Source organism: Amblyomma americanum, chromosome 4, assembly GCF_052857255.1.
Source record: "Amblyomma americanum isolate KBUSLIRL-KWMA chromosome 4, ASM5285725v1, whole genome shotgun sequence".
Taxonomy (NCBI): Eukaryota; Metazoa; Arthropoda; class Arachnida; order Ixodida; family Ixodidae; genus Amblyomma; species Amblyomma americanum.
The window spans coordinates 55653679-55759761 of NC_135500.1; the positions used below are offsets into that span (position 1 = coordinate 55653679).

Sequence of the window (106083 nt, forward strand, 5' to 3'; positions counted from 1 at the left end):
AAGAGCGGATTTTTAGAGGCATAGATATTTTACGATTCCTTAATAGCAACTGGTGATGAGTTCCAGAATATGGAAGCAGAGAAACGAACTGTTTGCTTTCCATAATTAGTGCCAGGTTTAGGACGTAAGAAGTTATTGTGATGAGCAAAACGTGTGTCGTTGCAACGCGGATTTTTGCCACTGTAAGTTAGCGAAAAAGGAAGTAGCTCTGTAACAGATTTGTACTTAAGGATACATAATTTGTAGTCGATTATTTTGGGCACAGATAAATTGTTGTGCGATAGGAGCACAGAGTAGTGGCTATAAGTGATAATGCGAATTGCTTGATTTTGGGTAGTTTGCAGAGAAGATAATTGCGAATGATACGTGAATGAAGTGCAACACTGAATGTGGGAGTCGATGAACGAATAACAAGCGGAAATGAGAATGGGAACATGAAAATACGGGCCAACTTTAATTAATACTCTAATATCATACGCCATTTTTGGGGAAATGGATGAAATGTGTTCGCTGTTCTGTGGAGCAAACCTAATCCATTAGAATATTTCTTATAACGCGCTTAAGGCGTTAAGTTAAATGGTTGCTTTTTGCACTTTCTATACAGGTTATCTTTCTTTCTCAAGCTGCTTAAAAGGCCACAAGTGATCCAGGGATTATTCAGAGATGAAAATTTCTTATTCCGATTATATACTGTAGAACACTCTTCGATAGTATTAGAGATAATAGGAAAGAACTGATTGAATGCCATATTAGCGTCATCAAGAGCCTTAATCACTGGTCAGTCAATAATAGCAACCCGTTCAAGAAACAATGCAGAGCTGAATGTTATTTTAATGACAGAAATATTTATAAGGAGCTATAAATATTCTTCCCAATCAAGACAAAACCAATTGGTCCACAATTGGGAATTACAAACAGTTCCAACTGGAATCAGTTGAACTCGGAAAGTCCGACAGTTGGGCTCATGAATGGAATTGACTAGACCGTTTGATTTCTCTAGTTCCAGTTGGACACTCCAGCTGGTTAGGCCATTTCAACTGAGTTATCCAACTACTTCTTGAGGTTCGAATTGGTATCGGCACTCCCAAATGGAGGGTCCAGTTGGAACCATTTGGAGCTTCCAGTTGGTTTCCCGAGTTCCATTTGGAAACTCAAACTAGTTCCACTTGGGCGATCCAGTTGAAAAGTCCAAATGGAAGTAAACGATGTGTTTCACTGAGCGCTGCATATATACCATTTTCGCGGCGAGGAGGAAAACAGCCTCGAAATAGACGCGCGCACCGCCGCTCCTATATGCTCCGATGGCGAGGCACGGTACAAGGCATGGTACGCAAAATACGTACGCGCTACGCATTCTTGTCCGCGGCGAAGTAGATGCAAGGTGTTTTGCCAAGATCCGAGACTTAAGGTCGTCCTGCTACCACTGTGTTGTTGGCAGCTGTAGCGGCAACTATGGGAAGCGTGAAAAATCATCTCCGGAACGATGTGAAGTGCGTCGGCTACCGCGGTACGTGTGTGGACACAGGGTGTTTCATTTGCATCAACCGAACGGCTGTCATCGCGTCTGTCGCGTCTCATGCGTTCTCCGAGCACTTTGTTGATAGAGAACGGATGGTCAAAAATTTCTAAGAAGGAATACGATACTCCCCAATGTTGAGCGCACCTCTCTAGGTGTTTTGATTTTGCGATGTACTGAGGAAAGGAATCTGAGGCATGCGTGTATATATGTACAGTTACAGAGCATTCTTTAGTTACCACGGACACTCTTTCTTCAAGCAACACACCTCTCCCAGTCTTTGACTATCACGAAGGTGGCTTTGTGGTCGGAGACATGAATGGAGATACGTTCAACCTGCTGCACCAATGCATGGTTCATAAGCACACGGTTTATACAAAGACGACGACGCTGTGAGTGGCGTGGCCGACGCGGAAAATCTATCGCGTGGAGCACATTTCACAACCCCGGCCGCCGACGGAGCGGAAAATGGCCCGAGTGCGAGGAGGAAGCGCGGGCCGCCGCAAACCTCCACTCCCCTAGCCACCTCCGCACATGCAGTGGTGATGGACGATTAGCCCCTCAGTGTAGTAACGAAAAGCGTTTAACTTTCCGGCTTCTCTCCTCTCCTAGCGCGCCGCCGGATAATCGAGCCTCTCATTGACCGAGGCGCCATGGTCACGTGCTACTTTTTGGCTCCGTAGCAGGCGACAGCGCTATTTCTTTTTGCGCGAGCCCAGCTTCTGTTGCGCTTACGGGAGCAACAACCGAGAGGGCAGTTTTCAGCAACTCGGCTCTCCGAAGGTTTGACTGCATACGATCGGCCGGGAAAACTTTGATAAACAATGTGCTGGATCCGCGTCTTTGTGAGATGGCCGGCCGTTCTGAGTCGCGTTTTTTCGGAGGATTTCGTGTGAAGCGCGAGCGACTGCACTCTTTCCTCGCAGTTAATGGTTGTAGATGGATTCGTTCGCTCCTGGGCTACGAAAGCCGCGCTTCTCGTTGTCTTATCCCCGCCGTTCACGGTGCTGTCTGCGCCAAGCTCCGCAGGTGTAGCTTTGATGTAGCGCGCATTACGTGGCGAATGTTTTGGTTTTAGTCGGACACGTTCGCGGGCTGGACTCGAAACTTGCGCTTCATGTTGTTTGAGCTCCGCCGTTTAAGCTGTTCGCGGTGCAAGTCTAGCTCTCATGCTGCGCGCATCGCTGAACGTATTTGTTTTGTTGCAATCGGACTCCTTCGCTCACGAATTCGATACTAAAGAGGCGGTTCTCGCTGCTGAAGCCACGGCTGTTCATGCTGCTCGCGGTGAACGTCTAGCATTCATGTTGCGCGCATTGCTGAGGAAGGGTTCCTACCAAATGGGTCGTTATTGTGCCTAGGCGCACTAACCGCTGCTATCGCTTGAATACTCAATATCTTCGTAACTAATAGTTGAGAATGCAAGCGAGGACCTGCGTTAAACGTAGTTGCTGACATTATTTCCTTGTGCTTTCAATTTTCGCGTCAAGCAACTTCCTAAAAGAACAACGTGTTTGATTCAAACAGGATTGAGTAAATTTCAGTTTTGGTTTCTCAGCGCTTGATTTTTTTTTTCATGCTACTTCGACCGAACGCGATTAATAAACTGCGGCAGCCCAGGCCGCTGCACTTTATGCATGGCAGTTACACGAGGGAAGACAATGTCCTTTTATAAGCCATTACTGCAGATGCTGGCCCAAGATGACAATCACCTAAAGAAACAACATTCTAGTGAGCCATGAACAGCCGCCGCTGCATGCGAAGCAGTTATAAAGCCTTTTCTGACTGCCGTTAATCAATCAAAATAATTAACCCCACATAAATGTTTTTTCTGGTCACAACCATGTTAGAGTGCGCAACTAGGGCATCGTATTCACCTATTTTACAAACAAACATTAAGGGACTACCATCAGTAACGTGTTCGAGGTGTATTAACTCCGAAATAATCGCTAAGCTTTCCTCCCCCAAAAAAATCAAAATTGAGATGAACCGACAGACTACACGAGCAAACACGCCTTTGAGCGAAGATTATATTTTGGCAGCATTACACCGCCATCCGTTCATATAAAGACTAGTCATATGTCAGTCCACACCCACTTGGCGGAGCTAAATTTTGAATAAAATTGGGCAATAGACGCCGGTCGAAAATCATGTTCCCCGCTGTGCCGCGAGCTCGCTTCCACTGTGTGCACTGCAATGAAAGTGATCGCAGTACAAAAAGTTGAGAAAAAGCAGTGCAATATGGGTAGGGAAGCTGTTTGGGTCACTATAATTTTTGAATCTCCCATGCCGTGATCTCACTGCGGCCGACCAACAAATGATACGGGCACGTGGTCCACTGCGCCCCGCCTAGGTGCCGCCGCCGTCGGCGCATGTTTGAGCAGTTCCTCCAACTGTTGCTTGGTGCTGGCTGCTTCCGAAACGAATGGTCGAGGGCAGGTCTGGTCGCCAACGGCCGCCAACATCCCGAACCGCGTGAAGAATTTCCAAACAGCACATCGCAGCGAAGTGTTGCCATGAATCAGCCTCGATGCAGCCTCGCGGCAGCTAAGCGAAACGCACGTGTGTTCTTTTAGTGAACACGACTGAGGTGTGCGCGCGCCGACTTGCACGTTAAGCGGTTGTTCCAAACAACGAGCATCATGCGCTGCATGATGTTTAGCTTGAAAGATTTCGGTGAGCTTTTTCCTGACTGTAAGATTGTGTCACAGTGTTCAGTTCCCCAAAGTGCGGGGCTAAAACTCACTGCTCCATATTGTCTCTCTTGGGTGCATTTAATAGCACTGAGTTGTATCCCTTGCTTGTAACCCGCATCTAGATTCGCATTATTCTGCGCGACAATTTATTCGCGGCCGCAAGATGTTTCATTCGTAGAGTGATGGCAAGCGCGAAACGTAGCTTGTCACATATCCACGTCGGCATTCACGAAACAAACTCATCACCTTAGCTTTACGGGCAATAAACTGAGTGTATGCCCACTCGGCCTACTCGACAAGTAAGACGCGACTAACATCACACTTAAAAGATGAGTCATCATGAAGTGACTAGCTTCCAGCAATATTCCTAGCTATCTCTCAAACTCAGTCAAATATAACAGACAGAAAGTTTGAAAATTGGCCGTGCGTCACTCCCTCGACCGCGCCGCGCTTTCATCGTTTTTCACCACGTAGGTCACACCAAAGTCCTCAGATTTTCTTGAACTATGTCAGTCGTCATCACGGCGGTGGAAGCGACCGAACAGCCTCACTGCTGCTTCGAAAGCTTTTGCTATAAGTGCGAAAATTTAGATGAACGTGGAAGTTCCGAAATGTCGCTTTGTACCACCTCCATCCTTCTTGATGCGTGCACCGCGAATGCGATCGCGCATACCATCAAGGCGGTCGTTTTCAGCAACAGAACACTAAACTAATTAACTAATTAGGTTCTTGTAAAAGAGATATTAACAGTTTAATGATCTGAATTGTTTTCATAATTCCCGCCATCACCGCCGGCGTTATTAAATACGATAACTTCACTTAAAGGGCCCCTGAGAGAGTTCCGAATAAAGTTGTGGCATGCCTGGGATATTGAAGCACGCCGCTTCACAAATATCCTCCAGCAAGAATTTTTTTAATTCGATCTGTGGAAGCTGAGTTTTCTGTAGTCAAAATTTGAATTTATGCCTCTTCACGCCTTTCTCTCTCCTCTCGTCATTTTTTCACGCTAAAATGTCGGTGCGGCGCCGGTCCCACCCACTCGCTACCTCCACCGGCTTCCGACGCGCGTGGGAGGAGCGGGGGGGCTGAGCTTCCGGCCGCGGCCATCGGGAGGTGCGTGACGTCAGAAAGAGACATCACGGCGAACCAATGTAATCTTTTCGCTCCTGACGTAACGAACGCTGCATGACGTAACGAGCGCGGATTTCGGGCGAACGCTCGGCGCCGCAGGTCGCCGCGAGGCGCGGAAGCGCGGATTTTTAAACATGTAAATGATCGGTTCCCTTTTGAAGGGCTGTACGCGGCATGAACTCTCGGTGGCCTGTACTCTGCATAATGCAAGGTTATTATAAGCAACCTCAAACACCCTTTTCAGGGACCCTTTAATGGACAACCGCCGCTGGCCCCTCAGGACGGTCTCAAAACTAGAGTAGTAGAGCATATTGGTATGTGTTCCTTGTGCTTGACGCACATGCTTGTTGGTCTCGCTTAGTTACAATAAAAGCATGTAATTCTTATAATTTCACTTCCCTTGCGGAAATGTTGGCAGAGCTCTCCTGGTAGTCCTGGAATAAAAGTCAATTAAAAGAATTCTAAATTTTTGTGGGCTTCTCAGTTCAAACTATTTGGGCCCACGAGCCATTTGGTCCGGTAGGGTTCCCAGTTATTTCTCATTTGAAGCACCAGTATGGTTCAATTGGGTGCGCCCAATGGGTGGCGAAAACATAATTTGTTTTCGACCGGTTGTCTTCAATTAGAAATTTTCCAACTGAACCGATTGATTTTTTTTTACTGGGTTGGTTATCTGCTGATGATGCTAGTGTAACTTTCCTCTTTAAAATCGAGGAGCACATATTTCGCTTCCTAGCCAGCTATAAAAAGACACTGAGAAGGCTTGCATCGGCAGAATACCAGCTCCTAAACACAAAAACACCACCATTTCTGAAAACAAAGCTCTTGTAAGGTAGAAAAGAGCAAAGAACTAAAATACAGCTATCGCCGCCACAGGCCAATCTCGCAAGTGCGTGATGATGAAACAGGAGAAAAGAGGGCACAGATCTCTGAGGCTGACAAACATGCATGAAGGTTGCGTGTCTGATCGATATTGAAGTATATAAGTTTTTGTTTTGAAATTACTAGATCAATTTTATCACATGACTAAGACGGCAAAAAGACAGACTGCATGTTGGAAGACAAAGAAAATCTAAAACTGGCTGCGCAACGGGCGCCAGCTGAGTTTCGCTATGTTTTGGGGCGTTTCGCGGCTATGTGTTCTGCATGCCCGAATGGTTTCGTTAAGCGCTTCCATTTACAAAGGCCGAGCAGCAGAGGACCTCTCTAAGTGCTCCGCGGACGAAGTTCGTGCAACGGCGACCAACTGCGATAATGAAGTAGAGCTGCCAATGTTCAGTGCGCCTCCACGTTAGAAAACGCACCGCCCGGCCCTGTTCGCTTCGTCAATGTACCAAGACTCTGGGATGCATAACCAGCCCTACGAGGACTATTATTACAGAATTTAAATATGCCCGCATGTACCACTCGCTACACATCAGTCATGAGGGTGGCTCTGCGGTGACAGCGACGCTGCCAACTCCTCGGCGCTAGGACTTCCTCGCCGCCTGAGCCCTCAAAAGCATCGCACGTTGTGTGGGGTTGAGATTGCTGAATGCAGGCCGCACATCTTTGCGAGAACTTCGTTGTCGGAATCGGGATTCATCGTAACGTTGGTGCGAACGTAAACGAAGAGACGACAGCTGACAGAGGCCTTCAACGTCCGGCCGGCAGTAGCTTTCACTCCGGCGGTTGCTAAGCGGGAGCGCAGCGCTCGCCGCCAGCAACCCCGGCGTCCTCGTTTCCTTTTCCGCCGTTTTACGTCACTCTTGTCCTATTTCGTCATCAGAGAGTCCCGAGTTTGATTCGTAGCGGCGGGAAAAAGCTTTTCAACTTCGAATCCAAATCTTCGCAATAAATGCACCTTTCGCTGCCGGACAAGCACCTACAAAGCCACGGAATGCCGAACTATCGGATTTTACTAACAAAAAAAATTGATAGTATGGTCTACAGAAAAATCATGGTTTTACGTTGCAGGCGTTATGTGCGTACTTCGAAAAAAAAAGTAGGGCTCCACACGCGCATTTGAGCTAGAAATTACGAATAAAGTTATCGGCTCTAAGTCCTTCCCCCTGGAAGCGACGCCCATATTAGCAGCATGAGTGACGTCATAAAGCGACAGCGCCGTCGACTGCAAAACTGCCGCGCGCGCCCGGTCATTGCAGAGCAGAGCACGCGCCTACTCGATTCCGGCCGTGACACATTGCTGCCGAGATCAAGTAACAGCTACAGGCAGAAAAGGGAAGGACACGTGACTTTGTCCTCCTGTCGTGACTTCCCCCTTCCCGCCTCCGCACCCGTTGCCGGAACAACGAACGCTCACTATGCGCAATACGGAGTTCAGTCGCGAGCAAGCACGTGACCCTCGCTTTATGTCGTCATGGATTGCGAGAGCGCCAGTGTACAGGAATTGCCGCATGGTTCTGGAGGACTCTTACAAATTCAATCAAAAGTTACTCGCTGCACCAAATGAGCTCATGTTTTGCCGATTTGTTCCGCGATGCATAGCGAACAAAATGCAGTAAACAGCTTGAGTCTGAAAAATGGTGTCATGACAACAATATCGTCACCTTTAACAATACCATCAAATAAATAAAACAAATAAGAACTGGAAAAAAGTAGAACACTGCAGTCTGCTGCATTGGAATTTGCGTTTCAACGTCAGCAATTTTTTTTTGCAAGCCATCGTTGGCACGTGACACTTAATCACGTGTACCTTGGATTACGTCGGCAACTTTTTTCGCAGGTCATTGCTGTCTAACATCAGTACACACACCTAACACACTTCGCAGTCGTACACATCACAACGCGTGGCGTACCGTAAAAATGCCAAGATGCAAAACTGTGTTGAGATATCTTTCAACAGACATTGAAAACAGGGCTCAATCTGACACCGCATTGTGTACGACTTGTTGACGAACCCTTAAGGTGTTTTTCTTTTTCTGATCGGACTACAGAGCCTCTGGGAAACGCGCATTATGGACCAGCATTGTGGAAACCTGTACAAGTGGCCACCTCAGTAGAATGATTGTTCATATAAAGGGATTGATAGCCCAGACTGAATCTGAACCAGAGTGGCAACCACTCCTAGTACAGTGCTCTTCGTAGCCATCGTTCTAGTGCGTCGTTGCAATGCTTCATCATCACCATCATCATCAGCCTTACTACACGCACTGCAGGGAAAAGGCCTCTCTCATGTCTCTCCAATTAACCCTATCTTTTGCCAGCTGCATCCACCCTTTGCCTGCAAACTTCTTAATCTCATCCGCCCACCTAACCTTCTGCCGCCTCCTGCTACGCTTACTTTCTTTTGGAATCCACTCCGTTACCCTTAAGGAACAGCGGTTATCTTGCCTTCGCATTACATGCCCTGCCCAAGCCCATTTCTTTCCTTGATTTCGACTAGGATGTCATTAACTCGTGTTTGTTCCCTCACCCACTCTGCCCGCTTCCGCTCTCTTAACGTTACACCTGTCATTTTTCTTTCCATGGCTCGCTGCGTTGTCCTTAACTTAAGCTGAACTCTTTTCGTTAGCCTCCATGTTTCTACCCCGTATGTGAGTACCGGTAAGATTAAGCTGTTGTACACTTTCCTCTTGAGGGAAATTGGTAAACTGCCACTCATGATCTGCGAGAATGTGCCATATGCGCTCCACCCCATTCTTATCCTTCTAGTTATCTCCCTCTCATGATCCGGATTACCTGTCACTACCTGCCCTAAGTAGACGTATTCCGTCACAACTTCTAGGCTCTCGCTGCCAATTGTGAACTGTTGTTCCCTTGCTAGGCTGTTGGACATTACCTTGGTTTTCTGCATGTTAATTTTTAGACCCATCGGTCTGCTCTGCCTGTCTAACTCATTGATCATGATTTGCAGTTCACCTCCTGAGTGACTCAGCAAGGCAATGTCATCAGCAAATCGCAATTATATAGGTATTCTCCATTTATTCTTATTCCCAACTGTTCCCAATTCAGGCCTCGAAATACCTCCTGTAAACATGCGGTGAACAGCATTGGCGAGATCGTGTCTCCTTGCCTGACGCCCTTTCTTATTGGAATTCTATTGCTGACTTTATGGAGGACTATAGTAGCTGTGCAGTTGCTATATATATCGTCCAGTATTTTGACATAAGGCTCTTCTACCTCCTTATTACGCAATGCCTGTATGACTGCTGAGGCTTCCACTGAGTCGAATGCTTTCTCGTAATCAATGAAAGCTATATATAGAAGTTGGTTATATTCTGCGCATTTTTCTATAACCTGATTGATAGCGTGAATATGATCTATTGTGGAATATCGTTTACGAAAGCCTGCCTGATGATTTGGTTGATTAAAGTCTAACGTAGCCCGGACTCTATCAGCGATTACTTTAGTAAATACTTTGTAGGCAACGGATAGTAGGCTGATCGGCCTGTAATTTTTCAAGTCCTTGGCGTCTCCCTTCTTATGAATTAAGATAATGTTTGCATTCTTCCAAGCTTCTGGTACAGTCGAGGTCATAAGGCATTGCGTATACAGGGTGGCTAGTTTTTCTAGCACGATGTCCCCTCCATCCTTCAACGGATCTGCTGTTACCTGATCCTCCCCAGCTGCTTTTCCCCTTTTCATTGCTTCTAAGGCTTTCTTTACTTCATCTTTCGTTACTGGAGGGATGACGCATTGCTGTGCACTGCTGTCTTTCTAATTTACGCTCTGATTACATTGGCTACTGTACAGGTCTGTGTACAGGTCTGTGTGCTTTTATCCCCTCAGACCCCACTGATCTTCCTCGGGTGGTCACATATGTCAGTAAATCTTTGTATTACGTGGAGCACGTAATTACCTCCCCTATCGCTAACAGCCTTATTGAAGTCTTACCGCCCACACCTGCAATATCAAGCCTGTTCTTTCTTAACTGCTACCTTCTCCCACGTCAGCCAATTAACTTACTCCCCTCACTTCTCAAATCCGCAACCCAGTTGGCCGGATCAAACCCCCTACTTATTGCCGGAGATTTTAATTGCAATCACGTGGACTGGGGCTATCGGCGCACCAACCACAGAGGCACAGTTTTGTACAATGAGACGCTGGCGCTCCACCTGACCATCTTTAATGATTTCAGCTTACCTACGCGGATTGGTTACAGTGTTACTGCCGATACTAGCCCAGACCTCACGCTTGGTAGAAACTTGGCAGTGGGAAAGAATGCTTTCCACACTAGGCAGCGATCATCACCTAATTCGAATAACGCTAAACTATCGCCGATCTCAGCGCAAATTTACCATTAAGCACACTAATTGGGACGCGTTCTGCGAATTTAAACAAGCGCAGCCAACACAGGCCCCCTTCGACCTAGACACCTGGATTATTCAGTTGCAAAAAGACATTCGCCAACACACTCACACGCTCGACTCTACGCCAGACAACCCTGTTATTGACAGCAAGCTCGCCCGCCTCCTCCAAGCACTGGACAACATAACGCAAAGGTGGAACGCAAAGGTGGAAGACTCAGAAGCACAATAGGAGACTAAAACTCAAACTTGCCCAGATTCAATCCCAAATAATACAATGTAGTGCCACTCTTTGCAAAGCTAACTGGGCTCAGGTTTGTGACGGTCTCCGCGGCAATCTCTCCACAACCCGCGCTTGGCATCTATTACGGCACATGCTAGACCCCACGCAATCCAAATCTCAGACGCGCCTTAGCATTCGCCGCCTCGCTCACAACCATCGACAGGACTCCGACGCCTTCCTCGCCCAGGTGAAATGCACCTATACAACCCTCGGTCTCCCTTGCAAGTATCCTGATTATGCAGGCCCACCCTAGCCCGAACTTGACGCCCTTATTACAGAATCAGAATTTCGCGCCGCCCTATTGAAATTACGGAATACCGCTCCCGGAGATGATCAAATTACCAATACAGCTATCAGAAATCTTGACGACGCTTCCATCTCTGACTTAGTCAACCACTTTAACGAATGTTGGGAGGCAGGTACTCTCCCTGCCTCGTGGAAGCATGGAAAAATTTTTTTTATTCCAAAACCCCACAAGCCTATCACCCTAGACAACATCCGCCCCATTTCTCTTACATCCTGTCTAGGCAAGGTCTTCGAGCACATAATTCTTGCTCGGCTAACAACGTACATGGAAGACAACCACCTTTTCCCCCACAGTATGCTCGGATTTCGTGCGCATCTATATGCGCAGGACGCCCTACTTCAAATTGCGCATGACGTGCTTGATGATACCATCCCCCACCACACTAAAGTTATCCTGGCAGTTGACCTCACCAAGGCATTTGACAGAATTCGACACGATGCCATCTTACGGGAACTGCAGGCTCTACAGGTAGGCCCTAAAACCTACAATTACGCTCGAGCGTTTCTCTCGGGCCGCACTGCCTCCCTGCACATAGATCAGATTACCACATCCCCTTATACACTCGGAGAGCTCGGAACCCCTCAAGGGGCGGTCCTTTCTCCCCTTTTCTTTAACGTTGCTCTCATCCCCCTAGCTCACAAAATGGCTCTAATCCCACGCCTAAAGCATACCCTGTACGCTGATGATATTACCACATGGACCACTCATGGCTATGACGGGAAAATTGAGGAAACTCTTCAGTTAGCAGCAGACACCATCTCCTCTCACGCGTCATCCATCGGGCTCGAATGTTCCCCATCTAAGTCCGCGCTCTTCCTAATTAGGCCAAAATCTAGCGCTAACTCGCCCATCCAAATCAATTTAAAAGGATCCCCTATCCCCATCACACCCGCCCTCCGCATCCTTGGCCTCCACTTGTAGGATTCTGGACGAAATGAACATACTCTTAAAAGGCTCAAGGCCTCCACGCAATCCGTGTTGCACTTTCTACGCCGAGTGTCCTCCCTTAACAAGGGTTTAGACGAAGCGGACAACATGAAAGTAGTGCACGCATTTACGCTTAGCCGCATTCTATACGCAACCCCATATCTCAAATTGAACCGCGCGGAAACCGAACGCGTGAACGCAATGATCCGACTTGCGACTAAGGCAGCCTTAAACCTACCTCGTAGCACTAGCACAGCCAAACTTCTTGCAGTAGGCATGCATAACACCATTCAGGAACTAGTTGACGCGCACCTTCAGACACAGTACCTTAGACTTGCCACGAGCGCCACTGGCCGCCATATACTCTCCTCTCTTCGCATCAACATACCCGCTAACCAGTCAACCCTTATACCCATCCCTCGACACATCCATACACCTCTCGTTGTGAAACCCCTTCCTCGAAACGTCCATCCCCAATATCACATCCCTCGCCGCGTAGCTCGCGCTAATGCCCTCCATAAGTACTATGGGCAAGCCCACGATGCCGTTTGGGTAGATGCCGCATGTACAGCGCATGAAGCGGTAGCAGTTGCCTACAATCCAACCTTACCTCACCCCCTAACTCACCGTCTTCCCTCGGGCTCTACGCCTGAGGAGGTAGAGGAGACCGCCATCGCCCTAGCCCTTGCACATTCGGACGCCCAATACATCTTCAGCGACTCCAAAACGGCTCTGTGCAACTTTGCCAGGGGCAGGATTCACGCCCCTGCCTGGCAATTGTTGAACACCCCTACCCAAAATTTACCGCGCAGGGTAGAGCTTCAGTGGGTGCCGGCTCACTCTGGGAACCCTGGAAACGAGGCTGCCGATAAATTGGCCCGAGGCCTGATTTGCCGGGCTCAGGACAGTCTCGATCCAGGATTCTCCCGCTCACGCAAATACCCCGTTTGGACCGTCGGACTTACCCTCCTCCCCACCCCTCTCGTACGCACTCCCAACAGATCCTCTTCAGACGCCTCCAGACCCGCTCTCTGTCATCCCCTCAGCCTTTATCCCTCTATTGCGGCACATAACCTGCATGCTCCCTATGTGGTGACCCCCACGCCACACTCTCCCATATCCTTTTCGGCTGCCCTGCTGACCATCCCCCGCGGGGACAGCACGCCATCTCGAGCTGGGAGGACTGAGAGGTCCTGCTTACGTCTGCAGACCCGACATCGCAGCTTGCTGCGGTGACTCGGGCTGCCGACGTCATGTCCCGGCATGACCTACTTGATGCAGTGCGGGACCGCGCAGTGGCCCAGGGACCCAGCTGGGTCTAAAACTCACTTGATGAATAAAGTTTTTCTTTCTGTCTGTCTGCCCTGCTTGTCTCTTAATGCATACATCTGGTTTTTGCCTATGCCTAGTTTCCTCTTCACTGCTTTTAGGCTACCTCCGTTCTTTAGAGCATGCTCGATTCTCTCCATATTAAACTTCCTTATGTCGGCTACTTTGCGCTTATTTATTAACTGTGATAGCTCCGTTAGTTCTATTCTATCGCTAGGGTTAGACGCCCCCATGCTTTGGCGCTTCTTAGATCTTTCGTTACCTGAGATAGCTTCCCGGTATACTTTCGAACTGTCCTACCGCCTACTTCTACTGCGCACTCCGTAATTATTGATGTCAGATTATCGTGCATTGAATGAACATCAAGATCGTCTTCCTCAGTTAAAGCCGAATATCTGTTTTGCAGCGCTATCCTAAACTCCTGTGCTTTCCCTGTTACGGCTAACTCGTTGATGGTCTTCTTCTTCACTACCTTCTTCCGTTCCCTCTTCAAGTCTAAGCTAATTCTAGACCTTACCATTCTGTGGTCGCTACAACGCACCTTTCCGAGGACGGCCACATCCTGAATGATGCCAGGTTTAGCGCATAATATGAAGTCGATTTCATTTTTAGTTTCACCATTGGGGCTCTTCCAGGTCCACTTCCTGTTTTCTCCATTGCGGAAGAAGGTATTCATGATCCGTAAATAGTCCAAGGTTCGACGGAACACCGTCTGGTCAGGGCGAAGCATGATTTATTCACAAATGAAAATTGGGTCACTGACCAAGTCGAAAGATGAAAAATGATGTTTCGGGTCCCATACGGGGCCCTTGTTCACAATGAGGCTGTCACAGAAGAAGGAATGGTTATATACGCTTCAGAATCTTCTGCAATCTTTTCACGTAGATAGGATGTAGCGTGCCCTGATTCTTGTTTAGCGTGTTGGCCGTTGTCTGGATGATTAGGGATTCTAGATGAAGTCTTGCAGATAGGTTTCTTTCCGTCGCCAAGATTTCCACCTCATCCCAGCCAATCTCGTGGCCAGTGGACAGCACGTGCTCTGCAACTGCATTTTTTGCTGCGCGCTTGTTTCTGACGTCGCCCTGGTGCTCCTTCATGCGCCGCTGGAAGTTCCCGGTTTCCCCAATGTAGACGGAGGGGCAGTCGCTGCAAGGGATCCTATAAACAACGCCAGGGAACTTGGCACGTGGTAGCGGGTCCTTCACGTTGACCACATCGGCTCGCAGTTTGCTAGTTGGCACGTGTGCAATGCGCACTTCGTGTTTACGGAAAATCCTAGAAAGGGCCTCGCTGATCTGACGCACGTAGGGAATCGCAGCACGTTTTATCTTTTTTGTCAGCTGTTGTGCTCCTGGTGTGTAGGTGGCTTTCTTGGTGACTTTGCTGGTAAAATTTCTAGGGTAGCCGTTTCGCTCAAGATCGTGCTGTATAAGCTTCATCTCGTTGCCAAGACTGACCGGGTCGGAACAGATGTTTTTAGCACGGTTGACAAGTGACGCAACCACTGAACGCTTGTGAGCCGTAGGATGAGCGGAATCAAAATCCAGGTATCTCCCCGTGTGCGTTGCTTTTCGGAAGACGCCGAAGGCTAACCGATGCGCATCACGTTTGACGAGCACATCCAAGAACGGGATCATGCCGTTCGCTTTCTCTTCCAAAGTGAAATTTATGGATGGCTCTACGGCATTCAGGTGTTCAAGGAAGCTGTGAATGTGCTGCTTGTTTAAAATGCAAAAGCAGTCATCAACATACCTCAGAAACACCTTTGGACGATGTGTGAACGAGTTCAGGGCTTTCTGTTCAATAGACTCCATTGTCAGGTTGGCATCCATTTGGTCAACAAGCTGTCACAGGAATAAGGCGCTTCATAAGCCTCTCTGCACGCCTAGCAGCCTTCAGCACCCACTTGCGCTTCAGCCTGGAGTGCAAATCGAACAACGTGACCCCAAGATCACTGAAGCTTCGTCGACCTGTGAACACCGCCTTTGGACGCCACGTCGTGACGAAGGCAGAGCGACAGCTTGTACAAGCCCGCATCGATGAATGTAAGTGCACCTTGAAGCGCCTACAACAGGAGGCTTTCTTTTCGAAGCGGCAACTAGAGTTCCGCATGCCAGAAATCTACGCGGAGGTACAACTAGCTGCCAACCAAGAAGCGAGGCGCACAACAGAAAAGCACGAAGTTTCGCAAAGAAGCAAACTATGCACTTTGCTGGGGGAAAAAAGGAACGAGTCTAGAGGACCAGTCTTCAAGGTTAAAAACATGTCGTCGTACACCATGAGTGCCACCGAAGAAATGGTGCTAAGCCGAGGCTTGAATTTCAATCAGGGGAAGCCGCCGTATACGCGGAAGATGATTTGCGCTGTGGAAAGAGCCATTAGTCTTCTTGATAAAGACGTACAAGAAGATGTCAGAATGAATGCGATCGGTGTTCTTAAAGGAATGCGGAAACAGCACCATGAGCACATTCTTTCCGAAGGTGAACGGAAGGCCCTCGAGTCGCTGAGAAAGAAGGAAGATATTGCAATTCTGCCCGCAGACAAAGGAAATGTGACTGTTGTGCTTGACCGGTCTGCGTACCACTCAAAAATGTCAGAGATGCTCGAGGACGCAACAACCTACTGCAAGCTCAGTAAGGACCCTACGTCCAAAATACAGTCCCGCTTGCAAGTGATCCTGTCTGACATATTCAGTGGTCTTCCGCCTTCTCAAAGAAAACTGTACTACAGGCTTCTTTGCACTAACGGATCCGCTCCGGCAATATATGGCTTGCCGAAAATTCACAAAAGTGGTACTCCGCTAAGGCCAATCGTGGATTTCACCAGGTCGCCTCTTTTCCGTCTATCCGGTTATCTGCACAAAGTGTTGGCTCCGTTGGTGGGACAAACAGCGACGCACATCAAGAATTCGCAAGACTTTATTGAAAAATTCAAGGATGTCGTCCTCGAAGAAAGCGATGTGCTCGTGTCCTTTGATGTATGTTCCCTGTTCACAAGTGTCCCGGTCGATCTTGCTGTGGAAACCTGCAAGGAGCTCATAAAAATCGACCCGTCATTTCCCGATCGCACGCCGTTGAACGTCAGCGAGATCAGCGAATTGCTTCATTTCTGCTCAGCCAATACGTATTTTTCTTACAACGGCACAGTGTACAAGCAGATCTTCGGAACCGCAATGGGAGCGTCCATTTCAGTCACGGCTGCCAACCTGACAATGGAGTCGAACAGAAAGCCCTGAACTCGTTCACACATCGTCCAAAGGTGTTTCTGAGGTATGTTGATGACTGCTTTTGCATTTTAAACAAGCAGCACATTCACAGCTTCCTTGAACACCTGAATGCCGTAGAGCCATCCATAAATTTCACTTTGGAAGAGGAAGCGAACGGCATGATCCCGTTCTTGGATGTGCTCGTCAAACGTGATGCGCATCGGTTAGCCTTCAGCGTCTTCCGAAAAGCAACGCACACGGGGAGATACCTGGATTTTGATTCCGCTCATCCTACGGCTCACAGGCGTTCAGTGGTTGCGTCACTTGTCAACCGTGCTAAAAACATCTGTTCCGACCCGGTCAGCCTTGGCAACGAGATGAAGCTTATACAGCACGATCTTGAGCGAAACGGCTACCCTAGAAATTTTACCAGCAAAGTCACCAAGAAAGCCACCTACACACCAGGAGCACAACAGCTGACAAAAAAGATAAAACGTGCTGCGATTCCCTACGTGCGTCAGATCAGCGAGGCCCTTTCTAGGATTTTCCGTAAACACGAAGTGCACATTGCACACGTGCCAACTAGCAAACTGCGAGCCGATGTGGTCAACGTGAAGGACCCGCTACCACGTGCCAAGTTCCCTGGCGTTGTTTATAGGATCCCTTGCAGCGACTGCCCCTCCGTCTACATTGGGGAAACCGGGAACTTCCAGCGGCGCATGAAGGAGCACCAGGGCGACGTCAGAAACAAGCGCGCAGCAAAAAATGCAGTTGCAGAGCACGTGCTGTCCACTGGCCACGAGATTGGCTGGGATGAGGTGGAAATCTTGGCGACGGAAAGAAACCTATCTGCAAGACATCTAGAATCCCTAATCATCCAGACAACGGCCAACACGCTAAACAAGAATCAGGGCACGCTACATCCTATCTACGTGAAAAGATTGCAGAAGATTCTGAAGCGTATATAACCATTCCTTCTTCTGTGACAGCCTCATTGTGAACAAGGGCCCCGTATGGGACCCGAAACGTCATTTTTCATCTTTCGACTTGGTCAGTGACCCAATTTTCATTTGTGAATAAATCATGATCCGTAAATTATTTCTATCCGCGAATTCGACTAACAACTCTCCCCTGCTATTTCTAGAGCCTATCCCATAGTCACCTACCGCGTAGTCGTCAGCCTGCTCCTTGCCCACCTTCGCGTTGAAGTCGCCCATCAGTACAGTGTACTGCGATTTTGCTTTATTCATTGCCGATTCTACGTCCTCATAGAAACTTTCAACGGTCTGGTCATCATGGCTGATGATGACCAGAAGTCGGGCAGCCGAAAAGCCGGACTAGCCCATGACCGTAGTGATACTCTGAATCGCTTCTGACGAAGGACCATAGTGTTTGAACATGACGCTGGTTAGAGCGTACGAGTCTTGAGTCGAACTCTTCACTGGGGAGTGAAACACGAACCACCTTTGCAGGCTGAGTTGTTCGAAACCGGGTTTGCCCCCGAAGGGGCGCAGCGGGGTTTGCGGAGCCAAGCACACACCCCTGAAGAAGCCGGGCGCCGGGCCGGGGGTGGCTTGTACCCATTTTTACCGGTGGGTGTCCGGCGGTGGGTTTCGAACCAACCACCTCCCGCAGCCGAGACGGACACCCAGACCACTACGCCACGACTGCGGGAGGCTGGATGTGGGTGCGTAGGCCTGCACCACTTTCAGCTTGTACCTCCTATTCAGCCTATTACTATAGCTGCTACCCTCTCGTTAATACTATAGAGCTCCTCTACGTTGCCTGCTATATCCTTATTAATGAGGAATCCCACACCCAGTTCTCGTCTATACTCTAATCCGCGATAGCACAGTATGTGTCCATCCTTTAGTGCTGTATACACCTCACCTAACTCCGCTAAGCCCTATCACATCCCATTTAATTCCCGCTAGTTGCTCAAACAGCACTGCTAGGCTAGCATCACTAGATAAAGTTGTAGCGTTAAACATTGCCTGGTTCAGATTCCCATGGCGGCCTGTCCGGAGGCAGAGATTCTTAGCACCCTGCTCTGCTTCACAGGTCTGACCGCCGCCGTGGTCAGTTGCTCTGCAGCCGCTGGGGACAGAGGGCCGAGGGTTAATTGGTTTGATCATAGAAGGTTGTGGCCAAGTACTACACCAGGGTGGCCAAATCCTGCTCTGATGAGAGAGTGTTGTCGGTTCTGGTCACCGAGATCAGGCCGCACTCCAGGCCTGGTTATGCAATTCCATCGACACGCGGATCTTTTTTTTTTTGAAACCCGGTGGAGAATTGCGCGGCACCAGGATTTGAACCCCGGTCCTCTTGCACGCGAGGCGGATTTTCTACCTTTACGCCATCGCTGCATAGTTCGTTGCAATGCTTAGGCGAGTTTTATTGCGATGTACGCAGTGATGAGCCCTGTGTCGCGTCTTCTCTCGTGCTTGGCGTTTAGGTGTGTCGTATTATGCATTGCGTTTTATTTGCGAATGTTTTCTTCGCGGTTTGTACATAGTTCATGTACAGTACTCACGGATTGAAATAGGACATTCGGAGCGCGTGGCCGTCGCTTCATGGAGTGCCGCCCGTAGACGCTCATGAAACCAAGGTGGTGCATTGTGGTATGGCGCGAGAGGGAGAACATCTACAAAACAGAATTGTTCCTTCCAGTAGCCAATGAGCCGGCCTGTGGTTTACCACATGCCGCGTGGCACTGCAAGGTTAGCGCTCCGAATGTCCTATTTCAATCCGTGAGTACTGTACGTACATAGAACATTGCTTCACTATAATAAATTCCATATTAAAAAAAAACCTTCGTAGGGTATGCGTTGCGCGCCCACCTGGTACACGCAAGGCCTGGATTCGAGCTGGAATGCTGGCGAATTTCTTTTTTGAAATGGTCATTTTCGTGCGGACGCGCTCTGCTGACATGCACTGCCGATGCGCTCTGCTGACAGGTCCTGTACAAGCAACTCATGAGAGAAGAAATCCTTTAACATTAAAATTGACAGGACGGTTACCAACCGCGAGATTCAGCGACAGATGTTAATTAAGGCAGTTATACTTTACAATATGTGATAGAGAATATATGAGAGCGACCTCAGTCCTAGGGCGCTCCTGTGGGTCTTCCACACATAGTCGTTTTTCGTTTCGGTCTCCTCTCCAGTCCGCCGCTCTAGAAGCGCAGCGCCGCGATAATCTCGACTGGCGCGTTTCGCAGCAGTTGCCACGGATGGACTGTGCTCCACTCGTGCGCGCCCTCCTCCCCCTGTAACCACGTTCCGGATGGTTGCCTTCCTACACTCCCCGTACCCTCCTCCTCTCCACGGCACACTTCTAGGGCCTCGATCCGGTTAATTCCCACGGCAAGCTGTGCCTTCTCACGCTCTCTCGCCAGACCCTCTCACTTCCAGGGTTTCCTTCTTCATGCTGTCTTCGATCCTTCCGCGGTGACCACCTTCCGGACGGGGTAACCGCCCTCGGCCGTTTATGCCCCTCGAGAGCATAGGAAGGCGTAAATGGAGGGTGGTTACCACAGGAACCGTCCAGCTGAAGGTGGAAGGAGGGTGGTGCGAGAGTTTAGAAAGGCGTAACCGGAGGTGGTTGCGTGTAATTCTTGCGTTCTCGCCATGAGCTAGCTCCTTAATTGCCACAGTACCCATCCTCCGGTAGGGGTATTCCCCCGCTCTGCCGTCACCCTCCTCCTTCCACGCTTACCACCCTGCGGATATGGTTCCTGTGGTAACCACCCACCGCGGTTACGCATTTCTCCGCTCACGTCATACCCTGCACCCACGATTACGCACCAACCGATAACGCCGACGACTACGACATACATACTACGACGCATGCTACGAAAGATAAGCATGGATAGATTCTAGGAGTGCACCCCCCAAACAAGGCGGTGGCGGGCACCACCAAGCTCAGAATTTTCCATTTTTAAGCCCTTTGAGGTACATAGGACACATAACGGCCCGGGATCAAAAACGCTGCAACTGAACAACTACGGCGTGCATAAGCGTATAACTTGCGCATTTGACTCTCGTATACGTTCATTATACCCGAACGCTAGGTTTCGGTCGGTAGAACAGGCGCCGACGCCCGTCGAAACGCGCAAGTTTTGCACCCGGCGTGCAGCGGTTCTCGTTCCATAAAGTGAGTGCATTTTAACGCGATAGCGTTCAGGAGCTCGTGTCGCAGAAAATCCGGCGTCGCCGTCGCTGACCGTGAGCGCAAAATCCCCAAAGCAACCTATGAGGCAGGTGCGCCACTAGGTCACGTGACCTTGCGACGTAATCACAATCTGCCCACCGAAATGGGAGAAAACTGCCCACGGAAGGTGGCAGCTAAATTAATGATTGGTCGCTCAGGAAGAGCAACCTGGGTCGCACAAGACCGACCAGTGGCAACACCTTATCGCTTAACTGCTGCACCATGCACTAGCTGTGCCAGAAGTGGTACGAGGGTTCCCAGGGATGTATGAATGTTAAGTAGAGAATGACCAATTCTGCACGTATAGGAATTAACCCGTTATGCTATCGCGACATACCCTTAAGGCAGAGCTTAAGTGTCCCCTCATTTTTTTTTATTTCTTGTGTGTTATCGAACAATGAAAGAAACAGGCTCGTTGGACTGCATATTTACACAGAAAAGAAAAGGAACGGTTCTATCAGTGTATATCGGACTTCAGTAGGAGAAAAACTGGATTAAATAGGCTCTGAAACGCCTTCCGAGGAGAGCACATTAACTCATTCAATCCCTGCATTGTGTTGCCATGAAAACCAGAGCCAAATAATACTCTTCTACACGTAGCAGATGACCCACAATCACGCGTCAAAGTTGGCGAGCCCTTCCCGGCGAATTTTTTATGCTCGCTCCCTCCTTCGTCCCCCGCATCTGCGTAAACAAGGTGAGAGGTGGCCATTGGTTAGATTCTTTCAGACGTCAGGCAGCTACCGTGGCCAATAAGCTGCTTAGATCCGGCGGGTCGGGAAGCTCCGCTTCCAAAGGGGGGTCGGCGAAGGAGCGCCTACCTTCCAGCATGCAAAAGGTGATGAGAGGAGAGAGAAAGGTGCAAAGACGCTGAAATTCAAATTATAACTACAGATAACTCAGCTTCTACAAAGCGCATTAAAAAAATTCTTGCTAGACGCTATTCATGAAGCGGAGTGCTTCAATATCCCAAGCATACCGCAACTTTATTAGAGCCCCCTTCACAGCCCCTTTAATGGAATATGCGTGTCCATATATGTATCACAATGGAAGTTTGGTTGTTTTGAATTCGCAGACGTAAGCGAAACTTCTGCCTTTTTGCCTCCACAAATTTGTCAGAAGGAAATATAATGAACTTTTAAAGCGAAATCTTTACTAGCCTAGCGGGCGCCGATTTTTCCGTGGGCTGCGCTTTGACCTTGAACGTCCTTGCTGCACCGCTGCCGTAGAAACGCATCACGTGACTTTGCGGCACCGCCGAGACGAGTCTTTGCCGGCGCTGCGCCCGGGCTCCGCAGCCGCGGCCCGACCACGTGATCTAGCCGAGCAGATGCGGCTTGGTGCTTGTACCGTTGAGTGTGTACCACACATAGATAGGCAGCACGACCACCCTGCCAGGTAGCAGCTAATGGTTGATGGCGAGAGGCTGGTCACCCAATGAATGTTGCGGCCTACTGCTGCTGTGCCGCGCGTCTGCCACGAAGTTGTCAGCGCTAATGCATGTAGCCCACATCTCTCTAACCACCACCATGTACCTCAAAGCGTGACTGAGGCGTCCACTTACCCAGGGAGCTATTTATGCGCCCTTCCTTTCCTCAAAATCACCGGAGTCTACAACATTGTTTACGCCAATGAACACAATGACACAATGAACGCCAAGAGCTTTCACTTTGTATCTCCTGGATTAGCTGAGCTAATCCACATTAATTTTTTTTCACTCAGTGTGTCTTTTGGGCGAACATCATTCCTTTTTCTAACCATTGCTTCATGCCTCGCAGGAGAACGGCAGGAAAACTGCATAAATATTAAGTATCTGAAGACGAGTTTATAATTTTGTTTGCAAACAGCAGTGATCATTAGATTACGTAAAAACTTGACAATGAAGATTTGGACTTCATAGAGGAAGATGTGGATAACACTGGGGCAGAGACTGACACTGAACACGTAGAGAAGCAGGAGTCTTCCATTCCCCCCCCCCCCCCTCCCCGAGTAAACGCATCATGTGAACTGGGTCAACAACACTGCTTTACTGACTTGCAAGGACGAAAGCTACAAAGAAAATTCAAATGCAAAAAAAGTCTCACAGAGCAAGGAAATTGAGAAATGACGCCAGACAATAGTACTGGTTAATGTAGTGCGTACCAGGCCAAAATAAAGGTAGCATAGTCACACCACTATAGCTTTTTCGGAAGTGACGAACTTCGATGCGCTCGTTTGTGACAAACTTAAAAAAAAGTACCATTACACACAACAAAATGAAATTGTTTTCGAAGCAACAAATGGAGGAATGGAAGTGTTTTTGGAAGTAAACTTTGCCATCTTCCTCTTCTCAAGAAGGGAATGAACACTCAGATCAACTGCAATAAGCTAAAAATGACACGTTTTGTGCAGACGCAGCGACGCGCTGCAATCCTGATGCAGCCCAGAGCCCCGGCATACCAAATGGATCCCAAATGGGCGCAAGCATTGTGCGAATTGCACGAAGTGTACAGATGAAAGCAGAAAAGTAAATTGCTGCAGTTTAGTATAGAGAGCACTTGAGCTTTGTGGCAGATATAAAACTGTTTTCTAGAATTTCAAAGAGCAAGAAAAGTAACAGCTACGGCTGCAGAGAGTTGGCTCCCTTGACATACATAGGGACACAAATGTCCCAAGCTATATCTTTTTCCGTTTCATACCAACTGCTTTATTCAATGTCTTGTCATTACTTTGGAAGCCATATTCGAAAAATGCAACGAGTTTCCCGTCGCTCATTTTCTTGTTCACCTGAGGGGTTTAACCAACCACTGTCATGGAATTAAAACCACTGCTCAACAAAGCAGCGAAGGACCACACAATTAAGAGAGTCATATGTTTCGCACACATGTTTTATTTGCAAGTGGAACACTTCTTAAAAACCCTCGTGGCTACGAGCGAAGAACTTTTTACTGCCCATCAACACCAGGGCACGTGAGCCTCGGTAATTTATTTATCTCCTCTGGACGCGATCAGTCTGCCGCAGAACAGGGCCCCAGGGGTCAGAGCAGCGGGAAAGGTGCTGCCACACCTTGGCTGGCGGCCATGTTGGGCGCTGGGATGCCAGCCCTGCACAGCGCACACAAAGGGGGAGACAGTAAGAAAACAAATGGTTGGACTGCTGGCAAAGCCGCACGTTTATGGCTGTGTGGTTCAAAACAAGAGCCACTGTGATAAACCCCGCCGTGTTGCCCACACGTTCACCATGTTAGGCTGCAGCAGCATCCTCAACAGGGCGTCCAAGTTACTATGCACAAAGATATGTGGTATAAATAAAGTGCTCAAGAGAGGTGGCATCGTGAATGTTGTTTGCCACTAGAAAACAGTATGTAGCAATTTTTTCCTATTGCGGCTATTAATTAATGAGGTAACATCGGCCAATTTTGGCCTTCAGAACTATGGGATCCATCAGAAAGTACAGTCAAACCTTGATATAACTAACGTGGATATATCGTAAATATTTGTAAACACTTTTGACAAGCACATGAAATTTCTACTTTATATATCGAACACGGTTGGTCATTTTATAATAAACTGCACCTCTCCAACCAAAAACACGGTTGGCCGTGAAACGGATACAGCATTTCGAACTTCCCAGCACCAAACGGTGCTTGTTCAGATAGCAGGCGGCAGACTTCACCGCACGACACAAGTGACTGGTTGCGATGCAGCAAGTGTTAGCGCCACTCGATTGGATTGTAAAACATTTCGCCGTTTAGAGCAGGCTGCAGGAGAGGCGTACTAGGTAGCCACCAGCCTATGGCTGGCGGCAACCTCATTGACCCGCTCGATGGCCCGTAATTGAATCTTCGGGTCCGAGCTAACCAGCACGGCCTCCCACCGCTCGCAAGGAGGGAGCTGTATTAATTCTGCCAGGGGCGAATCTTCAGTGCAGTTTCAGAGAATGTGGTGAAACGTGGCTCTTTTGCTGCATTTGCTGCAGTTAGGGTTGTAATGGCCAGGGTACATGAGGGCAAGCACCACCAAATTCAGAAGGAAGCGTTAAAATAACCCGTCCCTTGCGAAATTCGGGTTGAAGGGCGAGCCCACTGCTCGGTCGACAAAACCTCGGGCTTACGCGTCAGCCACTTCATTGCCCGGAATAGACAAGCGAGCCGGGACCCAGATCAATTTGACTTCTCTCATTGGAAGAGGGTCGGGTGTTTTGGAGGATACAGAGGAAGGTAGATGTGATGCAGACCCTTGCGAAATTGCGAATGGTCGTTCTGGAGTCACTGAATATAATACCAACGGGCGTGTTTGCTACAGCTACAAGGTTTGCACTTTTATCCCGCACTCGCCAACAGCGGCATGTAGGGTTGTAGTCCGGCAGTCAGCATGCGTTTACGCCCCTGGCATCCGTCGACAACAACCTGGAAGCGGCAGCACAGGTGGTTGTAACAACACTGCGCTCATGTCAGCTGTCGCGGAGGTGGTGAAAACCATGGTGAAAATGGTGACAGCTTTCGCCCTGGCGTACCGCTCCTTACGCAACACGGCTGTGATTGGGGGAAGCCACCGTAGCAAGCAGTGCTTGCAGTGCTGTGCGGGAAAGCCAGCCTAACGCGCTCGGTTCTTCGTGATCTCAGGAATTGCCACAAGTGCCTTCGAAACGCCGCTGAAACAAGTGAAAACGTCTCTGTTTCTCTAGTAAATATCGCCTGAATTGCAATCCCTTCACTGACTGAATTTTGGCGCTATTGAGTGCATTTCTGGCAAGATTTAATATTACGAATTTTGACTATATCAAACTATTTTACAATTTTTTACCTGTTCACTACAATGAGGTGTCACTGTTGGTACCATCCAAAGACACTTGAGTCGGCTGACTTTAACTTATGCCCTTAGTACGGTTCTTTTACCTCAGCACAACCCATGCAATCATATAATTGGAGCTCACACGCTCTTCTTTGTCAGCCACCAATTGGACTGTCGTGCTGCTACATTTTACAGTAGAACCCTGCCGTTATATTCCCGGGTGCTATATTTTCCCAGCTGCGGCGCCTTCATCATGAGCCAGTCTGTTCTAGCTCCCACAGAAACTGATGCAACACAAACTTATCTGTTACATAGCAACTCTAGCACTGTTGCTGCATGATGCACCGCAAATGCCGTCTTTATCATGCTATTGCTTTATCATGCGCCAGCACCTTGACAGCCTTATGTTTAGTGCACACACAAGACTGTGCCAGCCAAAGTCGGACTCTGCCCTTTATCGGCACTTGAACGGCACAAAGTTCAGCGGCTCCCAGCGCATTGTGCCACACCGATGCCCCACACACTTACGGGCAGTTTGACTTTCATTGTGGATGCTGGTGCAATTCCGTTAGAGCTGTGATGTGAGTGCAAACTAGCAAAGTGAAGAAAAAAAAACTACACCACAACAGAAGGGCAGTGTTGTACATGATGTCGTTGTGAAGGCTGGCCCCAGCATGTGCCCTTTTCTTTTAACCCTGCAGCCTAAAAACAAAGTTTCTAGATTTACACAGATCAGAATTGCATAGGATTAAAGCAACCACCAATAAAAACCGATAAAACAGTGGAAGAGTACATGTGCTGTGGTGCTTTGCCAATTCCACGCACACTCAGTCACTGCTGCTGTATCCCTTCTACAGACAGGTGCACCGGCAGACTGGGAACCACTGCAGGATGCTTAAGACAATCTGCGCATCCAGAATGACCATGAGAGTCTCAAAGGCTTGAAAAATTACAGAGGAAGATGTTATGCTCACAAGAAATAATAAAAAAAAGCAGCAGCCAGTAATGTACAATTTTAATGCGATCGCATAAGAGTTCACATCAGGACCAAATTCTGCTGCCCGATGTCACCAAATTCGCTGAATGCTCAAGAAAGGTCACATGACCTTGTGACATCACAACCTGCTCTGATGGGCCACCATGACTGGTAGAGAACAGTCATATGACCTTATCATATCACAACCTGCCCAGAAGATCTTTAGCAATGTGCCCACCATGGCAACTTAATTAATGACTAGTTGAGAGAGGTCATGTAATCTTGTGAAGTCATCCCGACCAGGTTGTGAGCCATCAAGTTGTGAGCAACCTAGTTCATAGACAGCAATCTAGATAGCTGACCAAAATAAAAAATAAAAAAAAACTGATATATGCAAATGCCAGCATCATCACAGCATAGTGTATTCCTGCTAGCAGCCCAAATATGGTGGTTGATTGACTTGACCGAAAGTCGCAAAGGAACTGACACAAGCACACGCAGAAGTTGCAACAGAAGCTGAAACAAACGCAAAATTTAATGCTACTGCATTCCACTCTGAAGGCAACTCAGGCGTCTCCATAGTTTTTTTTTTTTTCTAAAGATGTAGTTTGCTACATATTTCCAGGCTGGTATAGTATTGTTTTTCTGTGGTCTTGTGAAAACTTAACAGCAGGGTTCAACTGCATTCTAAATAAGCGCTTGTTCTTGCACAGTGCAGCTTGCATTGCAAAATGAAGTTTGGTGGAGCACTTCGATTTTCACACAATCAGTACACCAAAGATTTCAATAAAATGTTTCATTCAAAGATCTATTAATCTTGTAATTTTTTTCTTCATAAGAACTCTGCATAAACAAGGATTTACTGCAGTGCCAAGTGAAGGTACATGCCAACACTTCACACCCTCCTGAAATGTGTTACTGGGGCGAAGTGGCTCCCAATAGGAAACCCCCCCAGACAAGACACAACCAGCTGAATGTGGGGACAGTTTCCAGAGCTGAAAAATCCAACCAAAGTGCTCACCCCGCAAAGGGTGGCGACATGGGCATCTGTGGGGGCAAGCCAGCTGCCATGCTGCCTCGTGGGTCTTGGACTGCACACGGAGCTCCGCCTTCTCCCACGGGGCCATACGGCTGCAGCAGAGAGAGACACGTGGGGGCAACACATGATGTGTCGAGGCACTCGCTGTGCAGGGAACCACACCCTGGCTCACACAGGCTACAGCTCCCCCATAAGCACCCTACCACAGTGGAAGCTTCAAGGCACAGGAAGAGCACTGATAAAGTTGTGACTGATGACACAGATGCAACAAACATTGACTGCTTCACGGTTCATCACAACTTTAATAGTCTTCTCATGTCTTCAAGCTGTGACACTATCTACTATGAACAAACACCAACAAGACCTCATCATTTAGGCACCAGGCAACTGGAAAAAGGTCCTAGTTCAACTACCAGGACAGCAGTGGTCTACAAGTGAAGATGCAACTCCGCAGCCAAACCTCTATATACAGTCGATCCCGGATATATCGCACTCGAAGGGGATCGCAAAATAGTTCGATATATCGATAATTCAACATAAAATATGCATGTCAAAAGCTTCAACAACTGCACACATCTCAAGGCAGTTCCCTGATGTTGTGACTAATGGGAACTTACCAATCTGTGCCTCAAAGGCACGTAAAAAAACCAAAACAGCGCGATGACCAGAGCACTTTATTTCAGAAGAAAAAAATATGTGACCTTTGCTTGCTTTTCCTTCCGCACCATCAAGTTCATTAAGCTGTCCTCAAGCTTGTTGACAGTGTCCAAATGAGAAAGGCCAGCTCCTTCCATTGTGCCACAACAGCGGCGAATGACGCTGAAAGCTGATGCAAGTTCAACTGCAGTGCATGGTGGTTGGTCCTCTTCGTCGGAACCTTCGCCATTGTTCGAGTTTGCGTCCTCATCACCCATGATGTCAGCGACAATCTCCGCATCAGTGCGATCCGCTACAGCTTGCACGCAGTCGTCAGCGCTGACGAAATTGCGTGCTGTCACGCTGCCTGGGATGGCGCCTGGGAATGCCGAGAGCTCGTGAAATTCGCTGTCCAGGCACCCAGAGTCATCGTCTTCACTGTCAAGACATCCGTCGTCTGCAGCTACCACAAAGACTGCTTTGCGGAAGCAGTTCACAATTGTGCTTTTCTTCACGTCGTTCCAAGCACCAGCCAGCATTTGAATGGCTCCGAGAAGGTCCACCTTGAGTTCGATTCCTAATCGAAGGTTGATTACGAGCCTCTGCACCAGTCATCATTTGTACCCAACCTTAAACGCTTTCACAATGCCTTGGTCGAGAGGCTGAAGTTTTGCCGTTGTGTTTGGCGGCAGAAACTTGAGGGTGATCTGCTTTAATGGGCAGACGACATGATGGGCCGAACAATTGTCAAGAAGAAGACAAACTTTGCAGCCAGACTTCTTCGGTTCGGCATCCCACGCCTGTAGCCACTCAACGAAAAAACCGCGTGTCATCCGAGCTTTCTCATTGGACGCGTATTGAACCAGGAGGCCTTTCGCATTCTTAAAGCAGCGTGGCGACCTGCTCTTTCCGATAACAAACGGCCGTAGTTTGCATGACCCATCCATATTTGGAGCAAGCAAAATCGATACGCGCACTTTGCTGTTCTTTCCACCATGGCATGCAGTGCCCTTCAGATGCAGAGTCTTGTTTGGCAGCATTTGCCAAAATAGCGCCATCTCATCTGCACTGAATATTTGCGACGGTGAAAAGCTGTCGGAAATATTCGGCCCCTCTTCGGACAACCACTTCTCTATGCGACTTGAGCTAGTCGCCTCGCTTTCGCCCGAAAGGGTCTTTCCGACGATGCTGCAGCGACTCTTAAATCGCTGCTGCCAACCAGTGCCGCCAGAGAAGCTTTCTTCTCCGAAGGCAACAGCAAACCATTTGGCCTTCTCCATGAGCACTGGGCCGTCAACAGGTACGTTCTTGGCGCGTGTCTCCAAAAACCAGGCGTACAATGCCTTATCGACCTTGTCAAAGGTTGGGACGCGCACACGACACACTCCAGGGCGACAGGACTGCACTGCCTTCAGCTTAACATCGGCTTTGTTCTTGAGGATCGTACTTAGAGTGTTGCGAGGAATTCCGAACACCGCGGCGACCGACGACTTTTTCTCGCCAGCCTCCAACCTTCGAATGATGTCCGCCTTTGTTGAAAAATCCAAATTCTTGCGTTTTTTCGCGGCCATGGCTCCGAAACATGTGCCAAAAACGGAAAGAAAAACGCACTGCACCCCACGAGTCTCAAGCCTTCTCGTTAGCCTCGTGAATAAAAGGAACAAAGCGAATCGAAAGACGCACTGCTCCGTGTCTCCACACTACCACAAGCCCAAGCTGCACTGACCTCGTTCGTCTCGCTGCGCCAGCGGTGTCAGCCAACCAAAACACAGGAAACGGGCGCCTGTGGTCAGCGTAGTTTCTCCCTCCCGCTTCCCTTTCACACCAAATCGCACTCCAAGTGCTCCTGTCACGTGCCTTTTACCCACACACCCCTTTCTCAGAGTGCGGGGTGGCGCGCGTGAGATTGCGGGAACATCGCGAGAGCTTCTTGAGGAGAAGCGCACTTGCGAGGGTGGGATGAGAAGGGAGAAGCGCACTTGCCGGGCGCAGCTCAGCACGGAGTTCGATACATCGATATGCCGGTGCATGGGAGTTCTATATATGCGAATAATAGCACTATACTTTTGCACGGGATTCCCAAGAAGATTTTGCAACTGTTCGATATAAGCAATAATTCGATATATCCGGGATCAACTGTATTAATATTCACTCTGGTTGTCAGCGCTGTTTAGCATGAGGTTCATTTACCATACCAGGAAAAATATCGCAGTAAAGAGCAGTAAGTTAATGCCAGATTTCGGTGTGCCCACCAGAGAAAAAAACGACATTTCTCAAATGTACACTTTTAAAGCAAACGCAGGATGCGACACGCAGCGATACTTCTGGTAAAATGCAATTTCGAGCACTCTGGAGCAGAGGAATGTCAATTTAAGGGCAGTCTGAAGCACCAAAATTTTCAATCTGGAGCATTTTCAAAGAAAAAAACATTGATTTATAAGCACTGTGGGCCATGACGCTTTTCGTTTCAGGATCTCTTAGGTTGGAAAACAATGCGGGAAAAGTTTGAGTCTGCCATAGAAATATGCTAAAGCATTAGGTTCATCATTACTGGCACGGAGGTGTACCTTACAGGTCTTCGATTCTGTTTTATGCTGTGTAACTGAAGAGCACATACTCTGCATACACTGGCAAGCATGTCGGCAGCTAAAATGTGTTGATGTGTCACTCTCCACTTTCCTTCACAAAGATTAAAAGGCTTCATTAAATCTGCTCCGCAATAAAAACCTCTCCCACTTTTCATGTGTACCAGCCAGTTCTGCCATGTTTTCTTGCACACTTGTGCTAGCCTCACTCTGAGGCAATTAATCAGACTGCCGCCTCCATATCCTTGTGAGCCAGGCCAGTCTTGATCGGTCAATGTGCTGGATGCAACGTCCTCAACAATTCTGCCTGGAGTGCGCACAAAGCCTGAACTAACCCTGCATGATGAATAGCACTGCATTTTTCTAAACAAATGGCAGCGCGCCGGGGCCACCGTGTTGCACAACTGAAATGAATGGCGAAGTGCAAACGCAGTAAATCCATGTACTAGTTATACCGATTTGTAACTAACACTGACTTAGTACGCCCGAGGTCGACGCAGCAGTTAAAATTCGCATAGAACTCTGACAGAATGAACGTTTCCAAATGCTGTGCTTGGTTGCAATGAAGATGCAGGCTCCAGAAGCCTGCGTACGATAACACACCGTGCGGCCGCAATCTTCGTCATGGACGTGCGTGACCATAAAAAGTGCATGTGGAAATGATGGGCGTTACACGTATGTGACAGTAAGCATGAAAAAAAATCCATGTGAGCCCAGTGTAGCCCCGTTTCGCAGATATTTCGAGTTCCCTGCAAGGTTCTGCGAATCTTGCTGGAAGGGAGCAGAATGAGAAGACACTAATGTGTTGTCAACACTTCTTGTCCTTCCCTATCTACCCCTCTGGCCCTAAAGCAAAGAAATATGCGCCCTCTCCAACAGTGGGTAATACAATGGCTGATTACACCTAACTGATCCGTGAGAAGTGACTCAATATCATTCGGCATTAGAACGTCAGTACCACTAGAGATTTGTCAAACAAGCTAAACACGCCAATCCTGGATTTCTTCAAACTCAGATGAAGCACTACATAGCCAAAAAAGCTTGCTGGCAAACTGCACAATGGCATGGCTCTTATCTAGTCTACAGTGGACGGGTGCATCGCGCCTCACAACCATTTTCACAATTTTCTTTTTTTTTCACAAAGATTTTCACAAACGGATCTTAGAAGAGTAACTGCCATTTACTCGGTTTAAAAATTTGGTTACCGTATTTACTCAATTTTAACGCACCCTCGATTGTAACGTGCACCTGCTTTTCAAGGTCAGAAAAAAAAGTGCAATGACTGTAATGCACTCTTACTCTATTCTAATGCGCATGTCATTAGAGGTGCTTTTTCCAGAAAAAGGTGTGCGTTACAATCAAGTAAATATTGTACATAGAGTGGAATGCTGTATACGTGTTCCCTCTGTATCTGCACATAGCGTCAGAGTGGGCTCTTTCCACAAGCTGTCCCTTGTCAGTGCTCAGCAAGGATAATATTCTGGCCAGTGCGATGTGCCGGACATGCGAAAATCACCATATTTGCGCGTGTGAGTTATTCCACCAAATAATTCTCGCATCATAATTAAACACAAACTCTGATCATTCGACTCATGCTGGCCAGTCGGAATCACGCTTATGAAATGTAGATTCTGAAGACACGCAAGCCTGAGGACATTCTCAAATTTTTGTCAGGATGGTGCAGCTTATTTGGTTTGCTGCAGATTGACACATGTGGTGCAAGGGTGAGGTCACTGGACAAGAAGCCTGTGGTTGCACTAAAAGTGCCTGTCACCAAGTCAGCAGCCCAGAGTGAAATCAGCATATGCAGACCGACGAACTAAGTGCCCTTATCTACAGGCTATCCAACTACATTGGAAGTGTTGGCAGTAATACCCACATGCATATCCAAACACCATCACAACACTCAAAGTGTAGAAACCATCCATATGCTCGCCTGACCGCGGTTCATTTCGTGAATGTGCCTGCTATTCCAGATTGTGTTTTCTGCAATCCTATGCTCCATCTCCAAGAGGTCAGACAGCTCAGACTGGAAGTATGAGGGATAGCTTGAGAAGCACCTGAACAATGTAAATATTTGGTCTCTCAAATGCCAGACCCACAATGGAGAAAAAGCAGCACTGCTGGGCAGAGTCCAGGGCTACGCAGTGGCCACAGTGTGCCTACCATGGGCGCAGCAGCAGCCTGTGGTGGCGGTTGGGGTGGTGCGGGGGCTCGCATCAGGCCGTGGTAAAGCGCCAAGGCATCGGCCAGCTGCCGGCTTGCCGCCGTCAGGGAGGCGTGCCGCCGGTCGATGCGCTCCAGCTCCTGCTCTATCAGGGGCCCCATGCCCGCACAGCGCTCTGCAAGAAGCAACACAAGGACCACGCTCAACCACCTTGCAGGCATAAGGGAGAGAAGCTCTCTTCTACAACATCTGCTGAGAAAAGAAAACTGAGCTCCATGCACTTTTCACATGTCCCATGGGGCTCATCTTGGTGCATGACATGCATTTTACACTTTTAAACGACCGTCTCGTCCAGGAATTTCACTTTTTGGGGGTGCTTCGAAATTCCAGGGGGAACGAGTCTCACCACAGATGTCAACTAAAACCTAGTCAGGAAGGAACACACTGGAATGCGGCAAGTATTGTGGATTATGAATGGAAGCCCCATTATTGGCTTGAGAAAGCAAAAGAGAAATGGTAACCTGCATCATTGTCATTGTTCAGATTCATTGGTACACTTCTTGGGCCCATGGCTGCAAGCAGCGTAGTTCATCAAGATGAGTTGCACAAAAGAACATTCACATGAGAGAATATGGGACAAGTGCAAACTAACAACTGATTTATTCAAAGAACAGACATTCAAATATATGCATTTCCGCGCAGGCACAAAAGGGTATCACAGGCACACACAGTGCACAATAAAAAAAATACAGGTTTACGTCATCATACTTTCAGGGAAGCGTGCCTCTCTCTTATTGATCGAAGTATCGCTTAAGCATTCTTGTCCTTTTCTGTCTGTTCTTTGAATAAATCAGTTAGTTTGAGCTTGTCCCGTCTTCTCTATTGTGAATGTTCCTTTTGGGCAATCAATTTTTACGCTGTAAGCAAGTCAGCCAGACAGGAAAGATGACCATGCAGCTATCATATCAGGGGCTGCATGAAAATAATAATGCACAAATTTCAGCGCTCATGGCAAACTCAGTGATGCTACTGATAAATGCAATTTGGAGGAATTTTTGGAGCCATGAAAATTTTAATGCTACAAAAATTGCTCACCAGGCACCAGCAAGATTCAAACGCTGTCCCTATCTCAGCAACACCTGCCACCACAGCTGCTATTCTGCTCAAGTAAAAACAGCCTCCCAGCATTTGGGCCTCTTTTCCCAGGACCACTAGCACTGTATATCGTGCCTGTCTCATGTCCCCATCTTGCTGTGCACTTACGTTTTTGTCAATATGAGCAACCAACTAGCCCAAGAGAGAACCTTGTTGAACTAGAAGCAACCCAGCCTTGCAAATGCACTGGCATGTGTGTTTGTCCATGAAGCTCACCTTCCAGGGCAAGTAGTTCAGGCGGGTCAGGCTGACCACTTCGAGGATTCGCATCGTGCAACCGCTGCAGGGTTTCATCAATTTGTGCCTGCACACAAGGAGAAAGGACACAATGCACAGGCGTTCAGGAAAGGCCCCTCTGAATTCAAACCTAAAGCACGAAAACCAAGACAAGAGCTCTGTAATAGAAGTCACTTGCGCATTTCACTGCATTTTTCTTGGAACCTGCCCAGTGCGCACTAATACTGCCGCTGCTGCATTACCCTCCTGTGTTGATTCATACATGCAGGCACAATGAAGGATGCACAAAACTGATTTGTGAGCTTGAAAATCTGCACAAGTCTGGATGAACTTGCCACTAAATTTATCCCAAGCCACAACTGTCGTCACCTTGCATTCAATGCGAAATTTAAAACGATCTTCTGAACACCACTGAGTTTTTGTTAGGCAAGTGATAGCTCGTACAGTCTGAAATGTGTTTCACAAGTTCACAGATTCACATGCGATACAGCAGTCAAATTGAAATGATGACTGGTGATCACAATAATGTGGTAGAAAAATTCATTGGCACAAGAGGGGCAGGGGGATTACAAAGGTGCTGAACATTAATTCCAAGCGCATCTTAACAAAGATCAAATGTTTGGTTTGGTTTGGTTTATAAAGCGTAATGTCCCAAAGCGACTCAAGGCTACAAGGGACGCCGTAGTGGAAGGCTCCACATAGTCCCTCCTACCTGGGGTTCTTTAACCTGCTCTGACATCACGCAGGACATGGACCTTTCGCATTTTGCCTGCATCGAAATGAGACTGCTGCGGCTGGGATCGAACCTGCGTCTTTTGAGTCAACAGCTGAGCACCATAACCACTGAGCCACTGTGGCAGCTAAGGATGAAAAGTTGGGAGCTTTGTGAAGCCAGGAGTGAATGCAGCTCCCTTCAAGGGTGGGCCCTAGTAATGTACACTGTAAAAAACCACATAAATACACCACATGTAGACCCTATTCACTATCAGATTTTGGAGGGCGCAGGAGGCTCCTGCATAGCAACCTTGTAACCTCTCAGCAGCCATACTTTTGCGGGATTCAAAACTAAAATTCTCCAAATGATGGGCGCTCGTGCAAGGCAGAATGGGAGGGAGCAGCGCACCCCACTTCTCTAGTCCGAGGGCACTGACAAAAGTCCCCTCCGCCACACTTTGGGATGGGGATGGGGGGGGGGGGGGGGGTCATTATTGGATTTGCTGGACAGTGGGATTGTGTGGCTAATGTGGGCCTGCCACAGAACTGACGTCTTTCAATACAATGTCTAGTCAAACGATGGCTTCCTGGTGCCCTTTAGCAGGTTAGGTATGCATTCCTAGCGTGTTCTGATAACTATGTGCAGTGCTCCCAAACAGCAACAGTTTCAGGAAAGTGTTCACAAGAGTTTTGGAAAGTCAGGTCAGTGAGTTTGATTGGCTAAAGATAAAAACTGCTCAATACTAAACCATACAAACTTCACGCAAGCCTGTTGCTGCATAAATTGAGCGAGGACACATTGAGAACGTCTTCTCTCTCCACCCGTGCGCAACAACCAGCTGGTGCTCTCCACTCACAGGGTCCACACGCAATGGTTCAGGCTCTGCGACTGGCGCCTCCGGTTCAGGCTGGGCCTCAGGCTCTGGTGGGTGGCCTGCAAAGCAGCCAATGGGGACACTCAGCTTTTCCATTGTCTGCAGAAAACTGCACCACCAATACACACAGAGGCAGAAAAAGAAAGGAAGCGGCGATAAAAACCGTGCAATTTTTCGTGTCTTTCAATACCAATACTTTCACTGATCTCTTTGCCCACACCATACTTATTCGCATAATTTTCACACTTCTTTTATTAAATTAAGGCTGGATGCACCAGTGGTCCAAGTGTCATCACCTAAAAGTATTTCTTTCACCAAGGTCGGAGCACGATGTTCTGTAAAATTCCATGGCACAGCCCTAAACCGAGCACTGCTAATGTTTTCAGGAGCAGTCATCATTACTTGACATCATGGTGGAGTACATGACAAAACAACAAAAATATTACTATAAACACATATAACGAGTCATGTCCAGGGCTCATTTACTTGCGTGCAGGAGGTTATACAAGTGTCTTGCCACTGCTGGAAGAGAGAGGGCAATGAAAACATGTACAAATGCTACAGCTCTGCCAGAGTTCTGTCCAGGTAACAAAAAACAAAACAATACAAAACATGAAAACCACTGCAAAGAGTCGTCAGTACACAAAAGCCTGCATCCATTTCACGTGACCCATGTGCAGAGCTAATAAGTGGTTTCTGCTATGAGAGCGTATAGCACAGAGGAAAAGAAGCCCTTCCTGCACATTAGTGCAGAAAGAGAGGAAAAAGTGTGAAAAATATATAAGAAACTTAGTGAGCTGTTTGCACAGCACCACTAGCAAGTCACTCTATGTGCCCTTTGCGGATGCACAATGTCACCAGCGCGTCATTCAGGAATTCCCTCAACCCCTTATGTTCCATATGAAAAATGGTCATACTTTGTGGATTTCCATTAAATTTTGGGAGCCCTAGAACTATGACCCTTAAATTTTAATGTATTAAACCAAAATGAAGCCAATTAAACACCTTTTAATAATATGAGCTTCTGTAAAGTGTTTCACATCTTACAGAATTTCATTTCCAAAATCCAGGTTTTTAGATCAAGTCTGAAGAAAACGTAGAAAAGATGTGCTTCTGTACAACTGACAGACGGTTACGATAGTTGGTAATGCGAAATTTGAGCACAGCTCTTCGCACGCCACTTGCCACCACTGTCACGTGGCGTTTCACCGTGCTACTTGAATAGTCGGTTATGCCGATGTGGAATGCAGGAATGGGCGCCTAAGAGTTGCACTCTAAAAAATTGTAAACAGACTATAATACTGAAAACGTCTGCCTCCTCTCCAATGGCAAATATCTGAATAAATCTCAAAGTTTTAGTTTGTGCAGTTTCCTGGATAGGAAACAGTCACTTTGCGCCCTATATTTGGGCACACCACTGGACTGGTTCCTCAAGTCTTCTTCCCCTCTGCCTAAAGCTAAATGATGAGGCAGCATCCTCAGTCACTGCTACGTAGGGTGTCCACCAAATCAACCCTGGACACACCTGAATCAAGAGGTTTTCCGCATTCCAGGTGCATGCCACACTGGCGGAGGCTGGTATTCTCAACATCTACGCTCCGCTATTTTCACTAACAATTAAAAACCGCTGTCGCGTGGAGAAAAACGAACTAAAGAGAAAAATTAAGCTTAAGATTTCTAGCTTCAAGCGAGATTGCACAGCACGTGTTCAAGAACGGCGCAGAAATGCTTAGAATTGGGGTTTGCGTACATTGTTAGTGGGCTAACAATGGTCAATAGGAGCGGTAGGGTAACGGTAAAAAACATGTAATCATGTAATCATGCCACTAAACATGAAGTACTATCGTGATGAAAAGTTTGAGACGCGAGTCTGCAGAAAAAATGTTTTTCCAGCATAGTCGCGTAATCCCCTCACCTGAAATGTGATGAGGGTATGTGCATGCTCTGTCCACTGGTAACAACACCACGTCACTGGGTGGCGATTGTAAATTTTTCCCAGAACACCCATCTTGTAATACAACACAATTTTGTGTAAGGGCCGCACCCGTGTGTGTGCTGCAGCCCTAGACAATTCAGAAAAAAAGAATGTATATATTTTTTAAATTCGTTTATGGGCCACACTTCCAAAATTCACACCCAAGCTAAAAAAAAAAAAGTGGGGCCCTTACGCAAGTTTATATGGCATTTTGATCGTAATACCAGTACATGCACCCGACTCCACCCTGCAGTCTTGTGCTGGGGAAGGGAACGCACCTTCTTCGAGGTCTGCGGTGACAAAGTTTGCCGGGAACAGCCCTTCCCCCCTGTGGTTGGAGCCCTTCCACCAGTTGGGATCACTGCATCAGCAAGAGACAAGGAAGGCCACTCAGGCTGCCTTTCAAAAAAGCAAACCACGTTAGGCACTGCACTGAGCAGGAAGCCCTGCAGACTCTGAAGGAGTAGATGGCTCACCAAAGAGACGAATCCTCCAGAACCACCGCGACAGTAAGTATTGGTCAGGGCACCTATTTAGCTTCAACAATGGACAGAGACGCACACAGAGCGCTCAAAGCAAGCGCCAACTCCAAACTGCTGGCTGCTGCGCTGGCATAGAGTGTTGCATCATGAGGTTAGCACTGTCAACCATTTTAAAAGCCGGCAGGGCAATAGCGTCGCCTCAACCTCTTACAGCAAGAACCCCTCCAATAACACACTGCCCCCCTTGACATCAATGCCACACCCTTCCTACTGCAGTGCATTCATTTCAAAGCCCAAAAATTGGTGATATGTGGATTCAAGTGATGCACACAAATGCACAATTACGGTGCATTATTTCCAGGAGCTACCGATCAATTGCCCAACCCGGTGCAAAACAAAAAAAACCTATAAACCGCCAGTACCTGCTGCAAATATATTGAGACTTAATACCTACATGTACTGCCGCATTTTTCAAGCATTCTAACAAGATTAAATTGAATGATAATTGAATAATCCAATGCACACGCAAAACGTTCAGCACCAAAAAAATGCCATTTCACTGCTGCACCGAAGCAATGGTGAACACACAAAGTCTGCTGCTGCTTTCCGCAGTTGCCCACACACCTGCCCAGAGGACTCAGTGTACCCCAGTCTGCTTTGGTGCCATTTGTCACTGCCTACCACGCTTGATATACAATTAAGACCACCTACAGTACACAGACATTAAACAGCACATGTGCACCTTTGTATTCCACCTGTCAGAGCAGAGTGCAATGCGGGACAACAGCCTCTTCCAATAACATCCAGTTATCGCTGTTTTCCGCCACGCACAGCCGCATTGTTCTAGCTGTATGCTAGACCCTGCCAGTCCATCCGACTCTTGGCCTTACCCAAGTTGATTTAATTCCTTCGGCATCCACAGTTACATGTGTGGAAGTGTCCACAGAGCCACTGCAGTTCCTGCCATGACCAAAACAGGTAACGAATGCCTCACTTCTCCCAAAAGTGACAGTGTGGTGTGGCACAGGGCGCAACAGCTTCACAGCTGCTACTGTCAAGGAGGGGCACCCACCTGTCGTCGAGCACGAGCAGCAGCTCGCCGGCCTTGAAGGTGAGCTCGTTGTCCTCGGCCGCTTCAAAGTCGTACAGGGCGCGAACCTTTCGTGGCTCACGCTGAGCCCCTTCGACCAGAGCAGAGGAACCACCACCGTCCACCAGCGCACCAGCTGACACGGGTGACGGCGCTCGGGGATACAGGCTGCTTCCTCCGCCACCACCGCTGGTGCCACCACTGCTGCCACCACCTCCGCTCTTGGGGGGTGAGTCTCTCAGAGACAGCTCAATCGCTGCATGGAGTACAAGGGACGTCAGCCACAGCACACGAGCCAGCTGGACCATGCTGACAATTCACAGCACAAAGGGCAAGGACAAAGAAGTAATGCAGAACAACAGATAGGCCAAACATGCCACACTAAACAAAATAACGTTTTTAACGGCAAGGTCCTTGAATGAGCTTAAAGGGGTCATACGACATGGCCTACAAACTAATCGTGGTTTTATGTTGCAGCTACTAGCCACGACTGTACAGCGGAATCCATATTGTGAGTCCCCTGTTCATGCGACAACCCGCATTTTACGACAAATTGGAGCAGATATGCATGCCCTGCTTCGTACGATGGCCGGCGGGAACCATCTGGAATGAGGGATGCTGGTGGAGCACTTTGGTGGCAGACATGACGTCAACCAAGCTGGTTCCAGAACGGAATCAAGATGGAGACGCGCACGCAACAATGCAATCGGCCGCCTAACAGCATACAGTGCAATGATGGTTCTGCTGATGACTCGGACTCCCTGCATGTGCGACCCGCAGCCATCTGTTTTTCTGCGTGCTTCACTGACGAAGTAGTTAGGGACATTCATGAAGTTATTGTAGAAGCAGTAACAAGATTAGTCATTTCTATGATCATCAGCGGCTAGTTCGAAAGCGCATTCCGCTGCAGCCTCAGAGCGGAGCACACTAGGCCTAGCGACACTGAGCGAGCCAGGAGCGAGCGGCACGCTGTCACCCAGCAGGCTGCAGATTGCTGCAGCAAGCACGCTGCTGCCACATTTGCGTCGCAGGCGAACATGGTGCAAGCTTTCTTTTTTACTTTATGATGCGAATTCCTAGCACAGACACTGCTGCCACGGAGTGAAAGTGGTCCTATAGGAAGTCTGAACAGAAACACACATCGTTGGCATGGTCGTACTGTGCGCTGAAAAACGTCTTCGAATAGTCAGAGCAGCCATATTACTGGTCCGTCATCCATATCATTGTTTTCGGGGCGCATGTGACATCTGCTTAATGCACAGGGACAGGAGCACACGCATACTTTGTCTAAATTAAGCTGCCTCTTTGACACTGAAAATCCTGAATGTGCGCGGTCGCAGGACCAATTTTCGCAGAACGAAAATGGGCACTTTTACAACACGTGGGGAAAAGAGCTAATTTTTGAAAGCCAGGGTAGTGGATGCGTTTATTACACGAATGCCGATGAAAATTGTACGATCAACGTTGTACTGTAATATGCGTACTTAAAAAAAAAATAAGGCACTAACATGTGCATTTCAGCTAGGAATTGTATAATTTGAAGTTATCAGCTCTATGCTCCTCCCCCTGGCCGCGATGGCCATACTGAAGCAGCCTGAGTGAAGTCATAAACCGACAGCACCATCATCTGCTGCAAAACTGCTGCGCACATGGTCGGAAGCACAGTGCACAGTGCACATGTGGCACATTGCAGCGAAGTCGGCGAGACCAGGCAGAAGATATAAAAGGAAAGGACACAGGCCTTTGTTGCCTTTGTCCTTCTCCAACTTCCCCCCTTCACCTCTCAGCACCCCAAGCCTGAACAATGAACAACTCACTTCCCAAGGCTCGCTAGCTACGCACAGTAGAGCTGTTCAGTCCCGAACAAGCATGTGACTGTCTGTTTACGTCGCACACGAAACTCGAGTGCACCGGTGTTGCCCGAGTTCCACACGGTTCGGGAGATCATTTAAAAATTCAATTACAAATTACTCGCTGCACCAAATGAGGTCATATTTTGTCCAGTTGTTCCGAGATGTATAGCGAGCAAAACGCAGTAAACAGATTGAGTCTGAAAATTGTTGTCATGACCCCTTAACCCTTTGAGGGACGACTGTTTTTTTAAACTTTTCCAGGCGATGAAATTACTTTAATGCGGATTTTGAATGTTCAAACTGTGTACAGTCGGGAAGAAATTGTAAAAAAAATCAGGAACAGTATTCTGGCGTCGGCATCATTCAGAATTGGAAAATGTTCAATAGTACTTCAGAGTGTGGTATTCCTTGAAACACGGGTCCACACACAGCGCCTTATCGCAGTCTGCACACGTAAAACACGGAAGAGTCATCACTGTTGGTGTCAAGCGAATGGGCAGTGCTTTCGGCCATATCGCACTTTGCCGTGCATCTGAAGAACTCGAACGAAACTCGGTAAACAAGGAGAGCGAGAATACCTCGTGAGCGTCTATGATAAACAAGCTAAGAGCAACGCCAATAAAGATGGAAATCGACTTCCAAGACGGCCCCTGCAAGAGAGTGCCAATAAAGATAAGTTTTGCGCGCCTCAGTTGCCTCAGTTGCAATCATGCGGCGAAACCGAAACTACGAAAGGGCGCTACCGCAGACCCCGCAGAAGCTAGAAACTAGTTCTGTTATCTCAGCAAGAAGGTAGTGCAATCAAATTCCAAAAGTTTCTTGTAAGTCCTACGAGATGGCAGCATCTCCCAGTGAGCATGCATCGTCATTATAGCAAGAAATTTCAAATGGAGGGTTGAAACCATTCTCGTACGGTAGAGACCTTGCGGGAGAGAAAACCGCCACCTTACATATACAGCAAAAATCCTCAAAGGGTTAAAGGAATGCTTGAGGCGGGGCGAGTGTTTTGTCATAAAATTCGATTTTGAGATTTTAAGACCATAATGCACAGGGAATTTCTTTATCTTTCGGAAAATGCATCATACTAGGGTATTTGCGATTTCAAAAATAATTTTTTGGTGCTTTTTTTGTCATCACGTCCAACAGAAAAGTTTTCAGAGACTTAATTGGCATTTTTTCTTACATTTTTGGAGGTTTGTGTACCTTATTCTTCGCAACCATGAGGCGTAAGCAAACAATTTCTCACAGATGTTAATCAATGCCACTTACGTAACTGGTACCAGAATCAATAGCCCAAGTTCATTTTGTATATTTCTTTTTAAAAATGACATTTCACAGATAGCAATTTTACTGCACTGACAAAGAAAAAAAAACAATAAATCTAGTTTTTGTTCAAGGCACATAATTTTGGTATCGGTAATGCAAAGCACTGGTTGCAACTCTTGTACAAAATTACAACTGCTGTAAAGGCAACTTTTGAAGACCATTTTCAAAGTCTAACCCAACCGCAACGCAAAAAATCCATGCATTTCTAATGCAATATGCTCCACCAGTCTTCTTGCATGTGCTGATCCACGAGCCTCACAAGAATAATTATGCTGAAGACTGAGCAGCAGCCACCTATGTGACAGTGACGTTACAGTTATCCCCATGCGCTCATGGCAAGCAGCTTCACTGCCAGTGAGTGCTGCCTGGCCCTGCATGGCTGGTTCACTTTTATGCTGCTCTACGGGGTAATCACAGACACCACCAACATTTTAGTTCCGACATGCGTTGTGTGGCAGACAAAGTTGCATCTGCCACGCAATGTGGTCATGGCATCGGCCACGGTGTGCAATGCTTGTAGCGTCTTCCCAAACAATCCCCATATTCCTCCGCTTAAGCTGGAGGGCCCCAAGTTCACTGACAGATAATTTCTCATGGCGCCCAACAGCATACCCTGCAAGTAAAAGACCGCCATGAAAGACTGACTCGTCCCCTTCCACTCACCACGAGCAAGGTCCTGTTCTTCTTGCTGCTGCTGTTTGCTAGACGCACGGGTGCCCAACTGCTCCGATGATGGGGAGTCCGACTGCAACAGTGGTCAGACAAGGAGTAAGCAATCAATTACCGCTCGAATTGACTGGCTTTGAAATTCACTGAATGCATAGCAGTGAGCCTAAACTTTCAAATCAAAGCTTGTGGAATAAACTGAAATTTCTAACTGTCCAAGTTCTCCATTCAAGGTAATGCATACAAGCTGCACAGTGCATTTGCAGATTGCTGGACTGATTTACTCCAAATCCAAGCCAAATGCACCAAACACTACCTACACTGTCGATAGTCACTGATCCCTGAACAAAATCATTTTTTTTTTACTACAAAGGTTATGGAAAGCTGCATCTGTCGAGCAGCTGTAGGGCTACACTAAGAAGCTAAACTCCAAGCAATAAGGTCCAGAAGGGCAGTAAAATTTTTCACAATTACAAGAATTTCACTACTGTTAAAATAGAACCATACAGTCAAAATGGAACCATTCATATTACCAAGGACTGCACATCGTCTCTTGCAAAATTGTATGTAAACAGGTGCAAAGGACACTGTATTAGGCCACCAAAATTGTCACAAGCAAGCTGCATGGAATCAAACTGGGTTGACAATGCATGTCTTTTTCCTGTTTTTTTGCAACTTGAACGGCGATCCATTTTTCTGTGAATTGGTTGAAAACTTTTGCACACAGCAGGTATCGACAACAGTGACTTCTTTTTGCTATCGTGTAGAGTAATATTCCAAAGCACATCGAACAGTACAAGGGCCCCTAGCATTTCACCTCCATCAAAATGCGACCCCCAAGGATGGAATTGAACCCATGTAATTCGTATCAGCAGCTGAGCACCACTGAGCCACTGTGGAGACTCGACAAAAGTGACAGTGCCAGGATATTCTTAGTGGGGCGCCACAGAGCAGCCAAATTTATTGCAGCCACAATGCTTCTGTGGGGGCACTTTTCCTCATAAAGACAAATTAAATTAACATACTCAGTTACCAAAGATTCAGCGTCTGATTCTGTATCTAGAAATTATGAGGTGACAACCACCCTTTGAACTGCCAATGCTAGACAATTTGCTTGATAATCCCTACCATAGCTGCTGCTAAGTGCATCACATTTTGTGTACCAAAAAAACATTCCTCACACATTACTAACCATTGACGCTTGCTACGGCACATCTCGTCAAGAGGCTAAAATGCGTTGAAAAACATCACTGCCTGCATCAGTGAATGCAACAGCGAAACGGTGGCTGCCCTCAGAGAATGGCACAATGCACACCTTGTCCAAAGTCTTCCTTACATCCATGTGTTTGCCACACTTTACTATGGGTCACCAACTAGCCTGCATCAACACCTTATTAAGCACTCCTGATTATTCAGGCATGCATGCAAGACAGCCCTCGTTACTGTGCTAGGCTATTCTGACGTCCCATACCCACACCATTTTAACAGCATGTATGTTAACAGCACAAAATTTGTTCAAAAAAAAAAAGAAAATGAAGACCACATTTCCTGAAGATGGGGCCACATTCACTCTTTGTCTTGTGAATGTGCAGTCATTTCCACGCTCACTTATCCCAGTCTCCACCACAGGGACGCACAAAAGCAAGTGTGTCCAAAGAACAAAAAGGCATCTGAAGAATGTTTTACAGCATGTCCAATGCAAACTTTGCAGGCCTCATTGTACCCAACAGCATGCTATGCGTCATGCGTGCGGCAAAAAGTTAAAAGCTGCCCCAGGAACAGATAGTCGTAAGTGTAGTAGCGATCGACGTAACCACGCAGAGGCTTGGTACTGTACAAGAGTTTAAACCTCAAACATGGCGAGCAACAAGGCCATCTGCAGAGTCATGCGAGTATTTTCTGCGCTAGAGCACGCAAGCAGTTGGGCCAACCACAATACAGTTAAACCTGGATGTAACGAACCTCTATGTAACGAATTCCTGGATTTAACGAAATTTTTGAATTCCCTAACGCCGCCCCCATTGAAGCCCATGTATTTTCGACCTCGATGTAACGAAAACGTTGCGGCAGTTAACCTTGATGTAACGAACTCGCAAAGCTGATCAGTCATTACTTTTTGCACTTTTAAGGAAAATTCGACCAAATAAATGCACTATATTAGTGAATATTAGTATTGTACGGAGCCAACAGCTACACGAACGCCTGGGATCACCGCGACCAAGCGAACTTAGCGATGATGATGATAGCGACGGTTAGCGCGCGGCTAGCGCCGCCCCGTGCCCAACGTAGCAGCCTGTTCAGGCTTTGCTTGTGTAGCGTGGCACCAGGTGGCGTTTGTAGCGGCGGTTGATTTCTTTTGTTGCATTTTTTATGTATGGATTTGAAAAAAAGCATTTTTATTTTGTGATTTCCATATGTTTCAATGGCTTAGACACAGTTATGTGCAAGAATTCACTTTAAAAGCAACGCTGATGGCCGGTTCTTTCATTACCAGGGCGAAGGAAGGAGAGGGGGGAAAGGAGGACGAGACCGACGGGACGACGCGTTGCATTCGCCATTTTGCGTTTGTCCTGCGTCTGTGCGTGTCAGCTGTGCTCTCGTGCTGGTTCGTTTGACTTGTTTTGGAGGTGCTAGGCCTGCCGTCGGCGTGTAGTCGTGCGTCTCCGCTTGTAACTGCGTCGTCGGTTGGTCATGATGAGTTCTGCTAGTTCTACTGCCAGAAAACGAAAAGTTTTGTCTTTCGAAGACAAACTTGCAATTTTAAATGCAGTCGCCGCGGGCGAGAAGAAGAAGGACATTGCCGCCCGTTTCAGCATTCCAGCGAGCACCCTATCAACGATTTTGAGTGCGGAACACAACATCAGAAACGCAGTGGAGTCGGGAACAAGCTCGAAGAAAAAAAGCCTGAAGACGTCGACATATGCTGATGTGGACAAGGCAGTGTTCACGTGGTTTTTGGACACGCGAGCCAGAAATGTGCCCATTAGTGGCGCGATTTTGCAACAGAAGGCAAAGGACTTTGCGTGTATCTTGGGCCATGACGATTTCAAGGCAAGCAACGGGTGGCTGCAGGGATTCAAGAGCCGACACGGTGTCGTCGGGAGAGTAATCAGCGGCGAATCTGCCTCCGCAGACAGCGATGCTGCTGCTTCATGGGTGGCTGACAAGCTGCCTGGAATACAGAGTCGCTTCGAGGCGGCCGATGTCTACAATGCCGACGAGACAGCTCTATTTTATCAAATGCTTCCGGGCCGCACGCTAGCACTAAAAGGCGATGACTGCCGCGGCGGAAAGCAGAGCAAGCTCCGCATAACGATTCTGCTGTGCGCCAACCTCGACGGCACAGACAAGCGAGTCCCGCTGGTTGTCGGCAAAAGTGCCCGTCCCAGGTGTTTTAAGGGAACGAAGCGTATGCCCGTCAAGTATGTGGCGAACTCCAAGGCGTGGATGACTCGGCCAATATTTTCAGAATGGTTAACGGAATTTAACCAGGACGTCAAGCGGCAAGGCCGTCAAGTTTGCCTACTGCTGGATAATTGCTCGGCGCACCACGTCGAAGGCCTGCAGCTCTCGAACATCGAACTGCACTACTTCCCGGCCAACTGCACGTCCCTAATACAACCCCTTGACAAAGGGGTCATTAACAGTTTTAAATGCTGTTACCGACGCCGACTAATCCAGAAGATTCTTCTCGACATCCGGCTGGAACGGGAGATGAAGATTGATATTTATCAAGCAGTCGAGATGCTTGCTGCCTCCTGGCAAGAGGTCAGGGCAGAAGTTATTAGGAATTGCTTTTTAAAGGCCGGAATAGTAGCAAGAAACGCACAGGCTGGTGCCGATGACGAGGAAGACGTTTCTACTCCGTCCGATGTGGCCGAAGCGTGGAACGAGCTACGCACTAACGGTGGTGTACCCGACGACGTTGAACTGGATGACTTTTTGTTTGCCGACAACGCCGCCGTGGCTACAGAGGAAATGACTGATGCAGCACTGGCTGAAAGCGTGCAAGATGATCGTGATGATGGTGCTTGCGATGCAGATCCGTGTGACGTGCCTACTGCAAAGGAGGTGATGAACGCAATGGACGTTATGCGCCATTTCGTCGGCTCGCGCGACGATGAAGGAGCTCTACATGATTTAGCTTCTTTGGAGCGGCGTGTCCTGCCTGCACTTGTGCCGAAGAAGCAGGCAGCAATTACGCAATTTTTCAGTGTAAAATAACGCCGCCTCTCCTCTTCTCTCAAAGCTCCTTTGGAAGCTTTTTTTTTCAACGGTCCCTCTCGGGGCCACCAATCGCGCTTCGGCAGAGCACGCAGGCACGATGATTCCCGCTGTGTCTCGCTCGAGTTCCTCTCTCTACACCAAGTCGCCTATGCGCAGACACATGGTGCAGTCGTTTCGCGCCACGCACTTCCACGTGCGCGGCGACGTAAGAACAGTCGTGTCACGTCATAAAAACAATTGACGAGCCTTCACGCGAAACCTGCATGTAACGAAAACCTGCATGTAACGAAAAATCGGGAGCTTTTTTCAGCTTCGCTATATCCAGGTTTAACTGTAGTTTGCAAATCCACAGATCCAAATAGTAAAGCACTGCACTTGCAACAGGCCTTGGAACAGGCAGGGCACTAACTTTCTGTCACTAATGAAAGCAAACACAGTCTTATCCAGGAAGTATGACTACACTACAGTTTGTGGTGCTGTGACTAGTACGAAGCGATCGAGACACACCCCACAACATCCTTTTCTGTTGCAACATTCCTATCTCGCTTTCACTGCACTGTTTCAATACACGACTCATTGGAGCACCTCTTCTAGTGTGCTCACGACAAAGCAAGTGTCGGCAGCATGGACCCTGCTGGCAGCTTCTTTGCTGAAACACTGTGCTCTGCTGAAACCCCACTAGAAAAGCAGACTTTGCTCGCAAAGTGGCTCGCATAGAAGTTTCATGCCCGCAAAGCTTTCTGAAAACCCAGAAACTGAGCGACATGATGATTGACAGTGGCTTGGCAGCTGCCAGTCCATTGCACAGCACGTCACTGTGAATTATTGCCTCATGTGGTTAGCGATTCACTTCTGACGTGGGTTCTGAAAGCAAACGAGGCTGCACGCAACACATTGATCTGTAGCCCAAATTAACAGCACGCCAAAAGATGGCAGCAATTGTGTGCTGGGCTTTGCACAGCCTTGTTGTGCTGAAAAATGCATTCCTGTTTCAAGCAACACAAAAAAAGCCATTCTCCACCTTCTACAGATGGTCAGCATTTCCAAGTGGGAGACTGCCGAAAAAAGAATAGTCTTTGTTGCACCAGAAAGAAAAATTGACAGAAGTGTCTTCATAACGCCTTTTAGCAATTGCTTTTGCCATGCAAGCTGAAAATGCTGTCAACCATGCTCCCTGGGGGACATATCTGCTGCCAATATTAATTATCAGAGCAAGATGACAATGCATTGCAATTTTGCTTTGGTATGTGAACATTTTGCAACTGCTTTATCAAAGCATCACACCCAGGTCTCACCTTGACAGGTGCTGCAATGCATTTAACAGCAATGTATTCAAACATTTCTAGAAATTTTACCCGTGAAGACAGCTGCATTTTCCCACATCACTTTCCCACTGCCCTACATGTTATTTCTTAGACAGCACCTCGCTGAGACATAACAGCCTTCCTATACTCCGTTTCATACATCAGGCGCAACGCTGTGAAAGGTATGGAAGTAGTCCGCACGGAAAAATCAAGGGAGCCGTGTTACTCCGTGCTTGTACTGTGGCCGAGTGGCCTAAGCCACGAGAAAGCGACAGCGTGTCGTCAGCAATAAGAGTGCGTTTAATCAGGCACATAACAAATGTGCCATATAATAAGTCTGCAACCAAACGAGTTACTGTGTTTCGTTCACCACAAGGAGCGCACTACTCTTTGGTCGCAGATGCAGGCAGCGCAAACAAGAGCACTAGCTTTGACAGCGTTGCACCTGATGTATGAAACGCAGTACAGTAGCCAGCACTCAACAACCATGCCCGCCAGTCTTAAAAAAGTCACATGACTTCCTGCCCCCCCCCTCACACATTTGCACAGAGATTCACATCCTCGCAGCTGCAGGCACCAAGCCCCCTGGGACTTACCGCTCCCTCAGTGCCAAAGTCGACGCCATCCCCTTTGAGTTTGGAATACAGAGACGGAATGAGGCTGAAAGTGGAGACGAGAAGGAGAGACACTGTCATCAGTTGAGCAAGACACAACCAGCAAACGACCTAACAGCCACACCACTTTTCTCTAGTCTAGGGACAGTCAGCAATGTGAGAAAGATGTGCTGTGAACAGTGGCTCTCTTGCGAGATGGACAGCTAACACTTAAGCAAGAAAAAAAGCAGTCCCTCAAGTGGTCACATACAGTTAAACCTGGATATAACAAAACTGACAAAAGTCCACAATTTTACAGTACAACCATGCTGCTACATGCAGTTTTTGGGTGAAGACTTGAAAAAGAGAACGCAGAATGAAAACCAATATATATACAAAGTAAATATATGTAAGTGAAATCACCTTGAAAACATTTACAGTAGGGGTGTGGGAATATTGAAATTTTAGGATACGAATGGAATATGAATATGAAGGAATAATGGCTTCAAATATCGAATCTAATATCTGTTCGGTACAAAAACATATTTCAGAAAATGGTTAAGAAGCAAATGTTGCCCTTAATTTTTTCCAATATAGCGTATGACCTTTGCAAATGAATTAAACAAAGCTAGACTTCATCAGCCCGATATAACAAAAAATGTGCACAGAAATGTATACTACTTGATTAGACAGCATAACAGTATCCAACCTGCAATGCGGTCATGCAAAATGAAATCCATGAAATGACAAGACTGGCAACAAAAAAATAACACAATGGCTTGTAAAACCCTATTAACTCAGATTTCAAGGGACTAGAAGATATGCCTGGGTTATCCTAATGTTAATTTATAAAATGCCCTGTGGCCCCCGGCAAAAAAAAGAGACACCGGAAATGCTCTGAAGCCTTATGAGGCAGCTCCATCGTGCAAACACCTGTAGGCCTGTGACGACCGTCCAAGTTCGGCGGAGAACGACCGGAGAATGTGCAGGCTGACAGCTGCCATCGCCGCGGCTTAGTGGCAAAGCACAGAAACAACAACTATGCGCACAGGCTATCTTCTGGCCTAGTGACAGGGGGCCTCCAAACATTGTCACGCCTTTCTTGCATATCGTAGTTAACCAAAGCGAGATGGCGGAGGTCACGCTTAGAGAGTTGTGAAGGCGACAGGTCAAATGCCATGGGCATGGGCATTAAGTATGTAACATACTACAGAAGGATAAAAATAAACAACGCACTTTTGAACTGAGATTGTTCAAAGCGGGTTGTCGGCCATCTTGTTCACAGCACGTGTGATATGTGGAAAAGCCCACTTGCAGAATTTCGCACGAAGTCAAGTCTAGCTGAATCGGTATACGATCGGCTCACACAATAAACGACTGAGTGAAGGGAACAGTACCTTTGCGTAGTTTTCCTCGAACCTGAAAACCTCGACCATCGGATTATTTGCCCAGATATTGTGGTTATGCCATGGTTGAATTTATGAAAGTCTGCAGAGTACACAATCGCTGGCGACTATTCAGCAATTTTCGAATATTCAGAAATAGTCTAATACTCACCAGCAATCCTGCACCGTGCCGACCTTCCTAAATTCGACCATGGCAAAACGACAATATCTGGGAAAATATTTGGCAATTTTCGAATATGTGGAAAGAGTCTAATAACAATTTCTCAAATATGAATCAAATACCAAACATATTGGATTCGTATTTGAAATTTCGAATATTCGCACACCCCTAGCTGAGACTTTACTCGAAGTCGTTAGCGCAGAGAAACATTTCGCAATCGTTCTGATAGCATGACTGCGACCATTGCCGCTGCTGTGGCTCACACGACGCCAGCACGAGTGTGGTGGGGAGAGTGGGGGAAGTGAGAGGCAGCAACCACGACCGGGCTACAGGAGAGCATGTGCACCTCCTCTCAGGTCCCCACTTTTGGTCTGCCCATCGCAGATGCCATAGGAAACAGACTCTCCACCATCCCAGCTCCCGACATTTGGCAGCAATGGGCGCCCACTGCTTGCCCCATGTCTTTTTTTTTCCCTTATAGTGTACTGCTTTTGAGCATGAACTGTTGTAGTGCCAAGTGATGTGACCATCACAAAAGCGGAAGCAGGGGGGTCTGTTGCTCAACAGCCCTGTACAGGCACGGACGGCGCTGGATCACAATGCGTTGTGTCAACTGCGGTTGCTCGTTGCGATCACAGAAATTCCACTCGTGTCAGTTTGTGTTTTGTCCTCAAGAAAATTTTGGCCTAATTCGGGCAAATTTGAAGTAACTCAGCACCAGCTAATAGACAGCAAACAGAGCCAGTTCGTTATGTCAAGGCCAACTGCCACTACGCTTTTATTACATGTGGTTCACAAGTACATGGGGGTGGCATTTGGAAATTGAGAAGCTTCGCAATAACGAGGAATTCATTACATCCAGGCTAAAATTTAATTTCACGGCATGCATCAGGTGGCTTATCTATCTTTACCTCAAAACCGACATTTCTTCCAAGGCCTAATACCTTGCAACATGAAATCCAGAGTGTAAGAGCAATTTTTTTTTCCTGCCTTGTGTAGAGCATAGGCATGTGAAACCAGCTGCCCGAAGTGGGGGGGGGGGGGGGTCAACTTACAATTGAAACCAAAGCATAGCACCATAAATAAAGTCGAGACAAATGAGATATCAGGGATGCTACAGTGTGGTTGCAATTTTGCTTGTTCTATGGCTCCACCCAGTAGCATTAGGCTATTCTGCATGCTTTTTCGAAAGGATTTTTCTTTCTTACTTTCAACTGCAAACCTAGCGCTTAAGGGGGAACGTGGGGATCAGATGGCGGCAATCGCGGGAAAAAAAATCTGATTTTTGGAAACCACGCGTTTCAGTATCTGCAATGCCTAATATACGTTGTATCAGAATCGGTTCACTGAAAACGCACTAAATGTGGCATAAAAATTTAATTTGTCAGTGCGCAGGGTGAGAATACAGTCACAAATCGCGTAAAATCACCGCAGTTCGCGGAGCCATATCTCATCTTTCCCGCCACCGAGCGCCGCCATCTTGGTATCGTTTCAAAACTCAAAGCTCTGCCATTTTGTTTCTGAATTCTTCAGTCGTCGTCATCTTGTAACGGTTGCACAAACACAAAAGAAGCGCGGGTATGCCAGGGATGGTCACACGGGCCCTCCGATGAAAGCGGGCCTCCGATTGGCTGCCGGTCTGAAACGCGCCTCCCCATAGGTTGCTGCTGCGGCAGCGGGCAAGCTGGCAACCACAGCGGACCGCTGTTTTCTGCTTCGCAAACCACGCCGGAGTGTTCATTTGACACGCAGAATTTGGATTTCTGAAAGCCCCCTCGTTAGTAATGAATCGTCGCTCATTTGAAAAGAAATTTTCGACGAAGCACGCCTTCGGAAAACGGAAGCGCAAGCCTCCTACACCAAGAAAAATATGGCGGCCAGCGGGAGAAGCGGAGCACCCGACTGAACATACGGAAACGTGCCGCGCTATCTTGCACGGCGTTACTCCAGCAGCGAAGCCGATAGTCGCCCTGTGCCATCGACGTCGATGACCCAGTCGACGGAAGACGCGCCAATGAAGTCTCTTGAACCTTTGACTATGGCCGTGTGAATTGGTAGCCGAGATCGCAGCCTTGGAGGCGACGCCGGCAGAGGCGGTGTGCTCTGTTTCTGGCGCATCGTGCGACACGGAGACGCAGCCTGCGAGTGAGCCCCAACCGTCGACGAGCTACAGTGTGATAGCTGAAGATTCACCAGACGAATCGTCGCCCGAATGTAGCACCATTCAGGCACGCCTCAAGCCGTGTTTTTGTGTTGTCGACAGTGACGGCAGAAGCGCAGACATGCAGCGTTCGCGACTCCCTTCGCGCAGCGTCCGCAACTGAATGGAAGTTTGGTCAGCACTGTCAGAGGATGTGCATACCTCGCTTTTTGCGATAGAGACGGCAGTAAATGAGGCAGTCGTGAAGTACACTTCAGGGAGCCAAGGAGCCTACTCGGCAATGTGTGCCACCTTGGGTGTGCATCATGGTGCCCTTGCCTTTCAGAGAGCTCAAGAAAAGAACCAAGAACACCTGAAGAAGGTGTCCAAAGCCCACCAAACAAAGAGGCAAAGGTGCAAGAAGATGCCTGACAGCAATGATGCAAAATATTACAGCTCTGGTGCTTTCTAATAAATCTGCAGTGCTTGCAAAACATTAGAGCCAGTTTTCTCAGAAGTGAGCTTTGAGCCGACTACCCTGCTTGCAGAAAGCATAGAACAACTATGCCTTGTGGGATTTGCATGGGGTTTGTTGAACAGTATTTCTTAGTAAATTCTTAATGCCGTGACATTCCTATACTTTTAATAACTATCACATTTCTTTTACTGTTTAGCTAAATTGGCATGTTGATAACGACCGCATTTTTCAAACATGGATATAATGCCCTATGTAAAAAAACATAAGGGTGATAAAGGTATTTGGAGAATGTCACTGCATGAACTAGTATCCATTTGGGTAACATATAAAAGCAACTATGGGCTTCTACCACATTTTTTTGTAATGCCAGGCTTTCTGCAAGTTGGGTTCAAATAAAAATTTGTAATGTCAATACTACTTAAGATTTATCAATGAAACTTTGTATTTAGTCATTCAGCACAGTTCCCAATAACCGTACCAAATTTCATTGCTCTACTACAAAAAATGAGGAATTTCACTCCGATCTCCACCTCCCCCCTTAAGGGAGTGGCGGTAGGTGATAGAAATGCAGACACAGCTCACGCGGAGCACACACAGTTTCTCTTTGGCTCTGTCTGACGCATTTAATGACTGCTGGCCACAGTTTACCAGTTTTTAACATAGTGCTTCGTCAATCGTCATTTGTGCTCCATGTCCGGTGGCACTCATTCATGGCTACATTCAAGATGGCTGCCATTCTTTACAGCGAAGAAATGAACAACTGCGCACCGGGGCCCCAAGTTTGCCTCGAATGGGTGATACAGGTGTGGCAGCCGCAGCAAGACAAAATTTTAAGCTGTGCCGTGTGATGGCGTGGTGTGGTTGTTTGCTAAGCGCAGGATTTTGCAGGACGATGACATTAGAACAACAGGCTTTGGCCCTGCAGCAGCGATGCTGACGGCAGCACTAGTGAAGACAAGTAGTCCAGCGACTAATACATTTTAACAAGAGAGCGTTAAGGAGCTCGTAAGGCTTTTCTGGACAAGCTAGCAGTGCCGTCACCAGGCTGCCACAGCTCCGTCGAGTCACTCTTCGTGCTGACCTTGAGCAGCTGCTCCGTCAACATGCAGAACCGGCATCCCCCTCCAACCTACCCGAGCACGGCGGCCAATGGCGGCTGCTGATAGATAAGCAGCGGCGGCCTGATGGCACTATTACATTCTACTCTTAAAAGCGAAGCTTAAGTATCCTTCAAGTTTTCCGTTTTGGAACGTGCCCGTAGGCAAGGCCCCCCCACCTTTTTCCTGACATGCAATATGTGGGGGTGAGGGTCAACTTACAATTGTGTAAATACGCCACTTCTGGATCAGTGAATGTGTACTGCCACAAACACGTCAAAAACAAATATTCAGCGTCAACATGCTTGGCGTTTTATGCTGCATGCAAAGCACTTTAACCTTTCCTAACGCTTTAACACTTCGTTGCTGAAAGGCATGTCATTAATATTCGCCAATGGTTGTACCCGTCTGCATGTGCAGGCAAGCTACCAATGGTACGCATTCGGTTGTTTCTAGCGGGACCGGTGAGCAGTTCTTTAGCTTTGTGGAAAGTGCACGATTCACTTTATTACAATGCTTCAAGGCCTAAGGCGAAATAAACTGCCTAGTTTCCCCTTGGCTCCTGCTGTTGCACAGGTCAAGTCGTTCGAAACAAGAGCAGGGCAGGGTGCAGCGCACCTGAGCTGGGGGTCCTTGCTGAAGTCCTCCTGGGCCCACTTCTTGAGGAGGCCCTTCATCTTCTCCACCACCCGTGGGTGGCCCTGTGGAAAAAAAGAGGCACAGCAATGGTCACAACTGAAGCAATCCCCTTGGGATCATTACAAAAGACTGGGGGACACAGCAGCCATTGCACTAGCTTTGCTATTTTTTTCTTCTCCAGTCCAGCATCACTGCCAACAATGCAGACTTTGGTTTCAAAAGGACAGAATCAGGCTGGTGCCCACCCGAACAGAATATTAAACAAATGCCACTGCTGAATGTATTCTCCAAGTTGAAATCTGAACATGGAAAAGACTGTGGTCTAGCAAACAGAAGCATTCCAGGCACTGCTCCACATGATTGAGCAGCCAATACAGTATCAGGACCTATCCTCTAATCTTGCGGGATCAGCCCCTCAACGCCATCACCAATTGGCTGAAGCAGCCACTCAGCTGCAATGCAAAGCACTGTTGGATCTAGCAGTCATTAAAGAAGAAAGTTGAGCAAGGTGTTGCTAGCAGTCAAGGCCAAAATGTGAGCATCACAACCCCGACAGGCTCTATTTGATGACTCTTCCTCACTGCATGCCGCCGATACTGCAGACAAGGGCTACAGTAACGCCAGATTCAGAGGCGCACCAGTTTCTGGAACATTAGTTCGCAGCACACAGTTGCGCAAGGAAATCAGCCACCATAAATGTGGTCCTCTTCTGCTGATAAATGCAAATATATTTTCAAAGTTACTTTGTGAGAATGATTTTTACAAAGCCATTTTTTTTTTTTTTTGTGGTGTGCCTTTAGCGCAAACAGGAGGTTCATGCAACTGTGGCAAAACTTGGGCTTTGTACTACACCCATGGGTGCAGACCGTTTGAATGCACCACTGCACTAGCGACTGAACGCCACCGCTGGTTCCGCTGATAAAGCCAATCATTGAGTGCTTCGAGTCAGCCAAAAGATCAATCCCCCAAGATAATGGGGTTAACATATGGGCCTAGGATAGTCACCGACATGTTCTATCACTACCAAATGCACCTGACCAGCCTCCAGAAAAAACTGATGAGGAAAATCAGCGCTAGCTGGCATGCAATAATGATTACACATAGAAAGGTGATAATGAAATAATGATTACACGTAGAAAGGGCCGGCTACATGGATGTGAACTGACTGTTAACACTAAGGTGCCTTTGCCAGGGGCTGTGTTTGTTCTGCAAAAGTTGCAGCACAACGCAAGACATGGAGCTAGTAGGTGGACAGGGTGGCCAAGTGGTCGTACCCCAAGGGGAGGTACTGTGCCCGTGTGGTGTGCCACCCTGCCCCCTCCTCCTAGTCAAGCTCAGCTGCACAGACACTGTTGATGACAACGAACGTGAGTTGGCCAAAAAACTCGGCCTAAACAGCTAGCACTTTCAAAATAGCCACAAGGATGAATGTTTGTTCCATCCTAGAGTGTGCAACCGCAGTCTGGGGTCCTAATTCCATCACACTTATAAAAAAAAATTAGAAGCTGTTCAGGATAGGTCTGCATGTTTCATGACCAACTTTTAAGGTTTGATCCGGCATGATCGCACTGAAGACAACATTCTCATGGCAAGTTCTTGATATAGGATGTTTATTATTAAGGCTTGCACTAAGCAAATTCAAAAATTCACGATCATCATGCAAGCAAACAGCACGGGGAAAAGTTTTAGTTGATCGCAATCTTTACCTGAAGCTCCCTAAATATATCTCTGCCAGAAAAGACCATACCTGCAGAATTCGTGAAATAGCTTAGCACAATTCTGTATAGCAATCTTCATTTTTCCCATGTAAAAAAAAACAAAAACAATAGGACAGGCTACCAGAATGTTTGATTTGATTTAATTTTATGGAATTTCATGTTTCAAAGTGACTTGGGATATGAGGGACACCGTAGTGGAGGGCTTCAGACAATTTTGACCACCTGGGATTCATGCACTGACATCACCCAGTAAACGAGCATCCAGCGCTTCACCTCCCTCAAAATGCCACCATGGTGGCCGGCTACCGGAATGTGCCAATTCAGCTGCTGATGACACTTTTCCAGTTTTGCTGACGGAGCACCTATGGGCTTCAGTGTGAAAATTTTATCCCTGTATTTTTTCTTTTTTGTTTTAAGTGCCTAGTATCCTGCTGGTGAGTTATCTGTGTTAAGTCTGCTTACCTTTCTGTCACATAATATTGTTACTGCCATTTCTTTTGCTGGACTCTTCCTCTTTTGCTTTGACGATTTCAATTGCTTTTGACATTTTGTCACTTTTTTTGTAAAAATACCCTGCCCCACAGCTATGTCTTCAGGACACAATACAGGTACATGAATAAATAAATGAAAGTAATGAATAAGCAACCCTACACCCTCAACCTGCCCCCAGGAAGCAATTACTCCACATGCATTACAACACACATATGGAAGCACTAACACCCCTAAGCTAGTCTACAACTGACCTTATGCAGACACTATCGAAGTGTGCAAAGCTTGCCCGAAGCTATCAAAGCACTCACCTTGGAGAGGAGCTTCTTGCACTCCGATTCAAACTCTCGAGAGCACACCTCAAGGTGGAAGATCTTGCCGCAGTTCTTTACGCAGGCGTCCAACAACTGCACACATGTCAAGGGAAAGAGACATTACACATATACACACACATGCCTGGCTGCAGGGAGTCACACCACACAGGAGAATCCTGATGACTGCAACTGGAAAAATGAAAATAAAAATATTTCCAAACCAGTAATAAATTAGCCCAGCAGCTGAAATGCCTCAGATACCTGCTTTTTCCTTTTGTGAGAATACGGTGATGGACAAAGGATAGAAAGCCACACAAGCAGTAGAAGTACAGACTAGCGACTGCTTACTGATCAACTGGCAGCCACTAACGTATTATAAAAAGACCCCAACACACAACTCCGCAAATGTTAACAACTAAACACATGAGGCAAATTTTTACAGGTTGGATTACTGTATTTTCCAGACTATATTCCGCACCCAGTATATAGCCTGCAGAGGCAAATTTCAGCCTAAAATAAAAAGTTTTTGCTCACATAGTCCACTCCTTGTGTATAGTTGCGAGGATGAATCTCAGCTAAAATTAAGTTTCTTAGAATGTCAGCTGATGTTTCAGGGAAGCAGCCCACATCTGTGCACTTACTTCATTGACAACAAATTCTTTGTCCGTCGCTCTGCTCAACTTTACTGCTTGCGCACGCTCCACTCAACTCAGCTCTGGCGCTGCTGGAAAGGCTCTTCATCTTTTTGTAGCCATCTCAACTGTACTTCAAGAAAAGGCTACGATGCCTCTGGCATCATTTATTGAGGTTTTTCGCATGTGCTCACAAATTCAAGCACTAAAAAGCAGCCACCTTAGGTACTGCCGGCAGCATTTGTTTGCATATTGAAGCTGATTTCGCTATGCGATTCAGCACGGTAAAATGTTGCAGCCATAGTCGGGTGCTTTTATTTTTTTATGTCGACAGGTAAGCTAAGCTCATTCTGCTCTGACAAAATGATCTTATAAAATTAAGACATATACAGTCCACACCCACAGAGTTTCCACATCAGCAAAATATCAGCTGCTAAACAGGTATAGTTCGCAAACTATTGTACGAAAAATATGGCACATCTACCACAGTGCTGAGACCAGGGTGGTCACGGCTGGTGCAAGACAGAGCAAACTGGAGGCCAACTGGTGGGGGGGAGCCAATTATGATGGATGTGGGCCATGTGCAGAGGGATTAGTAAATGGTAGGAGAATCATCTTCAGAGAGAGGGTGTTCTTCTCAGAGACATGTGACTGTGTTCACACACAAGGCAGGAGAGCCTGGGCTATGCGCACATTCTGTGCATGCTGTTTTTTTTCCCCCGGGGCCTTCTTCCTGGGTGGTTAAATCAGGCAGAACGGCACCTGGAGTAAGAGAATGCCACCCACTTTTTTCTTCTGCCTATGAGTGTTTGCATTTCCAACTGGGCTTGACCCAATCCAGGAGACCCGCACGAACCCTTTCAGCAGATTACGCAGCACTGTGCAGACATGCACACCATTGGAAAACGACCTTTCCATATCAGCTGTTGAAACTGATAGAGCACTTGGGCCATCACTCGATATAAATGTGAAAGGCCCCTACAACCTCTCGTGCCCATTCTCTTTGAAGCAAGGCATCATTGCGCTCATTTGGACAATCTCGGGGCAGCATGACAACTTCCTGGTGGGCGTCACTTGTGTTTTGTATCTAAACCATGCATCCCACATAGGGAAAACATGTGCAGTGCACCCACCAAATTTTTTTCTTCAAATACAGCTGCTCGTACAGTTCTTGGGGACCATGAGCAACACATTTGCACCGTACAAACAAGGCGGTAGTTGAATGAATCGCTTAGAGAATACACGCCGACCGTCTGAATACTAACCGGGACGTGGCTTTCAGCACAAAATTTTTTATTTCTTAATGCAATTTTGGTTTATTGTTTATGGGGGTTTGACATCCCAAAACTCAGGCTAAGAGGAACACCATGGTGAATGGCTCTGCAAATTTCAACCACCTGTGGTTCTTTAATGTGCACTGACATCACACAGCATACGGGCCTCAAGAATTTTGATTACATTGTAATTCTTAATGTAATTATACATTACATTTTACTAGCATATTAAAAGCAAGTTTATGACTAATCATACAAAATTTCACTGCTACAGCTCAAGAAAATTGTTTTCACATGTATATTCTTCCTATTGTTTTCAAATGTATATTCTTCCTCTGAATCTTGTGAAAAGCCTTAAGAGTTAGAAAAATGTGGCAGAAGGCAGGATTAACATTCATTATGTTGCTGCTGGCGTGCTACAGGCCAAGACATCAAAGAAAAAATTTTTTTTTTCCAAAGCATAAATTTTGGTATTGAATTTTTTTTCATGCAGTGTCCATAGTCACACCTAGGGTGAGAAGAAAATTTCATACAAGAGATTTAAAATTCGCAAATCTGAAAAACAACGAATGTCTTCACCTGCACTATTTTCCCAGGAGCGCAACATTATTAAACTAATCCGGTCAAAATAGATACAACAGCCGTGAAGAAATCAGCTCCGCAAGGTGAGTATCTAGGCAGAAAACCATCACAGCCACAGCAGTTCAGGAAGCAATTTTTTTTTAGAGTACTGCTTTGTCAACTTCACTAGTTCAGGACGGCATAAAAACGAAGCATACAAACGGATACAATTATTTTAAAAAAAAACATTTTTTTGGCCAATTTAGGAAGTAGAAAGTGCGCATGCTCCTCAGAGTACACAGAGCAAAAGCAATTTTCGTCGCACTAGAGAAGTAGCATGAAGAATTATGGGGCCATTCAGATTGCATCAAGTGAGTTGCATCAAGTACACAAGCCATTATGTATTACAGGCGGTTTTGATGGTCACACATTCTAGAACACTCTCGCTGTAGTACATTCTCCTCAGTCTTCTGGCCTTTTAAGGAAAATTCTGAATAAAGCACAAATAGATTTAAAGATTACCTGCCAGTTGATACTCGCTCTGTGCTTGCAAAGTAAAGTTGTTCTTCAGTTATTTCAGTCATTTCTTAAGCACAGTTACCTCTTAAAGCTGTTAATTTAGCAATTCAACCTGCATGCGCGATTTTTTTCAATTATACTGTCCACGACACCATTTGTGGGTCACACAGAGCATCACCTTTGAGCCCAGTTTCGGTTTCAATCCTGTTTCTTTATTTGTCTCCAAGTCGTTTCGAACACTATTTTAAGGCTCAAGGAGGAGCCAGTCACTAATATTGCCTTGTGCAAGCGCCTGGTATGCTTGAACACTACCATCCACTCACCGTAAGCGCCTGCAGTGCCACTTGTGGGATGGAGTGGTTCATGCGACGCATGATACACTGGAGGCAGTCCTTGGGACCCCCCGGCACGGCACCCACCCGGTCACAGATGTCCAGGATGAGGGCCCAGTCCTCGCTCGTGTTGCGCTCGCTTGTTGCCTTCTCTGAAATGCACACACACAGGACATCATCACTGTCCTTATTTTAGATGTGCTGGCTGCATACAAAGCGAAAGGCCAGTACCAGTACTGAAACCCCACCTAAGTATGGGCACAAAGACAGTTTAACAAACAACAATGAATTCAAGCGGGAGCTACTGTCCTTCTTGAAGAACACAAATGAAAATCTTGTACTTAATAACTAAGACACGCAAGTGGACCTGAAAGCCATGTACACCTGAAACAGCCACACTAAATGCGGTAGTAATATCATCATCACATCAGTCAGTACTGTGACAGAACATACCTATGGTGAAATTTTTCCGTGTGTGTTTGAAAACGACAGCACAAAAGAATGAAGTATCTGAAACGCCAGTGTCAGCTCCCCTGAATGAAGATTTCTTTCTAACCTGCAATACGTCTGGGATGCAGGGTATTTGGTGAACAAAGAATAATGAATAATACATAAGCAGCTTATTTACGCTTAAGAAAGAGAAAGAAACTACACTCGAGAGGAAAGACCCACAGATGCCACCCAAAAAATCAAATTTCCATTTTTTTTTTCACTTACCCTAAGGACCATGTGGGCCTTACATAGTGGAAGGGGGGGGGACATTAGGCAAGAAATACAATAAACAAACTACAATAGCAACATAACAACAATTAAAGAGCATGCAGGAAGCCATCACAACAACGGTTTAAGCAGAGCAGTCAGAAATAAAAAATACGATATGCCTGAATTAAAACATGCACGCATGGAAAACAACTTATGCAAACACTTTTGAAAAAAAAAATCACCAAGAATGCAAAACAAACCAGTCAAAAGATAAACGTTGCACACCTACTCTGTCAGACTATCTCTTAGCATTGAAAGAAATTTATCGCAACCAATCATGTTAACTACAGAATGGGGGAGGGGATTCTATTCTCTTATCGTGAGGCAGAAAAACGAAAATCTGACTGCGCCTGTTCGCGCAAACGGAGGTTCGATTATTTTATTGCGGTCAAGTTGATGAAATGTGCGCATGGCAGGCCTAATTAGTGGTGCGGAGTAAGGTGTGGGGTTAAAATATAATTTATGAAAAAAGGCAAGGCGTGATATCCTACATCTGCTTCCCAACGTAGGGAGGTTAAGGTTCTCTTTTATTACAGTGACACTTGAGAAACGAGAGTACTGACGTAAAATGAATCGGCTGGCCTTGTTTTGCAGTCTCTAATTTGTTACTAAGGTACTGTTGATGAGGACACCAAATGAATGACAAATTCAAGCTTCGGTCTGGACAGCGTGGTATAAGCAATTAGTCGTGTATCTTTGTTAGCTTTGCAAAGTGACCAGTTAAGAAAACCTAAAGTTTTATATGTGTTAGTCAGAACGTGATTGATATGCATGCTCCACGACAGATTAAGAGTTAAAAACACTCTAAGTATTCGAAAGATTCAACAGACTATTTTAATATCGCTGATGGTGTAGGTGTTTGACAAAACGTGACAGCAGGCACTGAAACTCATTAACATAGTTTTTTTAGCGTAAATAGTCATTTCCCATTCAGAGCACCACCTATCTAATTTAGACAAATTGTTCTGCAATATAACACAGTCAGTGAGATTAGAGATTGGACGGTAAACTACACAATCATCGGCGGATCGGGGTATCAAGCGATTGCTGAAAGATGAGCACCAGGATGCGTGATGTGTAGGTGTTTGCAAAACATTTTGTACTAATTTCATCCAGGCCTGGGCTCAAAAAAGTAGACAAACGTTCAACAGCCAACTCTACATGCTCAAAATTCATTTTTATATAGGGAATTGTGCATTCAGTGCCAAATACAGGTCCAACAATAGACAAAGACTTTTCTTGCTCAAAAATGGTGCAGAAAAATGAGTTAAATTGATTGCACATATCAATTGCGTCTATTGAGGTACAATCTGCAAAAACTAAGTACGGGTGTTCCTTTTTTGGCACAGAAGAAATCACTTTCCAAAACTTTTTGCAGTTGTTTTTCAAGAAGTTCGGCACGTCAAAATTAAACCAATTTATCGTTCGCTTCTTCAATTTTTTGCTTGCATGTCTTTGTAAGCATAGGTACGCGGTCCAGTCTATGTAGCTTCAGTGCGCATAACTTTTGCATGCAGGAGTTTCTTTTTGATGACACATGGTTTGATATCCCTCGTGAACCATACATTATTCTCTGCCATTGAAAGCCACCTTTTAGGAACGTATTTCTCGTGCGAATTTTTAAACATATCACGGAAAAGTACCAAGTTTTCAGAGACACTTTGATTAGAATATGTAGACTCAAAGAAATAACAGTAGCTATCAAAGCAGTTAATACTGTCCAAGTCTGATTTAGCAAAATCATAAATCAATTTTTTAGATGCAGATACCTTCGGAGTAGCTGACTGGAACACACAGTGAACAACTAGGTGGTGACTGATACATTCAAGTACAGTCACAGAGGCACGTTCGGGGTGAGTTGCAACAAACTAAATCAAGCATGGCGTCAGCCCTTGACGGAGAAGAAACAAGCTGCGTCAGTTGAAATAAAAATTGAGAAAGACCCACAAGGCTTACTGGAATCAGCAGTTGAAACAGATGACCAACTGATGCATGGGAAGTTAAAGTCTCTGGCCAGGATAATAGGAGAGTTCACGTATTTAATATGAACATGCGTTAAAACATCGTTTAACTCTGCGGCAAAGTCAGTGGAATCCGGTGGCCTGAAACATGCACCGATAACTACTGTAAAGTTCGGCAATGAGCAAGAAGCCCACAAAATTTCAAATGCACTATCTACAGTGATAAGCACTGCATGAGTGTCTTTTCCCAGAGCAATCGTGACACCACCTCTTTATCTGCTCTATCTTTGCAAAAGATAGAAAACAAGTTTGAAATCTGAAGCTCTGAACTATCAACCACGTGTCAGTTCCGACCACCACATTTCTGTCCTGTTCCACGGTTCTGTTCAAGTATAGATGAAGGAGGCAAGTTGGTCTTGCTTATTGATAATGCTTCTAAAATTTGCTGAGATGAAAGAACGAAAACGGGGTTGTCTGAGTAGCCTGTTGCCGAGCTGTAGCTTGTCATGGTTGGCTGCTTTGGTTGTTGACTGCTTCGGTTGGAGATGGTTGGTGGGAGCCCATAAACAGACTGTCATTCACCGCATCATATTGGTACTGCTTCTTCAAGAGACTAAGTTTGTCAAAAGAATACCTGGCTTTTTCGTTTGGATCACGGTTTACATGGGGGAAATCTCGAAGCTTTTTTCCGGGCAAATTGGATCACAGGTGAAAAATCTTCAATATAAACCTTGGGGTCCGTAACGTCTTAGAGCTTAGGTGCATAATCAAAAATCATGAGTTACTTTTGTAGCTGAGGAATTTAACAATTACGGGGGGGTTCTGCTGCAGTCTATAATCTTGCTATCTAAGATAGTGCAACAAGCAATGCATTTACTGGTCAGACAACTGATCTGAAGGGACATAATCCTTGAACTAGTTACAATTTCCTTAGTCAAAGATATATGAACAACTGTGGCCGTTTTCAAATGAGACCACAACCTCAACTATCAAGATGGAGGAAAGCACCTATAAAAAAATTCAGGGGCAAGCAATCAGATTGATGTGGCAGAAATGCGATGGAACTTTTATTTCACTCGCCGACCTATTCCAATTTTTCTGATTCTATTCAGATTCCATTTTTATTCGCAACTTCGTCTTAATTACTTTTTGCTGAGTAATTTTTAGCCATCATCATTTTCTGAATCATTCTTGGTCCGGCATCACGAGGGATAGTTGGCAGGTGCACGCTTCACACAGGTGCCGGAGAGTTTTTGCCTTCGTGGCCCTCCTAATATTGTCACGACTCGGTGGAACCCCCGAGGAGAGCTGAAGACAAAAACGGTTTACTGGTCCACCAGAAAGAGTCTCTGCGCGTTTTCAGCTTCTTCCTGTTCCAGACTTGCGCTCGTAGATCCAGTCGTCATTTTTGGCGTCTTCTTGCATGCGGCAATATTATAAACTACCGCAAAAGTCGACAGCCTGCTAAGACAAGCAGCGATGAAGTTCACATTTCTCTAGGAAAGATACTTTTGTGCGCTGAATCCATTGTCTGCTCATAATAGAGACAGTCTTGATTTGACTGCCCACAGCCAATTTTCTCTACAAGGTTGTATGGAAAAGCTTCCAACAAAAAAATCACATTCACTCCACTTTTCTCGAGCCTGACAACAAAGCAGGAAGCAACAAGTACAAAAAACAAACAAACCAAGAGCTGTTTTAAGCAACAAATTATTTACATCAAAGCTAAAACACTAGATAGCCTTTCTTCAGTGCTAAAATGACCCGTTAAATTTGACTTGGGAAATATGCCAACACAAAAGCAAAGCACCTAAACATATAGTGTGGGGACTAAGCCCCGCGCTTCCCCTCGTGGCTTGCTTTCCACCGGTGCACCCTCCCATGGCTTCACGTTAGAAGGGGTGCGCCACGTGACTTTCCCTGGTTAGTTACCTTAACTACAAAGGGAGGGCACCACAAACGGCATGATTGCTGCGCACGTGGGAGAGCGCACTCTCTTTGGCTGGGATTGTCGGCTCAAGCGGACGTGTCGCTCGCGGCTCCCGGCTCCGCTCTTCGCCAGCGGGGCGAGGAAGTGGCGGGGAGACTCGCTCCCGTATCCCGTCCCATCCGGCTTCGGAGTATCCCTCACCTAGCGTGGGCTAACATTCGCTCGTAACCTTGCTGGCAAGTCAGACGATCTCGATTCCTTACCGTATTTTTTGCTAGCTGGTGTTATCGTTCTTGTAGCAATAAATGCCTGTTTGTGTCAGCCAATGTATTGTTCATCTGTTCCTTCAGAGCAAGGCCCGCCGTGGTCAGCGTGAGCTCGGTAGCGTACACAATCACAGGGTGGGGTCTGGCAGTTCTGAACTGTGTCAGCCGCGATTAAGTGGGGGAAAACGTATTTATCTCCCCCTTATAAAACCCCACAATAGGTACCTCTCCAACAACAAAATAACAAACAACAACAAGGCACTTGTGTTGTTTGGTCTCCCTTGTCCGTTGTCCTGAGTGCGCTTTATATACTTTTTCCAAGAAAATAAGGAAGAACGGCAGAAATGGATTTCATACAAACGTACAGTAGGCAATCACGTCAAAACCTTGCCAAGCAAGATGAAAACCTATGGGCAATCTCACAACTCAAGATTCTTTCCCACAACAAATTTGACTCCAGTAATTTTTACGGGTTTTAACATTCCAAAGTTACGCAGGCTATGAGCGATACCATAAAAAAGGGCTCCGAAGATTTTGACCACCTAGGGTTCTTTAGAGGATTATAGAGACCAAATTTTTGCTTGCGTGTTTTCTTCTTTCAAACGATGAATTAGACATTTGTGTACATCTACAACTGGCAAGTAATTTATAATTGAATTTCTTCTTGATGAGGTTTTGGTTTTATCGACCGAATGACAACTGTAACATCAAGTTGATGTTTTGCTCACGTGATCCACTCGACAAACTGTAATATAATCGCTGATAGGTCATTTTTTGTCATTCTAGATTTTGAAAGAGGCTGGATTAAATGTCGTAGTGAATGACAACTACATATCAACGGTTATATTACAGTTTTCCTAGTGGATCACGTGATAAAAACATCAACTTGACATCACAGTTGTCGGTTGGTCAATGAAACCGAAACAGCATGACAGAAGGAATTCAATTATAAATTATTTAGCAATTGTAGGCAAATATTACCTGATAATCCACGTATTTAAATGTCTAATACATCGTTGCACAAAGGAAAACGCGCAATAAAATTAGGTGTCTATTGTCCTTTAACCACTGACATCGCACACTACACAGGCCTCTAGAATTTCGCCTTCATCGAAATTCCACTGCCGTGGTCAGGATCAACTTGCGTCTTTCGGGTCAACAGCCGAATGCCACAACCACTGAGTCACCGCGGTGGCTAACACTTCAGTAAGTGTCCAACAAAGGTTCAGTGACGGCAGGAGATTTCATGTGGCGTCTATAAGTAAGCTTTCAAGTAAGACGCAACTTTTGCTTCACAAGTCATTACCGAGCCTCTCAGCCAAATCTGCTTAACACCTATTTGTCGGCATTCCCTCCTTCAACCAATATGAAACTGTATTCAATATCAAGGGGGGCACAATACACTGACAATGCTTGCAAGCCTGAATGAAGCACTCCTGTCAATGCTTTTATCTGCGCTTAATCTGAAGTAAAAATGGCAGCACACAGAAACAATCAGGGGCACTTCAGACAGACAACTACAAGCTTGCCATGCATCTCATTTGCAGACAAGCCCCATGATAACAGGAACTGGCTGACTAACCCTGCTTATCTCAAGGAGCTGATAGAGCAGCCTGCTGGCAATATCTCTTCAGGCAATACACCACATGAGTAACCACCACTCCTGTTGTATGCCATGAGAAAACGGGCGCAAGCAGGCCCTAAGTCAGCTCAGCAACAGAGTTCCCAGCTTGGCCACTCTCTGCAGTACCCAGAAAATTTTTCATCAGTAAATTCTTTTCAGATGTGCAGAAACCAATAATGCTTTGCCAAAACAACATGCCCACTGCAGCCTACACAATGACAATCGTTCCTTTAAATGGTAAACCTATACGCAGAGTTAAACGTACACATTGCTATAACATGTGAACTTAAACAAGCTGGTCCCCTTGTTGAAACATTGGCTAAGCACACTGAGGCTCCCCCTTCAACTCTCATGCACTTTGTTTTGTGTTCTCAAGAATCCCACCTTCCTACCCTCTCTCTACCCGGGTCTTTAAACAGTTATGCATGTCAGTTTGCACAGGTGTACTAGTTATACATGAAGACAGTTATGTTAGACAGTTATATAAAGAATAAATCCTCCACGTTTCACAACTGTCTTGTGCAAGTTAGCACCAACAAAGCCTAAGTTGGGCCTCCGACACAGGAAATGTAAAAACTACTAAACGTCGACATCCTTCAGATGTTAACGTTGGGGAACAATGTGAACAGGGAAGCCCAAAGCCAATGCACCCACCCCACTGCAAGGACAAGCATCCCTTGCTCAATTCAACAGCACTGAGTTAGGCTGGTGGATTTTAGTTTCAGGCGCAAACCAACATTGACAGCAGAGTGCACAGAGAAACACGTAAGTACTCGGGCACAAAACAAAGCAATGAGCAGCAAATGCGGGGCACGGAGACACTTCCTGTACGCTCAGCTTCCTGGTCCCACCCTTCTGCCCTGCATTGCCAACTGCAACGACAGCTGTTGGCTCACCCCGTCAAAATGTGCAACGCTTTCCTTTCCAGCCACATGCGCAGTGGTGGGAGCAAATAGCAAAACCTGCGGCTGAAATGCACCTGGTGTGGGAAAGAGGTGCACTAAAGTGCCAATTAACCAGCCAAAACTGTGACGGCTCACGGCAAATTACCACAGGTTAGTGCCTGTTACTGCTGTCCGTTCATCAGTTACTCTTGGCTTCAACTTTGATGCAGAGAATACATCGACAACTATTTTCTCTGGTGCTCTCCCCAGATTGCAAAAACCGGCTCTAGCAAATGCGCACGACTGTTGGCTTTCAACGGTGAAAAGCCACTTCAGATTGGCCAGTGGAAATGAAAAATAGCCCACAGGCACTTGCAGTGTCCTGTCAGCCACTGAGGGGTACTGAAAGAAGATTTCAGAAGCACTAGGCTGTACAATTCCCAATCAAATCCTTGGGTTTTCCAATTTGCTCCAAAACATCTGCACAGTTTTGCGCTCTGCTCAAGTCAAACCTACTCTCAATGAGAGCTCAGGAGCCTTGGCCTCAGCACTAGCCGTGGCTTCCAACTGACCGCTTCCACCGTTCCAGACTTCATCTGTATCTAGCACAACCAGTTCATTACTAATGCGGGAAATATTAACTGCAGTGACTTTCGATCAAGAATGCAGAGTTCTAATACATAAAAATTAAAACCGTAAAGTAAAGCAGCAAAGCACAAATAACTCTGAAGTTAGTCTCCTCATCTGTAAAGGCTTATTGAGAACTGAAATGCTAACAAAACTAACGGAGTATATTTTTACATGTGCAGATAAGACAGAAGCATTTCTACCGCTCCAGTATAAACTCACTGCCATCAAACATTTCAAGTGATCAAAGGGGCAATACACTGACAACTACCTGGAGATTGCTCAGCACATTTGGTTTCTACACCACGACACCACAGGCAATGTATCCCTTCCAACCAATACTCCAAGAGTGATAAGTAGCGAGGAGGTTCAGGGCTAGGTTGCCGATATAGTATTAGGCAGCTTAACACAGTGACAAGACTATGCATTATTGCAAACAAAAGTGACACCACAGATTCAATTTTTCAGCTGTACAGTGAAGGTCCCTCTCCTTAAAGAGGCAGAGACACAAAATTTTTCTCAGTGCATTTCAACTTTTGAATCATGCTTAAGATATTAGCAAATATGGACCATAGTGTGAAATTAGCCTGCACCCAGTAATTAACATATAAGGAATTTCTTCTCCCATACTCTTTCGGATTCAGCAGTTGAAAGATTGTTGTGATGTAACAAGCGAGCACCCAGATCATGTGAGGCACTCAGAAATTCCGGTATAACAAAAATTACAGTATAACAGTACCTTTATCCAGTCACTGACATTCCAGCTTCTGAAGCAGTTTAGCTTAAGAGTTGGCGTGAATTAAAAAGACAAAGCAGCGATTATATTGCAGCTTTTGGAGGTCTCCCATTACCTCATACTCACTTGTGATATCACAACCATCGTTCGGCAACCTGAAAACATTACAGAGTTCAAGATTCAATTACAGATTATTTATTGAGTGCTGGCAAGTTTCACATGATGATCATGTTTACTAATGCCACATGCATTATTCCAAAGCAAAAACCGATTAGAAAATACTTAGAGTCTGTGCCCGTTTATGGGGGTTTAGCGTCCCAAAGCAACTCAGGCTATGAGAGTAAGCACGGACGATGTGCACGTGTTTATAAGTAGCCTGTGTCAGCCTTGTGTAGAGCACTCTAGCAGTGTGTACCAGGCAACAAAAATTGAATTAGAGAGCAGTCCCTTATTTCCAGGCAGTGTTCGCATCTGCCTTGCTTGGAGGTCTGTCTGCCCCTATTTCTGCGCAAATATTGTCTCTGGAACCACGAAGCAGCGAAGAGTTCTGGCTTCATTTGAATAGAAATGCGCCGCCCGAGCGCTCTACACAAGGGTGGTGCAGACTGTACTGTCAGGATCAAATGAAGCCAATAACAATAGGAACTGAAAAATGGCATCTTAGCTAAGCTGACAGAAGTGGAAAAATAGAGCATCTGGTTTTCAGTCTGATGGCACAGAAAGCTACATCGTGTGTTAAGAGACCCCCTGCATTTCCTCTCCAAACAGTTATTTTCTGCCCCTTGTTTTTAAATTTCAGTTGTCCTGCTCACATTTCATTTGAGGCTGACAGTACATCTGTTTTTCTGCACACATGAATCCTGCGATTTCAATAAAAATGCTGCTGCCAGTGCAGTGCATGTTGTGTCCTTTCTCTGTTTGGTGTTTCATCAATTGTGCTTCAAAGAGACATATAGCACTGAGAGCTTTGCAGAGACATAACCCTAAAGATACATATAAGCCGAGCAATGAATGCTTCTCACCCAAAGTGCCCCAACTCAAATATCTACAGTTGGTGTCACATAGTTGGCACGAAATGTGGTGAGAACATGGCATGGTGGCAGACTTTAATGCAGTCTGCTGTTAACCACTGTCAGCTGCATTGCAAGACACAGCCTGTTCCTGGCATTTACCCGGATTAAACTGGCAGATTTTGGTGCCAAACTGGGCACCTAGCAAACAGCTCTGTCATACCACTGTAAAAGGTTCAAACGACAAACGAGGAGCAATTTTGTTCAAGGAATGGAGACTTCACACATAAAAAGATGTCAAACTGCATTCCGTGCAAGATTACGGACATGAATAAAGGCAGTGATGGAGCATGCTTCAACTAATTCTTCAAGGCCAGTGTCCTCTCCAAACAGCCATGACGACTTTCAGACCCAGCACACTGCCAAGAAGAGGCAAGGCACAAAACAAAGGTCTATGATAACCAGCTCCACAGCACTCAAGGTCTGCAACACCAAGGTAGCGTGGTCGGGCTACTTTCTCAACAGTGGCCCAAACCAAGAAAACTTGGCGCGGTGTATGAGCGGATGTGCTAAACGAAATACGCACGTTTTCTTTTGCCAGTCAGCTAGTTCATATGCAAACACTGCAATATGCATTCGTTTAGTCGGGATGACTTATCCAGTTGGGCGTGAAAGAATGAATGAAGAATATGACGCAAGCGAACCAGAAGCTCTGGAAACTCGAGGCATTCACACCGCGTTGTTCAGTAGCTGTCGACCCGGCTGTAGCAACAGACCCGAGATTTCGCCATAGCAAGAAATGAACCGAAAGCAATCACTGCAGGCTCGTCACGAGAAGTTGACGCCTTCGAGTGCACGGTGAAATGTTTCAAGCTGCTGCCATCAGCACCTGGCAACTACTTCGCACATTACCAGCACTAAAAGAAACCGAAAAGTGCGCTGCACTAGCGGGCCCCGGGGAACTCGGCGTAACTAATGGATTCTCGAGTTCGGCAACTACGTCACAAAGAAAAACCAAAACAAGGTTGTATGACCTGTACTGCGCGTGACGCACAGGGCAGATGTGGACGGCGAGATAATTGACCCTGGGAATGGCCTGTAGTCGTCGCCGAACTACGCGCGTTGCTTATCGCCCAACACATTCGGCCAAAGTAGGCGAACGCCTGCAGCGACTCAGCATTTAATGGAAGTAAATAAAGCTGGTTTCCATCAGGCCTACGCCGATTACAGGCGGTGCAGAAGCCGTCCTGTTCGAAACGGGGGTAAAAAGACTCCCTGCGCACTCGAGGCGGTCCAAGTGTTGCCTTACCGACATCCTGCTGGAAAGCGGAACTGGTCCCGAGGAACGGCATCTTCCCGCACGCCCAGAGTTGTCCGTGTCTCGGCTTAGTTCAACATTTTGGGCGACGACGGACGAGCGGGGCCCCTCAGGAAGCGTTCGCGGCGAACGCCTCTCTCGCTGGCGGCACGTAATCCGAGGCCTGTCGCTGAATTTCGCACGCAATGGCTCGGTCGGTGCGCCGAAGTAGCGCTGTAGTCAGCCAGAAAACGACGCACGGACACCGAGGCACCGAGGCAACTACGCGAGATCTTCCTCCGCTACCATTCACTTGCTTTCGCCAGAGACGATGATGTAACGCTTTCCCAGACGAAACCCAGATGGCACTAGCACTGCTGCAGTATTTAGCAATATATCTAAAAAAATACGTTGCATTCACTTACGTTACTGTAATAATATACGATAAAATAATATTTTATGTTTTTAGCACATAAATAGTGAAAACAGTTAGTTTTTGATACCAACAATTTACCGAGCTAACCTAATCAAACTTCGCCGTCCTTCACATCGACTATAATAATATACGTTAAAATAATATTTTATGCTTTTAGCACAAAAATAGTGAAAACAGTTAGTTTTTGATAGCAACAATTTACCGTGCTAACCTAACCAAACCTTGCCGTCCTTTGCATCGACACCATGATCAACTCTAGTTTCGTTTTAGCTTTTCTCGGGACGTCGGGACGTTGTTCGGCACAGCTGTTTGTGCGTGCGTTGCTGGCGCATATCTGATCCCGGTGGCGCAACCCATGGTGCGATTTGCCGTGCGCGGCGGTGACACGAAGGACTGTGCCGGCCAGACTCGTCGGCGTGCGACGACACGGGCTCGAAAGGTGTTGCCCGCCAGACCCGCTCGAAGGACGTGCGCGCCCGTCCCCGCCGCTCTCTTCGAAGGTCTCGAGCCGATCGCCGCTTCGTAACGTTTTTTTTTTTTCCTTCTTCTTCGCAAGCTCCCGGCTCTCTCTGACCTCGCCGTGCTGCCATAAACAAGCGGGAATATTTTCGAGTGCCGAAGCTTTTCGGCGGCGGGCGCCTGTCGAAAAGCTACGCGCTAAAGTTGCGGAGTTGTGCGTTGAAGATGGTTTCCGTTTCATCGGGTTTCGATACGCGAGGCGCAGGCGGATTGTGTGCTGCACGTTGCATAACCGCCTTGACAGCTTTTCTTTCCAAACTGAGACCTGACGCGTACGTCTTGAGAGTGTTTGCCCGCGAGCTTTTTGCATATATAAGTACATGATCAGTGTTTCGTGAACCGAAGCACGAATACAGCGGACAATTAAGATGCACCGAGTGTTAAAGATGCGCGTGATCGCATCGAATGCAATGCGCGCTAGTGCTGCTAGTGCTTGCGGGCGCAGCGTGGCTTGTTTGTTTCGTCTCGCGTTTAAGGTGTTGTGTTGACGCTTCGACAGCAATTGTGCAGTGTCGTAGTCGGTGACAGTGTGCTAGATATTTCTGTCGTATCAGCCGATGTGTGTAATGCCGTTGTAAGGCTCCTTTACAAAGTGCTCATTAAATAAGCTGAGGATGTAGATGCTGTGAATGTATCGCACTTCACATGCTGCTTTTTGTCAATTTCGAATTAAGGAGCTAAAAGCATTTTCTACATGTTCTGCTGATGTCAAAAAGTTTGGGTACTTTATGCTTGCTGTGAATACCTTAGGATTATCTTTTTGTGGACTATGTAGAACCACAAAAGCGCACCTCGTGAACAGGTGATCTTGATTTTTGGGCCACTATGCATGCATAATGATTGTGTCTTCTCAGGATCATGATCAAAGGGTTTCTTTGTTTGTCATGTCAGTGTGCAAAGTTTTTACATTTTGCTCTACAAATCTGCAAGGCTTTAAGTCTGGTGGTGGTAAAAATATCCGGTGTGTGCTGGAAACAAAACTTAATGGTCGGTCACAGAAGATGTATTTGAAATTTCAAAGCGAAACCTTTTTGTGGCTTGAGAAACTGTCGTGTAAGTTTTCTTGTGCTCAGGTTAATGAATAGTTTGTGATATAGCAGTACCAGATTAATATGACCTGGAATACTTCAAGGTAACAATAACCACCACCAGAAAAGTATAGTGTGTGTAAATTTGCTGTTCATTTCTATTAACATGCATTTTCAAAACTGGGAGTACGTCAACTGCCAGTATATGAACCATTGGTTCACGCAGCTCCATATGGCAGAAATATTGCTGCCATATCATAGCACTACCAGCTGCTCCACTGGAGTCAGATAAGCTGCTGCTAAGAGCAAAGCTAGTGTCAAATTAAATCCAGCCTCAGAAGGAATTAAATTTTTTGTGACAGGACTTTAGCAGTGTGGTTGCCAGTCTTATTGAGCATGTGTACAATGATATTGCATCAGACAGCCTGCTGTTAATTCTGTTTCGGCTTCAGTCTAGCTTTCACACAGTTAGAGCAGCAGTCACATTTCTTTGATGTCTTAATGCGAAAGCCAACAGATTAATTTCTTATGCTTTGAGGCTTTCTCCCTTTATAAAAAATCCTCTAGTAGTGCATATTCATCCAAAGTTTGCACTGTGCAAAAATTTTTGCTGTTTCTAAAAGAGCTCTATCTGTCACGGATTGTTGCAGCTGTTTTACTTGTCAGCATGCCTTTCTGCAGCTCATGTGAGTGTTTGTTGCATTGATATTCCTATGAACCTAGCATTTTACAGTGTGGCTGTCTATCATTGACCATCTCGTGGTTCTTCATTTGTGTCATCTGTGAATAGTCGCTACTTTCTCGAGGCACACGCTTTCTATCGAATGCGAGCTAGCTTTGCCACAGCTGAATAGACAGACGGATTTATTCAACATCTTGAGTATACAGTATCCAAAACATGGGAAAAGAGCCGAAGAAGCAGGGCTTGACGAGGCCCATGTTTCCTCTATCAGTACGGGCTACTGAATTTGTACAGGTCTATTAGCAAAGCGATTTGGCATTCCAACTATTAACACACATTATAAAAATAACACTTATAAGCCTAGGTCATGATTCAAGTAATATATGAAATAGGAATATGAGACACATCACAATTCACCAAAAATTATCCAAAAAATTACCTGAGTACAGAGCAAACAGCATAGAAGATTTTCCATGTAAAGATATAAGTGTTGAAAACTAACAAATCAAATTAAGATCGTCAAGTGAGCTGAGTAATGATGTTAACCGGTAGCTTAGTTACTGGGTGTCATAATTTTCGTGTTTAAGAGAATATTTTTCTCTTACTGAAGAAGGGTAGCATTTTATGCAGAAATGGCACATATATAAGTGTATTATTTTGTAAATTATGCTACAACAACCTGTGTTTTCTACTTGCAATGTTGCTGCTTGTTAACATGGCGTTATTGCTATTGGCATTTACACTTCACAGGCATACAATATGTTTGTGGTTGTTGAATTTATTTTATTGGCTTTTTGATTTCTAGGATAATTATGCAGTAGTACACAGTTCTCTGACAATCATTTTAATGAAATATGTGAATGTACTTTATGCCCTTATTCATTTCACTTATGTTTGCTTTAAATTTGAAGTTCTATTTGTTTTAAATAGTTAACAGTGCACACCTGAATTTCTGTTGTATTTCCTGCACTGCTGCTCTTAAAGGCCTTCTTTCTCCTGTTTCTTACAGGGCGCCATGAAGTACAGGACCAAAATATAAAAACTGGCTTTTATGAAACCCTTGGTTGTCTGTGCACCTCGACGAAACAAGAGTTGCAGCACTCCTGTCTTCAAATGAAGAAAGTTATGAGCATTCCGAGTGTAATAAGGTTCAGAATGCATGCTGCTCTAACTGCCAAGTTTCTTGTATTGGAGCCAGCTTTATGACATGCTTTAAATGCCTAGAGAAGCCCTTAACCAGCATTTGAGCACGACGATTCCGCGCATTTGGCAAGTGGAGTGCATCAAAACGCATTTAATTTGGTTCTTTAAAGCATCCACTAATTACAGATACTATGAAAGTAAGCTCATTAATTACAAGCAAAAATAAGCTCTCTATCATTCTTCACTTAACGAAACAAGTTGTGGGGCTAGTTGGTGAAGCATAGTTTCTCGAAGTTCTTTATAGCACTACAAAAAAACAAGGACACAGGAAGAAGTACACAGGACGCACACAGTACACAGAAGTACACAGTATGTTGGAGTCAGCACCCATCCTGCGTGCTTCTTCCTGTGTCCTTGTTTTTTTGTAGCGCTATAAAGAACTTCAAGAAACTATCATTCTTATTGAAGCTTCTGTCTGTCTGTCTTACGCTGTTGCAGAGCAATGTGACGTTGGCACCTGCTCACATCTGCACGGCTGTCTGTGCTGGGTGTGTCGAGAGCATGGCCACCCTGCACAACAGAGATCAATCGCAGCCTTGGTTGACAGGGAGTCCCTGCCACACAGTTACGTTGGGGAAAAGTGGAGGAGTGAATTTGAGTTCAGGAGGCTGTAAATGCTGAATATTATTCATTTAATTTCTCTGGTCTAGTTGCGTGCTTAGTAAAAAAATTGGGGAGGTGACATCTCTCAACGGGCCCTTTAGATTCCGACCACAGTGTGTTTCGGAGCTCCTTCAATGGCTGTACCAGATGAGAAAATGGCCCTGTGTCGTGGCTGGAAAATAAAGAGTTTTGGCATGCAACAACTGTTTCTAATGTCAGTGAGAAGCTTTTTCGTGTGAAAAAAATTGTGCACATGATGGCCTCACTGGGGTCTGCCCTTCCTGTTAAGCTCTGCCTACGCTTGCTCGGCCGTGGCTGGCACTTGTGCAGAGCCGGCAGTGGCGGCAACTGGAGCGGTGGCACTCAAGCGCAAGGGAATCAGCTGCTCATTGTGTAACACGGACCTGGTGACAGAAGACCAGTTGCGGGCGCACCGTTGCAGCGGCAAGCCCCCATCTCGGACACGGGGCCGCTATGCGTGCCGCTACTGCCGCTTCGCCAGCAACGACCGGCTCGAACACAGCCTGCACCAGACACAGCACCTCAAGGACAGGCCGTTCAGGTTCGCACCACCCCAGCAATCACTGAGCCTCTTTCGCATGTTTGTGCAAGTACTGTATACAGAACGTGCCAGTGTTGTGTTAAGCGGTTTCTTTCTCTTTATGCTCACCTTTGTGAAGTATGGATTACATATACAGCTTTGGCATTAGGTGCAGCTTACTTGATATACCCAGGCACTTTTGTTTCTTACTGGTGGAAAAGCTGTCACACCAAAGTTAGCTTTTAAAGGATCAGAGTGAGTATTCTTTTAATGCACTTCCCGAAAACAGTGCTATATTTCATTGCTCTTCAAAAAAAAAATTTAAAAGCTGCATCTGGGATGTTATATTGTCACGGGTCGTTCAGACGACGCGGGTCGAAGGCACGATGGGGGACCAGGACCACAGTAGCAGGTGCCAGAGACAGGACAAGCAGTCGCGGCCGGGCTCACGAGCGGGTTCTGCTGATCTTCTACCTCTTCACCGTCGATCGGCACCCAGCCGGTTGAAGAAGACGTTATGTGCAAAATGAGGGAATAATAATAACACACACGACACTGCTCCCCTCCCGAAAGGCGCATCGTCCCGATGCACAGAGAGGGAAAATTAAGGCTGAAAAACATGTGTAGAGCATGAAGAGTTAGGCCACGTGCTCCGAGCAGTCGCAGTACGCTTTCAGGCGAGCTACGTGAACAACTTCGGAGGCAGGCGGGCAGCGGGACGCCCGCGTTACGATCCGCAGCACTTCATAATTTAACTCGCCTATACGGCGAATCACTTCGTACGGGCCAAAGTATCGTTTCAGAAGCTTCTCGCTAAGACCACGGCGTCGAATCGGAGTCCACACCCACACTCGATCACCAGGGTTGAACTGAACATCACGGTGGCCTTGATTGTATCGGCGAGCATCGACTTGCTGGTGGGCTTGGATGTGAAGGCGGGCCAACTGTCGGGCTTCTTCCGCAAGTTGAGCGACGAGTTGAGCATCGGCGTGAGCGTAGACGTCTGGCTGGTGGGGCAGCATAGCGTCGAGCATGGTAACGACTTCCTGGCCATGCACCAGGCGAAATGGCGAAAATCCGGTGGTTTCTTGAACTGCAGTGTTGTACGCAAAAGTTACGTACGGTAACACTTCGTCCCAGGTTCGGTGCTCAATGTCGACATACATTGAGAGCATGTCAGCCAAGTTCTTGTTAAGGCGCTCGGTCAGCCCGTTTGTCTGCGGGTGGTATGTGGTAGTTTTGCAGTGGGCGGTGTGGCTTAAACTCAGTATCTGTGAAATAAGTTGACATAAATGCGGCACCACGATCAGTGATAAGGACCTCGGGGGCACCGTGTCGAAGAACGACGGACTCGACGAAAAACTTTGCCACATCCCAAGCCGTTGATGAGGGCAGAGCGCGTGATTCAACATACCGCGTGAGGTAGTCCGTCGCAACAACGATCCATCGGTTGCCCATTTGCCCCCCCCCCCCCCGATTGCGACCTTGGAAAAGGTCTGAGTAGGTCCATACTGATCTTCTGGAACGGACTGAGCAGGGGAATGATGAGGTGAAGGTGTCCTGCAGGCTTCACAGGTGGAGTCTTGCGCCGTTGACACTCGTGGCAGGTCCTGGTGTAATGGCGGACGGTCTTGTCAAGTTGTGGCCAATAGTACTTGGAACGTACTCACGCGAGCGTTCGACTGAACCCCAAGTGTCCCGAGGAGAGGTCATCATGAGACACTTCTATAATTTCATTGCATAGATCAGTGGGCACAACTAAAAGCCATGACCTCGGGCTCAGGGCAAAGTTCTTCTTATAAAGTACGTTGTCTCGAAGGCACAAATTACGTACTATGCGTACAAAAGGACGAGGAACTACGTCTCCTTGACCCTCCAAATGTGAGATCATGTCACGAAGGTCGGGGTCGAGTCGCTGCCGCGTCGCCATATCGTCGGTACTTAGAGCTCCTAAGATGATGTCAAAGTCGTTGTCCGTATCAGCAGGCGTGGATTCAACGGGAACGCGGGAAAGGCAGTCAGCATCAGTGTGTCTGCAACCCGACTTATAGACGATCGTAGCGTGGAATTCTTGCAGTCGAAGGGCCCACCGCGCAAGTCGGCCTGCAGGGTCCCTTAGATTGGTCAGCCAGCACAGAGACTGGTGGTCTGTTATCACCTGGAATGGGCGTTCATACAGATAGGGCCTGAACTTTGTGATCGCCCAAATTACTGCGAGGCATTCTTTTTCGGTGGTCGAGTAATTGGTTTCTGCCTTCGACAAAACACGACTGGCGTTTGCGATGACACGTTCGGTGCCGTTCTGGTGCTGGATCAAGACGGCCCCGAGGCCCGTGTTACTAGCGTCAGTGTGTACCTCTGTCGCGGCGTCCTGATCAAAATGGCCTAGGACAGGCGAAGCCTGCAGGAGTCGTTTTAGATGGTCAAATGCAAGCTGCTCTTCACTAGACCACTGGAATGGGACAGACTCCTTCGTGAGGCAGGTAAGCGGCGCGGTGATGTTTGAAAAATTAGGAACAAAGCGTCTGTAGTAAGCGCAGAGGCCCAGGAACCTCCGCACGGTGTTTTTGTCCAATGGTGTCGGGAAAGAAGTGACGGCGACTGTTTTATCGGGATCGGGACGAACGTCCTCATGACTGATGACATGACCCAGAAATTTCAGTTCGTCATAGGCAAACTGGCACTTCGTAGGCTTGAGGGTGAGGCCGGCGTTTCTGATAGCCTGCAGGACTGCTTTTAAGCGAACAAGATGTTCTTGAAACGTGCTGGAAAAAATGACCACATCATCAAGGTAGGCAAGGCATATTTGCCATTTGAGGCCGGTGAGCACGGTGTCCATAACGCACTGGAAGGTCGCTGGAGCAGTACAGAGTCCGAAGGGCATCACCTTGAACTCGTACAGTCCATCTGGGGTGATGAAAGCCGTCATTTCTCTGTCGCGCTCATCGACTTCTATCTGCCAATACCCACTTTTAAGGTTGATGGATGAAAAGTAACGGGCATGGCGCAGGCGGTCAAGTGCGTCATCGATGCACGGAAGTGGATACACGTCTTTCTTCGTGACTCTGTTGAGGCGCCGGTAGTCAACACAAAAGCGAAGGGTGCAGTCTTTTTTCTTCACCAGCACCACCGGAGTAGCCCAAGGGCTGTGAGATGGTTGGAAAATGTCATCGGCTGCGCACTTGATGTTGTATCGTTTCACGTTCTTTTAACGAAACACGATAAGGTGGCTGACGAACAGGATGGACATCGTCGTCAGTAATTATTCTGTGTTTTGCTATTGGCGTCTGGCGAACCCCAGCTGACGTAGAAAAGCAGTCGTGGAACTCGCCGAGCAGAGCGAGGAGCTCGTCTCTCTCCTGAGCAGAGAGTTTCGGGGCAATGCTGACACCTAAGGGAGGCACCGAGGGTTGGGGAGGAGGCGGACAAGGAGCTGCAGAGAGGGTCTTAGCAGCGACAGGGGCGCTGAGGCGCTCGATGAGGCCGATTACTGTGCCCTTGGTGAGGTGCTGCGGAACGCCTCAAAAATTGGTGACGAGGACTTGGGCGCAGCCAGAGTGAAGCCGCGTGACACCTCTAGCAACACCAACACCCCTGCCAAGGAGTAGCTGCACACTGCCTTCAAGAAGAACTTCGCCAGAGGCAACCGGTGCGGACTCGACCAGCAGAAACATACTCGAGTCAGGCGGCAAAGTGACGTGGTCCGCTAAGATGCGCGCCTCGGAGAACGTCGGCTCGGAGCTCGGCTGGTCAAAGGAAGGTCGACGAAGGGTGAGGCTGCAGTCGGTGAGGTCGATAACAGCGCCGAACTCACTCAGAAAATCCGTACCAAGAATAATATCTCTCGAGCAGCGCTGCAAGACGACGAAGGTAACGGGGCACGTGAGACCGTTAATCTCTACAGGAGAAGTGCAGCGGCCGACTGGGTTGACGAGGTGGCCTCCGGCGGTTCGGATTTGTGGGCCATCCCACTGCGTGAGTACCTTGCGGAGGCGGCGGGACAGCTCCCCACTCACAACGGAGTAGTTGGCGCCGGTGTCGACAAGGGCCGTCGTGGCGTGGCCGTCGATAAGTACGCAAAGATTATTTGTACACCGGGCGAGCAGAAGCGGCGAAAGCATCGGCGGATAGGTTGTCGTCGGTAGGTGAGGGGGAGCGGGACGTCGTACGTGGAGGATCTTTTACAGATTCGTGGTCGGCAATGCCACCTCCAGGCGTCGCCGGGCTTAGTTTTCCCAACGAGGAGATAGGCTTCCGCGGCGATCGCGAAGAGTGGAATCGCGCTGGGGCGAGCGAAACGCACGACGAAAAGGCCGCTCAGGTGGTGGGGAATGGCGCAAAAATTTCTCAATTTCACGAGGCTGCTCGCCGTACTTGGGACGGGGCGCATCTTGCCGGAATCCGCGAAGACCGAGCTCCCGGTAAGGGCAGCGGCGATAGATATGACCAGCCTGCCCGCAGTGGAAACATATCGGACGGTCATTGGCAGTCCTCCACGCGTCGGCTTTGCTTGGTCCACAGTGTTGGAAATGAGGGGTGTCGGCAGGTGCAGGAGACGGTGGTGACTGTGGAGCAGGGGACGGGCGGCCAACCATTGGCGGCAACGAACGACGGACGACGGAGGCGTACGTCACAGTAGGCTGTGCAGGCAGAGGGGTGACGGGGCAGCGAGGATAAAGTGCATGTTGCACTTCTTCTCGAACGACCTTTGTGAGGAGGGACGAAGATGTGCAATCGGTGGGTGGCAGATAATTCCGAAGTTCCTCCCTGACAACTTCGCAGATGACCTCGCGTAGGTGGATGGCATCGACAGGGTAAGCCGCCGGGTGGTCAGCGAGAAGGCTGGAAGTATTGGAAACTCCGGCAAGCCGACGGTAATGATCTGCTCTGGCTGCCAGGGCACGCTCGATGTTAGTCGCTTCGGCGATAAACTTGGCCATGGTTGTGGGAGGAGCCCGAACGAGGCCGCCAAAAATGTCGGACTTGACGCCTCGCATAAGAAAGCGCACCATCTTTTCCTCGGTGGCTCTGGGGTCGGCTCGGGCACTAAGCCGCAACACGTCTTCCACGAAACTAGTGACGGTTTCGTCGGGGCCCTGGAACCTGATTTGCAGGAGGTCTTCTGCGCGTTGGCGGCGATGCTGGTTTGCGAAAGTGTTTCGCAGCTGAGTCTTGCAGGTATCCCACGATGTAAGGGTGTGCTCGTGGTTCTCGTACCAGTGACGGGCAGTGCCGTCATGACAGAAATATAAGTTCTGCAGGCAATGTTCCGCAGTCCAGCCGTTTTGACGGGCCACGCGTTCATAGTTTTGAAGTCAGTCGTCGATGTCTTCGGAGGCTTCGCCACGGAACGGGACGGCGGAATGAGGAGCGACAGGGAGGTAAACCACGACGGGTGCGGGCGAAGAATCGGTCTGTTGGCCTTGGCTCACGGTGAATCGAGCCATGTGCAGTGCTGGCACAGACCTTGTGGTGAAATGCGGTAAGAGGCCGAATTCGGGCTGAGTCTTTGAAGTCGCCGACTGGCACAGATCTCGTCCTCCTCAGCAGAGGGGCGGCGGCCCGGGCTGGGAATGGGACTCTGCGAAGCGGGAGGTAGGGGATGACGTCGCATAAGATGGCACCTCCACCAGAATGTCACGGGTCGTTCAGACGACGCGGGTCGAAGGCACGATGGGGGACCAGGACCACAGTAGCAGGCGCTAGAGACAGGACAAGCGGTCGCGGCCGGGCTCACGAGCAGGTTCTGCCGATCTTCTACCTCTTCACTGTCGATCGGCACCCAGCTGGTTGAAGAAGACGTTAAGTGCAAAATGAGAGAATAATAATAACACACACGACAATATATTGCTGCTTGAGCTTAGCATGTAGCCTCCTGGAAATTGGGAGGTGTGCTCACTTTGACCACTGGAGCATGCTGTGTGTGACAGTCCTTCTTTTAGTCATGACAGTGCTGAAACTTGTTGCTTGCAGCTGCGGCGTGTGCGGCAAGGCGTTTGCACGCAACAGTGACCGCAACCGGCATGTCAAGATCCACACGGGAGTCCGGCCCTTCCAGTGTGACGTGTGCTCACGCAAGTTCCGCCAGTCGTGGCACCTCCAGTACCACCGCAGCACCCACAACGACTTCTGACACCCACGGCACAGGTACGCGACACAGTTGCCTATAACGGCACCATTCTGCAGGAACCACATAGGCCTAAGTAGGTTAATGTTTCAAGAACCACCAGTTCAGTTCATGCAGATATTTGCATTTCAGTACACATATGCTTGTACGGAGGCCTTGAATACATGCCTGCTGTCTGTAGTATACCAGAAATTACCATGTCACTAGGCTGTAAAGCTAAATGAGTTTGTACCTCACAAAGGGTGTTACGAAAACGTAGCTTTTTCTTTAAACATATATGTAGTCAATTAAAGAAAATTAAGGCTTTAGACCATAGCATAGTAGAAGTAAATGAAAGCCCTTTCATTAACTTATTTCAGTACAGTTACTTTTTCTTAATTTTAAATCATGCTATGCAGTAGTTGATGCCAGCTAGTCTCAGTAGAATATGGCACTGACATGGTTGTCAGTAGAAATTTGTGAATCAGCTGTAATTGGTACACTGTGTATGCGTTTTCCTTTTGACTTATTTGATGTGTAGTATCCTGTTAGGTTATGGTTATCAAGCTAATTAGTTTACTTAAAGATGCACTTTGCAATAGGAATGTCACATAGTCGTTTTACTCATTCAGTTGCTGCAAAATATTGCAAAGAAACATTCAGTAATGGGGAAAGCGATAAAAAAAAAAAATGTCTATAAAGTTTATAGACATTTACTTTTGCTCATTACTTTTTTCTGCGATATTGATTGTACAGAAAGCTACAAGCATACCCCCTTTGGTAGTCTTAATTGCCTAAAGAAATACAGTAGAATCATGGCTATACAAATTTTGGTATGATATGAATTTGTTAAATTCCCTGGACAAAGTGCACTGTCTGCAGTGTGCAGAATTTCTTTGCCGCTATGATGATACGAACAAACCTACCCATGGGTTGTGCCTATGTGGTGTGCAATGTATGTTCCCTTCATTCCTTCCCTCACAGTGTAGTTGAGGTGGACAGGACATGAGACTGTTACTGCACCTTTCCTCTCCTCATAACCAGCTTATAGTTCCTCGTTCTGCATAGCTTCCACAGTGCTCGATAGCACACAACACTTGCTCCAGGGGACATCATACCCCAAACTATTGCTTTGATAAAAGAAAGACGTAGCTGCAAGCAGAAATCGGTAGCAGAATGAGACGAGATCGTTGATCAGCTGTACAATGCCAATACCAAAGCAAGTGATGTGAAGGGAGTCGATAACCTACTTAATGACAATCAATGAGTAGGACTTGGGTGGTCCTAGCAAACGCTCCACACCAAACAATTGAGGAAGCAGAGGCTGGTCTTCAAGTGGCACAAGAGGCTATTTCATGCATTGCAGCACGGTTTGATGCAGAGGTGGTGGCTGGAAAAAGAAGCCACAAAAGCACTGCAGATCCAAGTGGTTGAACTGAAGCAGGCTTTGGAGAGAGTCTGTCCAGAATAAACGTGCACTCAACACTGACCCCCACCCTGGCCAGCAGTCGAACTGTGAATGAGGCTCACACTAGTCTCTGCTTGCAGGCCCATTATGAGAGGCCAATGATGTGGTGGATGGGCCAGATGAATGTACAAGAGGCACTCATCCGCTCTGTGTGGAAGCAAAGTTAGTGCAACATCTCAAGACACATTTTACTGCAGCCAGCCTGTGACAAATCAAACTCAAAGTTTGCCAAGAAGTTGGTCATATTGTGTGGAGTTCAGATTAAGTGGAGCCTTTATAATACTGCTGGTGTTCAGTTCAAATTAACAAGAGCTCACTCCTCACTTGCTTCAGTTCTTGTAATATTTTCCACTACTACCGCTCAGTTAGGCTAGAAACCAGATGCATATATAGGCACACGAACCTAAAGCAGATACGACATCCTGCAGCTTTCCTAGTGGAAGCATATCATTGCCAAGTTATGACATTGCAGTGTTTGTAGTTGTGCAGATGAAAATTGCTGCACATGTGTTGTAATGATGAAGTTCTACCTAAAAGCAAAAGCAGTAATTCACTGCTTTCCAAGACGTTGCTGAACTGTAGGTCTCAGCAAACTGAACTTAGTTCATTTGAAAGTCAATGCATGGAATGCAATCGCATCTTGGCAGCTAGAGGATATTGCAAAAGTTTGTTTATCTGAAAATTTTGATTTAGTGGTGTTTGTCCAAGTGCCATTTCATTGTATTGAAGTTTGAGGAAGAGCTTATTAATATGAGTGTGACCAATCGGAGAGATGTCATTTTTTTTACGAAGCTACAGTTGCACCAAGATGCAGAATGTACGCTTGCGACACTATGTCTGCCCTTTATGATGACTCCAGTATTGTTTCAGAAGTTAGGAATCTGAAATTTTCATAATAACAGTTGTGTGCACGGCTGCCCGTGTTCGTGAGTTGCCGTGCCCGCATCCCGGTGTTTCCCACCAGTGAACATTTTCTATTTATTGCAGCACTACAGCTGAAGCATGCATTGCCGCATGTAAACTGACTGCATAAATTTTTTTCTGCCTTGAAGTTGTGGTAGCACATAGCTGCATTGTATGTTTTTTTGTTATTTCATTGCTTGCATCCGTATGTGTAGCTCAGTATACACTGCCAAGCAGTGGCACTGCTACTCGTTGCCTTGTGCAGGTTTCTCATGTCGCAAGTCGTGGCACTGCTGACAGAGATCTGAGCGACCTACAGGTCGTCTTGCGGCATCTCTTCGTCATGGGGCCACTCCACAAAGTGACCGCTGCTTCTCTAGACTGACTTCTGCCAGTCCCATGCTTCTCACGATCTCGGTCACTTGTGCTGCATGCGCCCCTATAGGACACCTCCATGCATGCATGCAGTGGAGCTCTGAACGTGCGGATCCACCAGTGTCATACAGGGTCTTGCATGCATTTTGTACCCCTGGTCAAAATGCAAATGTTGACCTGCAATTGGGGGTGAGTGTGTCCTGTTTTTTGTGAAGGCAGAAACCAGTGAGCACGCAGTGGCTGCCGCAATGTTGCAGTGCTACTTCTGTCTGCTCCTGACTCGTGCAGAAAATGGGCACAGTCAACTCCAGCAGCTTGCCTATACTCCGTTGTGTCCGCTTGCATAATACTATATCGGAGGGTTGCTTGCCTAAACTGTTGGACTTTTGGCACTGCTGCCTCATGCAGAGATCGCCATGCACACGTGTTCTGCATCACTGTGTATAGGCACTCTCAATAGACACTGTGCTTGCTAGCACGTGTGAACAAGGCTTAGCACCAGAAATGATGAAATTCCTTCAAAATGTCATGACCAGTGTGAAAAATTGACTTCCTGCAAATCAACTGAGTGGTGCAAAACTAGTACCAGAAGGACAGTTAACGTGGTGGTACAGCCACAGTGAAAGCCAGTGCCAGAAACCCAGCAGTTGCTTCTAATGTCATTCGCAGAGTGATTACAGTAGCCAAGTACTGCATCACCAGTGCTATAAAGTGCAGCACTGCCTTGCCACAGCAGAGTAGTCTAGTGTGGGCGTGGGTGGCACTAATACACACCATGACCAGTCAAGATTGACCTGGTTTGGTTCTGGTATTGTGCTTAAGTGTGTAATTTGCACCAAAGAAGGAAAACTTTTTGCAACGGCTATACCCTGTACCGTATGCTTTCCGAAGAAGAGCAATGTTCACGTGCATATGGAAAGACACCACCGAAAGCATTGTAAAGCCTAGCTGGTTAGACTCCATTTAAAGTGGCGATTCCTTATAATCTCTCCTGTGCTAGTGCCTTGCAAGAGGCTTTTGCTCCAGTGAGCATGTGTGGCTTTAAAGGAGGTTAGCTCCCAGAAATGCTCTCAGACCTTTCGCTTTCTATCAAGAGTGAGGAAGCAACAATGGTGGCTGCATCACACCTTTGTGAGAGCACCCGGTCCCAGACCCACCAGAATAACACTCTGGTCAACCGGTGAATGCAAAAGTTTTTGGTTGTGAGGTTCTGCAGCGCCTACCATATCAACAGTGGATGCAGTGCGCTACACAGAAACTCCCTGTGTTACCTGTTGCTGCGAAAGAGAACTGGCCTAAGCAAGCTGCAACTGCAAGTGATAGTAGTAGATTATCAGTGTATTTGAAAGTATAGAGGAAAAAATTTAAAAGAAAACAAGAACCGGATAGCATGTTCCATTTACATATTTTCTCCCTGTTTTTGCATGTGCACACTTATGATATGTCAGTAGCCAGCTTAGCATACTCTCAGCATTGAGGTAGCTCAGAGGTGAGCGTTCTCATCATCGAGAGCTCTCATCCTTGTTTGCTATGAGTAGGCAAGAATAAAGTGGATGAGGGGCTCATTACAATACATACAATATAAAGTCATAATTACACTTCTTCATGCTCTTCCCGGTTTCTCCGTTCCAATATACTCTTGCATGCTGTCTCGCACACACTGCTGGACAGTGTCTTGGCAGCCTGATACTGCAAGTGTGTGGCATCAAAAACTAACCGAGTTCTTTACTGCTACACTTTATTGCTATTTGAAGATGTGAAAAAACAGTTTGTCTCCTTTATAATAATTTGTGCATCTGCAAAACACCGATAGTCCTTATTTATGTGCTCATATATATTTCTCATTTGTAATCGCAGGCCTTCTTAATAGTCTGCTCTTGGAAGCAAAAGCCTCTGCTGGGTGAACGCCTTTTACTTTTGAAATTTCTGCCATCAGAAGTTAATAAGTGATGCAGTACTGCGATACCAAAGTTAATTTTTAAAATTTAAACTCAGCAAGAGTATCCAGCCTTTCTGTCAGTACCATGGGTGAAACACCATTTTCAAAGATTATCTGTGCCATTCTTTAGGTTTGTACATGAGACCAAATGCTTTTTAAAAGCAATGGCAAAAGCAGTGGCTCTGTGTTTCTTATCAATTGACTGTACATCAGTGCTGCAGTGCACTCCGTGGTGTTTTCCTCATGTCTTATCGGCAATCTCTCTCAGAAAAGCGAGAGCATTGAGGAAGTATGCATTTCCTCCATGGCGAAGGTGCCACCTCAAAGAATCCTACTCTAAGTGTAGTTCCAACATCGAAAGTGTTGTTTTGTGCTGGTCAGTGGAGTCTAGAGCATCACTTTTTATTGGACTAGTGGCAGACACCACCAAAAGTAGTGTACTCTTGTGACAAGATGTCCTCTAGGGAGTTGGAAGTCACTCCGTATTATACAAAGCTTTTGTCCTGAGGCAAAGAACAGTGTTCATGCTATCATGTATAGAGTTCTCTGCAGTTAACGCAGCACAGCAGTGGTTCATTTCGTTTCAAAGTAATTGGCTTTCCTTTATTCAGCATTGGTAGAGCGAGCTAGTGACGTGTTTGATACTGTTCTGGTTTTACCAGCTTAAAGGAGAAGTCCATAGCCCCGCCCGCCCCTTTGGACATTCACAGAACACGGTGCATGTACTCGAGTTTCCAAGAAGGCATGCATGTCCTAAAGTTTTTCTGCCTCATTTGTTTTCCTTCCTGGCTAGTCTCTCCTTTAATGCTATTGCGTTAAAGGATCCTTGCTCCATAAAATCTGGTGTTGACGTCAGCATTGAGGGCTAGCCAGGTGGGCCACTTAGGTCACCAGACCTTGTGGAGAGCTCAAAAACCTGCACACCAGGGCAGGTGGAAGTTAGGTTAATGATTCGTCGCTGGGGAAAAGCAACCTGGGCTGCGTAAGGCCCACTGCTGGGAGCTCTTGCCATTGCGATTGCAGGGCAGTGGCGCATCGCTTAACCGCTGCACCACTGCATCAGGAGGGGTATGAGGACTCCAAGGGATCTATGAATGTAAAGTAGAGAATGACATTCTGCATATATGAGATGAAATCCGGCCCACCGCTGAGAGCACTTGTGATTACAGGGCAGTGGCGCATCGCTTAACCGCCACACCACTGCACCAGGAGGGGTATGAGGACTCCCAGGGATCTATGAATGTAAAGGAGAGAATGACATTCTGCATATATGGAAAGAAACCCGGCCCAACACTGGGGGCGCTTGCGATTGCAGGGCAGTGGCGCATCGCTTAACCGCCGCACCACTGCACCACGAGGGGTATGAGGACTCCCAGGGATCTATGAATGTAAAGTAGGGAATGACATTATGCATATATGGAAAGAAACCTGGCCCAACACTGGGAGTACTTGCCATTGCAGGGCAGTGGTGCATCGCTTAACCGCCTCACCACTGCCGCACCACTGCACCAGGAGGGGTTTTAGGACTCCCAGGGATCTATGAATGTAAAGTAGAGAATGACATTCTGCACATATGGAAAGAAACCCAGCCCTCCGCTGGGAGCACTTGCCATTGCAGGGCAGTGGCGCATCGCTTAACCGCCGCACCACTGCACCAGGAGGGGTATGAGGACTCCCAGGGATCTATGAATGTAAAGGAGAGAATGACATTCTGCATATATGGAAAGAAACCCGGCCCAACACTGGGGGCGCTTGGGATTGCAGGGCAGTGGCGCATCGCTTCACCGCCGCACCACTGCACCACGAGGGGTATGAGGACTCCCAGGGATCTATGAATGTAAAGTAGGGAATGACATTATGCATATATGGAAAGAAACCTGGCCCAACACTGGGAGTACTTGCCATTGCAGGGCAGTGGTGCATCGCTTAACCGCCTCACCACTGCACCAGGAGGGGTATGAGGACTCCCAGGGATCTATGAATGTAAAGTAGAGAATGACGTTCTGCATATATGGGAAGAAACCGGGCCACTGCTGGGAGCACTTGCCATTGCAGGGCAGTGGCGCATCACTTAACCGCCGCACCACTGCACCATAAGGCATATGAGGACTCCCAGGGATCTATGAATGTAGAGAATGACGTTCTGCATATATGGGAAGAAACCGGGCCACCGCTGGGAGCACTTGCGATTGCAGGTCAGTGGTGCATCGCTTAACCGCTGCACCGCTGCACCAGGAGGGGTATGAGGACTCCCAGGGATCTATGAATATAAAGTAGAGAATGACATTCTGCATATATGGGAAGAAACTGGGCCACCGCTTTTGCCATTGCAGGGCAGTGGCACATCGCCTAACCGCCGCACCATTGCACCAGGAGGGGTATGAGGACTCCCAGGGATCAATGAATGTAAAGTAGAGAATGACATTCTGCATATATGGAAAGAAACCTGGCCCACCGCTGGGAGCACTTGCCACTGCTGGGTAGTGGCGCATCGCTTAAGCGCCGCACCACTGCACCAGGAGGGGTATGAGGACTCCTAGGGATCTATGAATGTGAAATAGAGTGTGACATTGTACATATATGGAAAGAAACCCGGCCCACTGCAGGGAGCACCTGCCATATCAGGGCATTGGTGCATCACTTAACCGCTGCACCACTGTGCCAGGAGGGGGTATGAGGACTCCCAGGGATCAATGATTGCAGAGAGTGACATTTTGCATATATGGGAAGAAATCCATTATGCTATCTTGTCAGACCCTTAAGGCGGATCATTAGTGTCCCCTCCAATCTTTATTGTAATATAAATTTCCACCGCTTAGAACCGCCATCTGGCAAGCAGTGTAGTTGCGTGGATGGCCTTGGGTGTGAATCAGTAAAACTCCATGTTGTGCCTGTTGTTCTATGCTTTTGCTTAATTTTGTTTGCTTCCTCTTCTAGTTCTTTTCTGGAGGGGCTTACGTGCCAATTTAAAGCAGGCCACTGCAGTTGGGCACACTCTGTGCTGGCTAAGGAGCATTCTGTATGAAATTTACATGAGATGTAAGCAGGTCACTGGTTTCAATTTCTAAAATAATTTGCAACTGTTAAAATGGCCTGGTTTGTAATTGGCTGCGGCGGCCAGGCCATGTTTCGATGAAGGCGATATGTCAGTTAGAGGTCCCCAGGTGGTCTAATAATCGAGCACCTTCACTTCAGCACCTCTTTCTTCCTTTCCTCTTTCACTTCATTTATTCCTGTCAGGTGTCCACCCAGATGTGAGACAGTTACTGCACCATTTCCTCTCCTCAAAAACCAATTTCCTGTTCATATACACTCTTAACAGAAAGGAGTAAAAATGGAGTGAGTTTCCTCTAGCACACTCCCTTTCATAAAAGGAAATACACTAGAGGACTATTTTTACTCCCATGTAGGTATAGTCATGATTAGACAGTATTGTTACCTTTCCTGTCCTCGTTTTAGTCTTAGCGGCACAGTTGAAAGGCATTTCACATCTGCTTTTAAAGTCTTTTGCTGGTGGTAACCACATGTTCAAACCAAGAAGCAACATCACTGCTGCAACAGTCCTAAAGATAGGGTAAAAGGCTGGATGATGGATGTCGCACTGCGGGTGAGTTATACCACCAACTGGTAGTGCACTCAGGAAAGCTGGCCGACATTTAATTCAATAGGAGCCAGTTTGATACCTCGGCTTATGAGTCCTTCTATGGAAACATCAGCCAACCTATTCAAGGCACTTCGATTTGGTTAAACTTAACTTCCAACTGCCGCAAGACTGCCACAAGTGCATTAGGATCATTTACAAATCAATGTGCGCTGCATCTGTTGTGGGGACAGCTCTATATTATTTCACATCTTACTTTTCTTGGTGACGTACCAGGATTTTCACAGGCTAGGAACCGATCTCCATGGTGGTATTAAAAGGACAAAAAATTGGGGGGACAGTTCAGCTCCACCTTTAAATGCACAATGCGATAGTGTTAATGCGTCCCAGCAGCGGCTCTTCTTGCAGACACAGACACCGTATCCATATTATGTGAAAGACCACATGACTTACATATAAAGCCCCACTTTAACCATGCTGTACGAAAGTGGTTGTGTGGCTTATGGGTAGCTTGTCTGATTCATAACCTAAGGGTCAGGGGTTTGATTCCGGACTAATTATTCCAATTTTCTATTCAGTGCAATCCATTTACTTTACATACTTACATGTCCTAATGATGTTTGAGTCATGTTGAGACCTTCTATTCACCAGTTTGTAAAGTTTAATCACTTCATATCCACCGCTTCACATGTGACGTAGCCACCTTTTTGACCAGTCCGAATCTTTCGCTCACAGCAATCACAATAGACGCCACCAGATTTTCTGCTGAGTGGGTCCCTTAAAGTTCAGAGGGACACCTAATTACATTTTGAAGCTGTTGATATCTTTGCCAGATGTGACTGGTGGGGCTTGAAAGACCCAGGTTGCCTTCCTGTACACCACCATCACTGTACACCGCCACATCTGCTGCCTGCCACCTGAGAGTTATGTGACGCCACTTCTTTTCCCGATGAGGCTTTTAATGCTGTTGCATTAGGAGGGCTGGGGGAGATGAAGGCACCTTGCTGATTTGATTTATGGCATTTAACATCCCAAAGCGACTCAGGCTATGAAAGACGCCGTAGTGAAGGGTTCCAGAAATTTCGACCACTTGCGGTTCTTTAACGTGCACTGACATTGCACAATACACGGGCGTCTAGAATTTCGCCTTCATCGAAATTTGACCGCCGTGGCCGGGACTGAACCTGCGTCTTTCGGGTCAGCAGCCGAGTGCCATAATCACTGAGCCAGCAGCGGCTGAAGGCATGCACCTTGCATCATTCTTAAGAGGAGCTCATCTGTATCGATACTCCGTATCCAAGTGTCTTGGCACTTGGCTCCTTCTTTTGCCATTTTAAGTTGACAGCAGAGAACTCTGTAGGCACAAAGTCCACAAAAACTGATGTTTTCTTTACCTTTTATAGTGGTGTACATTTTATGGCATCGTCATGCAGAAAGTGTCTGTGAGGTCTTAATGCATAGCTGTGCAGCGCTACTTTGTTGTCATTGTTGTCCCTGTTTGCTAGTGTGTTGTATTTATTGCTTCTAGGAACGTAATCAGCGACACTGTGGTGTTTGTGTGAAACTGCAAAGAAGAGTGTTGCTGGTCACCACAAAGCTGGCAGGTGTGGTCACACAATCACGACCTGCACTGATGTTGATGATGACTAGTTCTTGTCACGTTCTGTCTAGTCAATACTCGGTGTGATACTGCCACAAAGAAAAACCTGTGCTGTCTTTAGAACTAAGCAGCCTGCAGAGCAAAACTTGATTGGGTCAAGCAGGCATTGCAGTCAGTGCACATGCAACACAGTGGGCTGTATTGGCACTGTCAAGAGATGTTCCTAGCAATGTAGGCTGCATTGTTTATCGCACTGATTCTGTTGCTCGCCATTTTGCTTTTCTCCAGACGTAGGGGGAATGCACTCAACCGAAACGCAGTTTGTTGTGCTGAATCATACCTTTGCCTCCGCAGAGTATGCATAATGTGGCAGCTCATTAGTTTTGGCTACTGAACCTAGGTCCTGTGATGTTGTTTCCCTGTTATTTAGACTTTTTTTGTCAGTGACACTTGTTCATGAAAGTGTACTGGCTTACTACACTGCTGTTCTGTTTACCTTGTTGCAATATTCTTGGTCTTCTCTCAGAGTGTTCATGTAGTTGTGGATTCAACAAATTTTTAAGACATATAGTTCAAGTACCTGTCAAATATGTTCAAAGTTTGAAGAAATGTTTCTTGGCAGAAAAATGCTGTAAAAAATTTGTGTTGAATATAGGCTGTTGTTGAAGAAATGGAGAACCCATCTTTCTTTTTTGAATGCACATTCTAACTTAGTAGCACACCTACATGCTTTAGGTTGAACGATATAGAAGGAAGCTAGGAATCATGATGACATAACTGTTTGAAGAGATGAGCACAAAAGTTCTTCTCTTTCCTGAGGGAATTCAGTATTAGGCGCAGCACATTTGCATCACAAAAGCTCTGCGTTGCTCAGAAATGCACTTGTTCAAAACTGCAGACGCATGCCCTCTGCCTGCCTACCCACAAGTTGTACCACGAGACACCATTTCTGAGTCACAACAAGTGAGCTGCTAGCGTCCTTCGTCACAAGTGTCGGCATGCGATCTCTTTGTGTTTGTTAGTTTCATCAAACATTGGTTATAGGGACTTCTGTTATAGTGGGAAAGTCGTTGTTTCACTGAGTATTATTATTATTCGCACACACCACGAAAGATGTCGGAATATGTTAACCCAGTCGTCACTGCAACGCTCATTTCCAAAAGTGAGGAAAAGAATCCCAGTTTTTTTCTTTTTCTATTTATTTGTTGTCGAGAAAATAATGAGATTTCTTTGCTGTTGGGAAAATCGCAAATACGTTATGTGAGAAACTTGCTCAGTGTAAGTCACTTGAAAAAAAGTGAAATGATGCAAAGGAGCACATCAGAAATTTCAGATGTGCAGTTTGCCTCATCACCAAGAGTAAGTAGTGCCAAGATTAGAGAGTAAGCATGGAATGCATTGCAGGAAAGACGTAGCATCACATTCTAGGATGGGTCTTAAAAGGTGGTAGCTGCCAGTCTTGTACATGTTACAGTAAATAAGTAACCAATTACACTTACCCCATCTGAAATGTAACTGATTATAGTGGCCAATCACAGCCCCAGAAAAGTAACTGAACTATTATCAGAGAAGAAATCAATTAATATTACATTATTTTCTTTCTAACATTTATTGCAATAACACAATAATAAGATTACTATGAACTACTTTGGCTTGCTTGATGTTCTGTTACACATTAATTGTCAAGTGTGGTTCTTTTTCGAAGTTTTCGCTAATTTTCCCACGCTTCCTCGTGGAGAGATGAGCTACATTGAACACTCTTTCAATGTATGCGCTGGAGGAAAAGGCAGTACTATAACATATGAACACCTTGCACTCCAGCTCATAGTTGCACATTGCTTCGATGCTAGCATCCAAGTCCCCTGTGAAGTGCCGCACTTTCTTGTTGCTCGGTGCTTTGCGTGTATGTCTTTGAGTTGGGTGTTGTGGAAGGCAGGTTGTGGAGCCATCTGAGGGAACGAAGAGTCCATTGCAGAGCGGTCACATGATATTTCTCGGGACAATAACTGCCGTAGAAGATGGTGGTGACCCGGTTGTGGTCCAGCCATGATCGCGTGCTGTGCTTCTGCGCAGCTGGTCAATTGTTGTTGTTACTCTGTCATGAAGGAAACATCCCCATATGCGCTGTCAGGTTGACGTTCTCAAAGTTATATATACCGTTGGCTACAAATTGTTTTTGGAAAAATGCGACTGATTACCAGTAGTCAATTACAGCCAGGAAAAAGTAACCGAATTTCCCAAAACATTATCGTTTGGAAAATAAAAACATTCTAAGAACAATTACGATACTCCTTAATGCAAAATTTGAGTGTAGCTCTGTAGGTGCTTCAATTTTGTGATATATATTGAGGTAAAAAGTTTGAGAGGTACATGTATGTATGCACAGTTACAAAGCACTCTTCATTTTCCATGTTCAAACTAAACCATAAACCAATCAAGTAACGCTCCTCTGCCAGTCATTGATTGTCGTGAAGATGGCTCTGTGGTTGGAGAAATGAATGGAGATATGTTCAACCTGCTGCACCAGTGCATGCATGGTTCATAAGCAGACGGTTTATACTAGGAAGACAACGTTGTGTGTGGCGTGGTCGACGCGGACAATCTATTGCATGCAGCGCATCTCACAGCACCGGCCGCCAACAGAGCGAAGCGTGGCACAATTGCAAGGAGGCAGCGGATGGGTGCGCATGCCACCGCAAACCTCCTTTCCCCTAGCCAACTACCTCCGCACATGCAGTGGTGATGGACGCCATCTATGATCCAACGGCGACATTTTCATTTGCTCGGCACAATAGGTCTCGAGGGGGGTGTGCTCTCTCTTCTTCCCTCCCTTCACACTCGGTTACACCAACGGCAACATGGCTCAACCCACAAACGGGCACATAAGAGCTATGCTGTGAAATTAATTACTTAATTACAAGAAAATGTAATTGATTACAAGCAATCAGTAAGTTGCAACACATAAGTTACATACAACTCAGGTAGCTGCACACCGGTATGGCTGCCCACCTTGAGCTCAGTTCTCCACCACCTTCTGTTCTTCGAGCTAGGCAGCATGCACAGCCTCTCGGGCAGCTTTCTCGGCTTCAGGAGCCAAAATGCACAAAGAGCAGCATTTTTCTCTTTTCCATTCACAAAGTGCAGTTACTTTTTTAGTGGGAGGATGTAATGCTGAGGCCTGTAGACAGCTTGGTTGCTGAAAGCAGCATGGATTGCAGATAAAAAAGTTCATAAAACGTTTTTGCTGCTGGCACGAGAAAATGACAATATCTCCGCTGCACCAATGTGCCCCCTTTGCCAGCGAAAGGAAGCTTGGTTAGATGAACCTTGCAAGCAATGAGTCAGTTTTTCACATCAAGCTCACTTCCCAATGCTCTTTTTCTGAGCAATCCAGTCTTCCGATGCTTTTAAATTTGCACACACAGGTTTGTGCGTGTCTTCTGTAATAGCTTATTTTTATATTTTAATTAAAGGATGCTTTACCTTTATTTTTAATTTTTCTAGACGGTACACGACCTTAAGGTTGTCCATTAACATTGCGTACAGTTTGACGCCATACCATTTGACTAATGTTTTGTAGTGGAAGGGAGCTACATGCTGCCACATCTCTAGATCCCACACTTATCCATCACGGTTTAGAATGTTTGCCATGGTGCCATGCATCTCTGCGCAATGTGTGCAAAGAGGGAGTACCTCAGATGTCCTCTGGGCAACTTCAGTTGCAGATATATTTGCTACTGGAGACAATTTTAGAAATTTCTGACAGGAAAAAGTATCACAAAGTGCCGAAAGACTGCTCGCAAACTGGATGAAGAGCGGTGACTTTGGTACAGCCGTCTCTCGCGACGCCCTAAGTATAATACCGTTTATAATGTACAAGAATCTGACGACAAAGCATCAGCTGCGGACCAAACGCGGCGTTCTTGATGTGAAGTAGCCCTCACGCAGTGGTTTCGCCACTTTGCAAGCAGCAATATGGGTGCATTGTGCGGTCACATTTGTATGAGAATTTGCACGAGCGTCTGTCTCGTGTGGGAGCTACGACCAGCCGACATTGCAATGTAACACAAGTGCCTTTATTGCGAATTAGGTTCACGAAGGGCACACACACAAAGGAGCGAAGTCCACACACAGCGGCCGATAACCAGAGATGCGCACTGGGAAGAAATGCATGGCCCGCTCAGGGTGCCACACTGGCATGGAGGTGCTGCTTCTGGATTTGATGGTGCACAGACCTGAGTGTGCGAAAACGAAACTACATGGTGTTACGTTTCGCCTACGACGCGCGGTATAGCCGGCGCGGATGCAACGGACGCCGGGGCTTCGTTCAAAGTGGCAGTCATTTTGGCCCGTTCAGTGCTGCCGCAACGCCTCCCGCCAAGCGCGTCCAGGCAGGTTTCAATGCCACGTGTCTTCGTGTGTGCGTGTGTGTGTGTGCATGTTGGTGCCCACGCTTGTCAAAGCGCGGCAGCTGGGGAGAGGAGCTCCCCAACTGGGAGGCGAGGATGTCTGACCGGCGCCGGCCCGGCGGACGCGACACGTCACGTCTCAACATGTCCGTGCGTCGCCGTCTCGTGCGCTTCATCCTGAGCCGTTCCTTCTTGCCCTCGACTCCGAGGGTATAAAGGCAGCTGCCCCGGACGCCAAAGAGAGACTTCGATTTCTTCCGTCGAGTATCGTGGTCGCCCTGACCGGCTGCTCTTTTGCGATGCCAGAATAAACAAGTTGTTCTGTTGCCAGTCGACTCATCCTTTGCCGGGACCTTCGGATGTTTCCAGCTGTGCCCCAGGCCGCCAGGCCAACGCTACCCTTGGGGCTTGCGACCCATTTGCAACAACTGGTCGCCAGCGGTGAGATCGCGACAACGGAGGCCAGCAGCGAAGATATGCGGTCAACTGTATGCTGAGTAGCACAACGACCATCCGGGAGCAGTGCAACGAGCCCTGTGTGATGACTGGTTGCCTGCAGTGGAACGACTGCGCTGAATTCTTGCCTGCGAGGTTTGGTGAGTGCGGGACTTTCTTCTTCCGAGTTTTGCCAGGCTTTTGTTAGTGTCAGAAACAGAGCTGGTAATTGTGTTGTCGTTGCTGCCGGGTTAGTTTGCGGCAAGACAATAGTAGGCAGTAGAGAAAGCAGCATTCGGAGCAGGCATGGATTTGAAGTCGTTGCGCAAACCGAAATTGCTGGAGCTTGCAAGAGAGTTGGGTCTGGATGTCTCAGACAAACTCAGAAAACCAGAACTGCTAAGGGCTATTCTTGAGTTGGAGGCTGAGGATGACGAGCTGTCGGAATGCCTTGAGACCATTGAGGAGAGGGAGCAAAAAGAGAAAGATGAGCGCGAACGTAAAGAGCAAAAAGAGGAGCGCGAACGTAAAGAGCAAAAAGAGAAAGACGAGCGCGAACGTAAAGAGCAAAAAGAGAAAGACGAGCGCGAACGTAAAGAACAAAAAGATAAAGAGAAAGAAGAGCGCGACCGTCAACACGCTTTGGAAATGAAGCGTCTCGAGGTAGAGATGGAATGCGCTCGTAATGGAAGTCAGGCACACGGTGCAGGAGAACGAGTATCGTTCAAAATGACTGACCTGATGTGGCCGTTTAAGCTTGGAGAGAACATTGGTTTGTTCCTGGTTAACTTTGAGCGAACGTGCGAGAAGCAGGGGTTCTCTCGGGAAACGTGGCCACAGCGCTTGCTCACTTTGTTACCCGGCGAGGCGGCCGACGTAGTCGCTCACTTGAAGAGAGAGGAGGCAGAGGATTTCGACCAAGTGAAATCGAGTCTGCTAAAAAAGTACAGGCTGTCAGCGGAGGCGTTCCGTCAGAAGTTTCGGGAAAATGAAAAAGGCAGAAGTGAGTCATATACAGAGTTTGCCTACAGGCTTATGTCAAACAAGCAGGAGTGGCTCAAAGAAGAGAAAGCGTTTGGTGACGAGAAAATTTTGCAGTGTTTCGGGCTGGAACAGTTTTATAGTCGGTTACCTGAGAACGTGCGGTACTGGGTCTTGGATAGGCCAGACGTTAGTACAGTGGCTAAAGCCGCCGAGCTAGCCGAGGAGTTTGTGACGCGTCGGGCTCGCGGAGCTAAGGACGGTCAAAAGGGTGAATTTGGCTCCAAGTCTGAGAGGCCGAAGTTCACACCCATGAGAGCAAGGCGGGACACACGTAGTGCGGATGCGAGTGAAAGCAGTCCGACCGAACGTAAGGAGACGGCGGCAGCCGAAGCCGAACGCAGAAAACGGTTCGAGACGAGGCAAGCGCGCGTGTTATACGTGCCAGAAGCCGGGTCACTTTTCGGCGCAGTGTCCAGAAACAAAAACAAAAGTCGTGTTTTTGTCATTATGCAGCACTGACGAGAACATGAAGCTTCTCGAGCCTTACATGCGAGACTTCCTCGTGAACGGGAAAGAGTGCCGAGTGCTTCGTGATTCCGCAGCTACAATGGATGTAGTTCACCCCTCTTACGTAGAAACCGATATGTTCACGGGCGAGTGCGCATGGATCAAGCAAGCCGTGGAAGCTCATAGCGTGTGTCTGCCCGTAGCAAAAGTGCTTATTGAAGGACCTTTCGGAGCAATTGAGACGGAGGCCGCAGTGTCATCTATGCTGCCCCCCCAGTACCCGTACCTATTTTCGAACAGGTCCGATCACCTCCTGCGCGAGAAGGGGTTTTTGTTTGGTGAGGCTAGTGTTCAGGCCTTAACCAGATCGAGAGTTCGGGAGCTCGCTGCAAAGGCGGTAGTTGCGGGGCCGACGTTGTCGAACAATGAGAAAGGGTCGGAGGCGCAGCAAGCTGATATTCAGAGCACGTCCGAACTGAATAAAATTGAGCCTGTAGCGTTGAAGGCACCAGGTACTGGAGAGGAAATGCCCAACACGGGAAAGTTAGAAGAGCTATCTGCAGATTTGCTCATCGCGCCTACGTCAGATGGACTTAATAGGTTGCTAAAAGTCAGCCGGTCGGCTTTGATAGCCGAGCAAAAAAAGAATGGCAGCCTAGAAAACATGCGCTGCAATGTCAAGGAAGGTATCGCCAAGAAAAATGCTCGTTTTGTGGAAAGAGGTGGGGTCCTGTACCGGAAGTATCTAGACCGCAGAGGAGTGGAGTTCGATCAGCTGATCGTGCCTCAGTGCTACCGTCAGGATCTGTTGCGCTTGTCGCATGGCGGTTCGTGGTCCGGACACCTAGGAGTTAAGAAGACTAAGGACCGTCTCTTGCAAGAGTACTATTGGCCAGGGTGTTTTCGTGACGCAGAACACTTTGTGAGGACATGTGACACCTGTCAGCGGGTTGGCAAACCAGGGGACAAATCGAGGGCGCCGTTGAAGTTGGTACCTATCATTACGGAGCCTTTTAGACGGCTCGTTATGGATACAGTGGGACCTCTGCCGGTAACAGCCACGGGGTACAGACACATTTTGACTGTGATCTGCCCAGCGACAAAGTTCCCTGAAGCAGTGCCGCTTAAAGAACTCAGCTCAGTTGAGATAGTCAATGCACTACTGTCCATATTTGCGCGAGTTGGTTTTCCTGCGGAAATCCAGTCAGATCAGGGCACAGTGTTTACTAGCGCTTTGATGACAGCCTTTCTCGAAAGGTGTGGGGTAAAGCTGTTACACAGCTCAGTGTACCACCCACAGTCGAATTCCGTTGAGAAGCTCCACTCCGTCATGAAGCGCGTGTTGAGAGCATTGTGTTTTGAACAACAAAGTGATTGGGAGCTGTGTCTGCCTGGGGTGATGTTTGCATTAAGGACCGCGCCGCATGCGGCTACGGGGTTTTCGCCAGCTGAGCTGGTGTACGGTCGCTCGCTGCGGTCTCCGCTTCGCATGCTTCGAGACTCGTAGGAAGGCAGGGGCGACGACCCAGTCGTGGTCGAGTACGTGCTTAGGCTCCTCGAACGCTTAAGAAGGGCACAGGAGTTGTCAGGTGAAGCAATGGCAAAGGCCCAGCAGAGGGCCAAGGTTTATTATAATCGGACAGCCAGGGCCCGTCGTTTTGAGGTGGGCGATGAGGTAATGATATTGCGCACATCGCTAAAAAACAAACTCGACGTGCAGTGGGAGGGCCCAGCACGGATTGTTCAAAAACTGTCGGACGTTAACTACGTGGTGAGTCTGCCAGGAAAACGGAAAGTACAGCAAGTTTACCACTGTAATCTGCTCAAACCCTATAGACAACGGGAAGCAGTGGTGTGTATGATGGTAAACGTTCCCGAAGAGCTTCCGGTCGAGCTTCCGGGACTAGGCTCAGTGACGAACAGGGAAGACACTGATCAGGTCATTAGTGACTTTATCATTAAAGCACCGCTGTCGCCTGAGCAGAAAACCGAACTACACCAACTCTTACAAGAGTTTCAAGGTCAGTTCTCTGAGAAGCCTGGTAGGACTTCTGTCATTACTCATGAAATAGAACTTACCTCCCCAGAGCCAGTACGATCCAAGGTGTACCGGGTGTCACCCCGCCAGCGCGATATTATGGAGGCTGAGGTAAAGAAAATGCTACAGCTCGGTGTTATTGAGGCGGGTGAGAGTGATTATACCTCCCCTTTGATTTTAGCTGAGGTACCGGGCAAGGAACCTCGTCCTTGCGTCGACTACCGCAGGCTTAATTCCATCACTAAGGATCAAATTTATCCGATCCCTAACATCGAGGAGCGCCTTGAGAAAGTTAGTAGCGCTCAGTTTATTTCCACCCTAGATCTTGTCAGGGGTTATTGGCAGGTTCCACTTACAGAAGAGGCTAGTAGGTATGCGGCGTTCATTTCACTTCCGTCCTAAAGTTTTGAGTTCTGGTTTGAAGAACGCGCCATACTGCTTTTCAAGCCTCATGGACAAAGTGTTGCGGGGACAGGAAGAATTCGCTTTACCGTATTTAGACGACGTAGCGATATTCTCCGCATCCTGGTCTGAGCATATGGCACACTTGCGGGCAGTGCTAACCTGCCTGCGCGAAGCGGGCTTGACAGTCAAGGCTCCCAAGTGCCAATTAGCACAGGCCGAGGTTGTCTACCTCGGTCACGTGATTGGACAGGGTCGTCGCCGCCCCTCTGAAATAAAGGTGGCCGCTGTGCGAGACTTCCCGCAACCGCGCACGAAGACCGATATTCGGTCGTTCTTAGGTGTCGCCGGCTACTATCAGAGGTACATCCCCAGGTACTCCGATATCGCGGCTCCCCTGACGGATGCTCTAAGAAAAACAGAGCCGCAAACAGTCGTCTGGGGCGAGACAAAGGAAAGAGCTTTCAGCGCCCTAAAGAGCGCCTAACAAGCCAGCCTGTGCTACGATCGCCAGACTACACAAAAGGGTTCGTTGTTCAGTGCGATGCTAGTGAGCGAGGCATGGGCGTTGTACTGTGCCAACGGGAAAATGGAGAAGTGGAACACCCCGTCCTGTATGCTAGTCGTAAGCTGACCTGTCGTGAGCAGGCGTACAGCGCCACCGAGAAAGAGTGTGCGTGTCTCGTGTGGGCCGTTCAGAAATTGTCATGCTACCTAGCCGGCTCGAGGTTTATCATTGAGACGGATCACTGTCCTCTCCAATGGCTGCAGACCATCTCTCCCAAAAATGGCCGCCTCCTGCTCTGGAGCCTCGCTTTGCAACAATATTCCTTTGAGGTGCGTTACAAAAAGGGGAGTCTCAACGTAACGCCGATGGCTTAAGTCGAGGCCCCTAACGTAGGAATCCGCCTCAAAGTTGTTTGTTACTGATGTTTTCTTCCTGAGGCAGGATTTTTAACATGTTGCTTTTGTTTAGTGTTTCAAAGTGATGACGTGCTTTCTAGTGCAATTTTCCCATTTGTGGACGCGTTCTGAGTGCTGCTTGACTACTGTAAGGAACTAGGCAGTAGTATAAAAGGGGAAGCAGCCTGGCAGAGCTTAGTGAGGGTTGTCTCGTGCTTGCTGACTGAGCGGTTGCGTTTCGGCGTAGTTCTAACGCTAGCTGGGAACAAGAACAAAAATGGCAACTCTCCCGAAGTCACTTTGCAGTGTCCTGTGTGAACCTGAACCTGAGAACGAGGCCTTCTCTGTGCGCTGCGCTCAAGCAACGCCGAGGGACGACCGATTTCGATTACGAGCATCATCGAGCGACATCCCTCCGGACAGCGGATGCAGTCCCCTGACCATCGGGATCTCCTTCTCCCGGCGGAGCGGTCTGTTACGTTTCGCCTACGACGCGCGGTATAGCCGGCGCGGATGCAACGGACGCCGGGGCTTCGTTCAAAGTGGCAGTCATTTTGGCCCGTTCAGTGCTGCCGCAACGCCTCCCGCCAAGCGCGTCCAGGCAGGTTTCAATGCCACGTGTCTTCGTGTGTGTGTGTGCATGTTGGTGCCCACGCTTGTCAAAGCGCGGCAGCCGGGGAGAGGAGCTCCCCAACTGGGAGGCGAGGAGGTCTGACCGGCGCCGGCCCGGCGGACGCGACACGTCACGTCTCAGCATGTCCGTGCGTCGCCGTCTCGTGCGCTTCATCCCGAGCCATTCCTTCTTGCCCTCGACTCCGAGGGTATAAAGGCAGCTGCCCCGGACGCCAAAGAGAGACTTCGATTTCTTCCGTCGAGTATCGTGGTCGCCCCGACCGGCTGCTCTTTTGCGATGCCAGAATAAACAAGTTGTTCTGTTGGCAGTCGACTCATCTTTTGCTAGGACCTTCGGATGTTTCCAGCTGTGCCCCAGGCCAACGCTACCCTTGGGGCTTGCGACCCATTTGCAACAACGGCCAGACTCTCGCGGGCAGTGCTGCAAAAGATATCACTTGCACGCAGCCTTTGTTTTTTACCATTCGCTGGTCTCTAGGTTCTAAATTATGAAAACGATCACTGCAGGGCGCATCCGCACGACGCTTTCTTCAGCGGCATTCACGGCTAGTAGGCCGTGTCTTGTCTTGCCATGAAGCAATGACGCTATGCGTGCTGCTGTGCTTACTGTTCCGACCTGTGAGTGCAGAACAGCTGCTTCGCCGCTCATGTTTGCGCAAGGCGTAGCAGCACCGCATATGAAATTTTCTCCTTGACTTTGCAAAGGACCAAACGCAAGCTCGCCTCGTTACAACATACGTTCTGCAGGCATCACCAGGTAGGTGCAGACCGCACGGAATGCAGCATGGGGAGCAGTTTGCCTTGCTTCACGACGACGAGGAACTAGTGTCGAGAACCTAGAGACGAGCCTCCGATGCTGCAGCATCGTGCCTTTGTACTTGCAGACCTGTTATGTACGCCAGTTTGGGTACGTAAATGTTACGTCTACTGTAAATACCTGAAGAGCATGCAGTTTTTTATGAATGGCTGCTGCAAGTGAATGGGCCTTTTGTAGCGATAGCTACATTACGGTAGCATTACGAGTCTTCAGTGTGGTGGCACTGCCACGCCATGGCTGCGCCGCCACGCGGTTGGTCACGTGGTACGGAGCAGCTGCCGGTGGCACGGCACCGTGGCTGGTCATGTGGTTGGTCACGTGACCGTGTTCCACTCTGCCAGCTGTAGCTATCACGCCACTCCAGGTTTAACCACAGCTAAACCACCGCCAATTTTTTTTTTCCAGTATCGTCCAGTGCATGCGCCAAGCCTGCATTCGTTGCAAGTGTTTTCCATGTTTCCTCGATCAACTACGCGACGAACTGCAGGACAATAATTAAGTGCGGTGCTAGCACCTTCTGGGTCCTCGCATGCACGTGTGGTCCACGCATGCATCTGCCTGCGGTCAGTTTCGCCAGCGTCATTTACAGTCACGGACCAAGCACAGCGCGGAAGATGTGCCCACAGATGACTCGTATCTATTTGCTTTGGTTAGGCGAAGCCAGCCCTGCCTGCCCTCGAAATAAGCCCACCCAGAAAAGTGGGAGGGAGCCTGTAGCATAGCTCAGAAAAAATCGAAAAAAAAAATTCCCTCTGCCTAACCTTGTACAGACTTGTAATTTTGTACAAAGGTGGCATTTGGTGGTCAGTTTTGGTTTATATTAAGCTTGGAGGGGGGTACTAGCCCGATTCGCTCAGAATTCATGGAAAACCTCCTCATCGTCTGCGGTGAGTACAGACCAAAACAGCAAGCTTTAACAGCATAATACCGGTAGCGCCAACTGCACCTACCGGAGGAATGAGCGCTAGCTACCATTGAAGCTGCGGCGAAACGCTAGAGAGAGAATGCAGTTGCGCGGTTAGTTGGAAAGTGCTTTCTCGACTACCGTATCAAAATGGGGTGCAGAAAATGTTTGCACAAAATTGCCCCTCGAGTTTCTCCGCAGCCTCCCTTGCACAGTGGAGTGCTTATTCGTCTGGAGGGTGCGTGATGGCGCTACGAGCACTGCTGTGAAAGCTTGCCATTTTGGCTCTCCGGCACCGCAGACGGTGGAGACTTAGATTAGTTTTGACCGAATCAGCAAGTACTTCACCCACACATAACACAACACTGACCACCAAATGCCACCTCTGTGCAAAATACGAGCCCGAAGAAGCGGGCGGTTAGGCTGAGGGAATTTCTTGTTTTTCACTGATCAACGTAATAGTCGGTATAGGCGACCCAACCCAGCAACCGTACTTCGCCTGGTGGCCGCTAGAGCTTTGTCAGCTTATCACAAGGCTTGAATTTTGGATCAGCCCAGTTGCCTGGCGTCACGTGAATTTTATATGCAGTTTCTTCTGTTCTGGCATAGAACTGCAACCCAGGCAAGATGACAAGCACACCACTTCTGGCAGTTTTCATGTGT

General features: G+C 47.4%; 1 protein-coding gene and 1 long non-coding RNA gene across 6 annotated transcripts; one reads left to right on the top strand and one right to left on the bottom strand.

Moving 5' to 3' along the window:
- Positions 1-23706: 23706 nt before the first annotated feature.
- Positions 23707-72703, bottom strand: Stam (signal transducing adaptor molecule). 2 transcript variants are annotated; one of them, XM_077660970.1, is made up of 14 exons: positions 72397-72691; positions 67789-67947; positions 61279-61439; positions 57967-58062; positions 55428-55510; positions 49532-49595; positions 43402-43483; positions 39542-39815; positions 38266-38348; positions 35995-36071; positions 34403-34490; positions 33031-33206; positions 27626-27735; positions 23707-23939 (listed from the first exon to the last, which is right to left on the bottom strand). In XM_077660970.1, the coding sequence occupies exons 3-14, from the start codon at positions 61327-61329 to the stop codon at positions 23873-23875; spliced, it is 1251 nt and encodes a 416-aa protein (XP_077517096.1). In that variant the 5' UTR covers positions 61330-61439; positions 67789-67947; positions 72397-72691; the 3' UTR covers positions 23707-23872. The 2 variants fall into 2 exon arrangements, with proteins under 2 accessions (XP_077517096.1, XP_077517095.1); XM_077660969.1 differs by lacking the exon at positions 67789-67947 and having other exon boundaries at positions 72397-72703.
- A 158-nt stretch (positions 72704-72861) lies between these two features.
- On the top strand, positions 72862-94059 carry LOC144127952 (uncharacterized). Of its 4 annotated transcripts, none has more exons than XR_013313640.1 (4): positions 72862-75053; positions 76059-77417; positions 83370-83543; positions 86139-94059. It is a non-coding gene; the product is annotated as an uncharacterized LOC144127952 (long non-coding RNA). The 4 variants fall into 4 exon arrangements; XR_013313642.1 differs by having other exon boundaries at positions 72862-73320; XR_013313641.1 differs by having other exon boundaries at positions 73077-76197; positions 77186-77417; positions 86139-86367.
- The last annotated feature ends 12024 nt before the right edge of the window (positions 94060-106083 follow it).

What these genes read in the sequence shown, in the direction of transcription:
- Stam (XM_077660969.1), bottom strand. Translation starts at nt 72,439, where the DNA reads ATGCCGTTCCTCGGGACCAGTTCCGCTTTCCAGCAGGATGTCG. An exon ending in CGCTTTCCAGCAGGATGTCG is followed by an intron (nt 61,440 to 72,396) that starts GTAAGGCAACAC and finishes TGTGCATTTCAG; the next exon opens with AGAAGGCAACAAGCGAGCGC. An exon ending in GCAAGAAGCTCCTCTCCAAG is followed by an intron (nt 55,511 to 57,966) that starts GTGAGTGCTTTG and finishes TTTTTTCCACAG; the next exon opens with GGCCACCCACGGGTGGTGGA.